General features: G+C 52.0%; 1 protein-coding gene across 4 annotated transcripts; it reads right to left on the bottom strand.

Moving 5' to 3' along the window:
• Positions 1-9,189: 9,189 nt before the first annotated feature.
• Positions 9,190-94,865, bottom strand: PPFIA1 (PPFI scaffold protein A1). 4 transcript variants are annotated; one of them, XM_045775463.2, is made up of 29 exons: positions 94,678-94,865; positions 93,161-93,424; positions 58,177-58,278; positions 57,685-57,849; positions 56,995-57,069; positions 56,541-56,642; positions 56,152-56,373; positions 54,562-54,708; positions 53,110-53,244; positions 51,998-52,072; positions 51,541-51,624; positions 48,728-48,859; positions 47,353-47,415; positions 46,066-46,145; positions 42,957-43,092; positions 40,083-40,306; positions 37,761-37,992; positions 32,629-32,780; positions 31,604-31,776; positions 31,254-31,347; positions 25,712-25,793; positions 25,412-25,612; positions 18,502-18,677; positions 18,322-18,419; positions 15,901-16,076; positions 15,166-15,234; positions 14,022-14,187; positions 11,780-11,849; positions 9,190-10,557 (listed from the first exon to the last, which is right to left on the bottom strand). In XM_045775463.2, the coding sequence occupies exons 2-28, from the start codon at positions 93,422-93,424 to the stop codon at positions 11,791-11,793; spliced, it is 3,684 nt and encodes a 1,227-aa protein (XP_045631419.1). In that variant the 5' UTR covers positions 94,678-94,865; the 3' UTR covers positions 9,190-10,557; positions 11,780-11,790. The 4 variants fall into 4 exon arrangements, with proteins under 4 accessions (XP_045631419.1, XP_087711226.1, XP_045631417.1 ...); XM_087855100.1 differs by lacking the exon at positions 11,780-11,849; XM_045775461.2 differs by lacking the exon at positions 51,998-52,072 and having other exon boundaries at positions 94,678-94,864.
• Positions 94,866-120,103: the final 25,238 nt, after the last annotated feature.

Below are 120,103 nucleotides of genomic sequence, written 5' to 3'. Positions count from 1 at the left end.
AAGGCCAAGTAGAAGTAAGGAGGTCGGCAGGGAAGAATTTTCCAGGCAGAGGAAACAGCATGTGCAAAGGCCCTGAGGCAGAGGAACTGAAGACCTAAGTTCAGTGTAGCAGAAGCATGGTGATGAAGCAGGGCAGTGGGGTAAGATGAGGCCAGGTCATGTAGAGGTTGGCAGGGCACAGCAAGGACCTTGATCTTTATTCTAAAACAAACGGGAAGTTCTTAGAGGAAGTTAAGCAGAGAAGAGGCATCATAAAGTTTGAATTGTAACGAGATCCCTCTGGCTGCTATGTGGGGAATAGATGGTAAGACAGCCAGGTAGGAGCCTAGGACAGCAAGCTGAGGCAAACCTGTGGTAGCAGGTAAGATGAAGAGAAGCAAGTAGATACAAGAGACATTTAGAAAGTTAAATTGTCAGGTTCAAGGATGGATTAGGGGTGGGGAAGGAGATGTCAGTTGTCAAAGGATAATTTTTAAAAATAAAGCGATTTTCACACACATATACCTGTAAAATGAACGCATGTCAAAGATTTTATGTAACTTAATAATGGATGAAGCAATAAGATGTTCCCGCTTTTCAAAGGAGACGCCAAGGGACTGCTGAGATGAATTTGCAAAAACCAGTCTATCCATAGGGCAAGAGTCAACTGTATTTAACTAAACTCAGCTAATTTGCATACCTACAGACAAGAATTATTTGCACTGCTGTCTGTTTTCTTCAGAAGTATGGTGCAGTGTAGACAAAAAGAAAGGCACACAGCCCATGGAATCAAATGATTATCAGAGGCCCCCGAGTTCTGTTGAAAGAATATCCAGTAATCACTTTTGTCATTTTAAGTCTGCAATCTCTCCTTACAAAAGGATGCCCTTAGCCCTGCAATCGATGCTCAGACAAGGAAAATGGAGGGACGTGGGGAGGGGCCGGAGTCAGAATACAGTTTCAGGCTCGGTACAGTTGAGGCACCATCAAGTTCAGGCTCCGGAGGTGTTGCCAGTGAGATGGCTCTCAGCTGGGGCTTTAGAAGTAAGCAGGAGAACGATGTAAAAATCAGGTCCCAGGAACAGGGAGAAATTCAAGCAGAGGCGCAGACGTGAGAAAGAACCAGATATGCGTGGTGAACAGCGGGGGTCAGAGAGAAAGAACTCAAGGGTTTTCCGGTCCATCATTACTACGGAGGGTGCAGCGCGGTGTGAGTTGCTCGGGGGGAATGAAGGGAAGACTCCCTTTGGGTGGTGTCTTCCACAGAGGATTTTACTCACGGAAGTCAAGAACGGGTACTTTCGCACAAAGGCGGTGGAGGCCGAGGACCGGACTACCATCCTAGCTCCCCCACCTCCTAGCCGCAGGACGGTGCACAGCCACCGTGCGTTTCCATGCCTCGGTCTCCCCAGAGGTGCAGCGGGCTCCTGCATCCTGAACTTGGACTATGAAGACCGAATGTCATGGTATTAGCCCCAGGCCGGGCATGCAGGGAGTGCCCAGTAACTGTGGGCCCTTAGTTGACAGTAACGGGGAGAAAGTTGGCGAGGCAGGGAGACCGAGTAAGATATTGTCCATTTTACTTAAGCAGAGATGGAGATCCGAGAGTCCGGCCGAGCACCCAGCCTCCGGAAGCCACACAGCAGGTGGGCGCCTGCGGGGCTTGGGGCAATTATTCAGGGCACCCTCGTTCACTAGGAAGGTCGCAGATACCTCAACTCTGCGCCTGCGTTTCCTATACCTGGCGTGCGAGCCCACCTCTAGTCCAACTTTCGGAGGGATCCTCACCTACAGCCAGGGTACCGCCCACGACCCAGGCCTCAGCCAGTCAGCACGCCGCAATTCTCTGGCGTTGATTGGCTCAGGCATGGACACGTGCTCCAACCTGGCCCAATGGGACTTCACCTAGGAATCAGGGAGCGCCCCAGACGTGCCGCGCCTGCGGAAGTGAGGTCCAGACGCAGGCAGCGTGGCGCGTAGGCGGCTGCGCGCTTGTTTTGTGGCGGGTGCGGTGCGGCCTGCGGGCGGGCAGCCGTTCTCCCGCAGCGCTGGGAGCCCGCATGTTCCCCGGAGCCCGCACGCTGCTGGCCGCCTGTTCCGGTCCCCACCAGAGGCCGAGCGCGCGCCGAGGGGCCCTCCCTGGGAGGCGCGGGACACCCCGAGCCAGCGCGCACCTGCTGGGGCTGCTGCGCCCTCACCATGGGCTGGGACCAGGACCCAGAAACTCGCTCTTAGTCTCGGCCACGAGGGAAGTCGAGGTGTGAACCCGCCCGCACCCCTTCAGGCTGCGCTGGAGAAGAAACCCTTTTTGCGCTTTCCAGCCTCGCGGCTGCATCACACCATCTGCCTACGACCGAGTGCAGTGACCTCTGTGTCTGTCCCCGAACTCCCGCAGCCCCACTTTTACAAGGAGAGGTGGGATTGCATTTAGGGCCCACCGGAATAATCCAGGATGAGCTCTTCCAGTCCTTACCGAATCCCATCTTTGCCATATGAGGGAATATCCAGGTACAAGGGATTAGGACATGGACTTAACTTTTTCCCCCCCTAGAGATTTTGTTTGTAAGTGATCTCTGTGCCCAAGGTGGGGCTTGAACTCACAACCTGGAGATCCGGAGTCTCATGCTCCATGGACTGAGGCAACCAGGCGCCCTGGAGGCCACCATTCAGCCCACCACGAAGGCCCGTGGAAATGTATTCTTTTATCTTAAAGATTTACTTATGTGTGCACCCGTTAGAGTGGGGGGAGGGGCGAAGAGGGGAAGCGGACTGCGCTGAGCCAGAGCCCTAGCAGGACCCCAAGATCATGACCTGAGCTGAAATCAAGAGTCAGACACTTAATCGACTGAGCCACTCAGGTGCTCTGAAAATGTTTTAAAATCAGGAGAAAAACTGAACTTTTAGGGTGAAGAAAATATTATGCAGTTGCTGTATTCATGTTGATACCAATATATTTGTAAAAATATAATTTTTTCCCCCAGGGAAAGGAGCTTACAAAGTGCATAGGGCCCCTGAAAGTCAAAGTTCCAACCAGCTCACAAGGAATCTAAATCTGACAGTGATTAAAAAGATTGAAAAGCCAGGTAACCGGGGCGCCTGGGTGGCACAGCGGTTAAGCGTCTGCCTGCGGCTCAGGGCGTGATCCCGGCGTTACGGGATCGAGCCCCACGTCAGGCTCTTCCGCTGTGGGCCTGCTTCTTCCTCTCCCACTCCCCCTGCTGTGTTCCCTCTCTCGCTGGCTGTCTCTATCTCTGTCAAATAAATAAATAAAATCTTTAAAAAAAAAAAAAAAAAAAAGCCAGGTAACTGAAGGCGCCGGAAGGGGATTTCTTGTCTGTGTGACGGGGAAGGAGGAGGGTCTTATAGGCTAAATAGGAAAATTGGAACTGGGAGTAGGGGCCTAACATTTGGCAACAGCCTGGCTTTATCAAGCACCATTGTGAGATTTTTAAAAATATATATAAAGGGTGTTTCATTTTTCCCCTCAAAACAGCTTTGTGAGTTGAAAATTATTTTTTAAGACCAGGTATTTTTTTAGATAAACTTATTTATTCGAGGTGGGGAAAGGGGCGAGGGAAAGAGAATCTTAGGCAGACTCCACGCCCACCATGAAGCTCCATACAGCTTGATCCCACAACCCTGAGGTCGTGACTTGAGCCGAAGTCAAGAGTCAAGATGCTTAACCGACTGAGTACCTAGACCCCACAAGAGCAATTTTATTGAGATACAATTACATGAAAGTACACTCACTTAAAATGTATGATTAAATTGTTTTTAAAGTTTTTATTTAAATTCCAGTTAACATTCAGAGTAATACTAGTTTCAGGCGTATGATACACTGAGTGAATAATTCCATACATCACCTGGGGCTCATCACAACACGTGCACTCCTTCACCCCATCTTCCACCGACCTCCCTTCTGGTGACCATCAGTCTGTTCGCTATAGTTAAGAGTCTCTTTGTCTTTGTCCCCCCCCCTTTGCTCATTTGTTTTGTTCCTTAAATTCCATATATGAGTGAGAGCATAGGGTATTCGTCTTTCTCTGACTGACTCATTTCACTTGGCATAATACTCTCTAGTTCCATCCATGTCACTGCAAATGGCAAGATCTTGTCTTTTTTTTTAAAGATTATTTATTTGAGACAGCACAAGTGGAGGGGGGGAGGAGCAGCAGAGGGAGAGGGAAAAGCAGACACCCTGCTGAGCAGGGGCACAATCCTAGGCTCCCAGGATCATGACCTGAGCTGGAGGCAGACACTTAACCAGCTAAGACACCCAGGCGCCCCAGTCTCATTCTTTTTGACGGCCAAGTAATATTCCATCGTATATATAGGACATCTTCTTTATCCAGTCATCAGTCAGTGGACATGTGGGCTCTCTCCATAGTTTGGCTATTGGAGATAATGCTGCTATAAACATTGGGGTGCAGGTGCCCCTTCAAATCTGTATTTTTGTATCCTTTGGTTAAATACCCAGTAGTGTGATTGCTGGGTCATAGGGTACCTCTATTTTCAGCTTTCTTGAGGACCCTCCATACTGTCTTCCGGAGTGGCTGCCCCAGCTTGCGTTCCCACCACAGTGTAAGAGGAAGGCTCCCTTTTCTCCACATCCTCGCCAACATCTGTTGTCTCCTGTGTTGTTCATTTTATTTTTTTAATTAATTAATTAATTATTTAACCACGAGAGACAGTGAGAGAGGGAACACAAGCGGGGAGGAGCGGGAGAGGGAGAAGCAGGCTCCTTGCGGAGCAGGGAGCCCGATGCGGGGCTCGATCCCAGGACCCTGGGATCGTGACCTGAGCCGAAGCCAGACGCTAACAACTGAGCCACCCAGGGGCCCCTGTGTTGTTCATTTTAGCCATTCTGACCGCTGTGAGGCGGTATCACTGTGGCTTTGATCTGTATTTCCCGGATGCTGAGTGATGTTGAGCACATTTTCAGGAGTCTCTTGGCCGCCTGCCTGTCTTCTTTAGAGAAATGTCTGTTCAGGTCTTCTACCCCTTTTTAAAATTGGGTTGCTTTTGGGCTGCTGAGTTGTATCAGTTCTTTGTATGTTTGGGATACTAACCCTTTATCACATGTCATTTGCGAATATCTGCGCCCGTTCTGTCAGTTGCCTTTTAGTTTTGTTGAGCATTCCCTTCGCTGTGCAGCGGCTTTCTATTCTCACCAAGTCCCAACAGCGTAGTTTTGTATAATTCAGTGCTTTTTAGTGTAGTCGCAGGGTGGTCCAACCATGACCATAACAGCATTTTAGAACATTTTTGTTCCCCAAAAGCAACCCCACTCATGAGCAGTCCCTCTGTTCCCCCTGCCCCCACCCCTCAAGCAACTCCGTACCTACTTTCTCTCGGCGAGTTGGGTACTATCGCTTCCATTGCCCCGTGAGGCCAACCAGAGCTTCCTGGAGACTTTTCAGCAGGAGGGCGGCACAAGCGACTGTGGCTGCGACCTGCTGCCCCATGGCCGTCCCTCAGGAGCGCGTGTGGCTGACCACGTGGCGATGACAGATACAACTGGAATCTGAAAAGCAGAGACGTGCAGCCACGCTCGAGAGCGAGGTGAGCCTCCGCAGTGGGGAGCAGCGCGAAGGGCCGAGCTGAAGCCACGCACCTGCCGCCCTCACGCCTGTGCGGGAAGGCCGTGAAGGTCACTGCCGCGCCGAGGACAGCACCCGGTGTCCGCACTGCCACGCAGGCGGAATGGCAGCGGCGCAGCAGGGACTGGAGCAGTCACCGGGCCCCCTGCCGGTCCTCCCTAGTAACCGGGCACGGGCAGCTCAGCTCCGGGCGCTCGGCTGTGCTGGGAGGGGCCGTGGCCGCGGAGCCCGCAGCTCGCTGGCTGGAACAGAACGGCGGATGGTGTGCATTGTTTTCTGAACCGGGGCCCTAAGGACACCCACGTGTGGTCCCCCGACTGTGGGTGGAAATGGCCACCAACGCGGGTCAGTTTCCTCTGGCTGCTGTCACCAATGACCACAAATGTGGCAGCTGAAATTTAAGAACACCAATTTCTTCGCAGAATTCTGGGGGCTGGAGGTCAGAAAGTCGGTTCGCGGGGCCAAAGCCAAGGTGCTGCGGGAGCTTCCTTCTGGAGAGCTGGGGGGAGAGTCCGTTTGTGGCCCTCTGACCCTCTGGGGGCGGCGTGCACCCCGTGCCTGGCTCAGACGCATGTCTTTGTGGTGCCTCCTGTCCAGAGACGGATGGGCTCTGTGTCTCCAGCCTCTCGAATCCTGGCTGGGCGGGTTTGGGAGCAGTTCTCTTCCATATAATGTGGCAGAAAGTGATGTGGTGTCAGTTCTGTGGACAACGTCAAGGGGTCTGGCCCTGTGGCCCCCTCCGTTTCTGATCTGGAGGCTGGGCTGCCGTGGGGGAGTCTGGGAAAAGACCAGCCCAGGGCCCACCCGCGTGGCAATCCACCAATGAAGAGAAACGGTGAATCGTTTTTTTACCACTAAGTTTTGGGGTGGATTTTCACATCGCAGCAGATAAAAACCACAGCAGATGGCGATCTTTCAGCAGCTTATGAAATCAGTTTCCCGGGGACAAAGACAGCATACAAAATAGAGGGCAGCAGAGCAGAACCTGGAACAGTTCGTGTGGGACACGGGGTTCCAGGCATCTGCTGCCATGTAAGAAAGCACCCCACACGTTCACGAGGAATGCTTGTGCCCTCGCTCTCTCGCAAATAAATAAAATCTTCAAAAAAAAAACCACAAACATTAAAAGAGGGGCACCTGGCTGTCTCCATTGGTGGAGTGTGCGACTGGTCAATCTCGGAGTCATGAGTGCGAGCCCCACGTTGGGTGTGGAGATTGCTTAAAGTCTTAAACTAAAATTAAAAATTAAAAAGAAAATACGGTGATGGAGAACTGACGACTCAAATCTCTTCAGCCCTATAGGTTGTGTAACGTCACGATTCCTCCGTGACCCTGCTTTCGTTTAATTTAAAAAATTCAAATTAATTTACATTTTAATTTTAATTTAATTAAATTTTATTTAACAAATTTTAAAAATTGCTTTTGCGTAATGTTAGGAGAGCATTCAGGGCTGTGGAGCAGAAGCCAGGAGGCCACGGCTGGTGGCCACCCCTTGTGGCGAGTAGAGGACGGGGTTGTGTTGGCTTCCTCGGAAGACGGTGGGGAGACCCACTGAGAATATTCAAGATGAGCCCCACCTCAGGCCCGGCCGCGGAACAGCGGCCCCATGGGGAAGTCAGGGTGCCCTCCCACACCTCCGTCTGCACTGGTGTGCCCCGAAACCCGTCGGGGGGCCCCCCACGTGCCTGCGTGTGTGAGCAGCGGAGCTGTGGTCCCAGGCCTCCCGCAGGCTCGGACACAGCGCGCACAGCTGGCAGCTGGGGGGCCTGGGCGTCCGGGGCCGTTAGCGGGGGCATCACCGTCCCCCCTCCCCGCACCTCCACGCGGCTGCCCAGAGCAGGTCCTCCATGATGACCTCCAGGTGGTTATTGAAATTGCTTTTTCATAGAACAGAGACCCTCCCCTCCTCCCCCCGCCCCCACCGCCCCCACCGATCTGCGGCGGGCGATGCTCTGCACGCTCCAGCTCCAAGAAGAGCCACGAGCGAACGGGTCTGCACGCCAGGGACCCCCTGGTTTACTTTACAGGCCTCCGATCTCTTCCCGGCTGGGTCCGAGCCACTCGCTCCCCGAGTATCAGCTCAACCGCTCCCCGCGCTCCCTGTGCCCTTTGTGAGCTCGGTGAGTCCTGTTCCACCCCCATGTCGCCGGGGGAAACGTGCAACGGCGAGGCGGGATGACCGGTGCCTGCCTGGCAGATACCCTACGTCCACACCTCCGGAACCCATGAGTGGACCTCACTTGGAAAAGAGGTCTTTGTAGATGCTGCTACGCGAGGGAGCTTGAGACCGTCCTGGATTCCCCGGGCGGCCCCTGACAAGTGCTCTTAGGAGAGGCAGAAGGTGAGAGAGGCCAGGAGGACGGCGTGGAGGCGGCAGCCATGGGGCGCAGCCTCCCCCGGAGCCTCCTTTCCTGCCGGTGCCGGGTGGGGTGCAGGCAGCGCTGGCTTCGAGCAGCGGGGCTGGAAGATGGGACGGCACCAGCGCAAGGACGAGAAATAGCCATGGCACGGCGACTCGTTCTCCCCAGGGAGTTAAGCTGAGGACACCGACGAGAACAAGCGTGTCGGAGCCGGGGAGACAGCGTGAAATGAAGCGCGTGGCGTCGGGACGGCGGCAGCGCTGGCACGCCCGCCGCTCCCGCAGACAGGGTTAGCGCCGAGTGAGGAGTAAAAGTCAAACCCACAGCTGCTCGGAGAACCCACGATGTGAAACATGAACGAGGAGCTTCGGAGCAGCAGCTGGGAGGGTAGCGGTGGGGCGGGAGGGTCCTCAGCGGGGGCGCGGGGGCTTCCCAAACATCTGCTTACCGCTCCCTTTCTCAACCATTTGCCTTTTAGGCATAACTGGAATCACCAAGTGAAGTTTGAATAAAACACCTGCACCTTAATGAATCTGTCTTGAGTTGGGTTTGTTTCCAGAAGCTTCAGATGCTCCAGGCTTGCCCGGCTGTGGTCAGGGAAAACGGAACGTGAGATTAAAAAGGCAGGGAGGGAGGCGCTCCACTGTTCCAGATCCCACCCCTAACACTGCGAACTAGCAAAGGCAGAAAAGGCGGCTTCCGCTAAGAACGCTCAGCCCGCACAGGTGCTCAGCAGGAAGACGCCAGAGAACCCAACCGTGCCCCGACAGACGCAAGATGGGCCGGACCGACCCACAGAAAGAACACGGCTCATGACACCCGTCTGTGACACCCGCGGGGAACCCCCTTCCAGCCCTGCAGTCCGGGTGGGCTGCGCCCGGGCCGGTGCCTGGGGACTTGGTCTGAGCTATTGGAGCCGCAGCCTCGCGGGATCCCGGGGGCCAAGCGAGAGTAGAAGGACGCAGCCCTGGGCACCGTCTTGTGACCGTGCGAGGAGAGCAGCAGGAGAGGAAAGCCCGCGCGGAGGACGGCCCGGAGGCGGGAAACAGGGGTGTGCACGCACGCACACGCACAATCGCCTTGTCTGGGCCTGGGGGCGGCCAGCGGGATAACGAGACGGAGTTTCTGCGCCCCCGGCACCGAGGGCACAAACACCCGGCCCTCCTTCGGGTGGCACCCGATGCTACACGTGGCGCCTGTGGGCCCGCGCGGCAGGGAGGCGCGCAGTGAGTCGGCAAGGCCGCGGTGGCTGGTTCTCGGTATTCTTTATTGGCAGTGGAAAATGCTTCGGTACTGTATTGAAAGACAGCAATAAATAATACTGTGATAAAAATAGTTCAAAAGTAGACTGTACATACTTTGTTACACAATCAGGAAGTTCACAAAAGATTAATAGAAAAACAGAACGGTAACAGTGAATTGTACAAGTAAATTAAAAGCAGAGACCAAATGTAAAAAGACGTGCCGTCTCTACCTATGAATCAGCTGCATAATAAATAGCGCACCGTGATCTGCCCCGTTTCTGGCTGGCGTTTTAATATGCCAAGTAAAAAGGAAGAGTTTTATTTGCTACTTACAACCCAAAGTGGCTATCTCATCAAAATCTAAAAATGTACGACTAGGTCCATTCTTTAAACATGTTTACAAACCAATGTAAAAAGATGATTTACAGAAGAACAGTAAGGCCTTTGTTAGGGTCGCACTACATTATCTCCGGGAGGCACGCCCTCCCTCCGCTCCCCTGCGCACCCAGCTGGGGGGCAGTGCTTCCTGATTGGTCCTCTGAGAGTTCTCGCCTGCGAGCTCCGCACCAGGAGGGCGCCCAGGCCCCCGCCCAGGCTCTCAGCGTCCTCGGCCCGCGGCTTCTGCCGGTCGCTGCGACAGGCTGCCCGAGCCCACCAGGGCGAGGCTACAGAGAGCTCGCCGGTCCTAAGAGATTTTCATAGTGTTCTGATAAGCTTTCCAGTCCAACTGTTTAGAAGCTGATATTTAACACCAGATATTTTTAATCTGTTCACACTGTGGAATAAAGCATTTCTCCCTAGAAAAAGTATAGTTAAGGTCAGTCATTAAAATACAACAACTGCTTGAAATTAAGTCTGCTTATTTCAAAATGATTGTTGTAGAGCTACGCTTTCTCTGATAACACACGCTGTCTCCCGATGATTTTACAAATGTGGTAAAATCCTTCTCTCTGTCAGGGTTTATTAATAACAAATTAAGCAATGGTAATTACAATAAATGCACAATTTACAAAAGCCCTATATTTGTTCATAGGATTTATACATACAAGCATTACAGTACATTCATTTGAAAGACTAAAATTAGATATAAGAACATGAATTGATTCGAAAGGATATTTATAGCCTGGATATACATGAAAAAGTAAGTACTATATAAATGAAGTCATAAGTTTACATAAATATAAGAAACATTAAATTCTAAAATATTTTCTCTATGGTATTCATGAATTTTTTGCTAATTAAAAACTCTGTAATAAAATATCTCAGGGTCCATATAACAAGTATTAACAGATTAAAGATTCCGTTGAATTTTAAAATGTAGTCTTTGTTGAGTCCAAACGCGGCATCGTCATCTGTAGAAGTAGTGCGGGTAAACTGGAAAACAAAACCAGACAAAAGAATCCGTCTTCAGACAAGCCAACTGAACAGTAACTTCGGGCCCAGGTGGGTCCCAGCACACCTCCCCCACTGCTGGCGCTTTGGCCCCTCTGAGAAGTTAGAGAAAACATCAAGCATTCTGCTTATCAATGAGAATTCTTTGATTGACTTCATTTTGGCCTATGTGTAAAAGTTACTAATTTTTAAAAAGGATATCTATTTGTTTAAGATTTTATTTTTAAGTAATCTCTACACCCAACGTGGGGCTCGAACTCACGAGCCCGAGATCCAGAGTCGGGTGCTCCTCCGACTGAGCCAGCTGGGCGCCCCCACCAATCAGATACTCTGGCTGAGACAGGAAAACAGAGCAAGAGCCAGCAACGCTCCCCCGGGCCCTCAGAGCAGGGAGAATAGGGCCGGGCTCCTGGGCCTGCACCCGAAATCTCAGTCCACAAACTCAGCCCCTCCCATGGCAATGCAGCTGTTTTTTCTTTTTCTGTTTTGTTCTTTACAGACCAACCTCTTAGGGCACCCGGGTGGCTCAGTTGGTTGAGCGTCTGATTCCTGGTTTCGCCTGGGTCGTGATCTCAGGGTCTGATCTCAGGGTCGTGAGACTGAGCCCTGCCTGGGGCTCCATGCCCAGCATGGAGTCAGCTCAAGATTCTCTCTTTCTCTGCCCCTCCCCCACTGCTCACAGGCGCCCGCGAGTGCGCTTTCTCTCTCTCTCAAATAAATAAATCTTAAAAAAAAAACCCAATCCCTCGATTGAAAGGCTATCAGTGTCACACAGTGGTACTGTCTCATGGAACTGAATACTTTGGGGCCTGTCTCATTCCAGAACGTGTCTTTAAAACCAGGCCGGCTAGCAGCAGCGGCCCGGGGAGTCACACGAGGTGCAGGCCGACGGGGAGGCGCGACAGACCGTGCACCATGTGCTCTTCAGCTGCTGGTGGGGACAGTCAGCTAAGAGCCAGGTGACACTCTCTTCTGCTCTCCTGCCTCTCCCCCCAGGAGGACAGTAGCAGATGTGGGAGCCAGCATCTTTCTGTTTAAGAATGGAAATACATTTTTCCCTTAAAGACCAAGGCCACACTAGCCTCTTCCTGTGAAGCGGAAGCACACGGAACAGCAACACCAGCGGCACGGGCGCAGAGAGGCTTGTGCGTGCATGCTGGTCGGGCCCCGGAGCTCGCCGGGGCCGGCTCTCCTGGCGACTCACCTGCACCGGCATCAGCAGGAGTAAGTCCTGACCGTAGCAGAATCCAGCCTCTGCGGTCCCGACACGCTGCCTGCTCCGACAGCCACGAGGGAGGCATGCAAACACAGCGTGCAGTTAGTCTGAGAAGGCCGCGCGACGGCACAAGTACACACACACACACACACACACACACACACACTCAGCCCACAGGAGCACCTACGGAGGGGTTCCCGGGGGACTTCCGAGTGGGACTGGAGGAGCCAGAGGAGGGGAATCGAGTCACCAAGCAGGCTTGTGCCCAGCCCCCAAGCAGCCCGGGGTCCCTGGGAGCTCCTTCTCCAACAGCAACGGGGGCAGCAGGTGACAGGAAAGCAATTCTGCCACATTTGCATCAGTAACAACTATGAACACGGTGACTCTGTTTCTCTGTAAAGCCTCCAGATTTACAGACTTTTCCAGACTTTTCTTTTAGCCCTAAATATCCTCTCTGTAAGGAGAGCAGGAGGTGAACAGCCCAGCGGCACCGTGAGCGTCACCAGCCCGCTAAAGGGAGTCCAGTGCCCGTCCCGATGCCTGCTCTGTCTGAGGACGGCCTTACCCTCCTGATCTCGAGAAACGCCCCCCCACGGCTCACTAGGGTTTTCCAAATCTGCAGCGGCTGCGGACTGCTCCCGGTTACAAGTTCCGTCTTCCCACAGGCAGCCCAGCAACACGTTTATCGATATTTGGCCCTGGTTCCGGAAAGCACAAGGAGCGCGCTGGTGCTGCCAGCGACCGTGGGCCGTCGCTCCGGGCCAGGGGCCTGCGGCTGCCCCCGCACAGCCTCGTACTTCAGAAGCCAGACGCCCACTGGGCCGGGTTTAGGCCTCCGTTGTCAACGCGGGTAGGAGGTCACCTTCCATGGGCTGTGCTCCCTACGCCTTTTTCTAGCCTTACGTTTCACTTACCTGAACTGAAATCCAAATGTCGCTGTGGACATTTGTAACAAGGAAAACGTTATTTGTGAAAGGAAGCATGAAGCTGTGAGGAGACCAGGAGAGCAGGCTGACTGCCCAAGTCCCAAGTCCCAACTAAAATCCATAAAAATTACCTACAGGCTTCTTGAGGAAAAATGTTATTTTTTTTCATAAAGTTGGGTTTTTCCCTCGTGAAGCATATTATTGAAGTCTGACAAAGAGATGCAGTTTTTAAAAATAAAAATGCTGCCCAACAAGCCTCCCTCGCTCAAGGCTCAGCAAAGGCTTTGTATCAGTTACTTTTCTCCGGTTTTTATATGGGCAGTGAGAGCAGAAGTCACAATCCTTTGTACAGGCAGAGCTAACGCCAGGAAAACTGTAAAAACCGCACCGCACAATTTCTACAGCCACGTCCTCCCTAAGCCTCTCTAGCCACGTCCACCGCGTGAGCGCGCAGCCGCCCGCCACAGGCCTACGACTGCAGGGCCCGAGCGGCCAGCACAAAGCACTCGGGACGCTCCGGACACCAGCCAGCAGTGAGGAAGACACTAGTGCGACAAGCACTCTATAGACGGGGACACTGAGGCACAGTGCGCAAGGTCATGCGCCTCCTACGGCAGAGCCGGATTGCAGCCCAGCCAGTCTGGCCCTTGATCCTGTCACTGAGTGGGACACGGTCAGAGCGGGGAGGTCCCTCCGCAGACCATGGCCAAGTCTTCACTGGCGGTGGTCTCGAAGCAGAGGGACTGTCCAGGGTAATCGCGTGCTTGATCTGACACAGCGACCACACAGCCGCTGTATGGGACAGGATCTGCCACGCTCTGGGGGGACACCCCGGGCTCCCCTTGTCCCCGTCCTCTTACACCGTGTAACGACACGGGCAATAAGAGCAGGGACGGAGGTGGAGGCTGTGCTAATCACAACGGACTCAGTCACTCCTCCAGCACAGAGAGAAGTCCTCGGGGCAGAGCCCCCGCGCTGCCCTCCGAGGGCAGAGTCCCTGGCGCCACACGCACACGTCTCGGCGAGTGTGGAGGCTGCCCCGGCGCTCGGAGGACGCACGCTGCTCAGCTTCATCAGCTGGAAGAGCAGGCTGACATCCAACCAGATAAGGACGTAAAAACCACCTGTATCACTATTAAACACTGATACACAGACGTGAGGATAAAGTTTAGAGCATTTAAACCTCAGCATGCAACAGCGGCCACACGCCTTGTTACATATTAAAGAGGCCATCTTGGACTGTGATTAGTGTCCAGCCAAACACTGCTCGTGCTGACAGGTGGCCGGGGGCGCGCGTCACCTACCGTCCAGCTGCATCTTCTTCGGCTGCATGGAGGGCGAGGACAGGGATGAAGTGACCCGGAAGTTTGCAGGGAGCGTCTCTGCTGACCCAGCAGCTAAGCCCCGAACGTCCTTTGGTCTAAATTTTTTTCTCCAGGAAGGTGCCCTCCTAAAGCTTTTATCATCGTCCTGGTAAATTAAAGGACAGAAAACAAGACTGATTGTAAAAAAGGACAAAACACACGGTACAGCTACTGGTCCTTTAAAATGCCCACGTCACTGCGTTTTTGCTCACACGTATCTAACCCCATCTTGATTACCATCGGACTTACTGCCCAGACTGGGAACTGCTGGGAATAAAAGGAGGCAGGGCCGCACTCATGCTGGGACCCCCAGCTGGGCACAATCAGGACAGTCCGGGGCCACCTGGCTGTGCTCCTCTGTCTGCCACCACGTGTCACTTCTTCTCCTGTAGAAACCACCTTCTTGCCATGTAAGACACTACGTTTTTGTCTTCAAAACAGTCTTCAGGCTGGGACAAGCCAGCAGTGCCCCTTCAGGTGTCCTGTTCCCGCCACACTCAAGTGTTCGCATGGCAATGGAGACAGTAACACGTAACGGTGTGGGAGTACCCGTTCATGGTTTCGTATGAGGAGAAACGAACATGTCCTGTGTTTGTAAATGAACTTCTGGAACATTCCGCCAGAGCACAAGGGGCCCTGGATGGGGGTGAGTTATCCGGCTTTCCCAAAATACAACTTACAGACTCTATTCCTAGGCTGCAACCAATGCTTTATGATGCAAAAAAACATTTTTGAAAGTATCAAAAGGTTTTCACAAACCTACCCATCTTAGTGAAAATAATGCTTTCTTAATAGCCCATTTGTTAATAAATTAAGAGCAAAGCTTAACTTGCAAAGTAAAATTATCTCCACATTTGGAGGAGTTATCCAGACAACATGGCTCCTACAAATATACTAATTTACATTTATTTATTTATTTTTAAAGATTTTACTTTTAGGTAATCTCTATACCCAACGCGGGGCTCAAACCCACAACCCTGAGGTCAGGAGTCGCATGCTCTACCAAACTGAGTTAGCTGGGAGCCCCCAAATATAATAATTTACATTTAATGCAAATTTAAAAATCATTAGGTTGAAAACTTACTTCATCAAACCTTCTGTCAGTCCCCATGACCAAAAGGTTGTTAAACTCTCTTTCCAAGACAGCACGAGCCTGAAATAATAAAACACCCCAAAACTTCCATCAATCTAATCTGAAAGATGTGAGCATATCACAGTTGTTTTTAAACCAAGACTTAAAAAAAAAAAATGACTCAAGGGATGAATGCCTTGAACCATGAGAGTGTACTTTAAGTCAGGGGTTTAACGGGGAGCCCATTCCCGGGCTTCTGGAGGTGGGGAGCCGTGAGCTCCTGGGGCATCATCTAAGCGTGCTGTGGGGGTCGCTGCTGGTGGGGAGGTTGAGGGTACTGGCAAAAGAGATCCAAGTTCTACAGGAATAAAAAATTCCTGATTCTCCAATGAGCCCATGAGTCAAAAGGAAGGACACGGGGAAATCAAAAACGAATTCCTGAGACTTCCATCTGGCACATTTTAGTAAGAGCGCCTGCCTCTTCTCTGCCACGAGCACCGGCGTGGATGCAGGCATCCCATACCCTGTTTACTCCAGGACTCCTGTGTGCACCGGGAGATGGAAGGAGGACAGGCAGAGACGAGGAGGAGCTAACAAGCACTGTGGGCTCTGAGCCGCCGCATCATGGATGAGGCAGGGGGAGAGAGGACTGGCCAGCGGGGGGTCTGGTTATACTTTCTCTGCCTCCACTCAAACGCGGAGTGCAGGGCCGGTGAGAGGGTGGGGTGCGGACGCGGCCGGCATCACCTGCGTGTTCTGCGTCGGGATCTGCAGCAGGAGTGCCAGGGCATTGGCATCGAAGGTCTCATCTAAGGCTATCAGTGCGCCATGAACGCCGCTCTCGACGAGATTGTTGGCGTACTCTTTAAGGCCGATCGATAGGATCCAGCGAATCACTCGATCATTACTCCAAACTAGCACATCTGCAGACAAGTGAAAACAATGCTCCTAGTGGCTGCAGAAAGCTCTTTTCACCGCGTACGCCCCGGAACAGGATAGAGAACCCCCCGCAGGCTCCGAGCCTCCAGTTCCTGACACAAGCCACAAGCCGCACGGGCCCGGGGGCACTGCCAGGTGGGCAGATGGCCTCTGCTGCACGCGTGTGCTGCCGTCCTGGCCCTTGGCTTGTCCAATGGAGACCGTCCTATTGGAACTCACTCTTCGAGTAAACCCTGGAGCAAGGAATTATTACACACACGGAGTTTCTAGAGAATAGAGAGACGGGGGCCCAGGCTTTGGAAAAGGACACACCAAGAATCTGAACGCCCACCCCACCACGTAGGAACGTGCCCCCCCTGCAGACTTCAGGTCTTCTGATCTTCTGAAATACTTTTCTCCCATCAGAGGCATTGGCACTGTAGGTGGGCACCTTGTGAATTGAACACGAACCCCTCACTTATAATCTCAAAGACTTTTTTGCTGTCGCATTTTAAAACTAGAGAAACTGGAAGATATTCTCCAGCATATTAGAGACGGTGGGAGAAGATCTTATATTTATGCAAAGTAATAAATTATTAAATTTGCTCTAGTAGAGATCTAAAAATAGCCACCCTGTAAAAATGCATCAAGATGATCACCAGTTACTTTCAAAGACAGCTTCTGTCAACTGTGAAGATTTAAGAGAGAAATACAAAACAAATGAAACAGATTTACCTATCTCACTTCACACCTCCTTTTCTAGATAAAAGGACAGATATATACACACACACAGGCACACAGCCATAAGATACTTAGAGATCATTACTACATTTGTATGTTAAATGTATTATATTACGTGTGTATAGAATATATATTACAAATGTTAGCTTATGCTTTTTCTTATGATTCACACTAATCAATCATGGCTAGACTATCCTCCAAATGGGCCATCTCTCAGCCATACTTTTAGCTTTAATTTCTGTCTTAGTAAAGACTAGGGATGAAAAACAGCACTTACAGAACTGTGGTAGTAAGGATTATATCAATTAAGCTATATGCTTAGAGTTGGTCAATAGGTCTCATCTGCTATTACCATTCTTAGTGATTTCTCTATACTGAAAATTTGGGGAGATTTTACTTGGAGCTTAGTCGTTAACTTCTATCCTTCAAAGCAAACTATTACACCTGCTCACTTAGAGGTCCCCTGGGTGGGCAGCCCCCCAGCGGAGAAGAGCATCTGCTTTCTCCTGGCGGAGCACCCTTGTCCCCCTACACCCCCAGCCTATTTTCTACCTGAAATGCCTCTGCCTGCCCCCCACCCCCACACCAAGAAGAGGCTCCCATCCCGTCTTTAGGGCCCAACTGCCACGTGAACCCTGTGCTGCTCCCTCAGCCACGGGAACAGAACCGCGCTGTTCTATTCTGGGCCCCTCAAGGCCTTGGACAGACAGAGCAGTATTTCTCACACTTCCACCAAGCAGCACACAGCAGGGGGCCCGTGCGTCTCTGCTCTGTTGCTATCTAGTGCTATGCAGCAGCGCTTCTGAACAAAAGAGGACATGTGTCCTCACAACAGGAAATGTCTGAGGTCACAGGAAAAATGCTTACCTTGAGACCCCAACCCTGCACACTGATGTAAGCACAAGGAAGCAGGCACAGAGGAGGGTCTGAGAAGCACATAGTTCATCCCTCCCTCCTCTGTAATGATGCCAGACTAGTTTTCTCCACTTAAAGCCTTTCCTGATTTTTTTATTGCTTATTTTTTAAATTTCTTTTTGAAATTTTATTTTATTTTATTTTAATTTTTTATTTTTTTTTATTTTTAAAGATTTTATTTATTTATTTGACAGAGAGAGACAGCCAGCGAGAGAGAGAACACGAGAGGGGGAGTGGGAGAGGAAGAAGCAGGCTCCCAGCAGAGGAGCCTGATGTGGGGCTCGATCCCAGAACGCTGGGATCACGCCCTGAGCCGAAGGCAGACGCTTAACGACTGCGCCACCCAGGCGCCCCTAAAATTTTATTTTTAAGTAATCTCTATTCCCCAATGTGGGGCTTGAACCCACAACCCTGACATCAAGAGTTGCACGCTCTACCAATGGAGGCAGCTAGGCACCCCTTGTGATTTTTTTAACTTATTTTTAATTTTTTTTCCCCTCCTGATTTTTTTTTTTTTTTTAGTAGGCAGTCACTGAGCTGTTAGCACCATGGGAAGCAGAAACATGCTGCATCCACTACACATAATATACTAGCCTTTTATTTCATTCTGGCTTTCGTCTCTTTTTCTCTCCAGTTCTTTTCGGTCATAATTTAACCTCCGCAGGCACATAATTCCACACTGGAAACTGTTTCTATTAAAAAAAAAAAAAAAAGTTAGCGCGGCAACGGTGCATACTCCCAGAGCTAACCGTCGGACCATCCTGCGGGACGCACCTGTGGAAACTGTCAACCATCTTCAGCTGCCCCCGCAGGTCCTTCTTGGTCAGGTGGTCCAGCATGCGCGCGTCCACCAGGCACTCCATGAAGTAGCTGCGGTACTGCGCCAGGCCCAGGCTAGGCAGCCACTCGTTGCCAATCCACTCGTGGTTCATGTCCCCATAGGCGAGGGTCTGGTTGCAATAATTAAGCACATCAGTTCAGAAGAAAAGCCAAGGAAGAGGTCACCAGGGTCATTTAAATAATCTTTAAACTGGATTTTCAATCTGTTACATATTCGCAAAGGCTAAACTAAATAACACGGTTTTTTATAATTTCAAAATAATTTGATCTATTTACTCTGAAATTACAACATTTTGTACAAAAGGAATTATACCATGAAAAGTCTATGACTTGCGCTAATGAATTTAACATATTTACCAAAGTACAATAAAACTGTGGTTATGCACTGTCTCTCTGAGCTAGTTTTCTTGTATAATGATACAGCGACAAAGAACGATCACGGCTCATGAACAAGTTTGAAGGCTCAATCCAAGTCTACTCAGTAAAAATGTCTCTGGCTGGCTTTTATTTCTTTTTAACACTTTATTTTCTGTATTTCCTTAATAAAACATGTTAATTTCAAAATCAGTTTTAAAAAAGTGAATTAAAACACAAATCGAAAGAAGAGATGAACATGGTAAGACTGAGAGAAGAGATGGTCAGGAGACCCCCAACCCGCCACCATAGTTTGGTAACTGACCGCGCCGCTGAGCCAACCGACCGGCTCGCACGGACGGAGAAGCCCGGAAGCAGCAGCAGTGTCAGCTAACCTGACGGGCACAAGAGCGCTCTACCCAGCAGCAGCGCACGTGGAACATTCTCTAACACAGACAAATCTCCACGTATTCAGAGACTAAATTCATACCAAGTATATCTCCTCCGACCTCAAGAGAATTAAATTAGGAAACCACAATAAAACACATGTAGAAAACTCTCGAATACTTGGAATCAGTACACTTCCAAATAACCCATGTGTCAAAAGAAGAAATCACAAGGGAAATGGGAAAATATTTTGAACTAAATGAAAGTTAACATGCAAGGGACACTTGGTTGGCTCAGTCAGTGGAGTGTGAGACTGGTTCTTGGTGTTGTGAGTTCAAGCCCCACACTGGGTGTAGTGATTACTCAAAAATATACAATCTAAAAAAAAAAAAAGAGAGAGAGAAAGAGCGTGCACATACATTCGTTAATTGTGGGACACAGCGAGAGCAGTGTCCTGAGGGAAATTTACAGTATTAAGTACTTACATTATAAAGATGATGAAAGTAAACCTGGATCTTCATAAACATCACTGAAATTGACAGGCCCCTACCCAGAGTGATCAAGAAGAAAGAGATAAATCACCAACATCAAGAATGAAAGAGGGAGCATCAGTACACATCCTACAGACTCTGGAAGGGTAATATGGGAAAACTGTGGACAGCTGTAAGCAACCAGCGCAAAGTTCATGGAAGACATAATCTATGAGAGCCACTCAGTAACAAACGGGTAACCTGCACCTGCACTTGAATTTGGAGCTCTAACCCCCCCAACACATGTACACACATACGATGCACATACTCCATCTCTACCCTAAATGCCTTCACTGGTGAACTCTACCAAACATTTATGAAAAAAGTACCAATTCTACACAAAGTATTACAAAAAAGCAAACTAAAAGAAATATCTAACTCGTTCTACAAGAGCAGCATTATCCTGACACCAAAACTGGACACATTTCAAGAAAACTACAGACAACAAATATCCCGCATAGACACAGATGCAAATTTTCCTTAACAAAATATTAGCAAATCAAATTGGTAATAAATTAAAAGAATAAGGTACCATGACGAGCGGGGTTTATCCCTGCAACATACGTTGGGTCAATATCTGAAAATCAGAGAAATTCACCGTATCAAAGGACTAAAACGAAAAACCACAGAGTTGTGAGAAATGTGTGTGCCAAATCATCACTCATTCATGGAAATCTCAGCACCTAGGCACGGACGACAGCTGCCTCAACCCGATAAAGGGCTTCTACAAAAAATGCAGAGCTGATAGCACACTGAGTGGTGAAAGACTGAAGCATTTTCCCTACACTCAGGAACAAAGTTAAGGATGGCTGCTCCCACCACTTTCATTCAACACTGCACTGGAACTCTCAGCCACTGTGATAAGGCAAGAAAGAGAAACCAAAGCATATGGGCTGGAAAAGAAATAAAACTGTCTTTATTTGCAGATGACGTGATTATCAGTATCAGAAAACAAACACAGAGCAGCTAGCTATCTGAACTAAAGTGAATTTAACACAGTTGCAGGATAAAGGTCAATATATAAAAGTTAACTGTATTTCTAAAAACTGCAAATGAGCTGGAAATGGAAGATTTTAAAATACCATTTATAATGTCATGAAAATCCATGAAATCCTTTGGGATAAATCTAACAGAATATGTGCAAGATTGGTGCCATGAAAAAGAACTCGATACATTGTAAATACACACATAGCACCCAAACAAAGGTACCGGAGGCTCTTCAGCCCCAGAAAGCTAAGTTGCAGTCACAGGAATTCTGTAGTTGCCTTACGGAACCCTGGGAAACTGTAACTCAACTACCACGATGCTCTGGCTTGAAAATACAGCCTCTCACCTATTACTTACACCAAACGAGCTAGAAGAAACGAGTCAGACTTCAACAAGAATGCTCAAATTCAACAGAAAACAACTGCTTCACGACTTTCTCTAAATAACCGTGAACGAGAAAAGCAGCACATGTTTTTGGAAAACTGTCACAGTGTCATGTTTTCTCACTCTTTCAAACCTCACTCTCAATATCACAGACGTGACAGGGTGTGAATCTCCATCTCTGCTTTCTGGCCTCTGTTTATGTATTCTTAATTGGACACAAAATGCAAAGAAATTTCTAAACAGACAATTCCATGGGAGCGAACCCTCCTTAATGTGTTTACCCTTTACATACTCTAGTCCCACTTCTTAAGTGGTGCATAATGTGAGCTCCCGGGGGAACCAGGCTCAAAGCCAGGGAGACCCACACTACGTGGGCTGCCATCACAGCCTTCTGAAAAAGCTCACGACAGGGATCTCTCATGGTCAGAGAACACCTGGGCTGCGAGGGACTGCCACTGCACAGGCTCTAGTTTTTCCAGCACTGACGTGATCACAAATAGAATCCGGCTTTGTAACCTCTGTGAAATGTGAGGGCTGATGCCAGGTGTCACCGGCAAGCAGCTCAGTTCTGCACACACACCGATGCCACCTGCTAAGTGAAGGCACTGATGACTTGACCACACCTTGGTGTTTTCTCGCCCTGGGTGCCCAAGGACATCTCCAAGGCCCCTTGGCTTTGGAGCCTGTGACAGCATGTGACAGCACGTGGGAGGCGCACTGCACGACTTCTGCCCTTGGCAGCAGGTGGCACCTGCCCCCAGGACGCCTCTTCGTTCTCCTCCCATCTAGAAGAGGGATGGAGTGCAAACCGTCCTGGCTTACGCTGAAGACTGATGCGGGCTAATTCTGGCGTCATTGGCATGGCTCCTCCTTGTTTATGTTTCCACTGCAAAGAGCAAACGTTCAGCTTGTTTACCTTACAAGTCACGCCCTGACACAGGGAATCTCATAACGAGGTGCTGCCAAAGTACTCCTTCTTAATGTAAAACACTGACATTTAAGCAATTACGAAATGCACCCTTTTTAATCCACTGATGGTCTTTACTGGCCGTGTAAAGGGATACCTGAGCAGGCTAAATGATTAATGAGGATGTTTCTCTGGAACAATGGCACAGAGTGCCTAAATCAAAGGGTTAGAGAGGGACCTCATGGAATATTATAGCCACTCTCTTCTTGCTTTTTAAAAAAGTGGTCACATTGGCTTTATTTTAGGAGTACAAATAGAGGAAAACAGTTGTTTCGACCATCAACTGGGAACCAGGAAAATTCAGATTTAATATTAGTTTGGTTTTCTTTAGGTATACCATTATCCTTTTGAGATCCTTGAACATGATGCCATTAGTAATAGCCTCGGGAAGAACCGCATGGCCGCGCCCCTGCAGCCTCTGACTTCGCACTAGAACAGAACAGCAAATCAGGCAGCAATGTTGCTAGAATCACACACAGGAAACCACTGCTTTTAATCAAGCTGTTTCAAATCAGGGCTGCAAAATCGTGACAGAACTTTTTGTGAGTCGAAGACCCAGGAAGCTGAAAATTCGAATGTACGTTTTGCCAAGGAGAGGCTTCATTTCTGAGAATCCACAAGTAAGACAGCCTCCCGACTGACACAGCAGGACAGCACTTAGTACACCCTGACACGCAGACAGGGAGGGACAGTCCCCGTGCCAACTCTGGTGCTGGGTATGTATCCCGAGCTGCCAAAGCCTTGGCACCCTGTGCGACAGCCACATGCTAACGAGGTAATCTGTGTCACACAGAGTTCACCGCCACGGTGCCACATGAGAAAGGTTCAAAATTGTCCATGAGACGTACTCTTTAATCCTATGCTTTGCTCTGACTAACGCTTTAAGTCATCAACAATATTCTGCACAAATTAAGACGTTAAAAATGTCAAGAAAAATCAATTACAAGCTTTCATACTCCAGCTCTTTTGCTGCGGTACATATAGTGAAGAGTATATTATAGAGAGTCTCCAACCTGAGCCCAGCTTCCCTCCTCATCCTCCTGGTGTTACGAGGTTAGGAATGCAAAAGAACATAACTATTAGTATTGGTGAGCTTAGTGATGCAAGCAAATCAACACTGTAGGGAAGGTGCAGAGTGATTTGAGTGAAAGAGTTAAAAAAAAAAAACAAAGCATCATGCAAAACTCATGCAAAACCAACAATTCCAATTTCTCATGCAAAGAGCCAATTTCCCATGGCAAGCATGTCAATTTAAGGAGAAAACTAAGGCCAGAACATGAAGACCGAGCACCAAACTGAGGTCTCTCCTAAAGGAGACAGGAATTAAATCTATTCTAAACAGAGCACGTCTACCAATTTTAAGTTCCTGAAAAAAATCTAAAATAGAATTCCATTTCACACGTTTAACTAATACCTAATGGGAATACTTATCAGAACAATTTAATGTGAAATGACATTTTTGTTTCCCAAGGAAAAGCCAAGAATCGCGCCGTTCTTAGGCGGGGAGCACTGAGGGGGGCGAGCTCGGGGCTGTGACTGACCGTTTGTGGCGTGGCTGTGAGCGTTTCCATCTCTTCATGCGTTACCCAGACATTTCCTGTGGTCTAGGGTGACCCCAGTGACCAACCACATCCAGGGCAAGGGAAGCAGTGACAAAGAGGAAAGGTGGCAGACAGGTAAGCTCAGGCACATAAAAGGAGCAGGTGGAGGCAAAGGCCATTCTTCTCACCTTTTCATTTTAGATGCCCGTATGGAAAATGACAGAACGTTAAAACAAGCTCACCCCCTTCATAGAGAATAACCACACCGGACTAATACTGTGTCGTCAGTGACCCAAGAACAGCCCGTAACTCCTAGCGCTTCACTTGCCATGCTTACCACCTGAGGTATGTAAAACATAAAAACAACACATTTTGTACTTCTGAAAATTGTGGCTGATCCTCAAGCAGCCCTTGTTCGCTACATTTACAGTCTTACCCAAACAAAGCACGACAAGAGCACAGTCCCCAGGTCTAGCTTTGGACTGTGGGACAACGGTCCCCAGCAGGTGCTCCGCAGTGACTGGGCCATGTGGACGGGACAACCTTGTCTGGGGAGCAAGGGGCAGGGCACAGGGCTGAGTGCGTCAAATGGAACGGCCAGTGACTTCAAGGAGCCAAAATACCGGCCCCACTGAAGCGCCACAGCAGACCCGAGGCCTGCAAAAGCGCCATGCTGGCCGCCAGGCCCCTGTGGGTACGGGCTGTACCCTGTCTCACGGTGTGGGGCCCTGCTCAAGGTGGCTCGTCATCCCTGTGCATGGACTCCGCTCAGGAGCAGCAGCCTTCACTGGACGGTTTGTATGAAGACTTTGGGAAAACCACCCTACACCTTCATTTCTAGAAAGGCCAAGGTAACTAGAGACAACCGAGCAATGGGGACCTGGTCAGATGCTGTGACAGAACATTCCTGGCACAGAGCTCTCTGGGCCACAGGTAAGAGCACAGACGGACGGTTCATTCCGACTCCTTCCCTCAGAACCAAAGTGAAACAAGCCGGCTGGCAGCCCCTCTCTGTGCAGAGTGACCGCAAGCCCTGAATCGGGCCCTAACCCGCTGCTCGGAGAAGTGCGTCTGTGAGGCTCCTCGGTCTCTTTGTCGGGTTTTCCCTCGGAGCAGACCAAGGGCAGAGCGGGGACCAAGCCAATGTAAAGAACCCGCACTTAACAAATGAGGGGTTGGCCTGCTCTGTCTCTCAGGAACCATCCGTGTTTTCATCAGAGTAGTGTAGACCACTCCATGAGGGGGACCCTCCGTAAGGGCAGTCATGGTCTTCCCACGTGCAGCAGAACCGCACGAGCACAGACGAGGCCCAGCGTGTGCCTGCAAACTCACGGGCTGCTTCAAGCCCGGGACCCCCGGCTCCCTCCATGGGCCAAACACGTCACACAGCAAAACATTGGTCACAGTGCAAGTGGGGAATCGAAACTCTCTCCCCTTCACTTTCGGTCAGTTCATATTAAATCAGAGACAGTTACTTCGCTACGCTTTTAAAAACTCCTATTTCTATATCGCAAAGCCACTGCAGCCAAGGGGCTGTAGACCATTCAGGAAAGGGTCTGTGAACTACCCGACCATCACCAGTCGGAAGCTGTTGTGGCCTTGAAGGCTAAACCTTTAAGTTGGAACACTGGCTGCGTCTGTCAGAACTGGAAGGCAGCAGAAACAGCAGATACACTCTTTCTACAGACACGTACCGTTCTCGAAGTAGGAGGGGCTGACGGACTCGTCAGGGACATGATTTCCTGAATCGCCAGCCTCAGCTTCAGCCTGTGCAGAGGGTTGCTGATGCCGATCTCACGCTGGATCTCCGTGTCCGATAGGGCGGACATGATGGCCCCGCTTTTCACATTGGCTCGGCAAGCGGCCACGTACCAGGCAGGCATCCCAACCCAGAGCTGGAGACAAGCGTTAAGGCCGGAATTATGCACGGCGTCCGGAGGGAGGGACGCGCTCACATGGGAATGTACTCCACCCGGGTTAAAAGAAAGATATACCTCCAGCCAAACGACGACGGTCGGTCCATCCCACTGTGCAAAAGGCAAACCTTGTCTCCGGGCCTCCTCGAGCAATTCATGCCTGCAAATAACAAGAGACTCAGCATCAAAGACTCAGCAGCGCGTGCGTACGTAACACAAGCTGAATGCAGGAGCGATTCTCTTCAGACATTTCTGAAAGTGTCCTCGAGTCCTCTCCCGGCAGAATTAAAGACTTATTGCCGACATGAACGATCCCAGCAGTCTTCGTGTGCAAGGAAGGCTAGTCAAGGAATATCTGAGTAAGGAGGAAAACCGGGTAAGGGGCTGAGTGAAGGAGCCTCTGTGAGGGCCTCAAGCGTGCGGCATGGGCAACAACACAGTTTCGCACCGGGAATGGTCTCGTGTGGCTAGTAAGTCACGGGCCGGGCGCCGGCCGTCCAGTCTGCCCTGCTATTTCGGCTCCTCAGGTACTTGAAGTTAAGTCGCAGGGTCAGTCTGTGGTTTCACCCACAGGCTTCATACCCCCAAAGCTTAAATCCCGAAATCCCGACCATGTGTACCAGTGCACACAGGGCAGACTGTGAGACTCAGATATCGTCACGAGCCAACACCCAAGGGCGGCGAGCAGGAAGCAGTCCTGGTGTCCTTACTGCACCAGAAATACTCTGTATGCCTCGTTCTAAAACCCCAAACCCGATTTTACCATATTAGTGTCTTTAAAAAGGACCGTCTACTGACAATGCGTTATGTAAGAGGCAACACAACAATCTTTATGAATCTTATCTTACTTTTCTGTGTCGTGCACCTAGAAGGCTTTCTGAAAGACACCAATTCTTCCTAAAAATGAAAAGCCTCACAGAGAAGGGTAGGGTTGGACTGGGGGTGGTTTACCCTACGTGTCTGGGCATCCTGAGTTATTTTTCAATCCTTAGGTCACTTTGAGTGTTATTCTTCTTTAATAATTTCTGCAGTACACACCAGTGAATCTTTTATTTTGAAAGATACACATGGGCTCTTTGATATATTTAAACAGTATTAGACTTTTCCTGAGACTGAAATCTATGTAAAATTAAAGCTCCAAATGGTTCACATAAATTTCAGGTAAGTGTTCCTTCAATCAACCTTGGGTTTCCTCGGAGTAACAAATATTACAATTATGCAGGACTGATTACATCAGAGAATGCAACAAATCTTTTTTTTTTCTTTCTTTAAAGTAGGCTCTATGCCCAACGTTGGGTTCAAACTCACCACCCTGAGCTCAAGAGTCCTGTGTTCTCCTGACCGGAGCCAGCCAGGTGCCCTACAATGCAACGCATCTTAAATAGCTTGAGGGGGAAAAAAAAGGGCAAACTTTTCTCATTAAAATAAGCAAAGCTATTCATAAATGAAAAAGAAACGGAGTCCCCCAGGGTTGTGGTCATCCTGCCACAGGGCCCCAGTACTGCCTGGAGCAGGCGGAGGCAATGAATCAACGTGCTCTATCAAATGCTGATTTCCGTGTCCTAAGGACAAATTCTCAAAGACGGTGGCTATATTTTACTCGAATATTTACTTACTCTTGCAAGCCAAGTGAGCCCTAAGAACAATACAAGTAATTCCTTGGCCGATGGGCCGGGGAAAGACCAGAGCTGCAGAAGCGTGGTCAGGAGCCAAGTCCTAAACAGCGCGGCCCAGCCGAGGAGGGGCTCTGCCCCAGGCCAGGAGGCCTTTCAGATGCCCTGCACTCTCAAGGTGCACTGAACAGTGACCAAACCCGGGCCACTCTGCCACACTTTGTCTTTTAATATGACATAGATATTCAGAAGCACCTGGATAGCTCAGTCGGTAGAGCGTGCAACTCTTGACCTCACGGTCGTGAGTTCAAGCCCCACATTGGATGTGGAGCCTGCTTCGGAAAAAAAAAAATCTGGAATAGTCATTGTAAACAAGGACTACAGGGTTAAAAGCAGTCCATTAATCCCATGCCCTGGAGGCTGGCATGTGTGATTCTGACTTTACCAGCACCTTCCTCCTGGCAGCGGCCATTTGTGCATGAAAAGCCTTTTCTAGTGTGGATGTGCTTGTGGGTTTTGAGCTCAGGCCCATGGTCCTGCAGAGACTGAGATGACACAGTGGAGACAGGGCCATGCAGCAAAGGGACGCAGGAGCCAGCAGGCAGGTGGGGCATCTGCCGGGTGGCTGGGCCAGGCCTCTGCCTGCACTCGACTGCCTCCCCTATCAGTGCACCTACCGGACCCAGGCGGGAACACTTGTATTCTTTCCTTCTCGCAGGGGTGACTGCTCCCCGTCCCATGAAGCAGACCTCCCACCTGCAAGAGGACGACACAGAGCACCTGGACCCTGTGCTGACCGGGAGGGCACGCCCAGGACGCTCAGGCCAGCTCTGCTCCCGCCCTGTCTGTCCCTTACATGTGAACAAGCACACACCCCTTCTCCGGCGGATCTAGGAACTATGTTCCTTTCGCTGGCCACTGAGAAAGGCCTACTGCACAGAGCCAATCTCCTTCATTCGTGACTCGTGTAAATTAAGCTGCTGTGCAGAAAGTTATGAACTTGCCCATTTACCCACAGGGTCACTCTAATATGCGACAGAACCATCCAGTTTTCTCCTTCTGTACTACAACCACAAAAATAAGCATGACAGGTAACAGTTTACCGGAGGGAAATGAGATATTCGTGTACAGGTCAACTTTCCAGAAAACAACCCTCCTCTGCCGTGAGTTCCAGGGCCTCAAACACGACCCCGGAGGTGCTGGGCCTCTGGCGTGTCCAGCGCACCTCTGCACCTCCGTGCTGAAGAACCTGAGCTGCCAGCCAGGCTGCTGGACGAGTGAGGAGACTCATCTGCCTTCTGCTGTCATTTACTTCCTGCCTCCGCTTTTGGACGCTGCATTTCCCCCTATGGCTGCGTCCTCCTCGGTTCACAGCCCGCAAGCCCAGCCGAAGGGGCTGTCCCCTCTGCAGAGGACGACAGATGAGCACTACGACCGCCACGGATCCATCAGGCCATGTGGTGCGGGGTGACTTAGCTGCGACCTGATTTCCCTTAGTACCAAATTTTAGACCCACACCTGATTTTGCAAACATCTGCTCTAACAGTAAACTGAAGTGGAACGCACCCCAGCCTTGCAATGAGAGTTGCAGGAGAAAGACATTTAGAAATCTGCTCAATTCTACAGGGAACAGGCGCACGTAGGAGAGAAGTCACGTGACCTGGGACAGATGATACGCATTTTTAGAGTTAGGACATAAACATGACAGTAAAGTCGCCTTTTCTAACAAGAAGAGTGTGAGCCTTTGATCATTAAATACTGTATGACAACAGGCGTCTTGCCTCGTCTCTCCGAGCCGGCACCTTGCCCACTACGGCGCGTCGGACGCAGGCGTACGGGGCTGTTCCTCACGCAAATGGCTCTGCCACCCGGAGCACCGCTCTCGAAAATGCGAGGATACCTTCTGAGTCCCTAAAAACTTAACTACTCGTAGCCTACTGCTGACCAGAAGCTTTGCCAATAACATAAACAGTTAACACACATTTTATGTATTACATGTACTATAAGCTGCATTCTTTAATAAACTAACCCAAAGAAAAAGTTTACTAAGAAAATGATAAAGAAAAGACATCTACAGGGCCATACTGTATTTACAAAAAGTCTGCACATAAGTGGACCTGCACAATTCAGACCTGTGCTGTTCAAGCATCAACTGTACATTCTAGAACTTGCCATGCATGACAATGGAGTACGGACAATGACGCACTCTTAGATACTCAGTTACAGCTATGGTAACACAGAACCAAATCCATCAATTTGAACACCTCAGCTCCAGAGAAACCTACACACAGGCACACAGTGTGAAATTGAATCACATGCTGGGGCAAATAACTCAACAAAGGCTATCCTCACACGGCCAAGTACTTAAGCATAGCTCCTGAGAGTGACAAAATAAATGCAGGAGACAGAGGCAACGTTTGGCCAATCTATGCTCCTTTTGATCCTACGTGAAATACACATTTCTGGGAGTAGTGGGGTGGGAGAGCCAGAGGGCACTGCTACAAATCTTACTGTTTTCATTGCAGAAAGTAGAAGGACGTGAAATAAAACACATCAGCAAAATCTAAGGAACAGAATTTTCCTAGCACGGTTCCAGGAGCAAAATGCCTAGTTTCAATATTAAATTTCACACAGCCAAATGGCAACTACCCAAGTTATTTTAAAACATTTTTATACAGTTCAAAGATAGCAACATTCAGATCAGAACCCTGTTATGTGGTTTCTACAAATTTCCATTCCCAGAGAACTGAAAGACTGAGTATTCCTATGATACCGTGAGCAACAACAGAAATAAAAGCATTTCACCTGAAATCAAATCCACAGTACCGGTCAAGATCATTGTTATGACTTCTGAAAAGAAAACTAAAATGAGGCACATTTCATCAAAGAGAACCAACTGGCAACTCCAAGGGGCTGAAGGGGAGCCAGCTGCTAGCGGAGAGGGTCCCGTGGGCTCAAGTGGGACCATGCGGCCCAGGTTCGGTCCAGACCAGCGCTGGCTCTCAGGGCACCTGAGGGCGGCCAGATGCCTTTCCCATTGTTGGGTTTATCTCGGAGCCCACCGAGTCCTGCCTCCTCCCATCGGCCCCATCTGCCTCCCTGGGCTCACGTCCCGCTCCTCCCCGCTAGACTACACACCGCCTGTCCCGCTGAGGAGTGTCAGCTTTGTTTCTCAGTTGTCAGATCGTGGAGATATGGTCCCAACCTGTCCAGTTCATCCACGTAACTCTGCTTTGGGACACGGGGAGCCCACACACAACCTGCTCTGGATGGGAAAGTCGCAGAGAAATGTGCCAACGCTGTGCCTTCGCGCCCTCTCCTGCGGCACCACGACGCCGGAGCTCCTCGGCAGGAAACTGTCCCTACTGTTACCTCGTTTCCAGAATCAAGACAATTGAGAACTGACATGTAATAAATAGACTACAAAACTGAGAGTCTAAGATAAAAATTCAGACTCTCCTGCGGAAGGAAAGAAGGACCACACAGTGAGGATTTCCTGACAGATGACTGGTACGAACAGCAAATTCTGAATGCTGGTGGCCGAGCCGGCACAGCGGCGGTAGTCGCACGCGCAGTTCCGTGCGTCTCATGTTGACAGTACCTCGCGTACACTTACGTAGACACAGACGTGCGTGGGGTACGTGCTCCCCTCGCTCCCACGTACAGAGGAGAAAGCGCAGGAGAGTTACTGCACGGCTCTCCTGGAGCCCCAAGACCGCCCTGAGCCGGGGCTGGGGTGCCAAGCGAGGCGCTGCAAGGCCGAGCCCCAAGTGCAAACCACGACACGCGCTCAGACAGTTCCCGAGGGCCGGGAATCCACGTGAGTCCTTTCAAAACCTCACAAATGCTCCACGAGCTCCAGGAAGCGCCGTTTAGTCAAGGCCTTAGAAGCATCTTTCGGGACACAATACACACAGCTGCACAGTACATTTAATAAATAACCATCAGTTAAAAATCAGCCGCAGCTCAAAGTTGCTCAGCGAGATGACAAATAAAAAAATACTTACTTTTTTTGAAGTTTACGATTTTTTTCAGCCTGTCCTCCTAATTTGCTGAGTCCCAGGGCGTCCTGAGAGGAGTTCTCTGTCTCTGAAGTAGCAGCTGTGGGGAGGCAGAGGGACTGACATACCGACACAAACCGACACGGCCACCCACGGGCTCCTCCCGACCGGGGGAAGCGTGTGCGCAGGCAGAGCGCCAGCAGTCCCGAGGGCGCTTCTGACCAGGGGGCTGGCCCGCGGAAGCATCCACGCCGTCGGGGCCCGAGCCCGCAAGCGCACGCCATGCGACAGCCAGCTCCCGCAACAGGTGCTGTGTGGAGTGCCCAGGCCATAGCAGGCATGAACGGGACACCAACCTGGTCCTGTGGGCTCCTTGCCAGCGTGGCCGGGACGGCCCTTCTCTTTCTTGCCGAACAACCGGCCAATGGAGGACTTGATGCCCTTCTTCTTGGGGGCTTTATGCAGCGAGTCCTGGCTACTATTACTGCTGCTGGGGTTGCTCACGGGGCCGTCCTGCGAGCCTGTGGAGCTTGGGGACAGGAGAGGATCTTTAACAAGTGCTCAGCGCAGCACACCATCCCACTCACACGACCGAGAATGCTTGGCACTTTTAATACCCCTTCAGACTTCCCGGCCAACACCTGAGGTGTCGCCTTCACCAAGTGTGCGACAAGCACAGGCTCCCATCTACACGCCCGGGAGGACTGCCCCGGGGCGGCTGACACCCTCTCCTCCCCTGGGAGGCTGTGATGCCAAGCCACAGGTGGTCGAGGCGCCCTGCGCAGCTCCCTGAGCAGTCCCTTCCCGGGAGCCAGTTAAGGGGGGAGCAGGGGGAGCAGGGGAGCTGGTGGCAGAGCCGCTGCACAGAGGTGCGTGCCAAGCACCGCCTGGCGCGGGACAGAAACACAACCGGTGCTAGTTTGGAATGGGGTGCACGAGCAACTGAGTGGCTACCGGAGTGGCCCGGGGGTGAGGACGGTGCGGGCTCTCGACGGCACAAAGGGCACAGAGCACCGCCGCAGAAGGAACCGTCAGGCACGCGCCGTGCACTGGCACAGGCTCCATCAGGAACAGAAAGTTCTCCACAGTCAGTGTGCAGACTCTGAAGAAAGGACGTCGTCCTAAAAGTGCTGACACCATTCAGCTCCCCTCTTTCCAAACTGACTTCTGTGCAAACAGCCACGCGTCTCCTGCTCCCCGAGCTCCCGCGGGCGTCCCAACAGCATTGTTTATGTCAACTCCTCTTAATTCACTGGTATTTCTTTAAAATCATCGTTCTGACCTTTTTTTCTCCCCCAAAAAAGAGCAAACATTTCTTAAAACTGCAAACTAACACCCAAGAGTGTTTCCTGCGGGGTGACCAGCACCGAGCACGCCTTACTTTCTGACGTCCCTGATGTCCTCGTGGCTGACTGTGTGCAGTGCTCCTTTGTGCAGCCTGTCTAAGCGGAGGGATCTTGGGGAGGAAGGGGGGGACGTTTCACATTTTATCGTTGCCTTGTCATCTCGTACCTCTTCCCGGGAAGCCGGCAGCTGCGGGGGAGACAGGGTGAGACCAGTTAGCAAGACACCGCCACAGAACATAGGCTTTAGAGTGCAGCCATAACTGTATTTGAAAACCTAGGGGCGCACAAAAGCCTGGTATCAGCCGAGGCCCGTGCTACGGGGTGGTCCCGCATGTGTGTGTAGGGCACCCCGCAGGCCCCGGGGCCCTCCTCTCCCTGAGACTCCATGCAGCCTGCGGCTCGCCCTCCCCAAAACTCTGCATCACCACGAGGACAGCCAGCGAAGGGGATGGCAGAGACCGGAGCCAGGCCCCGAATCCCGTCACTATACGCCACGGCTGGCACGCGCTCTCCCTGACAAGAGTGCTGAGGGGGGAATGTGTTTATCCCGATGCCATTCACACGAGCACTGGTGACACAGAACCCTCTCGTGCAAAACTGTCCAGATCTTCTTGTTTTGGGGGGAAAGGAAATAGCCTGTCCCATAATCCATCATTTCTAGTAATGATGCAAACTTTGGTGTCCCTAAGGTCAGGTTCAAAGTGAACAGGCACCCACCCTCCACCCGTGTGTGGACCATGTCTCTCAGCGATGTTACAACCTGAGGACGTATGTGCAGCCTAGAGACAGCCTAGAGGTGCGCACGAAGTGACCCTAGGCTGCCATCCGACAAGATGACCCCCTCCAGAGTCCCCGTGCTTCCTTCTGTGCTGCATCTCTGCAGCCTCGGGCAGGAGGGTGGGCCGCAGGCTCCCGGCAGGGCTCACTTACAGATCTGGGCGTGGTGGCTGCCCAGGGCAGGGCCGGGTCTCACGAGACACGCGTGGCAAACCCCTGTACGAACTGCGAGACTGGGGCAGCCTGTGGTGCTTTGTAACAGGACCTCTGTGGCCGCACAGCGGCTCGGGGACACCCATGCGCGTCAGCACCCAGCGAGCGGACTTCAGGGAAGACAAACCATAACCAAGAGCGGGACAAGTCCTGCGTTCTTTCCTGACTTCCCATCACAGCCATCAGACAACAAAGGCTATCTTAACTGGTTAGAAAGCATCAACAGAAAACTTAACACAGATTTCAATAACAAGGAGAGATTTCAAATCCAGGTTAAAGCAATGATCTGCAAAAAACAAACAAAAAAGAACAGGATGGGGGCACGGCACTCGGGGCTGCGCTGACGAGGTCGGCAGAGACACAGTTCCGAGTGCAGGCCCGCCCTGCGCCACAGCCCGGGCCACACCCCAAGCCCCAGCCGGGCCTGCCTGCCCTCCCTCTGCGCTCCCGGGGGAAGTGCACCCCACCCCGCACTGGGGTCCACCGCACTCGTGCCTACAGGCTGCTGCGGACTCAACTAGAACAGGAGGCTCCACGAGAGCTGGACGTCAGCCCAGCACGCGCCAACCACGAGGGGGGGAGCGGGAGGGCACGGTGCACGGCACATGCTGGCCCTGTCTGTGCCGACCCGGCACTCTGCACGTGCACCTCACTTCATCCCCCAAAACCTCAGAACAAGGCCCTCCAAGAAGCAGTGAGCTCAAGTGACCGCAAGCAGCAGGAGCAGTCGTCCTGCCTGGGGGCTCAGCAGCACGCCCCTTCTTTCACTGAGAAAGTCTGGCTCCCACGCAAACTGCAAAGCCAGCCGGCAGACTCAGACGCTGCTGGGCCCGGCTGCCGGTGTGGGCGCCCGGCCTCTGCGGACTGTGTTCGCACAGGCATAATCTGCGGCCCACCTGAGGAGCAGGACTCTGTCACTGTCCTCACATAACAGGGGAGCAAACCAGGGCACCAAGAGGGTGAAGAGCACACCCGGGGCACAAAACAGTCCATGACAGAGCTGGCGCTTGAACGCAGGAGTTTCACTAAATGGTCACACCGGTCTGCGCAGCGGAGGGGGGCTCCCCTGGCAGCCACCCGGCTCCCAGTACTGAGCCCCCGACCTAGCAGAGGCGCCGCCCTGTCTGCACACGGCTGGGCGGGTCGGGGGTGGGGGTGCACATGGCCCAGGGAGCAAAGCATGACAGTTATGAGGAGACACTCTGGTCAAGGGATCGTTTCCCTGATGCGCTGTACTTCGTCTGAAAATGAGGAGCCCCGATCTGTGGTCATCTGTAGGGAGGAGAAGACCCGAGCCCAGGTGGCGAGAGGACAAACCCGTACTGCACCGCAGTCTCAGGCCTGGCGCCTGGCCTCTCGGCCCCAGTCTCCGCACCTGGGAAATGGGGTCACGACACTAACCTGTGCCTCACAGGGACGTGTGTGAGGGTGACAGGCTCTAAAGCACGCAGTGCAGCGCCTGGCATACACAGCAGGGGCTCACTGAATGCTGCTGGCATGATTACCAAAGCTGGTTGTGCCCAAGTCTAAAATCTATGGCTCTACTTCAATAATTTCTCTTTTTGAAAACTATTATTATGTCAGGGGCACCTGGCTGGCTCAGTCGGTTAAGCATCTGCCTTCGGCTCAGGTCATGATCCCAGGGTCCTGCATCGAGCCTGGCGTTGGGCTCCCTGCTCAGCGGGGAGTCTGCTTCTCCCTCTGCCTGCCACTCCCCCTGCTCGTGTTCTCTAAGTAAATAAAAATCTTCAAAAATCAAACTATTACGTCTGGTATAACCAAGTACGCAGCGAGCAGCAGACACACGTGAGAGAAAGGCGCGACCCCCACCCCCCGTCCGTGGCAGTGATCTGGGGGCGACTGCCACACTGGAGTGCCGTGGGCCCTGCACTTCCCCGGACGCGCGTGCTGCATGCTGACACACAGCTAGGGCGCACGCCTGGGGAGTGAGGGGCCCTCTTCCACGTGTCGCAAACAGAGGGATGTTCAACTACTAAAAACTTTACCTTTCTACGATGTTTCCTTAAATCACTAGGCTGATAGAGGCATGCAAAGAAACGAAGAGAAATCAGATTTACTGCACACTCTGAAGTTAAAAATTCAAGGACCAGAACAAATATATTTAAAAAACAGTAGTAGGACAGATATAAGTGAGATAAGACTTAGAAACAACGTAACTGCAAATAGAACTTTTTTTCACCACAAATTTAAATATAATAGGTTATTTGAGATTTACTAGAAAAACGCTGTAACTTATTACTCGGGGAGATAAATTCCATGATAACACCACACCTAATTAAAATACGGCATTTTGTGTAACACAGGGACCCAAGAGCTGTCTGTTCCAAACTCTTCTTGAGTCTGTCTCCCTTACTGAAAGCCACGTTGCACGTTTACAACATCAGTCTCACGATGCAGAGTCCCTGCACCTCCTCGAGCAGCCAGCAAACCCGCTCTGGGGAATGACCTGCGGGACGCTAACGTAAAACCCTCACCTAGAACGGATTTCACACTTCTCACACATACATGCATCGTTTAGAGCAGGGGCCCCGTGCGGGTCTGTAAGAATGACCGCCGTGCAACAGCAGGCAGCACCTCTCCCTTCTGTGACCCAGTATCTGACGGGAGAGACAGTCTACGAAGGCAGGAAGTGCATAGCTCGGTAGGCTGACGACACTTCTAGTTGAATACACATCAAAACCAGAACGTATGCCACTGGTGTCAGGCTTCCATTAATTCTATGCTTAGGGCCTTATTTCTTTATATAAGAAACACTTCGTTTCCGAATTACGTATCTCCTACGCAGTTCTGAGTAAAAAACACTCCTGACTCCCCTGTACCATGCCTTTACCCACACCTATTACACAGTAACACGCTAATTACAATGGACCTCTATCGGGGGGAAGAAAAACCGCACGATGTAACGAGACATGACGATGGAGGAGAAACCACACTATCGAGCCACGACAGACCACACACACCTGAGCATGCGGTGGGGGGTGTTACGGCAGGGGGCTGGACGAGCAAAACACCGGCTGGGGCCGGGAGCCTGAGATCTGCGTTCACAGGGACCAACCAAACCAAGGATGAGACAGGAAATCAAGACCAGCCACGGAAGCAGAGACACTGTCAGCCAGCGTTCAGAATCACAAAAACAGGGGAAAAAATAAACGTAACTATTTTTTGTAACTACTCTTAAAATTCTCCGAAAGGAAGCACAAAACCACAAATGAAACCGTCGAAGAATTTAAAATATTACCTAATTAGCTAATGATGTGAATTATAAAAACAGTGTGTCAAAATACCACAAAATGGACTCGTTACCCCTTCAGATGCCACCACAATGATTCACAGCTGATTTAATTACACGCTGGCTAACAATGCAGCTAAAAATAAAAACGGACAGAAGAGAGACTAACGGAAGTGCAGCTGAAAAGCAGAACGCTGTGAACATGATTTTATGAGGGAAAGAGGCAGTGTGCTCATAAAACCTAAGCTACATACACAGGAAAGTTATAAAACATTCTTTAGCGCTGCACACTCATCATCGAAAATGACAGTCACACTATCACTGTGTTTCCAGACCCTGGTGAGCAAAGATGGCCCTGTGCCTCCCCAGGAAGCCACGCAGGCATGTGGCTCACGCTGGTGCCATCCTGGCCTCGCACACAGAGCTGGTGTCAAGAATGCGGTCGAGCGCATCGTGGAGAAAACCAATGTAAGTTTTATTTGACTGCATATCCTGTACCCTCCAGGCAGGCATCTCTAATGCAAAGGAGGACAGCAGTGACTCCCCCTGTCTGCTTTCTACATGCTACGAAGACTTTCTGCGTTTACTTCTGTGAAACCATCTATTCCTAGAAGACAAGAATATTCCCCTTGGAGCTGCTGTGCCTGGCACAGGCCCATGTTGTCCAAAATAACACAAATAAAAACTCTGATGGGTTTATGATGATGTGCTAAACCAGTCATCCAAACACTATAATCAATTTGTCCCTGTGCTATTGCCGAGTGATTAAATGCTAGCTGGTTTAAAATATCTTGAACCTCTGAGCATAACAAATGAACCTTATTTCCTTCTGGGTAAGAAACCAAACCAAACCATATCTGTCGAGTCTGAGACTGAACTCAGGGGCTGGGGTGGGGGGCGCAGTAGGCAGAAGAGGTAAATACTCACTAGAGTCATGACCCCCAGTCTGTCCACCTCCCTGGCGGGGCTGTGCGGGCCCCTTCTTGGGGTGGAGCGCCCGCTGTGTGGAGGGGACGGGCCTGTGAGCGTGGACGTGGGGTGCTGGGGGGCGGCGCCCACCGATCGGAATCGACCCGGGCTATCTAAGCTGCCGCTGCCCACTCGGCTCTCGATCTCCTCCGCCCGCTGCTCCGTGCTCTCCTTCTCTTCTTGTATCAGCCTGGAACAGAAGCAAACAGTCAGCCTTGCTTCCCCAGCAAACAGATGAATGCATCTGCCCAACACATCTGTGCTTGCTTCGACCGTACTAGGATCAGGAGACCCCAGTAACAGTCGCTCCACTGATACTTCAGCAAACAGGTTCCACTTTGCCTTCTTCGTACACTCAGTTTTAGAACCCCACGAAGTAAATCTTCCACTGAGGCCTGCAAAGTTGCTTCCCGTCACTCGTGTCTGACTGGACTTACGCGCACTGAAATCCTGATGGGGGCCTGCTGGCAACTCGCTTCCTGCATAATGGGCCTACGTGACCCTTACAATTCTCAGGGCAAACATGCATGCTTATCGACCAAATGCTTCAACTGGAAATCAGGAACTCTGACATAACTGAAGAACCGATCCATGAAGCAATTGGGAGTTCCCAAACACTTAGGTGTCTAGATTACATGAAAAGGTTGAGTTGATTTTTTTTTAAGGCTGAATTCAAACAAAAGTCTTATTTGAAGGAATTTTTGACCAGCCTCCTCTGAGTTTCTGGATTCACATCAACCATTCTCTGCTAATTTGGAATTGAAGGTGAACACGCTTCTCCCCTAATGTATAATGTGTCAGTAAACAGCAGTTTCAATATATGACTACGTGAATATTATTCTATCATCAACAGACAGAACCCACGTAGTAACCTTCCCAATCACAGGTTCTACTTACATTCTCTGAAAGTGTGTTTTGTTACGGATAAGAAGTCGGTGGACAGACTTGACCACTGGTATCCGGTCAACTCACATGAAGAAAGATCACTTTTACCTGGCCCTGCACTACACTCACTTCTCACTTCCCAGGCGGACGGGGAAAGGCTTCAGTGCTGAGGCAGTCAGCATGGAGCCTGCAGAAGTCCTTCCCGCTTCAAAGCCTGCAGCTCTTCCCTCTTTCTCCCACTAACGTTTCTGTCTCTATCTCCTGCTCCCTGTGGGCAGGAACAAGTGTGTCTGCTCGTGCTGACTTTATGAGAACAAAATCTGGGCAGGAACGCTACCCTGGGGCCACTGCAGGGTCACTAGCACGTGGCTGCAGGACACACAGAGCCACCCTTGGCCCCCTGGGCACACCACTACCCCTCTCCCACCAGCCTCCATCACCATGGGGGGAGTCTCTGGATCCTCTTCCCCGTGGGCCCAGTGCTTTGTAAAGTCAGTACTATAACTGGTAAGAGCATTTCTAAAAAAAAGCCCTTTGAAATAGTGAAGAGACTGAAAGATCTACATCCTCTGACCTCTCACTGCTCTACCATGGACAAATTTTGACATATGATGTTCATTTAACATAGCAAAACGCAAGCATGAGTGGGAATCTGCCAACCCCGGAATCCAAGCTTGGCTTTTCCGTTTGGGCAGCTGAAGGACACAAGCTGGCCGTCTCCGGGCTGGGAATGCGCGAGCGGCGGGCAGACGCCACCTCGGCACTTCGCCCACACGGGGTGCAGAGTTAGGGGACACTCCAGCTAGAAGGGGGTGGAGAAGCAGCCCCCCCCCACCTGCGGCCGCACGCTTCACCTTCCACTTGCTTGCACTGAGCTCTGACATATCTAAGTCACCCTGTCTTCTGCCCCACGAAAGACCCCGGCTTCTTCTTATCCACAAGTGCGCCAGGCCAGTCCACTTCCCCCCACTCTGCGGTGCCCCGCTGCACACATCTTCCCTCCACATGGCGGATTAGGGACAGCACCCCAATCCATCCTCAGCTCTTGCCACCCTGGGCGAGTCTGGAGCCCCACCTGGCACGGAGGAGCACTGCAGACACATACCGGGTGCCCCTGCGGTCCTCTCCAGCTCTGTCAGCTTTTCGGGGAAGGGACCGAACACCTTCCGCTCTTCGCCCAGATCTTACACAAACATGCCAATACCATGACCCTGGAGAGAATGCCCTGTTTAACTGAATGTTATAATCAAGGGCAATCTCAAAACTTAATTCTTAAAATAGAATGGAAGAAGTTTTGTTATTATGGGACACATAGAAAGCGTTCACGGTATTTGTTCCAGACTTTCCTGGGTGCAATACCACTCCCCAGACATACGTCTCCGCGGTGCGGTGTACCTGATCTCTTTGTTGATGGCGTCCAGCTGTTCCTGAAGCATCATGGCCAGCGTCTGGGCATCGGCCTGCCCACTGGGGGACAGGAGAGCAGCCGAACTGAAGAGAGTGTCCCTGTCGTCTTCACCATCAGACACGTCAACATCACTCTCAAATGCCTGGGCCACGTTTGCCAGCACACTAGCTTGCTGGGCACGCTCCCAGTCCTGTTCATTCAAAGTCTGCACCTATATATAAGAAAAGGGAGTCTCAGCAAAGACAGAAAGAAACAGTAGCAGTTACAGAAACTTCAAAGACAACTATCAGAAAGTTTAGAAGTTTCCAAACGGGAGCCCCAAAGAAACGGGGACGGGCTGCGCTTCCAAGCTGCTGACATCTGTGGGGCAACAAGCAGTATTTCGGGTGCAGGGCGAGGGGGGTGGCCTATTGCCTAGAGTGCCTGCGAGGCTCTCGCCTACAGTGGATGCATTTCTGTGACGTCATTCACACGGCGGGACGACCACCTCAGAAACAAAATCTGAAAATTAAAACAATACCTCGGTGCCAGTCAGCCACCCTCACGGGAAGTAAAAAACCCATGAAATCCACGGAGGCTGGGTGCGCCTCAGTGGCCCTGACATCTCACTGGTGTCCCCACGCAGGGGACCTGGAGCTGCCGGAGTTTCCCGACCTCCCTTCCAGAGGCTGAGCGGCGAGGACGCGGCACCTGTCCTCGGGTGGCAGAGGTGCCCCCGTGCTGAGCCCAAACACTCCCGTCCCAGCAAGGGGGGTGCTCACAGGCACAGCACATGGGACCCACGGCACACAGTGCCTCTGCTCGGCCCTCAAGCCCCGGGGACAGCCCCACCTGCAGGCACAGGGCCCGGCCCTTGGCGTACTCAAGGACATCATTCTGATCCCTCTCTCTGGATAATCAACTTTCTACCAGTTCATTCACATCAGCCTAAAAATGTTTTCTCCCTTCTTCCTCCAAACTAACAAAACAGAAAGCACTCAGCTTTTACCCCAGGACTCCTTCCAGCAGCCTCTGCGTCTCTGCCCCCACCCAGAGTGCAGGCTCTCCAGAACGCTGCCCCTATTCAGTCTGCACATTCTCTCCTCCCAGACTCGGGAGCATGTCGCAAGCGGGCTCCGCCAGAATCGGTCCCCGCTCGCCAGCGAGTCGCATGCTACTAGTGCACCACCGTCCTTGACCTCACCCTGCCCGGCCCAGCGGTGGGACTGGGCCTGGCGCTCTCCCCCCCTCCCCCGAGTACCTTGCGCACTGGGTGCCTCCTGCCTCGCCGTCACTGCTCCTTCTCTGCCGGTTCCCTCACCACCCCACCCCCCGGCCTCTGCACTGGGGAGCACCCGGAGCTCCAACCTCGGACCTTGGGTCAATCCACAGGCACCCACTTGATGACTTTATCTTGCCCGTGCCTCTAGATGCCACCAGTGTGTCCTGGCTTCAATCTTTCTGTCCAGTCAAGGCCTCCTCAGGCCCAGGCTGCAGTAACCAACCGCTCACCCAACATGTCCCGTTGGGTGTCTGATGGGCCTGCCGACCTATGTGCTGGGCCGAGGCCCTGCACTAGCCTCCATGACCCTGCTCACCTCAGGAGACAGACTTCCGTCCTCTGCTGCTCAGCACCCCCCCCCACCGGAGCCCCCTGCCTGTTGCTTTCCCTCATGCTCCAGATCTGATCCGTCCGCACCTCTTGTTGGCACGACCTTGTGATACACCCACATGGCTACTTCTCTCCCCTCCTTCAGGTCTTTGCTCAAACGTCTGCTGGTGACACCTCCCTGGCCACTCCATTTAACATTCTTATTCCCCTCCCCATTCCACGAATTGGGGTACCCGATGTCCTTATCCGACGTACTACCATCTGACACCGTAGTGGTTTAAAAACACGTCTACGGGTTCTTTAACACCTCCTTGCTTTGAGAGATGAAGGGCAACTCTTCACTCCAACCCCGTGGGTCGGCAGGACTCACGCCTCCTCTAACAAGCTGGATGCAGTGGAGGGAAGGCGGCAGCTTCCAAGACTAGGGCAGAGGAGGGTCTGGGGCCCTCTCCCTGCTCTCTCTCAGCATGAGTTCTGGGGGAAGCTGGCTGCCATGCTGTGAGGACAACCAAGTGGCCCGTGGAGAGGTCATGGGGTGAAGAACTGAGGCCCCCCGCCACAGCCAGGCAAGGGAGCTGGAAGCGCACCTGCCAGTCCCAGGTGGACCTTCCGGCAGCGCGACCTCAGGAGATCCTGAGCCAGAGGCACTCTGCTAAGCCCTCCTACGTTCACAGACACCGGGAACTACTAAGCGTTCATTCTAAGCCACTAAGCTTCGCAGCAATTTGTTAAACAGCAGCAGACAACTGAGAGATGTACCGTATGTGCCTTTCCATTGACTGGCCTCTCCTCACTACACTGTGCCTGCAGAGGGCTCAGCCTCTTGTCTGTCCTTACTCACTGCTGCAGCCCCACGTCTCCGTGATGCCTGGCCCAAACTCGTTCAATGAGCGTGGGCACTCAAAATGCAGACACGGCTATAAAGACACATGCTGCTGACCAAAGTATGAATGTACGTGAACTTATAAACGTGAATTCTTTTTGCTTAAGGACGAATACTCGTGTTTACTCTTAATATTTCAAAACTGTACTAATTAGCACTGTGCCGTCTTTAACCATAGGTCATGCTTTATCCCCATTTCTACTCTTCAAAAAGAAAGCAAGCCCTAAAAGTAGATTCTTAGCCAGCAAAAAGAAGAGGGAAGGAGAGAGAGAAAAAGTGACCTATCGGCAGTGTAACTCCAGAGCAGCCTCAAAGTCAGAGGACAAGATAGGTAACTTTCGTGGAGGTGGGGGGATCCAAGAGCCCGCTGGGGACGGCGGCCCTTGCCTTGGAAGGCTCATCTCGCAGAGCGGCCAGACGGCCCTTCTGGGGGCGCCGTAACACCGCACTGCTGCTGTAGGAGTCTGTGGGACCGTCTGCCACAGGGAACCGGAAGTCAGGGACACTGCCCAAGTGCGGTCGGCTGAAACATGGAAAAAAAAAAAAAAAAGAAAAGGTCGTTACTGGAAGAAAAGTGAACTGTGAGCTTTGTCAGCCAAGCCAGAACCTGTCAGCTTGGAAAACGATTTCACGGAAAAAGGCCTCCAAGGAGAGCATCTGTTCCCCTTGCCCCCGTAACAGCCCGCTGCCTACGCCCTGTGGAGAGTGTCCCTGCCCCAGCAGGTGCAACACCTGGACACCCAGGAAAAGCAGGGCAGATGCCCCACACAGGCAGGTGAGTGCGCCATGGCCCGACTGCCTGGAGCCAGAGGACGGATGTGCTCTCCAGCTCAGAACCTGCCCCCAGGCTTTCTGTCCTACATTTCTGTGCCCCCTTCCCCTCAAATGACCAGGAAGCACACCGACCCCTCACGTGGGCCTTCAACTGCCATTGTCCCACTTGTGCCAAGGCCCATGGTGTGAGGCCCATCGGCCACAGGGATCCGCCACCTGCCACTAACAGGCGCCCCAGGGGCACCGGCGGCAGAAGCTTCTAAACCCAAGCTCGCAGCTTACATGAACTGGGTTTGGCAGCACACTTGGTGTTTCCAGGTCAAAAGCACAGACCTGTGTACAGTCTGACTGACAGACAACCGACAGCCTCGGCGGGAGAAGTCCCAAGGGAAGGCAGATGGAGCCCTGGGCACCCAGGACGGAAATGCTGAAGTGGGCCGTGAGTGGCTCTCCTCAGCAAAGGCTCAGACAGGAATCGGTCAGCAAAGGGGAAGGAGCGCGGCGGCTGCCAGCCCGCCCGCCCAGCCTCAGCCATGGGCTCCCCCAGCACCTCAACCATGGCACGGAGTCCAGTGGCTCCTTGCTCTCTGGGAAAGAAGAATGGCTGCCTTCGTTGTCAGAAATCCTTAAGGTCCTGAGAGACAGAACCCACTCATCTGATTAAGGTCAATTCAAGAGGGGACCCCTGGCGCCTCCCCGCACAGTTTGCAGACAGGACCGCTTTGACAGGCCGCCTCTTCCACTTGTGCTCCACACACCTCCCTGCGGTTGTTAAAGGAACGTCTCCGTTCAGTGTTGCTTGAGGGTGTGCTGGCCACAACCTCCCTTCGCTTCCTCTAGCCCCTGCTTCCTGGTGAAGCCGCCCGTCCGCGCTCAGCAGGAGTTCAAGCACGGCCGCTTTGGAGCCAGAGCACATCGAAAAATCAGTGGGAGCTACACGCACAAAACCCTGCATGTGATGTGGGGTGGTTCACGGATCCTTCAAAGGTCATGGGTGTCACCTAATTCTGACGCTTTCTGGGGCTCACTTCCTCCCGAGCCCACCACCCTGCATCTGCATCCCCAAGCTCTGTCCCTTTGGCCCCGTCTGCGTGTGGAAGCCCGCCGGTCACCTCTCTCCCGCTCTGCAACCTCGACCGTCTCTTCCTGCTGGAGAAGGTCACATCAACAAGACCAGGGGGCCTGAGCTTGCCGGCTGCCAGCTATCTTTCCAGTTCCGTCCCCCATGGCCCGCCGTGCTTACTGCGACACTACTTCTGTTCCACAGCTCCTACCAGCCTCTCGTCTGCCACCGGAGATGAGACCGCCACATGACACTGCTTGAAACACACCCCCTCCTCTGTACCTGGCCTCCTGCCCACAGTCTTTGGAGCACACAGCCGCCCGTGACCGTGGCTGCCCCCGCTGCCCCCTCTACCCTTCACGTTTGCTAGCACACTCAGGACAGGAAGACATGCGCAGACTTCATCATCACACTGTCCCAGGTGCCACCCCTCAGGTTCCCACACAGGCCCTTCCCTTCAGTACTCCAACTTCCGTAAGAGTGGAGGGCCCCGTGTCCACCTCCTCCCGTCTGCTCACTCAGGCCTCCTCACACACACGCCTTCAAGCCCTTGGGCAGCGACAGGCATGACCCCGGCCTCTCGCCAGCGAGGCTCTCGATCAGCAAACCAAGAGACTGCTCTGTGCCCTGACCCTCCGGCACACTTCCCTCTCTGCATACACACTCGCGCTCCTCCTCGAAGTTCTCCCTCCTCCTGGTTCCACAGACAGGGACAGCTTCCGGCTCTGCCTCTCTGTGACTCTACCTTCCCTGACGTGTCCTCCCCCTTCCTACAGGCAGGCTCAACGGGGACAGCCGCAAGATACCCTCAGCCCTCGAGACCCCACGTTTGCGACTGCAGAAACACCTGTGCAGCCTGAGTGGGCCTGTGATCTGAGCAGGAGCCCGCCTCCTGCAGACTAAAGAGGGTCAGTCAGCTACTCCAGCAACTCTCGTTCAAGTGTGCCTCTCACGTGAGGACTGTTTCCTACAATGGGGCAAACACACCTTCAACGCCTTCGTGAGACTGCACGATGAGGGGCGACCTGCGAGGCTCACGGGCCGGCTGACTCACTCCCACAGCTGACTTCGAGCTGTCCCAACAGATTCGAGGTGATTACGCATCACTCTCCTCCAGTCTCTTGAAGAGTGTAGACAACTACAAGCGCGAGGCCAAGCCCAAGAGGTGTCCCTCACAATTCTGGCCCTGCAGCCACTCCCCTGGCGACTTCAGTGGCCTTGCAAAGGGGCCTACCGCTCCCAGGTGCACAGGGCCCTCACCTGGCACACTGGGCTCCGTCCTCCTGGCCCCACACCATCAGTGCCACACTCTGGGGGCCCTCAAATTCACCTGCCACTCACAAACTGGTCATTCCCTACCTTCCAAACCTCATCCCGTGGCTGTGAGCTTGGTCAATGACAGGACTCCCAGTCCCCTAGGTGCCCAAACCTAACCTTTCCCTCCTGCCTGCCACTAAGCTAGCTACTGGCTCCAGATGACCAAGGGCACAGTCTTGTAGACACACATCAGGCGCTAAAACAGGTGTGTGTGCACTGGTTCATGTCAGGCCCGTGGTTCTCTAGTCTGTATCTGCAGGCTGCTTCAGGTCATATGCACGGCAAAGGGAAGTGACCCTTGGCTTCATCTGGAACATCTCAGTGAACTGGTACATGTCATACCCGTGATGGAGGGGCATGCCTCTCAGTCTCGTCTGGTCTAATTCAGCTCTCAGCGCTTCCACGTTTAGGACGAGCTGATCCTACAAAACAGCAAAGGATATCCGCTGCAGCCGTCTCTTTCAGGATTCAACATGAGCTGCATCGACAGACACTTAAACACAGAGCACACACCGGTGGTCACCAGAGGGGAGGCAGCCGGGGGTGGGCATCAATGAAGGGGATGGAGGGGACGGAGGGGATGGAGGGGACGGAGGGGATGGAGGGGACGGAGGGGACGGAGGGGATGGAGGGGGCGAAGAGGCGAAGAGGTAGAAGCTTCCAGTTCACAATGAGTAAGTCATGGGGATGGAAAGTGCAGCCCAGGGCAAATGGCCAGTGATCCCATAGTGACGCTGTGTGGGGACGGGTGGTGACCGCAATGGTGGTGAGCACCGTGGCTCGTACAGACTCGTGAGTCCGTGTGCTATACACCCGAAACTGACTGAACACCTTAGGTTAATGGTAAGTCAAATAAAAAATATGGAAAAATGACTTGCATCACTGTGCTCAAATGTTGAGCATAACCACAACAGGATTAATTTAGCAGTTACGAACACCCAACATTTAACTTCAAGAAATTTTCTCCAAGAGTCCTACAGTAAACTAAACACTCAGATCACCAAATTAACTTTATGAACCCTAGCGGACAAAGAGTTGTTAGGTCTCAGTCATAGCCAGGTTTGAGAGGGTCAACACCAAGCCGTTGACAATTGTTAATTTTGTAGCGAGAAGCAGAACTTTCTGGGTGCTGGGGTGAACCTTACTCACGCTCTACTGTGCAATTCTCTGTTTTGCTTTTGTCTTGCACGGAGCACCTGGCGCCCAACCTCACTTCTGCCCACGCAAAACAGTGAGCAAAACTGACAGAACTCTTAGGTCACCCCAGAGCCCGCTAGCCATGCTGCCCCACACAGTAGCCGCGTGCCGCACGCATGTCTCGGGCTGAGTAAACATTAACTTCACCGGCTTCTCCTTACGGTTGTAAATGCGGCTGCGAGAATACTTTAAATGACAGGGAGGCCAGCACCACACTAGATGAGAGGTTTACGGGAATGTTTCAGCTTTCGAATGAATCAGAAAGGACTGGAATTCTGACCCATGCTCGTGCAGGGCCTCTGTGAAGCTCTCAGCAGCGGACTGCCGCGGGGAAGCGTGACCCCCGCACACACCTGTGGCCAGTGCACCGGCCCTGAACTCCGCTCCACTCATGTATCCGCAGATCTCGGAAGGACTCGGAGAGGGACGTACCTTATCATGCTGCGCTTCTTCCAGCTGCTTCTTCGCAGTTTCAACCTCTCGCAGCAGAGAATTCTGAAAAAGGTACAGAAGTACTTTAGTGCTGGTTCTTGAAAACGTTCCACGCCACACAGTATGGCCACACCTTTGTGTACAGTACTACGGAACACAGAAAAGGAACAGACCACAGGACCATACCAGCGAGCAAGCCCACACGCCTGCAGAGCGAATGTGGACAATCGTGTCACGTAACAGCCTTTAACAATGCGGCCGTGTAAGATTTCTTCACCGATGGATTTTCTAAATGTAAGTATGACAAGTTCATGGAGTAGGTTTATTTCAATCAGTTAAACCAGTTTGTACTAGCTTTTAGGCTTTAAAATTCATTAGTCACTTGGGAATCCTGACGTTAAGTTTCAAATGTGTAATTCAAATCTAAGATAAAAATATTCCGACATGAAGGCTGGTCCACTGATGAAGGAGCAAGTGCAGTGCGGTCTGTAATAATGCATTTCATAATGGGTTTTACGTAAAACAAATGTGTCACGTAATCAGCACTGATCACTGGTGTCTCCTAAACGAGCATGACTCCAAGGGCCAATCTTAGGGAAGATTCGGGGCCCATCTTTAGGGACACAGCCGTAGCCAGAATAGGTTTTATCAAGCTGGAATCCAACTGTCGCCATCAGTGTATCTGACATAGATTCTAGGACACTCCTTCACTCCGATTACAGCTCAAGTATTTCCATGATGACAGCAGTAAGAGCCCAGGCTCAGACTTTTTCCAAACCAGATGGAAAGAGAGAAGGCAGGAGATGGAAAAGGAGAAAGTCTGTTTTCAGCTGATTAAATCCCTTATATAACACTGGGCTCCTACCGTGTCATCTTCATAGGCGGGATAGAAACTAGCCCTTGAAGCGAGAGCATCGCGGCTGAGGGCTGGACCTAACGCACAGTCTCGTGCAGGGCTGGTCAACGAGGCCACATCCAGCCACTGCCCGGTGCTGGAAATGAAGGGTCACAGGCGCATGGCCACACCCACTTGTTACCTACAGCCTGCGGCTACTTTTGCGCTCCTCATTGACTAGCATGAGGTTATTTTACACTAGCATTCACAATTAGTAAAAGCCTACAATACTTACAGTTCTGGCCCTTTACAGACCCAGTTCACAGACTCCTGCTCTAGACTGAGAGCGATACACACACGTCGGGCAAGGACAGTCAACTCAGTGAGTGGATAACAGTCTGTCCTGTTCCCATGTCCAAGTGTAACTTCTACTTTCTGTACCCGCCGTCACCTGCTGTTCTGCCTCACTCCTCAGGAACGGCATGCGAACGCTCTCTGGGGGAGGGTGGGAGCCCCCCGGGGATGTTCGCCATGTCCCACCTTGTCTTCCAGAGCAGCCATCCTCTCTTTAAGATGAAGCTGAAGCCTCTCATTGGATTCAGAAAGAAGCTTGTCAACAGTGTCTGATAAACGCTTGTTATGTTCCTCGTTCATTTTTTCTCTCTGCCTTGCCTAAGACAGAAGAAACGAAAGCTTTCAAACTTCAAGAAAAGGTAGGATCCATAGTTTGGCTATGGATCATTGCTGCTATAAATACTGGGGTGCAGGTGCCCCTTCAGATCACTACATTTGTATCCTTTGGATAAATACCTAGTAATGCAATTGCTGGGTCATAGGGTAACTCTATTTTTAACCTTCTGAGAAACTTTCATACTGTTTTCCAGAGTGGCTGCACCCATTTGCAATCCCAACGCTGACAGATAAATGGATAAAGAAGATGTGTACACACACACACACACACACACACACACACACACACACTATGGAATATTACTCAGCCACCAAAAAGAATGAAATCTTGTCATTTGCAATGACATGGACAGAACTAGATAGAGAATATTATGCTAAAGGAATTAAGTCAGTCAGAGAAAGACAAACACCATATGATGTTACTCACGTGGAATTTAAGAAACAAAACAGATGGACGTAGGGGAAGGGAGAGAAAAATAAAATAAGATGAAATCACAGAGGGAGACAAACCAGAAGAGACTCTTAATATCTAGGAAACACACTGAGGGTTGCAGGAGGGGAGGGGGTGGGGATGGGATAAGTGGGGGATGGGCATTAAGGGGGGCACGTGATGGGAGGAGCAGGGGGTGTGATGTGCAACTGATAGTCACTGACCTCTGCCTTTGAAACTAATGAATACACTCACTATATGTTAACTAAATTGAATTTAAATTTAAAGATTTTTTAAGAAGAAAAGGTATGAACAGTACTTCCAAAGTGCCAAGGACCAATGGTGTGCACTTGTGCACCAGCACCAACCACCACTTGTGCACCAGCACCAACCCAGCACCAACGTATGGGTGCAGAGAAACAGGGACAAGTGCCCCAGATCATTAATTAGAAGGTCCCATTGCTTCTGTTAAACAAAGCCGCAGGAATGTCACGAGTTACTAACTCTCAGATGACCTGGGAGACACATTTACATGCAGGAACGAGCATATTTGTAAGGGGATCAGCTTATCTGCACAAGGGGGCAGGAATTTGCCTCTGTATAAACAGAAGCTTGGGTCTGGATTTGGCACGGGGGCGGGTGGGGGGGGGAGGTGGAATGAATCAATTTACATAGCAGAAGATAAAGAAATCTATTCTGGAAAAAACTCAGGGGCAACAGAGACTTTCACCTGTTTTTCTTTATATTCATACATCACCTGAATGATCTGTAATGAAAACTTAGGTTCAAAGATTACAACTAATTACCTCAAGTAATTTAAAAACGTAGTGACAAAGTTGATAGGTCTGTGTTTATCAAACCATCATTCATTTCCTGGCTTAAAGACCTTGTGTTTGCCCCCATCCTGAATGAGGACAAAACCTCAGGGGTGGGAAGAGAGCATCACCTGAGCCGGGGGCGGGGGGGGCGGGGGGTAGGGCTCAGGGGCTTCTCCCACGCGGAGAGCAGTAGGAACGAGCCCATAAGGAAGTGCCACAGACAGGGCAACAGTCAGTCCTCTGTGCTCCGGCCTCCTCATCTGTAACACGTGGGTGCTGGCACCTCTCTTCTTGCAAGGACGAGACAGAGTGCCGAAAATCACGCCTTGTACACAGCAACTATCATCATTTGGAAACGACCCAGCACACGCCACAAGAAGGAATCAGCGTTCGAGTATTTTTAAAGCAAAACAGCCTAAAAGTTTACTTTGAATTGCCTTAGTTATGAAAGAACCCTATCTCAACACCTGTCCTTTCAAATGACAATCCAGTCCTGAAAAGTAACGCCAAGTGCATCCCTAGACAGCTGAAGTCTACTTCTCTGCCTAGGAGGCGAGTGTCGGCCTGTGTGCACACGAGTGCGTGTGTGATGGGGGCAGGGGCCGACCAACATGCAGCCCTGTGATGGGAGTCAGAATCCTCACTTCCCAGAAGCTCATGTGTGATCCTCGGCAGCCCTTGGCCGAGCACATACGTTTCTGGTGAAAACAAAATCTGATGGCCTTGAATTGATGTCCTAGGGCTGGGTGCCAGCTGCCTGGGGCCACGACCCGGTCTGTTCCCTGCTGGTTCCACACTGACATTTGAGTAACTCCTCCAGAGAAAACTCTCTGGGGATTCAACAGACACGAACCTCATCTTATCACTGCTCAATTACGGTTTTCCTCTTCTTAGGAATATCTGTCCTGACCTATGCCTTTATGCCTTGAGTGATACTTCGGTATCTTAGGATGGAGGTCGGGCCCATGACCTGAATTCGGGACCTCAATGTCATGCCCTAAGCAAGCAGACTAATGCTCTAGGACGACGTGCCTTCCCCTAAGTTTCAGGGGCCCCCAGCCAGCACCTCCAGTGTGGCTGAGAGGCACCTGTGAGATCCCACGTGCACGTGGAGCAGTTCCGCAGACAGGCTAGTCAGAGCAGGAGGATGCGGGGGTCCCTGCACCCCGGCAGCACGGCCCCTGGGGCACCAGTCTCTTCCCCCACCACCAGTGCTGACATAACCTTGTCTACGTGGCAGATGCACCCACGAGCAGACAGCTCGCAGAGGAGGCCACTAACTCTACACCCGATGGAATCGAGAAGGGGACCAGCGTCTGGGTGGGGAGAAGCAGGAAACGAGGCACCGCCTGCCCCTGCCGGAGCCCTGTGCTCAAGCAGCGCCCGGCACGTGGCCTTTCTGCTCAGACACATACCCGCTGCAGTTCCTGGTTCTTCTCCTCCAGCTGTGCCTCCATCTGACGGAGCCTCTCCTCAATGTTGCCGTGCCTCTCCTCGGCCTGCGGGCAAAAACACGGTCAGCTCCGTGGGCGCCCCCACGTCAGTGCCAGCATGCTACGCACGACCTCGGTAGCAACAAGCACCACACGCTCTTCGCGGGCTCTCCCACCGGCTGGCTCGGGATCCCCCCTCCCTCCTGGAACACACCCTGTGTGGCCTCATGCGTCACAGTGTGAAGCAGCCGGCCTCCCCGCGCCCGTGATCGAGGCCCAGCCGGTGCTGGTGACGGAGGCTGCCAGAGGAGAGGTGCTTCTCCCCAGCCCGGGCCCCGACTCCGGGGGTGGCGCTTTCTCCCCACCCTCAGACGGCCTGTGCTCAGTCAGCACGGACAGCAGAAGCAGCAAGCACCACAGAGCAATGCACACGTGCTACCTTCCTAAGCTGGGAGGTGAGTTCGAACAGTTTAGCTTCCTTAGCAGCAGAGTTTCCAGAAGACAAAAGGTCAGACTACAAGGCCGACCAGGGACAGGAGAGATGACAGGGGGAGAAAAGAAACGGAGACTTTACACGCAGATCACAAAGGAGAGGCGAGGCTCTGTTACAGCTGTTAGCAATGAACTTGCTCTAAGGAACAGTCTTGTGAGCACCCGACACCGTCGGACCGACCCAACATCAGCCCTCAAGAACAGCACCCGTGCTTGTCCTGGCCCCCTTCTCCCTGGGGCCCTCACCAAACTGGAGCCCGGTGAGATAGAGTACTCACAGCGCTCCCCCACGGGCTCCCTTGGCCGGCAACATGCTACCTCTCTGCCTGCTGGGCGCCCAGGCCCCGGAAGGCCGGACTGTCTGCTGGGATCTGTGCTTCCTCTTCCCACATGAACCTCCCGACCCCAGCACCTACTCCATCACAGCGTGACACTGCGTCCTCGCCTGCTGGCGTCCCCCCGGGGAGGGTAAGGACTAGGAGGGCAGCGCTGTGTCATGCACATGCCTAACCCGTATTTGTCGAACCCACAAATGAATTACTTAAAAATTTGTGTATTACAAATTTATTTTGATTATCTTTAAAAGAGCATAGGATTTTCCTACTTCTGGGAAAATTCTTTTTTTTTTTTTTAAGTAATCTCTATACCTAAATTGGAGCTTCACCTCACAATGGTGAGATCGAGAGTCGCACGCTCCACTGGCTGAGCCAGCCAGGTGCCCCCACCCTTATTTTATCCAAAGCTTCTCTCTCGAGCTTTGAGTTGTTGACTAAAATAACTCTGAGAAGCAGTGAACCTTAGCTCAAGCCCACCGGAGACAAACAGTACACATCTGACAAAACTGGAGGCAAATTAATGTGGGGATCACAAAAAAGGGCATGATTCCTGACATTTAAAAAGCGTTCCGATCTCAAACAAAATAGCACTGAAAACAGATCTGAGCTCTTTCACGGATTTAGGCTCACTGACATGGAGAACAATAATAAATAAGGCACACGAACCAGCCACCATCAAAGTCAAAACCCCACCATCGGACCCAGGACGAAAGCCAGGCAGCACCTTGGAGAGCGCCGCGACCCTCTGCGCCAGCTCTGCCTCCACCTCGGGGAGCGTCTCCGCCTTCCTCAAAGTCTGCTGCAGCTTTTGCTCGGCCAGCTCCAGGCGCTCTTGTAACTGGCGGTTTTTATCCTCAGTCTAGGAAATGAAGGCAAAGCATCAAAATGTAGCCAATCTTCTATTTTTAATAAAATGAAACAAAATCTAAATGCAGAGATCTACTAAATTAGTTCTGACAGAAGCCAACTGTTTTGGTAGCTGCTTCAGAGTAAAATTTTTCTTCCTGAGAGGAATATACACCCACTCTCTTGGGCTTGAGTTCAATGTGCAAAACACCTCTTGCCAAAGTATTGCTCTTCTTAAACGTCTTCAACGAAGTCTTTTTAAAAAGGAAAGAGTTCCCATGCACTAAAGAAAACCCATATTCTGTAGAAGCTTGCTCATTCTTCTTGACATCTTAAGGAAAGAAGGGTTCAGTCCTAACCCTTCTTAAAAAACACTCAGACTCCTTGTCTTTCGCAGGCCGTGGCGTGTGAGCCACAACAGAGCTCACACCTCCTTTGAAATACAGACCTTCTAGGAGTATGTACGCCTAATGAAATGCTAGTCAAGTTATTTTCGTAAATGTATAATTATTCTTAAAAACATGTTCTCATTCTAAAAAAAACTTTTTTCAATGAAGAAAATTTAGATTTTTTTAAAAAGAAATTTTAAAAATCATGTAGAGTCTGAGGTTCCTGAGAGGCAAACATCTGCTTACGTGCAGCCTCCTTTCTTCCGTGTGAGCCTATCTCCGTGTTTATACACAACCTCAGAAGATCCGTCACACTGTACGCAGTATTTTGTCATCTTCCTTCTACGGTCATTATTTGGGACATCTTACGTGCTCTTAAATAGCATTCCACAACATAATTTTTAATGGCTTCCTAGTATTTTACTTTTTATTATTACCTTGGGTCTAATGATACACTTTACAACATACCAGACAAACTCACTTTGTTTCCAAGAGGCTGGATTTGGTTTTCCTGTTTAACTCTGGCTGACCTGAGACTACCAGGCAGAGAAGCCAGCACGGCTTCCCAAACCACAGGAGGCTCCCGTCCGCACGACAGACTGCATTTCTACACCTGCCATTCACCCCCATCCCAGGTACCAACAAAAGTGGCCAACTGCCTCCATGCTCTCAGCCACTCCCTCCGCCTTTGGTAAAAATGCTAACAAGCAACAGATTAACGAACAATGAAAACAAAACTGAAGAAAGAATCGAGGTTACATAAAATCCTAAATAATTAAACACTTGCAAGTTGAAGTAACCCACATTCTTAAACATAATTTTCTAAGATCATGAAAACTTTACATTGACACTTGATTTCCAACATGAAAGTCACAGGAGAAAGGTCTTCAACTTCATCAGTAATTAATAAAAGTCGAACGAAGTTCAACAAAAGCCTCTACCTGCCGATGCATAGAGTCTTTATTTGCAATCTCATTTTCAAGTTTATCGTTAAGGTCGTGCACAGAGGTGGCTTCGCGCTGTGCCGCGAGGTAGCGTTTTTCAAGAGTAGTGATCCTCTCTTCCATGTCCTCCTTCTGGGCCATGGCCTACATCAAGTATTTCAAAGGGAAAAAAGGCAAATAATTAATGTATGACACTTTAATATACTCCAGACACAAAAACTGGACTAAATCCTAATTTTTAAATCAAACATAAAATCAGTGTCCTCAAAATTGAGAGAGATGCCAACTGTCTCCAATATGAATGAAAATATATTTACCTCAAATATCCCAAGTATTCCCCTACACAACCAGTAAAGACTCAGCTGTCTTAATACTACGTCTGGCCACTCAGTTTACCAAGCTTACTCTTTCCTACATGATGTTAACCAAAGAAACGTGGAATCAAATATCCCGACATTGCAAGGATGCCAGGAGCTGAAGGTGTGAGTAATGAAGGCACAGCCTCTACTGGCCCCCGATAAAGTGGGCTTTCCACAGAGCAGGGAGCGGCCTCGCAACAGACATATCAGTGAGACACAGCTCTCACCTCCCTGGGTAAAAGCTAGATGAAATCTCATCCAATCACCACAAAACTGAAGCAATACTATTAACAAATGATATAACTGGAAGAAACCTTCGGAAGTCTAATCCTGCAGCAAATTCTATCACAGGGTATCTGATACTGAAAGTGGGCCTAGAACTTTCTGCCTCTGCCCTTCCTGTCCCCCACCCTTAAGATTCATCTTAGGTTCCTCCCTGTTTACTAAGGAATTTACGTCAGCAAAGTCTTAATACTAAAAGTGATGAGTCTTAAAGAAAGAATTTCAAAATTCTCTGCATATTAAACTCTGCTGCAGAATCTCCTATCCTTGCCAAAGAATAACAGAACTAAGTAGGTTATATTATTTCTGCAAATATTTTTCTTTGTTTTAAACTCTTACGTGAAATTACGCACGCTAAGTTACTACACAGAAGTAAGCCTGTGCATCCACACTCAAGAGTGTGAAAGGGTCTTCCTCCAGTGGGGGTGGGGGTGGGGGGCGCCTGTCAGCTACAAAAGACAGCTTAGAGTGACAGGAGGGGGTGCCAGAGAAAGTATCCTGCCCTTCACCTGTTTTTGTAAACATGACTAGATTCTTATAAATCACTGCACACGTAGAAATGTCTGCCAGAAACGAGTGTATGTCTACATGTCTGTACAGCATGATCCTGATGACCCAAGGGTGAGCAAATCCCACTCTCATGGTGTGTCTCACCGCCGATGTTCAAGAGCACGTGACTTTTCTGGGAGCAGGTGGTCAGAAAGCCAGCTAGCACCGTTCCCTCGGCACAGCCAAGAGGGGAGGCCCACATCACTGTCGGTGAACTAGCAGCACAACAGATACGACGTGTCCCAGCTTACATGTGTACCAGAATGAAACGTGAACCTGACGAAGAATAAATGCAGAGAGCCGGACTCTGCAGAGGGTAGATGTCCACACACAAGGGTCCCACCAAACACCCCACATTCAGTTCAACGACAGCGCGGCAACGTCTACTGTCACTCACTTCACGAACATCCCGCTGCAGTTTCGTGTTCACTTCCTCAGACTTGATGAGGTCCTTCCTAGCGGTGTCCAGGTCCTCCTCCAGCTCCGCCACGTGACTGGAGAGGGCGGCCAGGCGCTCCTTCATCTGGCTCTGCTCCTTTGACTGCTTATCTATGATGTCCTGGAGCTCGATGACTTTGGCAAGGTCTTCCTCGTGGCTTAAAGAACCGTCAGAAGATCTCTGGTGGAGGAAAAAATCCTTAAATAGCCTTGTTTGGTGAGCTAGGGAACAGAGCACTTCCCGGAAAGAATCAAGTCCCACGATCTATGCTGGCTGTCGGCTCCCGCCACTCTTGGGAGCACGCAGAGGACATCAGGGAAAGACAGAGAGAAAGCCCAAGGACTTGCCTTTCCATTCGTGCTTGGAGTATTTTCTTGTTCGTGGTTCATGTCAAGCACTCCATCGGTTAGTGTTTTTTTCTGATTATTCTGTTCTTTAAGAATCATTAGCTAAAACCAAAGAATTAAATATGAGGGTGAAGAGATAAAGAGAAACTTCTCTCAGAAAGATGCAAGTACAAGCTGTAAACACAGGACGGGGGAGAATACACGGCAACGTTGTCTAGCCTGAATACAACTAGGTCAACAACTAGGTCAGCGCTCTCGACTGGACGAGGGGAACGAAAGGGACCGTGTGACTCGGCAGTAAGAGCCTCGTGTGCTGGTCACCGGAGTGGCCCGGGAGGTCAGAAAGACCAGTGACACCTGATGGCCAGCACTGCAGGCTTCATACTTCTTACAAAAACAAGGGATAAAAATTAGAACTCCTCTAATCAAATCCTCTGGCGATTTACGGACTTACCTCTTTGTGTGTAGCCCCCAGTTCTTCTTCTAACAAACTACACCTTTCGAGTGCTACTCGTAGCCGCTCCCTCACCTGGAAACAGAGGGGTTGAGTATGTGTGTGTGTGTATTTAATTACTTCTTAATGTACAGTTACCCTCGGGTCCCATTCGCTTAAGGTAACATGACAGGATGGCCTCAATGTTTTTCACTGATGTTAATACCAAGAAAACTGGCTTGTTGGGGCACCTGGGTGGCTCAGCCGTTAAGCGTCTGCCTTCGGCTCAGGTCATGAGCCCAGGGTCCTGGGATCGAGCCCCACACTGGGCTCCCTGCTCAGCAGGGCGTCTGCTTCTCCCTCTCCCTCTGCCCCCCTCCAAACACACTCATGCGCCCTCTTTCAAATATAAATAAGATCTTTAAAAAAAAAAACTTGCTTTGTAACAGTTTTAAATTTTACATTTGAGAGACATCTTCCCCTAAATAAGTTATATCATCCCAATTCTTAATGGCAAATCAATATACAGAATATAATAAATCTTTACACATTTACACCACCTGCTACTTTTTAACCACACAGAAGTCTGTCTTCTTACAGAAAGTGTTTACAGGAACTCGAAAAGGTTAAACACGAACTGCAGTCACACACACGCACGAAGTGTGTCTGACACAGCGTGTGCACACTGAGAACTGCTGGGGCTCAAGGCACCTTTTCGTCCAGAGCTTTGTGGTGCTCGAACAAGGACTTCAGTGCTTTGAGCACCTCCACCTCGCTGGACACGCCCGCCGGGGACTGCGCCTGCCGCTTCACCACCGTCATCCGCAGGGACCGCTCGTGCCTGGACACGAGGCACTCCAAATGCTCCAGCAGCAGCTGGTGGGACAGGCCAAGGCAGAACCATGTTAAAAGAGCACTTGCAATGTCAAACCTTAATCTGGGGCAAAAACCCTTTTTAATAGTATGCTAGACCAAACGTGAATCCCTTCAATTCAGTCTAAAATTAAAGAGCCTCCCTCTTAAACGAGTTAAAATAGCGTTAATTCTCATCACGACTCATCAGTCAGGGTCGACTCCACGGGGAAGTGCCGACAAGCTGTCTAAAAGCAGACCGAGCGGACAGGACCCGAAGTGCAAAGACAGCAACAGTGCTCCCAGGCAACTCTCAGCCAGCGCTCCAATAGCAAGAATGCACCTACTGACCCTGGTGTTGTTTCTTTCCGCCTTCAGTTCCGCGATCTCTTCCTCTCTCTCCAGGAGCTGCTCCCTGCAGACGTTGAGCTCCTTAGTAAGTGCTGCGAACTCCTGGGGGCAACAAAAACGGAGGGAGACGGGCGTCTTTAGCCTCCGCGGCTCTCCCCAGCCCACGCAGACTGCCCTGCCCTGCACCTGTCTGCCACCCCAGAGCCCCGCACGCACATAACCCCCTCCTCATGACCTGAGTCCCAGGTATTTTCCCAAGCATGGGGCCTGACACCCAAGGCGAGAGAGACATTTTCAGGTGACTTGCAGATATGCAACTCAGAACCTCTCCTGAGGGGAGAACGCCAGGCCAAGAAGGCCACTGTTCGTCCCCAGCCTCCTGTCCTAAGTCAGCTCCTGCCTGTGAAGACCACAGGGCTTAGAACAGCCCCGGGAAGAGGCTGACAGCACCCAAAACCTGGTCTGTTAGCCTGAACTGGCTCAGAATAGACCATATAAAATGGACTTTTCACAAATGTTGGTAGGCCTCTTGAAGAAAGGGACAGCTGAAGATTTTTCTCTGTAGTCAAACAGAGAACTTTCTAGAGGAAGTATCACTGAGGTGATGCTGGGGTCCCCCCACTCTGCTGTGGGGTCGCTCTCCCGCAATCCTGAGCGCGCCCTGGGACATGACACACAGGCAGGGTCCAAGGAAGTGAACACAAACCCTCTGGTCAGTTTTTCCTCTCAAGTAAGTAACATGCTCTGCCAATGAATCTCCGTATTTTAAGAATTTTCTTTTCAAAGAACAAAGGAGGAAATAAAGGTTCACTTAACAATCTGACATTCAAAATACAGAAAGTGGTTAATTTGAGCAATTCTAGAAAATCAATTTACAAACAAGTGGCATACTTAAGGTTCATTCATAAATTAACCCATTGCCACTCAAAGGGAACTTGACCATGGAACATACAGCATCCCCTGCGATCCGACTTCACAAAGCTGGCCCACAAAAGCCTATTGAGCCATGATACAGAACCGAAACAGAGCTGACCCGTGAACAACACAGGCTTCCACTGTGCAGGTCCACTTCTATCTGGATTTTTTTCAATAAATACACTGGAAAATTTTCTGGATCTGCAACAATATGAAAAAACTGGCAGATAAACTGAGTAGCCTAGAAATGTCAGAAAATTAAGAAAGGGGCACCTGGGTGGCTCAGTCGGTTAAGCATCTGCCTTCAGTTCAGGTCACAGTCCTGGAGTCCTGGGATGGAGCCCCATGTTGGGCTCCCTGCTCAGCGGGGAGTTTGCTTCTCCCTCTCCCTCTGCTCCCTTGCTCCTGGCTCTCTCTCTTGCTCGCGCTCTATCTCAAATAAATAAAATCTCTAAAAAACTAAAAAAAGACATGTCATAAATGTATAAAATATATACAGGGACTAGCCTGTTTTATCATTTGCTGCCATAAAACATATGCAAATCTACTAGAAAACGTTAAAATGTACCCAAACGTCTGCATGCACACACTCGCAGTGCCATACACGGTGCCCTTCGCAGCCAAGAGAAGCGTAAAAACATGTGGAGCTGGTATTAAGCCCTCACTGCATGAACGTAAGCATGGGGCGTGCTGCACCAGCGTGTCGCTCCATGCCGCCTCCTGTCACTACTGAGGCAAGCTCAAGCGCGGCAGGAATCCGCTAACAACGCCGGGACGCTCATCCTCTCCCATAAGCCGTCCCGTTCTCCGATAAACTGCATACCGCAGTAGAAAGTGATTTCCTGTGGTACCTGCCTATTTTTGGGTGTGCTTCCTGCAACACCATAAACCTTGAGTAACACCTTGGGACCCATACGAAGTGCCACTCAGCAGTGCTGCTGCGAGCGCTCCCAAAAAGCAGAGACAAGTCAAGGCGTCACAAGAACAAGGTGAACTGCTTGACGCGTACGGCAGACTGAGGTCTGCAGCTGCGGCCGCCCACCGCTCAAGAGAAAAGAACCCAGGTAATTCATGAAGTTGTCGCCGCAGCTACCCTGGCAGATGCAAAAACCTTCCACTGTGTGTGAAATCCCTTTTCGTCTGTACTGAAGATGCAGCCTTTCTGTGCAAGCGGGACTGCTATAGAAAGGTATATGTACAGACTCCAGTACGAATCTTCAAAAAGGGGGGAGGTCATTACGTGACAACTTAGAGCCAAAGGAAGGTGATGGGTCTAAAGCTGCAGAATTTCAACGCCAGGGAAAGATGGTTTGGTAATTTTATAAAGATGTTTGGCTTTAACACATGTCAAGGTAACGGGAGAAGCAACTTCTCCCATCAAGAGGAAGCAGACGATCCCCAGACAGCGCTGACAGAATCACCGAGAAGCTGGAACTAAGGGAACGCTGCGTGCCGACTATACTTCAAACGGGAAGTGGAGAGGAGGGGAGGGAAAATCACTGACGGCAGGACATCTGCCCGCACAGGTTTTTCACACACAGGGAGAAAGCGCCACGAAGGACACGTATTCAGGAGGAAGGCGGGAGGGGGTGACTAGCCAGTGCACGTGCGGAGGCAGTCAGGTTTGTGATCCAGCCGGCCGGATCTAGGAAGCTGACCCTGGGCTTGATGGGAAGACACAGACACCAGCAGCCAGTCCTTCGGCTGTGCAACAAGGAGGCCTGGACAACCAGAACCCTTTCTCTGGATCAGTTCCAGCGATGCTTTGTCCCTCAACTTTGGAAGTACCCTGACAATAAGGGACTGCCTTTTAATGCTCTTCTGACATTGGACAACATCCTGGCCACCTAGAACCCTGTGAGCTCGACACCGAACACGTCCAGGTGGCCTACGGACCCTGGAGCACAAGGTCTCTAATGCAGCCTGTGGATCGGGGGCCGTGAGGACCTGCAAGGCTCATTACACATGATCCTTTACCAAAAGGACGGTCAACACTACGAAAGTGAACCACAACAGAGAGAACACCTTGAAGTCTGGAAGGATTACACCACTGAAGACGCCGCTGATGTGACAGGAAATGTCGTGAAAGCCATCAAGACCAAAACAATCAACTCCTGCTGGAGAAAATGGCCCAAATGTTGGGCATGATCCTACAGGATTTACGACACAGCCAATGAGGGAGATGATGAAAGAGACTGTGGATACGGCAAAAAAGCTGGGGGATGAAGGGTTTCGAGATGTGGATCTCGGAGAAATTCAAGGGCTCACAGATGTCACCCCAGAGGAGTTAAGAGAGGATGACACGACGGAGATGAAAGCTTCCGAACCAGCGCCGGGGGGCGGGGGGGGGGGTGAGAAAGGAGACTCAGAAGACACCGTGCCAGAAAACACAGTGACATGAGGTACTCTGGAGAGGGCCTGGCTTGTTCCAGACTGTTCTTGACTTCTTGTACCACGTGGGCCCATCCATGGGTCCACTGAAGCCAAAGCCCATGGCGGAAGTACTGGCGACGTTTACAACAACATTTGTAGAGAAAGGAAGAGACACAACGTCAGACAGAAACGTACTTCCGGAAGGTGACACCAGGTGCACCTGCCTCGCCCGAGACGGCAAGAGCAGCCCTCCTCTGCCTCCGTGGCCGACTCCACGGGAAGACGACGAGGATGAGGGCTTCAGGATGACCCACCTCCCCCTAACAGACGGTACAGACCATCGCAGCACATGGACCCTCACCTGCTGGGCACGCACATCGAGGGCGTGTGCAGCCAGGCTGCGTGAGATGCCTGTGTGCCGCCGTCACCTATGCCCTCACCATGAAGAGCTGTGTGTTCGAGGCTTGTACGCAAGTGGACAGCCCATCCTCACACGGGGAAAAAGTGAGCGAGAGTTAGCATAAAACTCATCACGTGCCAGTTGTTTTATAACTTTCCTTTCAGAGCATTACCTCACAGAATGCCTCTCTTATTGCAGAAAACGTGTATCAGCCTATTACCGCAATTGTTTTTTTAAAAGAATATAACGACGTTTCCAATCCTCCATTATGAGTATGTCTGTAATACTACAGGCTGTAAAAGTTTTATAACAACTCATTCATTAGTGGACAGGCAAGGCTGTGACGAAGAAACCTGCTGATCATGCGAGGCCACCCCAGAGCAGTCACACATAGTGACGCAAGAGTCGTTAGACCTGTAAAGAAACGGGAACCTCTCACACCATCTTCTCATTTCCGATGTCTGGTGTTAGTAATACTGGGACATCTGCGGTGCTGCTGCAGGCACTAAGTCATCTTGCACACAGACGACACACTTAGCTATCCATGCAGCTCAGTGCTGTCCATGTATTTTCCTTGTAATTGTCTTAAAATTTTTTCTCTAGAATGAAAGTATTAACTGAGTGTTCGTGTTGCCAGTAAGGCTTCTGGTCAACAGAACGGTATCAGTAGTTCCGTTTGGGGGAGCCCAAAGTTAGACTCAGATTTGTGACTGTGGGCAGGTCAGCACCCCTAACCCCCAGCTGTCCATGGGTCAACTGTACTCATCCATGGGGAATGAAAAGAACCAGGCAGTACTGTTATAATCAACAACAGAAAAGAGTAAAATTGAACATTTTCTCTTGAAAGCAGTTATTTCAGGGGGACAAACTGAAGGGGTGGGGAGGCAGGTAATTTACAGAGCCTGTGAGCATTTTCACGGGTATAATAAGCTAATGGTCATTTTCTCTAATCTACCTTCTAAATCAGAGTTTCTTCTTCAAAAACCCCCAACTGTGGGTCATCAGCTTCTAGCTTCACAGCATGAAAAGCCCTACACATCTGCTCCCCGAATTACACATAATAACAACTATTCAAAGCCTCCAAAACCATCCAATGACATACAACAAATGAAGAAACATCTATGCAAAAAAATCCACAAAAATTCAGGTACGATTCCTAGGAAGGAGCCAGAATTTGACTGGTTTAGTTAGTAGAGACATTTATACCCAGAGCATTGTTGAAAACAACAGAGCAACTGGCCGGCAACAAGCTGGGGGGGGGGGGTTGTCTCGCAGCTAAGAGTGGTCACCCAGGGGGACTTGCCTAGGGGCGAGGGCCTTCAGTGAAATCATCCAGCTATTCAATAAACTGGCTGCAATGTTAAATTTATTTTATATATATTTCGCCACGATTCCCTCACACACACACACACACACACACACAGAGCACTCTTTGCAGACAAGGCTTTTCCCGCTACAGAACACAGACAACTCTTTACTTCAGTATTTCAAGGCAGAGCCACAAACACAAAGAAATGACAGTAAAACATTAAATGAGAATAACCCAAACGTGTCCTCAAACCTGACAAAGGTTGTGTTGAGTGCTGGACTGTCTCAGAGACCCAACGGGCAGCACTGGGAGGAGGGACCGCGGCAGGGAAGGGGGGAGGGGCGGGGGAAGCCCTGTTCTCCCATCAGGTCCGCTCTTTCCTGAGCTACAGAGATTCCTTTCCTATGTGCCAAAGTTAATTCGGCCAAATGCTTTGATTTTCACCTCCTCCAGTAAATAACTAGCTGACCTAACGTTGAGAGATTTGCATCTAATCATCGAGATCTTGTATCAGAAAATACTGTTCGTGTTGTAGGTGAAAGAGAACCTGACCCAAACCAGTCTCAGTGAGAGCTGCGATCACTCACGTGGCGGGCAAATCCAAGGGGGGCTGGCTGCAGACTTGCTGGGCCAGAGCCTCGGATTTTATTTGGTCGCCTCGTCCCCTGGCGCAGCAGTCTAGGTCAATTCACTAATTCGCTGATTATGTCCGGTCCAAAGTTTATCGTGCTAGCCAAACCTTCTTCACATACTAGATTTTAGATTGTTTTCTGTCATGCCCTCCTTCCCTTGTTTCACTTCTGTTTCTGTTTTATCATTTCCTGTTTCTCTTCAGGGATGTTCATTTATATGTTTAAGCATTTAAACAGACTTATTTTGACAGTTTTGCCAGACTGCAGACGGAGTAAATGCATACTTCCGTAAGGTGCAGACTCTGGGAGCTGCAGGATCTGGTTTCCAGCTCAGCTTGAGGAGGTCCTCCTGCTGGCACTTCCCTCCCTGCCTAGTGTCCTTCCCTCCCCGCCTAGTGTCCAGCGACTGCCCTCCGAGCTTTCCAAGGCCTCAGGCCAGAACTAGCTTTCCACGGTGACTGAGGGTTCCTGCTGCCTCTTCCTTACGGGTGGTGTGGATCCTGTGAGAGAGTCACTGGACAGTGTGGCCCAGCCTAGGTATTGCTTCCTACCCTCCGAGGCCCGCAACTTCCTATAAAGCCCCAATGTACTGGGGACAGTGCACTGGGGACCTTACGTGGGACGCCTCATCTAAACCCAGCTCCAAACAGGAGTCTGATTTTAGTTCTAATTACTCTGGACACATTAGTTCCTGTTACCCCAACCTGCAGGAGCCAAGTTTCCTATTGCCCCTGCGTGCTTGGTGCTTGGAGCGCAGCAGGCCAGGGAACCTAGCCAACTCATGCTTACCACGCTGGGTTTCTACTCTGTTTCTGTACTGAAGGGTATTTTTCTCTTGTGGGGGCCTGACTATATATATCGGTTTACTTGTTTCTCTATTTAAATTTTACCTTTGCACTGCTGTTTGGAGATGAGTTGTGTCCAAGAGTGAGTTTACACTGCCATCCTGACCAGAAGCCACAGTTCATTCCAGGGATGGCTGCATACCCACTCCAGCGGAACACCAGACAGGCGAGCCCGGCCCCTCTTCAGGGTGCTGCCGCAGGACAGACAGATAAGCTAGCAGGCACCTCAGTGTGGTCAGTGCTCCAAGTGAGAAACGCCCAGACTACCATGGGAGCGGCGTGGAGGTCATCTATGATGGGAGGCGGACACGGGCTCCAAAGGTCTGCCAAAGGAGAGGCGTCGCAGTTGAATTCAGAACAGGAACAGCTACCTGGTAGGTGACAGCCTTTTCACAAAAGCACAAAGGTATCTGGTAGCGGAGAAGGGCGTCAGTGGGCTGCAGCCCAGGCAGTGTGCGGGAATGGGTAAGGGAGGCTGGGTGTGGACAGAGACCAGACAGAAGGCCCCTGCGCACTACAGTGGGGAGTCCGGATTTTATCCCTAAGGCTCTGGGAGTCGTCCATCTACAGACTTTGAGGGCCCTGAACAGGGAGCCCAGGCGGTGCTCGACACAAAGGGTGTACTCAGAAGGGTTTGCGGAGTCAACATAAGGCCCCGGGAGCAGTGCTAGAGTGGGGCTGGAGGAAGAGGTGAACAGTGAGAAGCCAGCTCAGAGCCGGCAGCTGGAGAGCTGCCATGGCCCCGGGAGAAATGAGGGTCTGAATCAAGACCCGTGGTAGAGAGCTGCAGGCCAAGAGAGAGTTCTCAAAACAGGACACTAACCAAGACGCCACGCCACTTGCCGTGCCCTTCATCAGTTTTGAAGGATCCCCTGTATTGGGGGCGGTAGGGAGACCCAGTGGGTACTGCCATAATGCAGGGAGGTGGGCGGGTCTGGACAGGTTGCACAATGGAGCCTGCGGAGGGATCTGAGAGAGAGCAAGGCCCAGGAGGACTCCAAGAGTTCTGCCGGAGCAAGCCAAGGACAGTCAGCATCCCCTGAGAAGGGAGGGCCTGTGGGCAGGGCATGTCTGGAAGGGAGATCGCACAGTCCAGTCTGGGGCACGCTCCGTTTGGGATATTATAAGACAGTCAGTGGCAGAATCAAGTAGAGAGTGCAGCTCCCAGCCCGGGGTTCTTGGGAACATTGGCACAGGTGGGAGAGCAACCTCACTGAAGGCAAATCACAAGGCACTGAGTGCAGATAAGAAGAGGTGAGGTTCAAGCAGGTGCCTATCTGACCCCGAACAGTAGGGAAGCATGGGACAGAGTGGGAGCGGTCAGCAAGCAGGAGGAAACCAGGAAGGGGACCATCTCAGGAGTCAAATGCTTCCAGGAGGACAGTCACCCGGGTCAGCTGATGCTGGCAGACGAGTCAGCTGACTAATCACTGAGAGGCGGGCCCACTGAGGCGGAGGGCAGCGGGGGCCGTGGGCGCGGCACTTCCAGAGCAGCAGAGGGGCTGGAGGCCTGACCGCACGAGGGTCAGCAGAGAGTGGAAGGAACAGCAGCAACGCTGTGGGTAAGGGCGGGGGAGAGAAAGAGGACAGAAAGAGGAAGATCCGGGGTTGGGAGAGAACACGGCGGGGGGGGGGGGGGGGACACTGACCAATAGGCCACTCTGAGCAGCTGAGAGCGGAGCACTGGGGCGGCGCAGCAGGTGGCCTGTCCTGGGAGCGCACAGCTCCTCCACGGGGAGAGGAAAGGCTGCCCAGTGCAGGGGCACAGACCCAGACCAACTGGGAGATGTGTGGTGGGAATTTATGTGAGTCTTCCTCCGATTTCTCCCAGCCTCACTGGAAGTGAAATGCACACAGGACGGGCAAGGAACACTGAGGAGGAGGAGTGAGAGCTGCCTGGGGGGAGAGGGGCCCAGGGCCGCTGGCCATGAACATGCGCGGAGAAGGCACCGATGGGCACAGCATCCTGCCCGCTGAGACAATGAAGTAAAAGCAGCGAGGGGCTAGCCAGGCTGTGGTGGGATTTCAGGCGGGGGAGGGAGAAAGGGGAGCCCTGAGAAGGGCGGAAGGCCAGGACACAGACACCCTGGTAGCGTCCCGGACTGTAGGCCCAGGAGGATCAAATATCAGTGTTTTATTTTTAAGAGTCTTACTATCTACTGTGAACAAACCTCACTGGCTTTGAATGAGACCCCCAGTCAGAACGTACCGAGTGGACACCAAACCCTCGGAGGAGTGAGGTGCTGCTCCAAAATCCCAGGACGCTCTAGCCACGGGAGCCGAGCCCTCCGCGCGAGTCCTGTGCCCCCCCCCGCCAGCTCGGAAGGACCCATCACTCCTGCACCCCAAGTTAGCAGGGGCTGGTCACTCCTGTGTCCCCCAGCTCGTCACCTCGGAGCCTCCTGGATCCTGGCAATGGGCTCCTGGCAACGGACGGATCACTGCCTCACCCCTCCTACACTCCGCTACAAGCCCCTTACTCCACACCCCACCCGCTCACTTTTCCTGTAACTCCGCCATCATCAAAGGCAAGTCTGAGTCCAAAGCTCCTTACGTTTTTCAGGAATCCCAACTGTCTTTGTTCACCTATGAAGAGAATATATTTACTTGCCATCAGTTTGGGTAAATATAAGTATTTCATAAAATAACTTCAAGAGCCCGAACCATTCTATGATACACTGCTTTGGCTATGGGAGAAAATGAGTTTTTAAAGTTTGACAATTATGCTTACTCAAAGAAAAACCTTTCTCTTTGGACAAAAGAATTCAAGTGAAAAAGTATAAACCAAATTTAAACTTAGGAGTTCAGACAAACATTCGACAGGAAATTCCACAGTTTAAGATTCCACAAGCACGTTCACATGTGCACTGTGTGGACTCTGCTGCAGAGCAAGCCGAATGCAGCGGAATCAGCCCCGATACGAGCCGCGAGCGACCGACCGCGCAGCACCGACGGGCCTGCCGGGAGCACACGTTCTCCTCTTTAGAAAACATGCTTATTTAAGAAACACGGTAAGCCAAACATACTACTAGTGACATTCTGTTTACTGTAATCAAAGTCTGAAGTGTTTTTTGAACCTGAATAGAGGCGACAATGCCTAGAATATGCTCATTTTAATGAAACCTAAGTCTGAGCAAAGCAGACCCATGTTTCTGTCTGACATTCCTAGGACTGAGAATAAGAAAGCAACAAACCACCAAAATCAGTTTAAGAACTTGGTTTCACACAGTGCTTGAAAATGTTGATATTGATCATTTCTGGCTCAGATCTGGGAAACAGGTTCAGATCATACAAACCAGACACGACTGATCAAAATCCACACTCAGGCCAATTTTAAATTAAGTCCCATGGCTCACATGCGACGCTTAGCTCCCAAAGTGACGAACAAGGTCGTCCCAGTGGTTCCAGCAGGAGGACTCTGTGTGGAAAGCAGCGGCAGTGCCTTGCCCTGCCCCCCAAGGTCCTGACCCCCCCTTCTCCTGCCTTGTTCCCCAGTCACCCCGAGTTACATTTCCATAGCCTTTGGTTTCGATAATCTCCATCACTTCCTCCATTTTATTTCTTAATGACTCTTCACTATTCTGCTAATCTGCTGAAACAAGAATAAAGCTGCAGAGAAGGCAGATAATACATGTCCTCTCCATGTAGGGACACAGAGTGCAACACACAGAAACGGGCTCGAATTTTTAGCAAACAGAAAGGAACACCTGAAACCTGACTTGCTGAACAGGCTTAGATTATTTTCTGTCATAGAAGCTATCCGCCTCAGCCTGAGGCTTGAAAGCATGCCAGATTTTGAAGACTGCAAGTTCATATACTAATATGAATGAAGGAGCAAATGCTAAGTTCTGAAGCCCCAGTGCCTTGATTAAAAGTATGGTCGGGGGCGCCTGGGGGCTCAGCGGTTAAGCGTCTGCCTTCGGCTCAGGACGTGATCCCGGCGTTCTGGGATCGAGCCCCACATCAGGCTCCTCCGCTAGGAGCCTGCTTCTTCCTCTCCCACTCCCCCTGCTTGTGTTCCCTCTCTCGCTGGCTGTCTCTATCTCTGTCAAATAAATAAATAAATAAATCCTTAATAAATAAATAAATAAATAAAAGTATGCTCAGAGGGGCGCCTGGGTGGCACAGCGGTTAAAGCGTCTGCCTTCGGCTCAGGGCGTGATCCCGGCGTTGTGGGATCGAGCCCCACATCAGGCTCCTCTGCTATGAGCCTGCTTCTTCCACTCCCACTCCCCCTGCTTGTGTTCCCCCTCTCGCTGGCTGTCTCTGTCTCTGTCGAATGAATAAATAAAATCTTTAAAAAAAAAAAAAAAAGTATGCTCAGAAAGGTCATGTGTAGGGGCGCCTGAGTGGCTCAGTCGGTTGAGCGTCAGACTCTTGATTTCTGCTCAGGTCTTGATCTCAGGGTCAGAAGATCGAGCCCCACGTCAGGCTCTGTGCTCAGCAGAGAGTCTGCTCCTCTCCCTCTTTCGCTCACTCTCTCTCTCTAAAATAAATAATTTTTTTTTAAGAAAGGTTACGTACAGCTACCTATCTACGCTATGCGAAGTTTATGTATAGTGATCTATACAGTAACGCACTGATGGGGGAAGATGGGCGGGGGACACTGAGAGAAAAGAGCAAACTTTACACCTTTGTAGAATGGGGCCCACGGGCTCATCAGACTTACTTGGAACCACTATGAATGCAGTGGCACTGGGTTTTCAAACACTGACTAGTATTTACAAGCATTAAAATAAAATTCATAAGCAGCTAAAAAATTCCAATATATATAATTTATTTTTCCTTGTCAGTTTCTTTAAGCAACAGATACTGACAAAATATATGCTCATACTGAGTATTTAGTGATGAAATAATCAAGACTGTATAATCTGAATCCAAAAAAACATGGTGCAAACAGTACTTCAAGGTGATCTCAATTTGGGTAAAAGCATACACATCCTAGGATTCTCTATATAAGACAAAATACAGACGGACGCCCACCTGATGAAGATTACCCACTGTGGCTGGGAAAGGGGGCTGGAGATGAGACTTTCAATACATACTCCTCTTTAATTCAATTTTAAGCATGCATTTTCTTTGTATGTAAAAATAAAATAGCAATCCTCCCTTCCTCGTTCTTCCTAACAGGCCAAAACTACAGGACACGAGCACGATGCTCACAGCCCACGTGGACACAGCTTTCCTGGGAAGTCACCAATTCCTCCTCTTGCTCTCTTACCAGTCCCTGCATCTTGACTTCCGCCCTCATCACTTCAACGCAAGAGCTCTGGCTGAGACTCCAGCGATGCCCTCATCTTTGCCGGTCCTGGCCCCCTCCACCTGCCTGATCCGGAAGCCCCTGACCTCCTCCCTCCCACTCTCTCCTGCCTCATCCTGTTCCCATGCTCTCTGCTCATCCCATACCTGCTGGTGCTCCCACGGCTCCATCCTAGGGCCCCTGCCCATCCTACACACTGTGCCTGCCTGACCGGTGTCCAAGGCTGCTGCCACCGCCACCCCCCCCCCCCACTCTGGGCAACTGCCCACCTGCCCATGACGCATCTCCGTGTCTTCCAGGAGGCTCAAACCATCTTCCCCAAACCAAGTTCATCAGCATCTCTGTGCTCCCGTTCCCACCCGACTCTCCACCCCGGCAGAGTACAGGACTGCATCCACCCAGCCGTGCAAGCCAGACACCTGGGCCCGCTGCCGCCTTCTTCTCCCCCACGTTAACTGACTGCTGGCTACACTAACTCTACTTCACACCAGTATCTTCCGGAATGTCTCTGCTGCCTCATCCTTTGCCTAGACACCATGTCTCCTTAGTCTGGAGTGGTGGTTCCAGAAGTCAGCTCTGCAAGTTCTGCCCCTGCTTCTCTCCCTGGCCTCTGTGCTTATCACTTTCTGCCTCATGCACAACATATGGTCCTACCTCACCCACAGTTCCCTGAACATGTTTTGTTCCTGTGCTGCTCCTTGACACACAGTTGTCCCCTCTGCCTCAGACCTGTAGAGCGGCCAGTCTTCCCCTAACCAGCCCAAACACATGTTTGCCCTGGAGGTTTCATTCCAGTGCTGGGGAGGGGGGGCAGAATATGTATTTTGCCTTTTGTTTTGTTTTTTCCGCACTGTACAGTCCCCTTCAGTGCTCAGTACCCAGCAGTGTGGAGGCCAGGCAACGGTTTGGGCTCCAGGCGTCTCTGGCACGGGCACACTACGAGAGGCCTGCGGACAAGGGCACACCAGCAGTGAGTCAGCACGCACGAGAAGATATATTTTAAAGAGCTTCCTCACGTCATTTACCATCCTTCCGTGTTGAACAACTCACCTTTACAATCCCAGACCGGTCTCTAAGTTCTCCATCTGGGTCACTCATCTATAAATGTGGGTCGCAGCACCTGCGCCCTACCCCAGCCCGCAGGTGAGACAACCAAATGAGCACAGCGTCCGCGTGCCAGTCCTTGAGGCAGGGAGCACCGACACTCGTCCTGCAGCCCCGACCCCGGGCACGCCCCACTCTCATGAGAAGCCCACTGCTCCACGTATGCAGACGCCTGATGGGGTTCGGGGTTTGGACTGATGCAATCTGCCATATTGCTAAAATGATTACCCAATGTTAATTCGGTTCCTAACAGCATCCCCGCACGAGATGGAAAAGGAGCATACCGCACTCAGTTTCCAGTCTAGGGAGGTCACCCTAGGCGCCCAGCCTCCCCTCACTCCCTCCCATCACCTTCCAAACTTTTCACAGAACAGCCTACGTTCTCCACCTCCACTTCCTGCGCATCTCGCACTCAAGTTCTTGGAGCCTGTCCTCCCTTCTCCTCACAGCTTCTCACCTCCTCTCAGGAATCAGCAAAGCCGAGCAGCACTAAGGACCTGCAGATCCTGGGCCCCCGCCTCCCTCCTGCACTGGATCCTGGGCCTGGGATGCAAGTGACCGCTGGGCCCGATCCTGTCTTGCAGAATTAGTCTTGGCTGAATACTGAGGTGCCCCTGCTACCAATGTGAGCTTAAACTTGTTCTGTCAAAAAACTGAATGTGATTTTCATTTGGAGAAGAAAAACAAAATAAAAAAACACCACTGTGGTGTTTTTTTAAATTTGTGGACGGACTGGGTTAAAACCCCACTATGCGCAATGTTAAGAGCAGCTTTATCCATAGTTGCTGAAACTCAGAAGCAACTGAGACGTCCTTCAGCAGGTGGACGGACAAACAAGCTGTGGGACGTCCAGATGACGGAGAAGTAATCAGTGCTGAAAAGAAAGGAGCCATCCAGCCAGAAAGGACGCGGAGGACCCTAAAGTGCACCTTCCTACGTGAGGGAAGCCGGTGTGAAAAGGCTGCATACTGTAGGATTCCAATTCTGACATTCTGGAAAAGGCCAGACTCCGGAGACAGTAAAGAGAGCAGGGGCTGCCAGAGGTTAGCAGGGAAGGAAGAATGAATAGGCGGAACACAGGGGGGTTTTAGGGCAATGAAACTACTCTGTAGGACACTAAAATGATCTTTACACATTTGTCTACACCCACAGTATGTGCACCACCAAGAGTGAACCCCAGTGTAAACTATCAACCGTGGGTGACGACGACGTGTCTGCGTGGGATCACAGACTGTGACAGGTGCACTGCCCTGCTGGGGATGTGCACAGTGGGGGAGGCTGCCGGGCACACGGGCAATTTCTGTACGTTCCTCTCAGTTTTGCTGTGAACCTAAAACTGCTCTAAGAAAATACTGTCTGTTTGGCCTGGAAACTGGGGAGGGTGCACGGTGCGTATCGCTACTTCCAAACCACCTCCATTTAAGGCTGAACCCGAAAATCTCGCTGGAGGCTGCGGTCCGTCTCCTGCTACAGAGGCACTGCCAGGTGGCGAGAACATAAGCACACCGGACGGCTCGCCTGGCCTGCCCGCACTGAAATCTGATCACTTTCCGTGACTTGTCTGGCTTTTCTCTCTCAGCATCCCGCGTTCCGGGTGCAGCACGGCGCAGCGCATGGTGGTGCTTCATTCACGTTTATGGCCAAATAATGCTCCACTGTGTGGACATGGCATGTCGTGCTCGCCCCTGCACCTGCTGACAGATAACCGGGTCACTTCCACGCTCTAGCTGTCACGCAGAATGCTGCCGCGAGCTCTCCTATACGAGTTCTTATGTGGACTTACGCTTTCTTTCCTCTTGGTGCACCCAGGAGGAGACACATTTCCCTGCAGGGTAAGGGAGTGCACTCTCCGTTCCTGTCTCTGACTTCCGGTTTAAATGTCCAGCTGTCTCAGCCACCACTCCCTCGCTCTCTGGAAGGTATGTTTAGGGAAAAGGTGCTGTCTCCTCACAGGTAGTAGGTATAAATCTTGCTTTACCTACTTTTATCTTTCTGCTAAAGAGCAAACCAAACTATTTTCGGTTGTCGCTAGCATTTCAGTATTTGAACACAAGTAATTTCTTACAATTAGGACGATCTGAGATATGAATGCACACATATATTAGCATAGATGTACATCTCGTGTACTTCAGAAACAAGTGTATAACATTAGTGAGATATTCATGGACAAAAACATTGAAAATGAATTTTAAAAACTTCTCCCTCTCCCTTTGCCCCTCCTCCCCGCTTGTTCTCTCTCTCTAATAAATAAATAAAATCTTTAAAAAATGAAAATTCAAAACAAACAAACAAACAAAAACCTATGAGACCAGAAATGGCCTGTCTGACCTCGACAGTCTAAAGCCAAAGTTAGGAACAGTGTAAAATCCGTATTTCCACAGAGATGTTTTGGTCATAAAAAACTTCTTAAAAACTGGTAACAGCAGCAGCACTGGAAGGGGGCTTGGGACAGAGCTTTTCACGCACAAACCTTTTCAAACTATTGTCTTTGGGCCCAGTAAGAAAGGGCCACATCTCCCACACAGCAGGAACTACGGTTAGGGCTCCTCGCTTAGTCAGGGTTTTTTACACACATATCCCTTTCCCCCTTGCTTCTCCTCAGTTAAGGACGTCACTGAAGAGGCTTCCGAGTGGGTTCATAAGGACGCCCTCCTGTTTACAGCTGCTCTGACGGCAAACAGGAATGAACACAAAAGCCGTCCTTTATTCCCCCCACTGAAGACGCTGCCCGTCTTCCGCTTACAGACAACGTGGCAACAAGTAAGTCCGCACCTGCGCCTTTACACCTGCGGACCACGTCTCAGAGCAGCCTCCTGCGGCGTGCGCGCACTCCCCACCCCCCACCCCGGGTCTCTCTAAAATAAATAGATAAATCTTAAGGAAAAAAACCTGCCGAAAGTCCTGACTACTGTAATACATTTTACTAGGACTGCAGCTTACACAGCCCCCTCTGACTCGGGCTCAGCCCTCTAAACAGAGAGAGAAAATGGTTTATTCCGGTTGCATGCTAAGTTCCTCTAACATGCTTATTTTCTACCTCCAGTTACATCACATGGATTTAAAATATCTCCACGAGATCCTTAAACTGTGTTCTCCATGCTTCTTTGCTGTGACAACAGTCGCTCACCTATGGTGAGCCATCTGGGAACCCTAGGACACCAACCACCATGTGGGCATCCCCTCGTGCCTACCAAGAACCCTCGCTGCAGGACACCTGGCAGATCGCGGCTTCCTCGCTCCCACGCCGCCAGGTTCTAGGACCACGGGAGGTCCTGCCCGAGGATGCTGGTCGTCTCCCTCCCGGCTTCGGCAGCACCATCAGAACACAGACCAAACAAACGTATGGAAGTGACGGCAAGTGTCCTTCCCCTGATGAGCGCCCCTGCTCCTCTGGTCACGTGCAGTCACCCTGGCGCCCAGCGCCACTCAGGCACCGCCCTACGGTTTACAGGCCAGGTGCTGCTGGCGAGTCAGGGTGCGCACGGGGTGCGTGTGAGCGAGCTGCGCCTCCAGCATACGGCAGGCGTGCTGTCTGTTCCCGTGGGCACTTCGGTTCTGCAGAGAAAGCCTCCATCAACTCTTCCACACGTGGTCAGGCACTCTGAGATGACTTCGTGACCTTCACTGAGTTAGAAGGTCCCATCTGTGTGGGAGTGTTCGGACACGGCCTTCCAGGCCCTCACAGGAACCAGCAGGCACAAGCGTAGGGCAAGGGCCGTTAAGAAGGACCCCCTCAGCGGCACCACGAGGCTGCTCTGTTGACAGGATCAGAAATTCTGACCCACTCCTAGCAGGTACCCGAGAAGAGCAGCAGGCTGCATGCAACGGGGTCCCCCAACACTGTTTGTGACCGCGGGGGCCCTGCGGAGAGAAGCCAGAGACAATGATGGAGAGCCCTGGCCAGCATTTCACAGGAGTGGGAAGCGATGGCTGAAAGCCCTAGCCCAGCGCACGGGAGGCCCAGCCGGCTAGCAGGCCTCCAGCTCCCCTCTCAGTCCCCGACGTGGCTTCTGAGCGCACCGCCTGGAAGACGGGCCTCTGCGGACGGAGCGAGGCCTAGACAGCAAACTGTAGCGGCAGGTGCAGGCGCCCTGCTGGGGGCTGCCTCCTGGGGCCCTGCCGTGCTGGCTCAGTAGACAGGCCAGCGCGGGGGACGTGCAGTCGGCGAGCCCCCCCCCCCCCCCCGGCTGCACTGGCAGCTGCTCCCCACGCCTGGCGGCCCGTCGAAGACGCAAGCGCTGCGGGTGTAAGGCTGTGGAGTGAAGCTGCAGGTAACAAGCACAACGGAACTTGAAAACAGCTGATTCTCTCTCACGCCGTTTTCAGAACAAGACTGATATTGCCTCCGAGGAAACCACACAGCTGGACTGCCAGAAATGACCAAATAAAGGGTTTATTGTCAAGAAGGAAGCGTCTCTACAGCCTGAGGCGCCTGCCCCTCCACGCCCGTCCCTGTCCCAACTGCACTCGTCCCACCGTAATCCTCAAGAAGTGTCATCAGAGCACTGAAGCCAGCCCTCGGTAGCCCCTGTCCGGTGAGCTCCCGCCCTCAGCGCCACCCCAGTCCCGCACGCCTCCACGCACCTGCGCCCGCACGGTGCTCCGTCCACACCTGCCGCCCCAGCCCCATGGCGCCCTGGACACCGACGGCCCACGCTGAGCTCGCCGCCCTCCCTCCACGGAAGGGCTCTCCCGGCCCGCGATCTCACCGCACCACCGCACTACGGCACACTCGGTTTACCCACGACCGCTCGCTGCTCTGCTCAGGGAAGAACTGCTCCTCACACCCCGGCAAAGCAGCCCACTGAGTGTGGGTGTCCCAACAACAGGGACGCGCGGTACGGAGTCAGTAACATACGACCTCGGACAGCAGGTTACCGCTCTGCCAATCTTCGTAGACTCTCACGGTTCTGCGCATTCACGTCCTGCAAACTGGTCTGACAAAAGCCTCGGTCACAAACACCTTTACTCTCTGATTGATCAAGAAGGTATTTCTGAACGAATCAAAGCTCTCAGCACAAAACCATAACTGAAGGTACCTTATTGAGGAATGTCTCTGTGGCTCTGTTCAGCTTAATAGATAGAAATACACAAACTTAAGAATGAGCAGCCCTTTTAATTTGGACAAATAACTTACTGAGCAAAATCAAGATGTCTGAGATACCAGCCAAGTACTTAGAAGATACAATATTCATTTCAATAACGTTGTATTTGCTTAATGTTTTATGGTTTTCAAACTTGCTTCCTACCTTCTACTGTTATTCTCAGCCACCCTGTAAGGCACACATATTACCTCATTTTACGAATCAGAACACAGGCCCCAGCAGGTCAGCGATGTGCAAAGGTCACTGTGTTAATAAGTGGCTGGGGAATCAGAATTCAATACGGATGCCGAGAGGATGGTAAGCACCCACAGCAAGTCCCCACGCCGACCCCCAATCACCCCGGCCCCGACTGGGTTTGCACACAGACGCCTCGCACCTCTCGAGCACCTGCTCGGCGCACGCAGTTGTGGCCAGGGTCGTTTCAGCGCTCACTGAATCTGCATTTCCTGCTGAGAAATCACCAGTATGCTCAAGGTGACACATGACCATGCAGTCTCAGAGGCGAAACACCCCGGCCAAGAGGTCAGTAGGCAGGGCCTGAGGACTGAAGTGGGGGGCGGGGGGTAGGGAAATGTACTCAGCAGTGAGGGGTACAGAAGGGCCAGTCGTGACCCACAACTGTCCTCACACAGAAACAAACAGGTGGCCACAGACCTCTGAGAGCTCCCTCCGTGACTCCTGCCAATCAAGGATGACCTTGATACACACTCAATACTATTCTATTTGAAGATTTTATTTATTTGAGAGAGAGAGAGAGAGCAAGAGAGAGCACGAGCGGGGTGGGGGGGGAGGAAGAAGCAGACTCCCCACCAAGCAGGAAGCCCGACGTGGGGCTCAATCCCAGGACTCTGGGATCATGACCCGAGCCGAACGCAGCCGCTTAACCGCTTAACCAACTGAGCCACCCAGGCGCCCCACACTCAGTACTATTTCATCTGTGTTTTTCTTAAAACTGGTGGCATTTTTAAACAGTGGAGAAAAAATAAAAATAGAAAATAAAAGCAGCCCCGGACCTCAGACCCCATCTTCTTTGAGAGGTGAGACAGCCCCTGAATCTCAGAGGGCATCAGGTGCTCACAGCAAGCCTGGAGAGACAGGTGGGGTATGACACAGGGAAGGTAGGGAGGCACTCCCGACAAGGGAGCTGTGTAGGCCCAGGGGAGGGGAGCACAGTCAACAGACTGGTTTGGCCAGAACGAGGGGGTCTGGAGAGGAAATGGGGTGGAAAAGTTGAGTTGCACCAGAACATGGAGCTGTGAGTGCCAAACTGAAACAGTCTGGATCTTGCCCCTGCGGCTCCCACGGATGGACACTGCAGGAAACCTGGCCACGCAAGGTCTGGGTTCAGCCGAGGGCGGCAGAAAGTGTGTACTGGGTGGCCTAGAAAACGAAGAAGGTGCGAAGGTGCGAGCAGAGCCTCACCACGTTGGCCGGAGGCATAAAGTGCCCAAGCTAGGGCACTGGAATACAAAAGGGAGTACAAATGACACCGGAAAAGAAGACAGGGACAGAAACCGTGCTGTGGGGTGGGGGCTGGGGGAGGAGGAGGGTGGGGTGAAGCCGGGGGTGGGGCTAAGAGAGGGGAAGGGAGGCTGAAGCCAGGGGGTGGGGGGCTGAGAGAGGAAGGATGATCACAGCTCTGAACTTGACATGCGGCAGGGCATCTCTGGGCTGTGTGTAACGGCCATGACAAAAGACAGGGCTGGGACACGGAAGGGACATCACAACCCCGGGGCTGAACACAAATGTAGTTTCCTCTTCCAAAGGGGAGACTGACCCCACAAAGTGGACGCATCTCCAAGGTAGCAGCTACAGAAAAGAGCAGAAGGGGTAATATATTCCCTAGTCCTGGGTGTGAGACCCTTGTCCCATGAAAACAATTCTCCAAATGTCTCTGCACAGCGAGTGCTTCCTTTCCCTCAATTCTTTCCACAGAGGCTCCCTAACGGGAAAGCCGTGCGGGCACAGTAAACCCACAAAGAGTGGACATAAGCACCAGGCAATCTGAGCTCCCTCTAAGTGACTGACAGGTTTTCGGGGTTTTTTTTAAGATTTTTTTTTATTTATCGGAGAGAGAGAGCATGAGCGGAGGAGGGAGAGGGAGAGAGAATCTCAAGCAGACTCTGCACTGAGCTTGGAGTTGATGTGGGGCTCGATCTCACGACCCTGAGATCATGACCTGAGCCAAAACCAAGAGTCGGACACTCCACTGACTGCACCCCCCAGGCGCCCCAATGACTTTGTAAAGTCAGTCTGAACCAGCATTCTGTGTGCCCATCTCGCTTTCTGTAGTACTCCTGTAAAACTTGCCAGGGGAGACCCTCAAGGTGAACGGACAAGGGAGGCAATACAGGGAGTTTCAGCGCAGAGCAGACACACGGTCCAAGCCAAGACTCGCAGCAGTGTGCCTGCTGAGCGCCACGCAGTCCCGTGGGCAGCACACTGGGGCTTCCAGGCCAGCTCCACGGGCTACAGCAGCCTGCGGGCTGCTTCATAAACAGCCTGTCTTCCTAACAACTGCAGCTTCTCTGGAAAAAACCTCCCTTCCTCAGAGCACCTTGCCCCTTAAGGAGCAGTCCTGTGCAGTGACACCCAGAGAGGACAGCACTGGCCACTCAGGGTTCGGGCAACGCGTGCTGAGCCTGTCCACGGGAACGTGCTTCGAGCAATCTCTCAATTCACCACTGAACCTCGCTGGGAGCAAGTATTTCTGTAGTTGGCACAAGAAAGCCCCCTTGGAACGTACATTCCTTCGTCGTGGACGCTTCATCCTAAGCACCGCCTGCTCTATCCTTCACGGGCCTTACTACACACATCAGACGCAGCACTTCCGTCGGCGAACCGTCTCGTCCTTTCTCCTTGAAATGCAGTGATAAGAGTAAGGATAAGAAAGGGTAGTGATATAATAAAGAGATAAAGGAAGGAAGAAACTCCAAACCACCCGTTTCAATCCTTATTTGCTAAGGGTCCTTCCTTTCTTCCCAGGGGAAGCTGGGGCAGAGGGCAGCCAGCCGGGGCAATTCTTCCTCATCAGCCCAGGCAGGGGGCACAGGAACACCCGCCACAGGGCTAAATGCTACATGCACCCTTTGGTTTTACAGGCACAACTGTCCATCCCGTTAGCCCTGCTGTGGCCATTTGTCACCGACTCTGGCCACGCAGCCTCTGGGCCCCCTTCCCGCCCCTCAGGAGCAGCGCGTGGCCCAGGGGGTACTGAGAGCTGCCGGCACTGGCTCTCCCAGCCTCTCCCGGAGGTGGGGACAGCGCAGGGCAGCCCCGGCCCCGGTTATAGGCTCGGAGCCCAACTCTGAATGCCAGGGAACAGGCACCGGGCTGACGGGAAGCTTCCCCAGAGCCTCCCACAGCGGGACGGGGCACTCCCACCTTCCGGAAACACCGCCAGCTCCTCAGTTCTCGCAGTACTCTACCCTCCTGCACCCATCGCCCGGGCAGCGGGCTGCCCCTATGCAGCATGCTCATCGCACCGTGCCTTCTATCTCCACAGCAGGCAGCTTCACCCCTCCTCTCGGCGGACGTGTGAGGCACATCACAGCACACCACTCCTCCGCCGGAGCCCCACGCTGTGGGCGCCAGGGGCGCCGAGGGCTGCGGACGTCGTGCGTGTCCGTATGGTCTGCACTCCCCGCTGCCGGCCACAGCTGCCTTTGGGAATGAAAGAGAAGCGCTCTCCACCATAGCCCAACTTCCTCGCGCAGCTTGGCGGTGACCAGCAGCACCGTGGTGACCAGCAGCACGGCGGCTCACAGTGTCTGCTGGGACACCGGCACGGGGCGCTCCGATGGCAGTCGTGCACGCACCACAAGCCCCGTGGCCCCCCTGTGCCCAGGGGGCACCAGCAGGGAGGGTTCCGACTGACACCCTAGCCAGGCCCACTTCAAGGCCAGGGTAAAGCAGAAGGTGAAGCATAGGAGGCGCCCACACCTCTCTGTGCCCCCGCTTCTTCATCCATAACACGGGGTACCTGCTCTCTGGGACAGTTCATAGCCCGAAGTATACCTTCCAGGGCTGCGAAGGGGCTTCAGTGAGGCGATCCCTCTCCGGAGGCTCTGAGGCCATCCACACGGGCTATCGTCTCACCAAATCTCCCGGATAGCCGTCTCCCAGCCCGTGCACAGTGCCTCGCACGTGGCAGACGCGCTAAGTGACCGCGGACTAAGATGGAAGCTGCTGCCCCCCTGGTACAACGTACTGACGAGGACACTGGAAGCTCGGGGACGAGGTCATGAGGGATAGACTGCACGCAAGCCCCGGGCTCTGCTGAGCACTCTGCTGGGCCACCTTGAGCTCGGGGCGCGGGGGACCGGCGGTAGACTCAGGTGGAAGCCGGAGAGAGGCGGAGGCGTGCTGCACGCCTGCTTTCAGCGGGCCGCCTGCTTGAGGAGGCGGACGCGCCTGCTCCGGGAAGATGCGCCCAACAGCAGGACGACTGCAGCCAGGCTTGCGCACAGCCTCCCCGCGGGGCGCGCCGGCGGTGGAGGTGAGGAGGCGGAGCCTCGGACAGCAGCGGGCGCCGCACACGGTTTCTGGACATTCTGGACACCCCAACCTGACCTGCCATCCATGTTTCCCCATAAACTATTCTGCAGGTGTGGGAAGAGTGTGCCCTAGCTTCTTAACAGCACCTTAAGATTTCAAGAGAGATCAATCGCTGAGAAATATGGATAAGCCTCAAGGAGAACCTTAACTTCCATCCACAAGATTCAACTTCAGCATGCCACTGCCCAAAATCAATTTTTATATTACCGTTGGCAAAGGTTTCAAACTACATAGGCAGGAGGGATAATTAGCCCATTTGCAAAGCAGAAAAACTTGGAAATGCAAGATATGCTTCAAGCTCCCAAATTTATTTTCAGAGCAAAATGACATTTCCTCCTCGGAATGAGAATGAGACCCTGACAGCCAAGAGTAAAAACTCCGTGGGTGGACCTTGCCTGCCAAATGAACCACAATCCCAGTCTGCAGAATTCAGCCAAGAGCTTGCTTCGAGCTACGGGGAAAAACCTACAAAGTGGAAACATTTTGTCCACATCTCTAAATGAGCATTAGCAAGTGCCAACAAAGCCTTCGCTGTGCCTCATTTCTGAGGGTGAAACGGGGCACAATTACTAATGGCTCCAGGAGAACAGGCAAAACCCAGGACTAGCTCATGCAAACCAGGACACATGGCCACCCCCATCGGTTACAGGTGGGTGACTCAGGGACAGGGGAGCAAGACTCCCGCGAGTGCCTTTTTCTAGAATTCTGACTGTTAAACCATGTAAATGCTTTAGGTATTTGAAAACAACTCCAAAGGAAAAATCCAAACCCTAAAATTGGGAATAAACAGAAACTAATGAACCTAATGGTATATCAAATTTCGTATGGTTATGTGACCAATCACACTGCTTTAAAACCCATTACTCTAACTGTACAGTCTTAAGACATATTAATTCTAAGACCCAGAAGAACTGCAAAGACATTCTAAAACTTTGCTCAGTAGGGTGATTATACCAATATGGTATTAGAAGGCTGAAACTGCTTTATGTACATCATAGGATAAAGAAAATAATGCTAACATCACTAGAAATTATAAGACAAGAGACATAAATATAAAGTAAATCAGGGAGAAGCTAAATTTTAATTTGTGAATGGAATAGCAATAAGAACTCCAGTTTCTCTTTCTTTTTGTCTAGCTCTGTCTCCAGAAAGGACCTAAAAGATGCTACCCCAGCGACAATGAGCACACCTAGCTCATTTATTCTGAACATCATTTCGTTAACAGGAACCAGGGCTCCTCAGAGGAATGATTTCAGATCCGAGGCAGGAAAAACACAAAGTGAGCCTGGGACAAATTCATGTGCCAGAAAACAGTGAAATGTTCAAAGACTAATAGGGCCTTGGCAAAAGGACACAGGAGCCCATCTGAGGGGGACAAGACAGCATCTAAGGAATGATGAAGATAATTGAGTGTGATCGCCGAATAAACACAAATGCAAGTGTGCACAGCGCTTACAAGGGGGAGAAGGACGACAAGGGGTGCTCTTCACGGAAGAGGGTCAGTCAGTCCGGGAAGAAGGACCGAGGGCTGGACAACCCCCTCTTGCAGCTTCCAACAGGACCTGGTGTGCACAGGACGCAGCGGACGATGCAGCCCCGGGGGACTTCCTGTGGCTCCCTGTAGCTCCCACAGGTCAGAGGGGTCTGCGGTCACCCCACAGCCCATTCCTACCTCTGACCACAAGAACGGGCCGCTGGAAACCATGAGCCTCCCCCCAAGTAGTGCCAAGCACGGAGGGAATGAGAGAGGGCCGGGGGGCAAAAGTGAGAGGCGTCAAGCCCCGTGGAAGGGAGTTATGCAGTGTTCACACTTTCACATGGTCTGTAACTGGCATGTGTCACTCTTATGATGTCCTAACTAATCAGCAATGTAAATACCATAAGCATGGTTTCCTCCAGGTAAGAACATTTTCCTCGGCACAAGGAAAACCGCTCAGTCCGAATATGAGCATTTTTGAGGGTCTTCATATACATGGCAAAACTGGTTCCCTAAAAGAGTCCATTACCAAATGACGCAGCGGTATCCAGCACTAAGGGCTAGCAAGCAGAAGAATGGTCAGTAAGAAAGGCCTTCCTCTCAGAGAGAGCAGCACATTTACAGAGAAGGTGCAGGACAACAACAGATCTGAATGACAGCATGAGGGCGACCCACAGCACAGCGTGACTGACAGGGGACCGCGGGGCCAAGGGGCCTGGGGAAGCCACGGGAGTCGGCCCCTCCTCCACTCCACCCAATGGAAGACAGGGTCCAGATCCCCAGGGTCCTCAGAGATGGCTCTGAGACAGGAAAGGTACGTGCCACAGGACATGGGGACCGGGAGGGGAGGGAGGTGCAGGAAAGAGGCAAAGCCATTCCCCTGGTTTGGGACCACCCGACCAGGTAGAAAACGGTCTCATTCACAGGAAAAGGCATACACGTTGGAAGAGATGGTTTTGGTCGATGTTGAATTTAAGGAACCCAAAGTCCGTCCAAATGGAGGTACACCACAAGGTGCTCAAGCAAGGCATCTGTGACCCGCAGTGGGGAGTGTAAAGGAGAACACAGGGCAGCTGAACCTCCCAAGGAAAACCGCCTCCCCGAGTCTGGCCTACATGGACTCGTGAGAAAACGGCCATCCTGCAGCCGCACTGTCCACACGTTTCATTTGCTCCAACTGAGCTCCACATTCTCATACTCCGCTATTTTAATTTGTGCAACCACAACAATATCTGGGCTAGGTAACCTTTACTACGTGCTGAATAGTCAGCACCTAGAACAGTGCCTGGAATACACACCCGAATACATTACACACATACATGTAAATGGTATGCACACTGAATTTAAACATTACCTATTTCTGTATATTACATAAAAATATACGTTGTCCTGTGCTGTACGAAATGGATGATATCAAGGGGTTTTAATTTTTGCCTGACACGCTAACCTCACAACTCAACCCATGCATTAGCAAGGACTACTCTAACCAATGGTGACTACCGTGCGTCCACTCTTGTCTCCACCCCAAACCCACTATCCACGCAGCATCAGCACAAGATTTTAAAAAATTCAACCAGGGGGCACCTGGGTGACTTAGTGGGTTAGGTGTCTGACCCGTGATCTCAGCACAGGTCTTGATCTCAGGGTCTTGAGTTCAAGCCCCAGGTTGGACTCTATGCTGGGTACGGAGCCTACTTAAAAAATTCAATGAAATCATGCCAATCCCTCCCCCTGAGGCCACAATGCCTCTGGGCCCTCAGCAGTACTTACAAAATAAAACAGAAAACTGAACTCTTGACATAGCCAGGCTCTGTCCAACCATCAGCTGACAGGCGTCTCACCTTGCTGTTTCCATGACTTAAATCAAGGCCAAGTTCATCCCTGCCTCTGGCCTTTGTCCCTGCAGTCGCAGTGCCAGGAAAGTCCTCCCTCGGCCTTAGCTCAACCATGGCCCCTCGGAGAGGCCCCTCACAGACCACAGCGTGCCAGCAGACAGCCCTTCCTTTCAACAACTTCGTGCTTGCAGCTGCATCTCACAGTCAGCATCCTCTTGAGAAGGGGCAGGTATGCTGGCTCGCTGATGACAGGCCCCCTGTGTCCCAGGAGCACAGAACTCAGAGGCCAGGACGGGGTAGGGTCATGCAGGCACCCAGCAGGAGTGGACGGCTCTATCTTGCACAGATGATTACAGGTGCAGGAGCAGAGAAGGAGGAGAAGACAGGGCTGCTGGCAAAAAGAGGCAACTAGAGGGTGTGCCGCTGACAAGAGGCGAACGGTCAAATACTTTGAAGGATCTGCTGAACCGTTTCATAAACCAGAAACAATGGAAGGAAGCACAGTCTTCCAAGAGGGGTTTTGCCCACTACTCCTACTGAAGATCAGTCTGTCAGGGGGACTCCCCAAAACTCATGGGTACCGCGAGAATCTACCCTTGCTGAGGGGTCTGCCAGCTCATTCACCTCACTTGGATTATGAGGAGAAGCCTCCCTGATGTACTCACTAACTTAAGCTTGGCCCGGGGTCAAACCTTGTGAGAGCGCTGACAATGAAACGACGGTGAGTGCCGCACCGCACAATGCATTACAGCAGTGCCTGAGAAAAGCCTGCGGTTCTTTACCCTGGGGGAGGCTGCAGGGCAGTGTGTGGGGGCGTCCCTCCCCCGTGAGACTGCCAGCGTTAGCATCCTCCATGGTCTCCCAGCCGCAGAGCCTGGCCCTGACTCGTCCTCCCCCGTCCCTCATCTTCCTGACCAGGCTCTGCTTCCACCTTCCTCCCTTGCCAATTGGCCCGGCAGGCTTCGCACTGCTGCCAGCTAGCCGACACCTCTGTGGTGACAATCAATGCACCCACACAGGTGGCCTTACCTGCCACTAAGCTGTGCTTTTAAGACCCTGCTCTTCAGGGTGCTCTGAGTCCTACGTGAACGCTCTCCCAGGGATTTGCAGACTGCGAGAGACATGGGCAAAACCTGGGGTCCCGCCCACAATTCAAGCTGAACAGATTCTCTTTTCTTGGAATTCTCTGGGTGAGATGTCTTTTAAGAAACTCATTTGTTGCCTACAAAAAGAGTGTGAAATCACTGCACTCAACTTGGAAGAATAAAATCTGCATTTTCAACTTTATGTGAAATTGGAGGGAAGACTAAATGAGCAGTAATTTTTAAAAACAGATCAGGGGCGCCTGGGTGGCACAGCGGTTAAGCATCTGCCTTCGGCTCAGGGCGTGATCCCGGCGTTATGGGATCGAGCCCCACATCAGGCTCCTCCGCTAGGAGCCTGCTTCTTCCTCTCCCACTCCCCCTGCTTGTGTTCCCTCTCTCGCTGGCTGTCTCTATCTCTGTCAAATAAATAAATAAAATCTTTAAAAAAAAATTAAAAAAAAAATAAAAACAGATCAAACACCGTGATCAAGTCATAGAATAAGTGTCACTTAAGGCATCTCACCCCCCCTTAGTCTTCTCTGCCACAGCCAGCCTGTCACCAGAAAGCCCGGGTGGGCACTGGGCAAGGGAGGAGGGCACTCAGGGGGCTGGGCCGACGGCCCCATCATCTTTCCATGCATGGCGGGCAAGCATGGGCAAACCGGAGACTTAGATTAGGAAAAGAACAATGGGTACTAAGCAAGGACTAGTGGGTTTTGTTTTCTCCTGTATCAAATAATGATCAACATATTTACCATGACTTCTACACGTGCTTCAGACACAGAGAGCACACCAGTCTCCCCTCACTTCCAGTTATACACACAAATAGTCTCTAAGTCAACGCACCAAGAACTAGAAAAACTGAACAGAATTTTAAGTCTGTTTGAAGGCATCAAAGAGCTATTGAGGCAACCACAACTGGAGGGAGATTCCAAACAAAAGGGAGTCCACTGAGGTGACTCTAATACTTAAGAGTGCCAGTCTTGCCCTCAAGGCATTGGCGATTCTGATTTTCCTCAGGGATTGGGGCGGGGGGAGGGGAGCAATATACGAATAAGCTGGAAAGAAAACATAGCAGAAAGCCAAGAAGAAAGTCTTGGCCAACAGAGCCCTGGACAGCTCCATGGGTATGGGAAGACAAAATTCAAGTGCAGGCCTGACAAGTCAGCCAGGTCTTAAAGGCCAGGATCCCTGAGAGCAGGAAGGCACAGAAAGTGAGCCCAGCACCCTGCAAGCACTCCCCGAGAGTTGAGCCTTCAACAATCTCCTGTGCTTAGGATACAAGAACTGGGCTTCGGGACCTGCCAAGGAGGGGCCCTGGGAAATGCTCGAGGCCTCCAGATGGAGACCCTGGAGGGCTACATGGTGGGGGGCGGGGGAGGAGAAGGTAGTTTACAAAGCTTGAACCCCAGTGTCAAGTCACTCAAACTGACTGGGCCGAGGAACTGCCCCACATGGGGTGTGTCAGAGGAGATGCTAAAGGATGACAGCCTCACCCAGAGCCTCTACAGCTCTTCATACACAATGTCCAACACTCTCAAGAAGAAAGAAAGAAAGAAAGAAAGAAAGAAAGAAAGAAAGAAAGAAAGAAAGAAAAAAGAAAAACAAAGCAAAGCAAAAGATATAACAGCATATAGGCCAAAAGAGAAAAGAACAGAAACAGACCAAGAGATGACCCATATAGTGGGAGTTATCAGATGCACATGTCAACTTTTCAAACACATACTTGACAGATGGGAAATTTTCAGAGAATCAAAACAAATTCTAAACTGAAAAATATAGCAGTTGAAATTAAGAACTCAACCTGTGGGCTTAACATCAGAATAAATACAGATGAAGAAACAATCAGTGAACTGGAAGACAGGTCAGTAAAAAAAAAAAAAAATCTGGACAGAAGTTGGAGGAAAAAGTCTAGAAAATAGAAGAGCCCAAAAGACACACGGGACATGGTAAAAATGTCCAATGGGGACTCTCAAAGTAGAGGAAAGACAGAATGGGGAATAATGAATATCTACAGAGATAACAGTCAAAACTTTTCCAAAACTGATTAAAGAACCAAGCCATTGACACAACAAAGAATGCCTGAGGCAAAAAGAAAATGTTAAAAGTAACAAGAGGAAAAAAGATACTGCCTTCAATGAGATAACAGTAACCGCTGCGAGCTGACTTTTCAAGAAAAGGAAAGGAAGCCAGAACACCACGGACTGGCATCTATAAAATGTTGAACAAAAATAACCACCAACCTGGAAGTCTATGCCCAACAGAAACATTCTTCAAAAGTGAAGGCAAGGTAAAGATGTTTCAGACAGACAGACAGACAGACAGAAAGAAAGAAAGAAAGAAAAGAGACAACTCATCAACCACAGACATGAACTAAAAGAGATATTAAAGCAGTTTTTTGGGGAAAAGAAAAGGAGTCTTTGACAGAAATATGAAAAAAAACAAGGAGTAAAGAGCAACTTCATGACAAAAAGGGTAACTAGGAAAATAAATCTTAGTAAGCATTAACTGCACAAAGCAATGATGACAGTGCCAAAATCGATCTAAAATTTAAAAATATTACAATGACAAAAACGGTGGAGGGGAGTTCAATGCCATTCAAGTGTCAAAGGAAACAGTAGCACCAGGGAAGTAGTCAAAGTACTAAATTACGCCTAAATTTAAACTGCACCCTGCATATACATATATATTCCAACAACCTAACAGAGAAGTATACAATTAAAACACTGCATACTTCTAAAAGAAAGCTAAAGAGAAAAGGAACACAGAACAGGTGGGCAAATAAAGAACAAGTAATAATATGGTACCCACAAACCAACGTATTAGTCAGTGGATTTAAACAGAGCAAATGCTCCAACCAAAAGATAAAGATGTCAAATTCATTAAAATAAAACTAAGCATATACTATTCACAAAGGTACACCTTAAAATGTAAGCTCACAGAAAGGTGAAAGTAAAAGATCCCCAGGTACCCTAACTAACAGAACTGACATGGCAAATACAACCATCGATTAAAGTAACCTCTAGAGCCAAGGAGGAACATTTCATGATAAAAGTTCCATCTACCAAGAAAACAAGAGTTCTAAATTTGAATAGATCTAATAACACAATCTCAAAATACATAAAAAGTGAGGAAAACAGAAAAGGAGAAAGAGCCAGATCCACAATCACAGAGGGAGACCTTAGGCACAGCTCTCAGTAACTGACAGAGCTAACAACAGCTACAAAGCCAGGGTGCAGGGCTGGGCTGTCCAATCTGCAGTCACAAGTGGCTAGTAAGTACCTGAAACGTGGCTACTCCAAATTGAGATGTGCTCAAATATAAAATACACACCAGATTTCAAAGACTTAAATATGATAAAAAGAATGTAAAATATTTCATTTGGTTTTTTCATGTTGATTATACACTGAAATGATATTTTGGACATTTGTGTTAGATAAAATATATTCTTAAAAAATTATTTTTACCTCTTTCTTACTTTATTTAATGTGGCTCCTAGAATCTGAATTACACGACTTAGAAACTTCCTCTCACCGAGAAACACAGAACACTGCAGTTCCACCAATACACATTATTTTCAAGCGCTCAAGGAACACTTAACGGAAATGAACGTACACTGAGCCATGAGAAAAGCCCAACTCATTTCCAAGGACTGAAACAATGCAGGGCACATTTAGGGACTGCAACAGATTAACAGTTTATAGCCCCCCCCCCATTCATCACCTCCAAGGTGATGGTATTAGGACATGGAGACTTCAGGAAGTGACCAGGTCATGGGTGGAGAGAGCTCCCTCACCCCTGCCACAGCGTGAGGACAGTGAGAAGCCGGCTGTCTTTGAACCAGGAAACCGGCTCTCACTGGACACTGAATCTACCCATGACCTGATCTTGAGGACTTCCCAGTCTCCAGAACTATGAGAAATAAACTTCTGTTGCCTATTAGCCAGCCAGTCTATGGTATTTTGTGATAGCAACCCCCAAAAACTAAGACAGATACCTTCATAGAATTAAGGTAGAAATCAGCAAAAAGGTAACTAGAAAATCCCCCTAAACATTGAGAAGTTAAGTGATATACTTCTAAAAAACTTTATGAATAAAAAGAGGATACCACAATGAAAACTAGAAAATATTTTTACATGAAAGATAATGAAAATTTGGCTTATCAAAAACTGTGGGATAAATAAAGTTGTGCTTAAAGGGAAACTCAGAGCTTTAAAATACATATACTGGAAAAGAAGAAAGGCTAAAAATCAAACTAAGTATTTAGCTCAAGAACTAGAAAAAAGAACAGCAAACAAAACACAAAGTAGATGGGGAAAAAAAGAACAGAAATTAATGAAATAGAAAACAAATACGAAAACAAACAGAAAAAAAATCAGTAAAGCCCGAAGTGGGTTGTTTGAAAGGACTAATAAAATTAATAATCCCCTAGCCAAGACTGATTAAGAAAAAGAGACAAAGCACAAATTACCAATACCAAGAATTTTTAAAAGGAAATATCACAACAAATTCTGCTGATGATAAGGATATTACGAACCACTCTACACCATTACTTGGAAAGTTCGGGTGGCCTGAGCAAATTCCTAGAGGGAAAAATGCCTTATCTAAATAGACACAAGAAAAAATATAAAATCAGAAAAATCTTATTTTCATATAAAAGAATTAATCTGAAATTAAAAACCTTCTCACAAGGAAAACCCTACACCAGCTGGTTTTGCCAGTTAATTCTTCCAAAAATTGAAGGAAGAAAACATCAGGCTCACATGAACTGTTCTGGGAATACACAAGGAACACTTCCTACCTTATTTTATGAGACTAGCACAACCTTAATACCGAAACCCAACAAGGACAATACAAGAAAGTACAATTACAGACCAACATCTCTCATGAATACAGATGCAAGATCCTAAGCAAAATATTAACAAATAAAATCCGGCAAAAAGAGAATACACAGACATCAAGTTGGGATTACTGCAGTAGCAAAAAAATTGTTTTAGGGGCGCCTGGGTGGCACAGCGGTTAAGCGTCTGCCTTCGGCTCAGGGCGTGATCCTGGCGTTATGGGATCGAGCCCCACATCAGGCTCCTCCGCTAGGAGCCTGCTTCTTCCTCTCCCACTCCCCCTGCTTGTGTTCCCTCTCTCGCTGGCTGTCTCTATCCCTGTCGAATAAATAAATAAAATCTTTAAAAAAAAATTGTTTTAAAGTTAAATCACCACATTAAAAAAAAAATCACTTGTCCCAAAAGATGCAGAAAACACATAATATAATTTAATTCATGATTTTAAAACAACTCCCAGCAAACTAAAAATAGAGAATTTTCATGTTTTGATAAAAAATATCTACCAACAAAGCCCCAGATGGTATCATATGTGACGGTCAAACACTGAAAGCTCTCTCTCTGGTATTGAGAGTGAGACAAGGACACCTATTCTCTCCACTTCTATTCAACACCGTACTGAAGATCCCAGCTAGTATAAGAAGGCAAGAAAAATAAAAATGATTATTGCACTGGAAAGGAAAAAAAACATATCAGAAGACACCCCTGAGAGAATGAAAGGCAAACACACACAAGACTGTAAAAAACAAAACAAAACAAACAAAAAATCTGCCATCCATATAGGCATCCAAAATATATAAAAAGAACTCCTTCAAATCAATAAAAAACAAAACAGCCAACCCAATCAAAAAATGGGCAAGAGACAATTATTTCATAAGAGAGATCCAAGTGGCCAATAAACACCCACAGAGAAGTCCTGCCCTTGCTATTTACTGGTCATGGGCAAGCGGCAAGCTCACACCATACTCAGCTTCCTACCACTCGACACCCACCAGACAGCTAAAATGCAAGAACTGACAATGCCAAGGGTCAGACAGCCACTGAGCGCTCTCACACCGTGGGTGGTGGGTGAACACACACACACACGATCACTCAGCAACGCTGCTCCTCTGAGCACACCCAACAGCAATGTATACGTACCTGCACCAACAAACAAGCAGGGAGGGTCGGGCAGCATTTGTAAATACCCGTGCCCAGCAGAAAGCATCGACTACGGTATATTCACACACCAGGGACTAGACAGCAAAGAGAATAACAAAGCCACACGAGGCCAAACAGACACATCTCACAAACATAAGGCTAAATGACTATTTATATGAAATCAAGAGCACACCAAAGCAATCAATGGAAAAGTCAAGACCATTGGTAGCTTTGGAGCACAGTTACTGGGAGTGGGTAGGAGGGGGCTTTGGGAAACCTGGTAATGTTCTATTTCTTCATCTAGGTGGTGGTTATAAGCACGTGTTCACTAAGTGAAAAAAGTCTCTGAAATGTACACTTACAACTGTGAATTTTTCTGATTATGTTATAGTTAAAATTTGTTAATGTATGTTATTACTTGCTCATATAACGTGCTAATAGTACAAATGCATTTACTCATATACCTATCCGGCCACATTATCAGCCACCAAACATGAGTCAAACACCAGGGAAAGCAAAGTTCCAAAAACAGTTTACTTAATGGTTCCTGTGTTTCTGAAATGCTGGTCTCAGGTGCTCAGGCCTGGAGGCAGGCAGGGAGGAAGGGAGGCAGGGAGGAGGGGAGGCCAGGGAGGTAGGGAGATGAGCAGGCAGGGAGGCCAGGAGGCCAGGGAGGTGAAGAGGTGCTAAGGTGGGGAGGCAGGGAGGCCAGGGAGGCGGGTGTGGCCAGTGTTACACTCTCCACTCAACGAAGAGCTTCTAGGTTACACCACACTGAGCAGTAGCTAAAAACAAATCACTGAGCAACGGTGTCACCCTGTTGGGGTGACAAATTCCACCGCACAAAACTGTCCCTTCTGTTAGGTCGTGTGTGCTCATTCTTTCAAAAATCAACCTGATCAAACACTTAAGTATTTGATAGGCGCTTCAGTGCATGGCCTCAAATTACACTAAAATACAATCACAAAACAAAAAACAAACAAAAGCTACTGAAAAATACACAAGTACGCTAAAATCCTGGCGGAGCATCGTTTGGCCGGTCCTTTCGAGCTTGCGGTAATAAAACCTGACCTGCCCAAACTACGTAATTTGTGAGGCCTGTACAAGAAAAACCGCGATGGCTCTCTGAGCCCACGGAAAAGGAGCACTACAGACCAACGCCAGATTATTATTGCTAAAAAAGAAATGCAAACGTTTGGGTTATCAATCTTTCAGGAGAACTGACTACAGCCAAGAAACGCATTCAGGCTGGCAATTACTCATTTACTCATTTAGCACTGCACACCGATGGCGGGAGCACAAACACGTGCTTAGGCAGGCCTACGGGAAAGGACCACAGACGCGCCTATTACGGGTAAGTCAAGTGGCACCTCGGCGGCTGTGAACACCCAAGTAACCCCTGTGTCTCCTGCAGGCTAGGTGCCACTCTCCTTACTCTTTCGTGGGTGACGTTCTCCCCTCACCTGTCATTACATCCTCGCTCGGCTCCACAAGACGAGGCTTTGAAACACCAGTCCAAATGTCACGTACTCAGATGAATGACTTCAGTGTCACTTCAAGCTTACAATTTGCATCAGCCAAGAGAAAGTTCCGAAGGAATGAATCTCTGATGTCCCCCACGACAAAAGTCATTTACAAAACACAGGTATTCTTATAAAGGGAGACGGTGAAAATATCTTTCCTGTGAGATCAATCCTATCTGTCCATTAAATTTCATTAGAAAATGGGAACTATCTGATAAAATCCATGAGACACACATGTTCAGCAAGAAAGGCCTGAGACAACTGAACGGAAGAAACCACACAGCTTGGATGCCTCATGGCCCTTGTCCAAAATCTTTGGAGCACTGTCCCAAATCTAGACAGTTCCTTCTGCTGCCCGAGGAAGGGAACAAGAGTTACGAGGTGTTTAAAGTAAAGCGCACCACAGAGTTCGTCCTCCCTCAGAGGTTTAACCCTCGGGAACTCTCTCTGCACGTGACTTACGAACACCAGAACCACCATTTCAGAAACTTGTCTAAAACACGGACACCATGAAAGATGATACCATAAAAAAACATTTAGAGAGAAAGCAAGCATCTGTGGAGTTCCAGGTGAAAAGCATCCATACCTGTGGGAGTGCAGTATTGAGCTGCCTCTGCAAGGAGTCTCTCTCATGACCAACCTCGTGTAACTTCCCCTGGGTCAATGCCAGCGTTTCCTGAGTCTCTCTCAGCGTGTCCAGAAGACGGTCTCTCTCTTCCAGCATGGACACCATCAACTGCTCAAAATGCGAATCTGCATCTGGCTGCGAAGGGGAGCCGGACCCATGGCTCCCGCTTCCTCCTGGCGGGCCTTCTGCTTCACTGATGGTCGGCATCACCTCGCACATCATCTTGAAAGAAAAGACCCAGACTCCAGTCATTAAGTGCAAAATAAAGGCTCCCACAAACCTGCAACTTTATAGCTATGTGTAGCTAATAAACTGAAGCTTGACAGACAGCCTCATTATTCTCAGATCTGTTACACTCTGAATATAAATCAGGGGGAAAACATACACATAGCAATCCTGAGTGCCGGAACACACAAGATGAACACATTAATATGCACAATAATCCAGTGAAGGGGTAAAGACCCCAGAGACTACCCCTCACATAAAGAACAAACCCTGTGGCATCTTGTTTGCAAAGCTGTACTTTCTAGTTGTTGGAAACAAGTGTGCTTCTGTAACTTTTTTTTTTTCCTATTTCCCGGTGGGGGAGAGAAAGTCAAAACACATGCCACCCAATCATTTTTCAGGAAAAGCACAGAAGGAGCATACAGCCAGTAAAACTGACAAGTACAAAATCCATCAGGCATCTTACAGGAATGTGTGCAGTCAGCTCCTGAGGAGGACTGACGGCTCCCTGAATGCTCGGGCTGGATTTGGTGAGCGCTAAAAGGAAGTGGATTCGTTAAGGGCTGGGAAAGGTGTTTTTCAATGGCTGCAAGGTACGACGGTCAGGCAATCGAACTTATGTAAGTTTACAGCCGAAAAAAAGAAAAGAAGGAAAACTTGCACAACGGACATGAAGCGGGTCGCTACAGCCGCGGATGGCTAGGAAGGAAGGAAGGAAGGAAAAGTGAAAGGGGAGAACGGAGACGCTATTAAATGTCTCCAACATAACGCCAGCACGAGGGGAAGGAGGGCCGGTTCCGGAGGCTGGACCCCCCGAGAAGGCGATGCCCAGGACTGCTCCCCGGGCAGCGACAGAACGACCTCCGCTCCCCTCGCACCCGCACCGGGCGCCGCAGAGTCCCCGGACCCCGAGGCAGGGAGAACCGCTGACAACTGGAGCGCAGCCCAGGTCGCGGCTTCTCACGGCCACAGGTCCTCGGGACCCGCGCCCGGCGCCGGGTTGACCGGGGCTGACTGGGCCACCGGGGTGACCGGGGCGCCGCGGTCAGGGGAGGGGGCGGCGCGCGGCCCCAGGAGCCCGTCCCTCGGGGAGGGTCCGCCGGGGGTCCCACTGGGGTCCCGGGCCCCCGCCCCCGCGCCCAGAGAGCTGACAGCGAGCGCCGCGCAGCCGCCGCGAGGAGGGGGCCGGCGCCCGGGGCGACCTCGGCCCCGCTCCGCCCCGAGCCTGCCTCGGTCTCCCGCTCCTTTACCTTGCTCGCCGGCGGGAGCGGGCGTGGAGGCTCCGCGGCGGCTCGCGGGCGGGTGCTCGCTCCGGGCGAGCTCGGGGCCCGACGAAGGCAGCCCGCGCCCGCGCCCGCCGGCCCCGGGCCCGCAGCCCCCAGTCACTAAGGCCGGCCCGCGGCCGGACACTGGCTGAGCGCAGGAGGAGCGGGCCCGGCTGCGCGTCGCCGGCGTCAACGTGCCCGACGTCGGGCGCGTCGGCGCAGCGTCAGCGCCGAGCGCCGCCGACCGGCCCCGCCCCCCCGGGAGGAGCGCCGCGGAGGCCGAGTGCGCAAGCGCCGCCCTCTCAGGTGGGCGGACCGGGCCTCTCGGGCGTCGATTGGCTAGGTGCGAGCGGAGCCCCGCCCTCAGCCCCGCCCCGCCCAGGTGAGGGTCGTCTCCTCTGAGCAACCGCTCCCCGGAGGCATCTGCCCCCAAATCTGCCCTTACGGCCGTTATCGAACGTCTACTGTGCATCAGGTTCTGAGCCAGACCCTTACTAGACGTCACGTCCCCACACCTTACAGGAGGGCACGCCCAGGAGCAAGTTACCTGCCGGCTGCCTCCTTGGGAGCAAACCAAATCTTACAGGACTGAGAAGGACGCGGTTTCTACGCAGGGCCGCTCACCGAGCCTTACCTGCTCTACCTGCGGAGGCCCAGGTGGGCAGCGTTTGATGTGGAGGCTCGTGGGCGCTGTGTGGGGAGTGCAGGCTTGGGAGCCAGGCACAGCTGGTTCAACTCCCGGCACATGCCTGTCCCTGCGGTGTGGGGCTGGGCAACTCAGGGGAGCCCGCTGGCACTCAGTGCCCCAGGTGTAGGACACGAAAATGACACAGACCTACCCCAGGGGTGTTTTAACAACTGGAACCCAACGGTGGTCGGTTTTATCTTTGTCCTTATTCATATTCATATTTTGTACTTAAACTTTTAAAAACACCTGTTATATGCCAAGTCCCGTGCTAGATCTTGCAGACACAGAGATGAGAAATACACCTTTTTAGTAAGTTAAAGCAGATGCCTCCCCCTCACGGTTTGACACCTGGAGCAGAAACTCTTCACAGGCCAAAATGTCAGGGCATTGCTGCCAGGCACCACTGGCTACCGTACGTCTGTGGTGAGGTAGCCAGGAGCCCCTGAACTAACCCAACTCTCAGTGAAGTTTGCATGGGGAGCGGGTGAAAGCTTCGGAGGTGGCTTCCGTGCTTCCCACTGTGAGCTCCCCAAGAACAGGTGCTACTTCTGATTGGCTTTATCTCCTAGGGTCCAGGAACACACCTTTCTTTCATTCGTGTATTCATTTATCAAATAAATATCGACTACACGTAAATCCGAATTTGTACCCCTGACCCGGGGTCTGGGACGGAGGAGAGTTTCCAGCTCTCTTCAAGCGTACCAGCTTAATTCATCCAGCCCACGTTTGCACCACACCCATGAAGTATCTGTCTCCTAAGAAATCAACTCAATGCCAAAATTTAGTTCAACGGTGTGGAATGTTCATTCATTTCACGGACATGTGTAGAGCATTATGAGCCAGGCATGGCCTAGGTTTCGGGAACACAGAGCTGTTTAAGATATCACTTGGCCCAGTTCACAGCCTGGAGGGGAGAGGAGAAAGACTATTACAGTGTCAAGTTAGCAAGTGTGTAACTTAGTGCCTTGGGACCACAGAGGAAGGAATTACCGATGCTTCGGTTCGCATCACAGAAGGGGCTTCACAGAGGACATAACACCTCAGCTGGGTCTCAAAGGATGAGCAGTTCTCCCAGCAGAGAAGGGAGAAGCCCACTCGGTCTAGTACCAGGAAAAAGAGATCCCAGATTTCACTCATTTTCCTTCGTTCACACCATTCCCCCAGATTGCAAAATCATTAAGAGGAAAATTGTAAACAACTTAAATGGCCAAAAAAAGAGATTGATTAAGTCTTTGCACTTTCAAATGACAGAGAGCTTGCTGGCATCCACAGTCATGTTTTCAGTTAAGTAGCTGATGACCGGCAACATTCCACATCTCAACTGTGGCCGTGGTCACACAGCTATGTGCCTTCGTCAGAACTCACAGAACTGCCCATTAGTATGGGAAGTGTGCTCTAATTTTTAAAATGGAGGAAAAAACTTAAAAAAAAAAAGCAAGTTACAAACAAGTATAGACAGTGTGCGCCCAGATTCAAAGAAGAAAACATCTGTGTTAAGATGAAGAATGTGTCATGTAAAATGTCTTGTTTCTGAAAAACCCTAGAATATTATTAACCAAAGTGATGAAGTTTCAAGAAGATGAGTTTTACATGAAATAAAGCATTTTTGAAAAGCAAAATTAAATTTTAAGTTTCAAAGTTGTAAAAGACAAACATATATGTTTATATTGGACCCCAGTCAATTAGTGTTCCACATTTCTCCATATACACATAGGTTTATATATTCCCGGAAAGAGATATGTCAGAATGTTGGCAGTTGTCTTTGCGGGAGACTGGGTATTTTTCATTTCCTTCTTTGTGCTTTCCAGATACTTCATCATGAATGTGCATTATTTCTATCATTAGGCAAGCCCCCCCCACACACAAATGTTCCTTTGGTAAAACCCAGGCAAGCACGAATCATGAAAACTGGCTTTCCGAAAGCTAAAATGCCTTTTCTACGTATTTATACTGCGCAACTAAACTGTTCCCCCAAAGTATTTATCTGAAAAATATTTTAGCAACTGGGTGGCATCCTTGTAAGGCTCAGTCAGGAAAACAACGAGCAGGGGAAACATTTTCACTCCAACCCTCCTGTCGAAGGTTCGATAAAGAAAACCCGGTAACGTGGGAGGGGAGCGGATAGATAGTTCAGTGTTATGCCCAGGGTTGTGTTTTCACAAATGTGTCCACCAGCTCAGCTCTCTGGATGATGTCGTTGTCAACCTCAAACATGACCCGGGCCACCTCTCCTTTCCAGAAATGTAAGCAGCTCAGGAGGAGCGTTCCTATAAGATCAGAGTGTGGCCTGGCCTCTGTCCTAGAGATCTGGGTGTGTCCCAGATCTATCGAAAGGATGGAAAACAACCGGAGGAAGGCGGCTGTGATGATACAGTTCGGCAAAGGTCTGAGCTGGGGTGGGTGGCAGAAGATGTGGCCCTAGGTTCAAGAGGAAGAAACTGAAGCCCAGTTTCCCTTCGAGTCCCAAAAAGGGTTCACCCACAAGCACCCGGTTAGTCTAGAACACAGTTGGAACTGGAGCCCTGAGTAAACCGGGGGCTTTTGATTCCTGATCCCGTCGCTACGCTGTTGTGACCAAGGAGTGGTCTCTTTAAGGGACAACAAGGCGTAAGCCTTCTACCCAAGGGTCTCCAATGCTGCCCAAGGAGTCCAGTCCCTGTGGAAGAGGTGGGGGCCCTGGGCTTGGGGACTTCGGCCACTAGCGTCAACGCTGCTTGGGTTTCCCGTGTGTCCCTGCTGAGGCGGCAGGCAGTAAAGAAGGAGAGAGGGAAAGAAAGGGAACCATTGTACTTGCTTTTCTCCTTTCCTTCTCGAAGTAATTCACAGTCAGTCCTGTATCCTTCCTACTACACGGAGGAGGAGACAGAGAGCCAACTGGCCGGTGAGCTGGGGAGATCACCAGCCAGAGTGTTCCGGTTGCCACGGCAGTTCGAGTTCTCATTGTTAACCGATACTGGAATTTTGATCCATGAGGGAGACAGTTGGGCAGTTGGTTGAGGTGTGTCCCTCCCTGAGAGCACAGAAGGAAAAGTCACATTTGCAGAACATTTATGGAACCCCACTCCATATAACCTCACTCGACCCTTACGGGTGTACAATGAGGACACTGAGACCCCACAGATGAACTTCCCTGCCCAGTTCATGGTTCCGTTGAAGCTGGACTTGAACCAAAGACTGGCTCCAAAGACAGTCTTGGTGCTACACCAAAACATGTCCCCAGGCCCCCAAAGCTGGGGACACCCCCCCCCCAGATCAGTGCTGGACCACCAAGATACTGACCCTGATGCCCACTGAGGGTCTCTGGGCCTCCCGGCCACCTTGTCCCAGCACAGTGCCAGGCACAGGGAGCCCCCAGCTCCTGGAGTTTCCCAAGCCTTCCCACACGGGTGTGAAGACTTCCATCCCCTTCTTCTGTATAATTATATTTTAAAAGCAAGTCGTAAACATCTTGCAGTGTGTATCTCTTGACAACTTCCTTGTGTTCCTCACATTCGTAGCAATGCCCAGCTATTGCAGGGAGAAGGCCCAGAGACGTAGTTCAAGCTCTCCCCGGGCTGGGCTGGAGCCCTGGCCCCACCTTTGCCTTGACCTCTCTGGGCTCAGTTTCCTCATTCCTGAGGTGAGGCTGGTAGTGCCCCCAAGGAGGCTGTCCGCGAGGGCTCAGGGAGTCAGGAAAGGCTATACGGGAGATCACCAGCGGAAGTCCCTTGTATCTGGGCCTTGCCTACCCCCCTGGAGGGAAGCGGGATTGTTCCCAGTCCACTGGCATCTCATTCCCCTTTGTCCCCGACAGGCTGACAGAGGGCCTGGGCCCCTGTTCTCATCAGTGCCATGTAAAGGACAGCCTGCGGGGTCTCTGGGGGGTTTCTTCTGGGGTGACTGAGAAAGCCCCAAGGCCACCGCCCTCTCCCGTGTGTAGCCTGAGATCCTGCCCAGTGTGTTTCCAGACGGGAAATTCTGCCCACTGTCTCTTGGGAAGGTTATGTGTTTCCCGACCCCAAATAGCCAGAAAGACCCGTCCAGAAATCTAGAAAGAAGAGGGCGCCTAGCTGGTTCAGTCAGCTGGGCGTTGGACTGCTGATCTCAGCTCAGGTCTTGATCTCAGGGTCTTGAGTTCAAGCCCTGCATTGGGTTCTATGCTGGGCACAGAGCCTACTAAAAAAAAGGAAAGAAAGAAGAAAGGAAGGAAGGAAGGGAAGAAGGAAAGAGGGAAGGAAGGAAAGAAGGAAGGAAAGGAAAGAGGGAAGGAAAGAAAGAAGGAAGGAAAGAAGGAAAGAAGGGAAGAGGGGAAGGAAGGAAGGAAGGAAGGAAGGAAGGAAGGAAGGAAGGAAGGAAGGAAAGAGGGGAAGGAAGGAAGGAAGGCAGGCTCCCTGCTCAGTGGGGGAAGGAAAGAAAAGAAGTACAGAAAAAGGGTAAAGTGTGGTAACTGTCTTCGTAGAGTTAAACTTATCACCACGAAGGGGCTACTGGTTGATCCAGTCAAAGCGAGGACAGGAAGCGCTGCCACGTGGAGTCACCCGGAAGGGCGAGGTTGACAGCTGGGAGCTGCAGAGTGGCGTTGCTGGCACGTGGGACGTGGGACGGTGGCAGTCTTACTGGCTTGGGGCTGTGGCATGAGGGGGGTGCCTCTGCCAGTGGTGACTCATTCTTGCAAATAAAATAAATATTAATGAGTTTATACACACAGTCTTCCTCAAACAAAGCCGATGAGTGGTGTTTCAAGGAATAAGCAGTTCAAGTACTTAACTGGCAACGGCGGGCCTGCTTCCGGGTGGTGCCACGAAGCTTGCTGAGGGACCCAAATGGTACAGGATCCGAAACCCCCCAGTAATACTTGTAGGCGTTTTCCGGGGTTCGAATATTCACTGCCCGCTGCAGTTTCCTGTCAAGCAGTTGAAAAATTCCATCACTAAAAAATCACCTCATGGGTGAGACCTGAGGACATTATGTTGAGTGAAATACACCTGTCACCAAAGGACACATTTCACCGAGAAGAGGTCCCTGGAATGGTTAGCTTCACGGGGGACAGAGAGCGGACGGCGGGCACCGGGGCCGGGGGAAAGATGGGGGTTGGTGTCTCCCAGGGACAGAGGTTCAGTTTGGGAAAATGGAAAGTTCTGGGGGCGATTCTGGGGATGGCTGTGCAATGTGAATGTGCTTCAGACCACTGAGCTCCACAGTTAAAAATAGTTGAGATGGTAAATTTCGTGTTATATGTTTTTTACCACATTAAAAAAAAGCAGCCAGTACTCCTGCTCTTGCCCAGCTTGATGATGATTTGTACAGACTCCTAAGGATTTGCCAGTATCGATGCCCAGGGAAAGAAATTTTTCCACGACTGAAATATTTGTCATGAAACAAAGGATTAAGATTATCAGATAGGGCAACTAACCTTTTAAATATTAGACATTTGTGGAATTATCTTTAAGTGTTTTTTAATGATCTGTATTTGGCAATTTTTTTTTTGTTAATTCCTTCTTTAAATGTTTGCTATTATCAAATGTCTGTAACAGATGGAGGTCACTTTCACATGTTATTAAAGTATGTAATCTTGCAAAATAATGGTTTACAATGAGAAGAAGCCATGTGTGGGGCACTCAGGTGGCTCAGTCAGCGAAGTGTCTGCCTTTGGCTCAGGTCATGTTCCCGGGATCCTGAGATCAAGCCCCACGTCGGGCTCCCTGCTCAGTGGGGAGTCTGCTTCTCCCTCTGCCTCTGTCCCTCCTTATCCCCTGCTTGTGCTCTCCCTGACCCTCCCCCTGCTTGTGCTCTCCCTGACCCTCCCCCTGCTTGTGCTCTCCCTGACCCTCCCCCTGCTTGTGCTCTCTCGCGCTCTCTTGCTCTCTGTCAAATAAATAAATAAAATCTTAAAAAAAAAAAAAAGAAGCCATGTGTTTGTGATTTTTTTTTTTTCCAAAAAACCTGTGAACCTGTGTGTTCTGGTCGCTCACCATTTAAAAGCACATAAATATAGTGTTCTGGAAGCTACGGAATAATTAAGGTCCCCAAGCCTTCAAAGTGAGCATGTGTTGGGAGTTTGGAAACCATGATTGCCGCCATACCCGGGAAGCGGGAGCACCCTGAGAGGCTGTGCCAAGTGGTGCCCGCCCCGCACCAGCCTCGCCCCGTGGAGCACTAACCCAGCGTCACATTCAAGCACCTTCGGGGGAATGATCTGGGGCATGCAGACAACAGCAGTACAACCAGGAAAGCTTTTCTCTTTCTTCCTGACACTTCCTTATGATCGCTTTTAACTTTCGGGGCACCTGGCCGGCCCGGTCGGTGGAGCGCGAGACTCTTGACCTGGGGGTCGTGAGTTCGAGCCCCATGTTGGGGGCAGGGATTCCTTGAAAACAAAATCTTTTTAAAAATCACATTAACTTTTATAGACGCCATGACAAGCATTAGACGTTGCAGTTTTTATGCATTTCGCTCATTTATCTGGCAGACACGCTCACGTCGAGCCACTTTATGCCGGGCACCAGGCCAGGCACCAGAAATACATCAATGAATCGAGACGTCCGAGCCCAAAGTCTAGGTGGAGTAAGAGGAGAATGAGCAATAAATCTGCATCTGCTTTGAATATAGTGTGTGTTTGGGCCAGTGACAGCTCTTGAGACGGACTTGCATCTGCCGACCCTGAGTCAAGAAGAGGAGTTGAGGCTGCCGTGTGGCTTTGGGCTTCTCTCCAGCCTTCTGCGTCTCCCATTATGTGGAGGAGGAAATGAGCTTCCGGGAAGAAGCCAGAGTGGCAGACGGACATGAAAACTCAGGGTCGGTTAACCGATGAATCCATCCGTCAAGCTAAGAGCTCTTACGTGCGCTGTGGATCTTTGTCTTGGAGGGCGCGGTTGCCAACCTTCGCGGCTAATACCGAGTTAATTTAGACACAGAGGCTTAGCGTTTCATGTAACGACAAATGGGAAAAGCTGAAAAACTTTTTGCTTGAGATGGGCGCCTCTGTATTAGTTTGCTAGGGCTGCTGTTACCAAGTCCCTTGGTCTGGGCACATTAAACAACAGATATGTACCGTCCCCTGGTCCCGGAGGCTGGAAGCCTGAGGTCCAGGCGCGGGCAGGGCAGGGACCCCTGAGGCCTCTCTTCTTGTGTGTGGACGGCCGTGCTGTCCCTGGGTCCTCACGGGGTCGTTCCTCTGTGCGTGTCTGTGTCCTGATCCCCTCTTCGTGGAAGGACCCCGGTCATGTTGGATAGGGCCTGCCCTTGTCACCTTAAATCATCTCTTTAAAGACCCCAACTCTCAGTACAGTCACATTCTCAGGTGCTGGAGGTTAGGGCTCCAACCTAGGAACTTGGGGGACAGGGGTCAGCCCCCGACATCCGCAGGGCCCCTGGATATGGGCAGTGCAGATTCACTGGTCACCTTCCCCCACATGCAGTGTGGCCTTCTTGCCCCTCCCCCACATTCCCAGCATCACAGGGTGATGAGTATGAACTGGACCGGCCAGGGTGGCATTCGAGGGCTGCAGGATGCTCTCTGCCACCTCGAGAGACTGGTAACAATGAATCTAGCAACGCTCAAGCTGGCAGCAGATTCTTAAATCCTCATTAGTAAATTATATTTTTCACTCTCACACCTGAAGAATAGCTAGTCATTTCTTTTTTAAATTAGATTTACTGGGGCTTCTGGGTGGCTCCCTCAGTGAAGTGTCTACCTTTGGCTCCAGTCATGATCCCGGGGTCCTGGGATCGAGCCCCAGGTAAGGCTCCTTGCTCAGTGGGGAGACTGCTTCTCCCTCTCTCTCTGCCCCTCCCCCCGCCATGCTCTCTTTCTGTCTCTCTAATAAATAAAATCTTTTAAAAAATTAAAAAAATAAATTAGATTTATTTATTTATTCTAGTGAGAGAGAGACAGAGAGGAGCAGGGGGAGGGGCAGAGGGCGAGGGAGAATCCCAAGCAGACTCCACGCTGAGTGCAGAGCCTGACACGGGGCTCGATCCCACGACCCTGAGCTCATGACCGGAGTCGGACGCTCAGCGGACTGCACCAGCCAGGTGGCCCTCCCTGTTCTTTATACAGCGCTGTGGAGAGGTCAGCAAGTGACGATTTGCCTTGACCTGTAGCTGGCCGGCGACTTCTTTATCCCGGCTACTGTCTTCCTCTAATTGTGCGTTCACAGCGTTTTTAGGGAGGAACCTGTGATTTTCTTGGGCTTTCTAGATTTTCACACATCTGAGGCTTCTTCCAGGCTGCCTCCCTAAGTAGCGCGTGACTTTAGGTCCAAAGAGTTGGGTGGGTCAGATCGGATGTGAGAAGAAAAATGTCCCCACGTGTGAGGCAAACGTGTTTCCCACCCATGGAGCCTGCACAGCCTGCTGCAGCCGTCCCACGCGGGCGCCCTCCTCCACGCCGCCCTCCTCCCCTGCCCCTGCCCCTGCCTTCGATTCCAGCCTTGCTCGGTGCCTGAGCCGCGGGCACCTTCTCCTGGCCCCAGGATGAGGAAATGAGGGCTTCCAGCTTGGCCGAGACTGAGGGAGAGCGTTCTCAGAAGCTGCTGGCTGGGATTCAGAACGCAGGAAGGGAAGAGGCCTGATTCTCGGACAGTGGGGGTGGGGTTGATTATTATTATCATTTGGATGGAAATCTCCACCTGCGAGGAGTGCTTCTCCTGAGCCAGACAAGGTGGCCGCGTCCCTGGGTCCTGATGAAGCCCCAAAGGCCCAAAGCCCCAGGCCGGGCACGAAGAGCAGCTGTGGGAGGCAGGGCTGAGGGACGGGGCTTCCGAGCTGTTCACAAGAATTCATAGCTTTTTGCAATGAGGCTTAGCTTTTCGCATTAGGCAGAAGGAGAATGGGTGGGATCTCTGCGAGGATTTGCAGGCGTTTTCCCAATGTGGGAGGTTGCAGAGTGGAGGAGGGAGGAGCCCTTCCCCAAGTCTGAGCAAAGAGAAGGTTAAAGCAGGCAGGGGAGGGGCCCGAGGGGCAGGGTCCTCAACCCCAGCTGTCTGGGCAGCAGTCTGTCCCTCCGTTGTCTGTCTCTCCGTCTTGATCTCCAGTATACAGCAGGTGCTAATTTGTGGAACAGTTGCTGCCCGTGGAAGCCTCACAGATGCCCAGTCAAGGGGGCAGGGCGAGTCACGGTGACGGTGGCTTGCATGTGCTCTCGGCTGTTGTAGGAGAGGTCCCAGCAGGACCATCTGGAGCAATCCCTTCCTCTCGGGCTGCTGGGGTGCCCCGCTGCAGCCCTGCCCACCTTTGGACCAGGCTAAGGAGGGCCTGGGTCACCCACACTGGATCTCATGCATTCGGTCCACGGTGACCTCTGGAGAGCCTGCAAGGCAGAAAGGAATGGAACAGGCAGGATCCCGGGGGAGATGAGCCCTAAACAAGTCATTACCCCCCTTGTTGCTTTAATGACAAGGGGAGACATGCCCCAGAAGACAGGACAGGATGCAAGAAGAACCCATGGCCGTGGCAACCCGTACTGGACACTCCAGGCTAGTCTGAGGGTGGAGGGTGGTGGGCAAGAGCAGGGTGCTGTGGGTGGCAGGTGCAGATGGGAAGAACCGGCCAGCCTTCTCCACGCTCGCCCACATCCTAAACCCAAGCCGGCTCCCGAGGAACCTCCCAGCAGCCTGGACCACATCTCTCCTCCTCCACCCCACTGAGCAGCCAGGGCACGAAGGGACACAAGATGTGACACCCCCCCCCCAACAAGCAGTGTCAGGGACATCCTCACTCCATTGGGGCTCTAAACTGTCTGATCAAGCACCCCAATAACTAAGTAAATTTTGAGCACATTCCTCTATGTAGTGGGTGAACAGAGGCCCCCCACATCCGTGTCCTAAGCCCCAGTCCCTGTGAACGCAATCTTATTTAGAATATGGTGGTCAAGTTAAGGACATCAAGGAGAGACCATCCTGGATTAAGGGTGGGTCCCCCATGGAGTGGTTGTGCCCTTAGAGAAGGAGGAGAGGGGCGTCTGGTGGCTCAATCGGTTGAGTATCCGACTCTGGATTTCAGCTCAGGTCAAGTCCTGGGTCGGGCTCTGTGCCCAGCACAGGGTCTGTGGGAGGTTCTGTCTCTCTCTCTGCCCCTCCACCTGCTCTCTCAGATCCATACATGAATCTTTAAAAAAAAAAAAAGAGGAGTGAACACAGACCCGCTGGGAAGAAGGCCACGTGAGGACGGAGGCAGAGGCCAGAGCCGCGAGGCCACAGCCCTGGAGCACAGGGGCTGCAGACCAGCCCGGGAAGCCGGGAGGGAGGCCGGGACACACGCTCCCCCAGCACCTCCCCGGGGACTGAGCCCTGCCCACACCGGGATTTCGGGCCCCCAGCCTCACGGAAATGTGAGAGACTATGTTTCGGCTGCTTCAAGCTGTCCAGTGCGTGCTTGCTTGTTAGAAGAGGCTAAAACACCCCAATACAGGTCCATTTCTGTGTTTATACACGAAAACTGAGCGCTCCCTGTTAATATCCCGTGCACTGGGAAACCAGAAAGCAGCGGGCCCCGAGCAGGAGGGGCACAGAAGGAGGGCAAGACAGGCGTGAAACCTGGGTGGTTACCTGTGGGGCAGAGCGGCTGCCGGCCAGGGCAGGAGCTGGGCTGCTTGGTCCTGGCGTGTCTTAGGCGGGAGGTGGCATGTGGTGTCCGTGTCACCTTATCATCCCCCTCTGTTCTCCTATGCAAATGAGCTACTTTACGAGCAGGGATTATTTTGAGTGACGCGGGACGTGGAGTCAGGTGTGAAGCTCATTTTCTGCGTGTTCTGGCCTGTGGCTTGGGGAGGTCTCCAGAGCTCTCTGAGCCTCAGTTTCTCTCCTCACTGGTCACGTGGGGGGAAGTGGAGAGGTAGGTGTGCCTTGTTGGTCCCCCAGGGACTCGGGGTGAGACCCCGTGGGGAGGGCGGCATCCTTACAGCAGGTCAGGTCCTTTCTAATGGGCGAGAACAAGAAGGACCCTTTTTGTCATAGAACTGAATGCTTTTTTACCATATAACTCATACCTTTGTGTAACTACCGTGAGCTCAGAGGGAGGCAGGCCTCACTGCTTTCGCTCAAAGGCTAAAATGTTCGTTGAGCCACGTCTACATCCCTGTGGGTGGCTGCAAAACAGGTTCTCTCTGCCCCTGACCTACTTCTCGCCAGGTCATATCAACTCTGGGAACGGGAAGGTGAGCGGTGCTCCCGCGGCCCCCGCCACCCCCACGGGACGCCCTCCTCCTCGCTGCGCCTTCCATGAATATTTCCAGACAACGGCCAGCACATGCAGGACACCCCAGTGGCTGGGGCGGGGGAGGCAGTGGGACCCCTGGGAAGCCCCCAAGCCCCGTGGCTCAGCCTCAGCTCGGCAAGCCACCCCGGCGCCAGGAGAGCTGGCTCGCAGCACTGCTGCTGAGTCCCGGCACATTCTTCCCTGGCTTCCGACACCCTTGGAATAAAACCCACAGCTCGCCCAGCTCCACGCCTCCTGGCCTGTGTGGACTGCAAACCTGCCAAGCTGGTCCCTGCCCCAGGGCCTTTGCACTTGTTGCTCCTCCTTGCCCAGAACACTCTGAGCAGACCCTTCACATGACCGACATCTCCCAGGCCCTGAGTTCCCTCACCACCGAGGCACCCCTTCCAGGAGGTTCCCCTGCCCCGTAGCCCCCTTTGTCCACCTTGCCTCTGCTTCTGCTCTGTGTGACACTAGAGCCTTTTGCGTCATTCCTGACTGGATGTGGTCCCAGTGGGGGAGGGAGAAGCCGGGAGCCTCAGGCAGTGAGGCTTCATCCCCAGAGGGGAAGGGGGGAGAGAGATAACAGGCTGACTCCTGTTCCAGCTCTTGCAAGCCTATGACGTGTGTGAGGCCAGGTACCAAGGACACCAGGTGGGCAAGAAGGCATGGCGTCAGCCCTCTAGGAACCTAAATTCCATGGGCAGAGACAGAAAGCAGGGTAGGGAGACAGGGGTAGAGGGTATTTTAGGAGCACAGTGGAAGTCACCACCTCAGGCCCAGGGGAAGCAGGGCAGTCTTCCTGGAAGAAGCAACATTGAAGGCGGGACAGAAAGGATGAGTAAGAGTTAGTCCTGTGAGGAGAGTGGGGCAGGAGGTCCGGGCAGAGAGACAAGCCAGCCCAAACGCTGGGAGGCGAGCATTCTCCCAGACTGGGGAGTCTACTCCACCCTTCGTCCCCTCTTCCCAAAGATCTGGGGAAGAGAAATTCCGTAAGAGGGAGAAGGGGCTCCTCCCTGCCAACCCCTCTCTGGGGCCCCCTTTCCCACGGCCTGCAGCGGGCTCCACCCCACCCCAGCTGCCAGCTCGGCCCCCGGGGAGTGTGGGAGGGCTCCCTCCCACCGGCCGTGCAGCAACTTGCCGGGAATAACAGGCTTCAGTCACTCGTGGGAACGATCCTGAAGCCCTCTAATAAAGACTGAGAAAATCAGACCAGACCAGAAACCCTCACTGCTGTGGCACAGGTGAGAACCGGGAAAAGCCAGAAGTGGTTTCTCCAGGGCCTTCCCTGGACAAAGCCCATCTGGGACAGAAGGTGGAGAAAGGAAGAGAAAAGTAGGCTGAGCGGCAGGGCCGAAGTCCCAGCTCCGAACGATCACAGCCACACGGTGGCACCTGGCTTCAGGTCTGCACCTGCCCTCCGGACCCCAGCACCCGGGCGCGGGGGGCACAGGGCAGAGCCCCAGGCCAGGCCAGACCCCAGGCAGCTCCCAGGAGCCTCGGAGCAGATCCACGGGCCGGGGCAAGACGGCTTCATGGTCCCCCTGAAATCGGCCAATGACATTCGAGGACGAGTGGCAGGGGTCAGTCCAAAACCAAGCTCTGTGTGGCTCTGTGAGGCACTGGGTCTGAATCTGGATCCCAGCTCGTCTGCCTTCCTGTGTGACCGTGGGTGGGCGACTCTGCCTCTCTGGACCTTGGTTTCTTCAGCCACTGTGCAAGAGCAGCGATAGCGCTCCACAGCGCTCGGACACTCCCAGAGGTCCCCGCGGGACTTCCTGAGCCAGTCCGCGCAAGGGCAGTGGGCACGCGGCGCCCTGGCCACAGCGAGGGGTCCACAGCAGGGACGGCGTCTGCTGGCGATGGAGCTCCCAGGCTGACAGGGCCCAGAGCACACTCTCGGGAGGCTGTGTGCCCCGCAGGCCCGGCCTGGGAGCTGCAGAAGTCAGAGGGAGGACTTGGGGACGGGGGTGGATGGGAGCCATCACGTGGCCAGGTCCTCTCCGCAAGGGTCCCTGCAGACGGTATGCCCCGAGGGGCAGGCCCACTGTGGTTGGACTCCTCACTCCGTGCTCCACACCTGTGGCCCTGTCCTGGAGACGGAGAGTGAGGGTGGTGAGTAATGGGGTGAGCGGTGGGCAGGGGTGCCCTCTCCCACAATGGGGACCTGGGACAGATGACAGTCCGGCACCCACCGGGAGGCCGGGCCCCAGTCGCCCGCCCGTTCACACGCACACACTCCATACCTGCTCCACATCCCAAGTCGCCTCGCCTGTCGTCTGTAGCCCCTGGGCAATGGCATTCTGTCCTGGGGCTTCGATTACCATGCAGATGCCGGTGATCCCTGTACAGGATTGAACAGTGCCCCCCCAAGTTCACACCCACCTGGAAGCTCAGGATATGAGCTTGTTTAGAAATAGGTGTTTGCAGATGAAATTAGTAAGAGGGTCCCACTGGAGTGGGGCGCGTCCTAAATCCAGTGACTGACGTCCTCGTAAGAGCACCGTGTGAAGACACACAGGAAGGAAGGCTGCGTGCCCCTGCAGAGACAGAGACTGGAGGGACACAGCTGCAAGCCAGGGACACCCATGGTTGCTGAAAGCCACCAGGAGCTGGAAGAGGCAAGGAAAGATTCCTCCCTGGAGCCTTTGGAGGGAGCGCGGCCCTCCCGTCCCTTCGATTTAGGACTTGTGGTCTCCGGCGTTGTTTTAAGGCACCTGGTTTGTGCTCATTTGTACGGCTGCCCTGGGACACTAAAGCAGTCCCCGTCTGTATCCCGCCACAACCCCTCTCCCGAACTTCACACCTGCATTTCCGCCTGTCTGCCAGACAATTCCTCTCTCTCGAGATCTGTTGCCCCTCCAGAACTCCTCATTGGGGGCTGTGCCGCTGGCTGCCCAGGCCAGAGCCCGGCTGCCACCGGACCCCTCCTTGCCCTCCACCTGACCTCCAGTGACTCATCAAGCCCTGTGCATTCCACCCCCCGCGTCTTTCGTGGAGACCAGAGAGACGTGACCAAACGCAACCCTGGAGACTTGATGATCCTTGGCCTTCAAAACAAAACCCAACTGTAAACGACATCCCTAAAGTCACTGAGGAAGTCTGAACACAGACCGGACAGTAGATGCTGTTGCATTTCCAGTGCGACACTGGTCTGTGGTTAAGAGGAAGGTGCCCTTACTTCAGGAGCTGAAGCCGAAGGGCCTGGGGACAGAGCATCTTCACGCCACAACTTACTTTCAAATGTTCAGAAAAAGGAAATCTGCCTGTCTTGCTCTTTGCCTATTGAGAGAAAGCAAAAGAACAGGAAACATGTTAATGATTGCTGAAGCTAGGTAGAGACCGCGTTTGTCCAGTGTTCCTCCATCTCGCAGCAGGGTGAAATCTGTGTAATGGAACGTGCAGGGGAGAGCTCAGCCCGTTCTCCTGACCCTGCTGCCCGTGCCCTGCTCCAGACTCCTGCCACCTGCTAGTGCCTGGGCCATCTCTGCTCCAGCTTTCCAGCTGACTCCCTGTACTATTCCTGCATGCCCCTGCCTCCCACCCACTCCAACCCACTGTCTATACATTGTGGCCGCACTGATGTCTCCAAAACCAGAGCTTATCATGCCCTTCCTTGCAAGAAGCCCTCCTAGCCTGATCTCAGGACAAAGTTCAAATTCCTTAAATGGCTTACAAGGTCCTTTGTTACCTCTCCAGGCTCACACTACTCTCCACCTACCTTCTCTCCTCCTACCCTTCACAGGGACGTCCTCCCCCCCCCACCCCGCCCCATCTTCACCTGCCTGCAACTTTCAGGTGTGGACTTAGAAATGCCTCCTTTCCGTAAGTCACGCGTCTGCACCATGCGCTCCACGAGGCACATTTACTCTGGACACGATCTACCAGAGCGCAGATGCTGTAAATACTTTGATGGCATTTCTCTTCCACCTGGCGGTCATCTCCATGAGGGAAAGACTGAGACTGTATTGTCTTTATCTCCTGCCCGCCTGGCGGAGGACTTGGCATGTTGTGAGTATGTCGTAAATAACTAATGAGTGGATGAATGTATTGGGGCTGGGCGGGTGGATGGATGGACAGATGATGGATGGATGGATGGTTAAATGAAATAGTACAAAGGTGCCAGGAGACCCCAGAGGAGGTGGGGTCAGATCTAACTGCAGGAGGCAGACTGGAGGTCTTGACGGCAGCATTTTGGTGACAGCTGCAATTTAATGATCTCTCCCTCCTGGCACTGTACGTGCGATACCTCCCTTCACCCTCATGGCAGCCCTCCCTTGGGGTGAAATGTCTTCCCTTATCCTAGGTCCCTTTTCTTTCTTTCTTTCTTTCTCTCTCTTTCTTTTTTTCTTTTCCTCCCTTCCCTTCGCCTTCCTTCCTTCATTCCCTTCCCTTCCCCTTCCTTCTCTTCCCCTTCCTTTCTCTCTCCCTCCTTCCCTCCCTCCCTTCCTTCCTCCCTTCCCTCTTTCTTTCTTAATTCTTTCTTTCTTTCTTTCTTTCTTTCTTTCTTTCTTTCTTTCTTTCTTTCTTTCTGAGAGTGAGTGAGTGAGAGAGAGAGCATGAGCAGGGGGAGGGGGAGAAGCAGACTCTTGCTGAGCAGGGAGCCCAATGCAGGGCTCCATCCCAGGACCCTGGGATCATGACCTGAGCTGAAGGCAGTTGCTTAACCAACTCAGCTACCCAAATGCCCCCCTAGGTTCCTTTTCATTGGTAATTAATATTTTAATAAAAATTTTAAATAAGTATCACTAGCATTTAATATAGCATTTAAAAGGTAGAAAAGGATAGACAGTAAGAAACACACATCCCCACTGCTGAATCCACAGACTGCTGTGGACACGGTAGAGCTCAACAAACACTTATTGACTAGAGCAGACATTTCGCGCGTGAAGAAGCTGAAACTCAGAGAGGTTCAGGAGGTCGTCCAGTGCCCCCCAGCTTGCTAAGTCAGCAACGTCGGGGTCTGCAGTTAGGGTTTGCATCGAGGCTCCTCTGACTCCAGACCTGCCCCGTCAGCCCAGGAGGAGAAACCGGGTGGGGAGCAGAGGCATGGTGGGGGGCGGAGACAAAGGCTCAGAGGCAGTGGAAGTCTTGGCGCCATTCCAGGGACAGAGAGGAATTTCGCCAGAGCAGAGGGTTGTGTCAGAACCACGGGGATGCCGAAGCCAGCATCGAGGCCTTGAATGCCAGGCCGGGGAGCAGGCACTGCCCCGCCCAGCTCTACTGGGCAATGCTGGGGGCGGGAGCAGGGCCGGGCAGAGGAAAGGGGCAAATGTAATCTTTCTGGTGTCAGGAAGGTGGGAGTCCTGGGCAAGACCGGGAAGCCGATATTCCAGAGTGGGACGAAGACAGGGACTGCAGAGACATGAGCCAGACCCGGTCTCAAAGCCGCAGCTGGGATGTCTGCACCTGGTTCCGCCTGCTCTCCCTCACTGAGTGTGTGTCACTCAGCCTCTGGCTCACGGGAGGGACATGCCGTCCTGCCCGCACAGCCGGCCGCGTGGGCCGTGGCAGGGCCACCGTCTCCACGGCTGGTGCTCAGGATAAGGGCGCAGAGCCCGGTTCTGAGGTTGGCAGAGGCCCTGTAGTTGCTGTCAGGACTGAGGGGCATCTGAGCCCCTGGGTCCTTCCTCGCAGAGGCCGGGAGGGTGTAGCGACTTAGAATTAGCAGTCCTCGCTCCTGATTTGGCTTTGCCAGCAAGGAGCTCTGTGATGAGACCCTGACTCTTTGAGCCTCAGCGTTTCCTTCTGTAAAATGGGACAACGTGTCTCTTCAGGGATGCCGCGAGCAGTAAGGACACACGGTTTGCAGCACCTGGGAGGCACACAGTGCACGTTAGTCCCAGGGCCTCCTTTTCTCTGGGCCTCAATTTCCACGCCTCTGAAATGGGGGTGATTGCTAAGGATGGTGGGGTGCTCCCAGCTGAGCCTCTGCCGAGATGCGGTATGGGGCCGATTCTGCCCTCTGCAGCCTTTTGCACATGTGATTTGCCTACAGGGCAGAAGTGGGCAAGGACAAGCCTTTATGGGGGTGTCAGGGGCCCGAGACCTGGGGAGGGGACAAGGAGCAGGGCCCAGGGTGGCTGCTGCCCTTGGGAGGGGCATTTGGAAATGTAGGGTGGGGGTTGCTTGTCGCGGTGAGCGTGGGTTCTACTCGACAGCTGGTGGGGGGAGGGACAGGGTGCTAGATCATTCTAGAATCCCATTTCAGGAAGGTGAAAAGGGTGGTATGGATGCCTGTCATGAAAGAGGTCAGTGGGATTCTGACCCCCGCTGCGGCATGGGTGGCCCGGAGGACACTGTGCCGAGAAGCAGGCCGGACACCAACGGACAGATCCCGTAGGAGCCACTCATCGCGGTCCCTTGCGCAGTCGGATTCACGGAGACAGAGTTGGACGGTGGGCGCCAGGGGCTGGGGGTTAGTGTGTCTCAGTTGGGAGGACAAGGGCCTGTAGACAGGGGCTACTTGCGGCCGCAACAGTGTGAGTGTGCTTGGTGCCGCTCGGAATGGTTTAGATGGTCTGGTCTATGTCGTGGGCATTTTACCAGAACACAAAAGGGGGAGATTAGGTACGGAACCCACCGATCCTGAGCCACGCACTAGAGCCGGCGGGGGAACATGGGAGAACCTTGTGGTTCTGGGTGACAGGACCGTAAAGAAGGGTCCGGTGGGATTGAGGTGCTCTCCATCCAGATGGCTGGGGGCAGCCTGGGGAGGGAGACAGAGAGGGCTCCCCCCTTCCCTCTTCTCTTCACTCAAGGGGAGAGTCTGTTCCCTGATTCTTGTTCCCTGAGAAAGTTGGGACCCAGGGCTCACTGCCCCTGACAGTGAGTCTGTCTTGGAATTTGTCTTGCAAAGGGTCCCGCCGTCTGCGAGAAAACCACGGGATTTCCTCCCAGGCGTGTGTCACTAAGAAGGGGACCGATGTGGAGTATCGGCCCCGGGTGCTTTCCTGGGGGTGATCCTAGGGAGCAGAGGCAGGGAATGCCCGAGGCAAGTCTCCCTAGCAGCACGAGCAAACCCAGTTGTGACCTGTGCAGACGATCGCGTGGTGGACACGGTCACCCTTGGTCGGCATCGGGTCTTCCGTGTGCTTTTGAAAGACTCGCGGCTTTTTCTTTTTTCCCGCCATGGTTGGTGAGCCAGAGAGCAGCTGAGGGGCGGTCTCGAGCAAGGGGACAGAGGGGCGGGTGGGCACGTGCGCGTGTCCTCTGGTCACTGGAGCACAAGCCCCACAGTGGCGGCTTAGAGCGACCCCAGGGGACACCCCCCCCCCCAGTCTGGAGGCCAGCAGTCCTAAAACCTGCGTGTCAGCAGGGCTGGCTCCTTCCAGAGGCTCTCGGGGAGAACGCGCTCCACGCCCCTGGCCCAGCTTCTGGGGGGCGGGGAGCGTCCTTGGCGATCCTTGGCTTGTAGCTGCGTGGACTCGGCCTCTGCCTCTGTCATTGTACAACGTTCTCCCTGCGTGTCATTCTGTCCATATTTCATCTTCTTCTGAGGACAACGGTCCCTGGGTTTAGGGTCCACCCTACTCCAGTGGGACTTCATCTTGACTTGGTTACACCTGCGAAGACCCCATTTCCAGACTCGGTCCCGTTCAGAGGTCGCAGGGGCATGAATTTTTGTGGAGCACCGTTCAGCCCAGTGAGGGGGGTCACGGAAGGGACCCCAGGCTAGGGTTCCCTGCCTCTGTGGCCTTTCATGTTCTCCGAGATGAGGGACTAAGAGGGCTGGCCAGACGGACGCCGGGAACGCTGTCCAGGGACGCGTTCTCTGGCCCTGCTGCTCAGTTTCCCTTCGGCAGAAATCCTTCACTCCCTGCCGCTCTACGGGCGGGGAGGGGAATCGTGCCGCAAGGCTCTGCCTGGGGAGCGGTGGTCACACTGGGGCTGGGGGCGACGAGCATCAGGTGAATGCCCGGCTCCCGCGTGGGGGCCCCGCCGCTTGCAGGGCCCGGGCCAAGTCCCCACGCAACCCTCCGCCCAGCAGCTGGCCACCCCGAGGGAACCGGCAGGTCTTTGTCTCCGAGAGCCGGTTCCTGTGGGCCGCAGACAGGATGCGACCTGACCAGGGTGGGGGCGGGTTTCAAGAGCAAGCTGATAATAACGGGGCTGCCGCGGCTGCAGACATCACTTAGCGGGCACGTGGCAAAGCCTTCAGGTGATTCCACCCACAAGCCCTCCGAGGCCAGCGTGAGTGTACTTTCCCACATGCTCTTCTGGAACTTTCCCACAGCCCCATCGAAGAGGGGACTGTCATTTCCCTCTCCTTGACCCCGGGCAGCCTGGTGACTCGCCCCGTCTCCAGCCCCAGCGCTGGGCCACCATGTCAGAAGGAAGCCTGGACTGCAGCCCTGCAGCCAGAACCACTCGCTGAGCCCTTCCTGAGTCCTGTCCCGCAGGAATCCAGGAGACAGCAGCGTGGCCGGTGTCTCAAGCCGCTGGGGTCGTCAGCCCGATTCTCAGGTGAGGAAGACGAGGCTCAAGAGCGGAGGGCCACTCAGCAAACAGACAGGAGAGTCTGAATCCAGAGCCAGGTTGCGGACCTCCAGGCCCGGGCTCCACAGGGCTAACGTTTTCTCCACCTGAACTTAACCGCCAACGTGAGTCGGTGGCGTTGCCTGGCCAGGAAGAAGGTCACTGGAGGCCCTTTCCTGTGGGTGCAGAAGGAACAGTGCTGGGCTCACGCGGGGGACCTGGCTGGGAGGGGTGGGGGGCTGTCGCTTTGTCGGTCCCGTTTCCCGAGCACCTGCGGTATGCCAGGCTCTTCTAGGCGCTCGGAAGTCAAAGGTGAATAGAGTTCCCTGTAAGGGTGAGCCGTGCGCTCGGGCAGGGCTGAAGCTGTGTGTGCAGAGGTCTTCCCCAGGAGAATGGACTCCCTGCCTGTCCGCCTTGGTGCTGTGGTCCCCTAGCACGTCCTCGGGGCTTAGCCCGTACTGGGCTCTTTTCTAAGGGCTTGATATGTATTGCGTGATCTAACCCTTCATGCCCATTTTACAGACCGGCAGGACTGAGGCAGAGAGAAATGATATAACTTCCCTGGTGTCCCAGCCAGCAGGAGGCAGAGCCGATGCTCGTAACCACAGGCAGCAAGCGCTTGAGAAATGTGTGCGAGAGGAGGAACCAGTGTCCTTTCTGGGTGTGAGCAGGAGGTGAGCGGCCACGGGAGAGGCAGGATGTGGCAGTCCAGAGGGCAATGAACACATCCGCAGCTTGGAGCGGGGCTCAGAGTGGGGCTCAGAGTGGGGCCGTGCATCACGGCCGAGCACACGGGGCCCAAGGGAGGGCAGACGGCCAGGGGGTCCCAGGCCACAAGTGGGTGCTGAGGGAGGCAGGCTATCTCCTGCCGCGCTGCGCCTCCAGCCTTCGGGGCGTGTCCAGCCCGCTGATTTTAGGTAGTGGTGAGGTAGGGACCTGGCACTAACCTGCTTGCAGTCACGTGGTGAGAGAGTGGCTCCCGTTTCAATTACTGGTCAGTCCTGAATACACGGAGACAGTCTCGGGCTAATGATGACTAATGTCTTCTTTAACAAAGACAACAGCCCTTGCGTCCAGAGCCTCACACGCAGCCAGTTTTATCAACAAGTCCAGAATATTATTTTTTCATTCATTTTTATAGTCACTGTCTGCTGACCCCAAGTGATACTGTGTTTCTGAAATCCCTGAATCACAGTGACTTCAGTGAGAAAAGTTTATTTCTCTCAAACAAATGCAGCCCTGAGATAAAACCTCGAGGGCTGGTGGAGAGGCTTCACAGTCGTCAGGAGCCAGGCTCCTTCCAACTTCTTGTTCCTCTCACGGTCCAACAGAGCTGCCAGTGCTCCGGTTATCATGCTTGCGTTCCAGAAGGGGGAAGGGGATGCTGAAGCGCACGCCCACCTGCTGCTCCCGCTCACGTGCCGAACTCCAGAGAATGTCCACACCTCACTGCCCGGTGAACTGGGAAACAGGCCTGGATTCTGTGTGGCCACGCCTCAGCTAAACATCAGGGGCCTCACGGCAAGAAGGTGTGGACGGACACTGGGGACACTAGCGCCGTCTGCCACAGGGCTGCTTTCCTTTTGTGGTGGAGACATCAAGCTTTCTCTTTAATTTAAAATTAAGCAAGGAAAGAGTCACTTTAAAGAAAAAGCTACGTAACTAGAAGAGCAGGTGGTCCATGGTGAAGGCAAAACCCGCCAAGCTGGCCCTGGGGTCCCCGTGATTTGGGAAAGGCGCTGGGACTACAGAAAAACAAGAGGGCCAGGCTCTGTCCTCAGGAGGAGGTCTCGGGCCCCCCGTGGAGGAAGAGATGGAGGCAGGGGTCCGGGAGGAGGCAGGTGCTTTTTCCAGAAGGGAGACAGAAAGCATCTGAGCCAGGTACAGGAGCTGGGAGGCCTGAAGTGGGGGGTCAGGTGAAGAAGGGGGTCCCCTGCCCATAGGGGCGGGGAAGCCTGCCTCCCTTCACTTTGGAAAAAGGAGCCAAGGCCTCTGTGGTGGGGGGAGAGCACGGGGGGCTTGCCGTGGGGCTTCAGAAGAATGAGAAAGGTTTGGAGCAGGGGTGGCGACCTTAAAGGGGGATAGGTCAGAGGTCAGCAGGTGGAGGCTGCTGAGAGGAACCCACCAGTCTGTTAAGCTAGGCCTGCGGGCGATTCTGAAGAAGTGCGTGACCAAGGCCCAGTTAGGGTGGTCCGTGGGGCGCTGACCTTGTCTGCATTGTCCCCTTGCGTCCTCACAGCACAGACCTGCCACCAGTCTGTCCCCATCGTACCGCGAGAGGACACTGGTCCGCATGGTGTCGCAGCATGGAAGCAGCAGAACAGATCCCCTGGGCTCTGGGGTCCGGGGTCTGGCTGCTCCCCGAGGCTGGAAACAGTGCCTGGCGCCTGAGTGTGACGGAGCAGATGACCTGGTAAAAGGGGGGGGGTGGAGGGAGGGCTGTCCTGCTCCTGGGCCTCACCGCTCTCCAGCAAGAGCTGCTGGGGACAGTGCCACCCCTCCCTCTGCAGGCAGCCCCTGGTGGGGAGCCTTTGTCCCAAAATAAAAGGGTGTGGGGACCGGAAGTGTGGCTCCCTGTCTCCACCCTGACTTCTCTGGGCGGGAAGCCAGCAGACGGGGTTATTTCCAGCGCTGGCTGGCCAGCACTTTCAGCAGAGTATTTTTGGAGCACACATGAGCCTTGTTTTAGCTTTGGGGGTGCTCCCGTGCCGGGCAGGGACACTCCCCGGGGACGGCCTGCAGTGACACCTTCCCTGGGAGCCGCTGGACAGGATGCAGGCCGGGAAGGGCTGTGACCCCACCCTGGACTGGGCCACTCTCTGGGCCTGCGGTGCTGGTCAGGGAACTAGAAAGTTCTGCATGGTAGGCCGGAAGCCCTCACGCTTCTACCTCCTACTGCGAGACCCCCACGCTCATCACCACCCTGCCCCGCCCCGTGCACCTGCACTTCTCGCCAGTCCCAAGGGGAAAACCACCTCCCTCAACCACAGTCCCAGGTTCCCTGTGAAGCTAAAAGCAGAGGCAAGTCCTCCAAGCACCTTGGAAACAACCGAGGCTGCTGCGACGGCCTTAACTAATGCACGGCGTCCTTCCTGAGCGATGGTCCCTGCTTCTCCGTGTTTCCCCGTGACCCAGCCCCAGCTTGTTCGGCCCTAGGTATCTAGTTGTTTCGTTTCCTCATTTTCTGATGAACACATACACTCATTGCCGAGAAAGTGAAGCTCACATTTAATCATGTCATTGTCCTGCTTCAAGTATGTTACTGGCTCCTTTTTGTCTAGAAGATAAACTCCAGGCCTTTCCTTTACCTTCCGGCTGCAAACAGCCCCCTCAGCCTGCCAGGAACCAGCCCCACTACTCTATCTGCTTGCTGCCTCTTGGCCTTTGCACTTCTGTTTCCCATGCCTGAACCGCTCTCTGTCTGGAGAACTCCTACTTACCCCATGAAGCCCAACTCAAAAGGCCCCTTCCTGGAAACAGTTAGGTGTCCTGGAACTGGCATGGTCCTTGGAGTCAGAAGCTTGGGTTCTAGGCCAAGCTCTACCTTGTGACCTGAGAAATCACTTTGGGTCTTAAGACTACCTTCTTGTCATTGTTTCTCTGTTCATCTCCCCCATTATACCTGGAGCCCCTCAACGTCAGGTCCCACACTTTGTTCATCCCCAAGTCCTCACCTCCCTCTCCAGCGCTGAAGGCAGTCACCACTTCATGATGGTAACAAATGAGTGACCACCTTTGGTGGGACTGCCAGGTGCTGCGTTGGCTTTGTCCCATAGCAACCCTAGGGGAAGGTGGGAGCACCCCAACTTTACTCACAGGAAATGCAGGGTTGGGGTCCAATAGCAGGAGGCAGTAAGTGCTCCTGGGCAAAGGCACGATCCCTCCCTCAGTGGGGTCCCTCCCATGCCACAGGGCCCAGCACTGGATGTGGCGTCATGAGGACTAAGGGCCCAGCTGCCAGGACTCCGGGACTCCCGTGGGTGTCAAAGGCGGCCCAACGCCACCCTCCTGAGGAGGACAAAGGGTGAATCACACCCCGTTTGTTTTACAAATTGGGTGGCAGAGCCTCTCAGATTAACCTGAAACCCAAACAAAAACCAAATCCAGTGGGAGTGCCATCGCCAGCCTGGGGGACAGTGGGTTCAGCAGTTGGGGGGCCCGGAGGTGACCGCCTGCTCCCCGGAACACATCCCCTCCCTGTCCCCTGCAGCTCCGGGCTTTCAGGGGTGGGAGACCCGGAGGAGCCGGGACCACCCTCTGTGGCCCCGTGGGTCCTGGCCTGTCCTGGGCAGCTAAGCTGGGAAGAGGTTAGAACCGAGGGCCATTTGGGTTACTTCACAGTCCTGATTATGCAGTCCTTGTGCCCCAGGCAGTGGTGAGGCGATGCGTGGCCTCACCCAGGGCTGAATCAGACTCTCTGGGGGTGGGGCCTGGGTATCTGCAGTTGGAACATGCTTCCAGAAGATTCCTGGAGGGAGTGGGGGGTGACGGGCAGGGGCAGGACCCTTGCTTCTCTCTGTCCTCACAGGCCTGGTGTCCTCTCCTTCCAGGGTCTGGCCCCTGTGCCTGCCTGGACAACCGGCACCCACACTCATGAAGTTCTCTCACCAACCCCTCGCAGCACCTCCTTGCCCATCGGATGGCCTGTCGAACCTCCAGGGCACCTGCCTGTCTCATGCCCCATGCACATGCCAGACCCCAGCTTGGAACCGTTCCTGCCGGCAGCTCCAGCAGCACACACAACCCCAAGCCCCCCTCCATCATTCCCCACCTGGCCCAGTGCAGTTGCCTCTGGACCCGGCTCCTACGGCCCCTCCAGCGCCCTCCAGTCCAGCCCATAGCCAGAGCTTGAAAAATGCAAATCTGATCGCATGGCCTCCGGCCTGGGCCTCCACAGGGCCTTCCCCTGGCTCTCAGGACAGAAGTCAAAAGCCACGGTAGGTTCTAGCTGCAAAACAGAAGTGGAAAACAGAAGGGAACTGAGCTTGGAGGGGTTTACGCCACGAAGCAAGGTGGTAAAGGGCAGTGGGGGCTCGCAGGCCTCATGAGGACCAGCAGCGCCCTGGGACT

This window comes from Ursus americanus, chromosome 24 (genome assembly GCF_024610735.1).
Source record: "Ursus americanus isolate L20-20 chromosome 24, mUrsAme1.1.p, whole genome shotgun sequence".
Taxonomy (NCBI): domain Eukaryota; kingdom Metazoa; phylum Chordata; class Mammalia; order Carnivora; family Ursidae; genus Ursus; species Ursus americanus.
The sequence above is the reverse complement of the archived record's forward strand: the minus strand, read 5'-3'. Positions and strand labels throughout refer to the sequence as shown.

What these genes read in the sequence shown, in the direction of transcription:
- PPFIA1 (XM_045775463.2), bottom strand. Translation starts at nt 93,424, where the DNA reads ATGATGTGCGAGGTGATGCCGACCATCAGTGAAGCAGAAGGCCCGCCA. An exon ending in ACAAAGCTCTGGACGAAAAG is followed by an intron (nt 57,070 to 57,684) that starts GTGCCTTGAGCC and finishes CTCTGTTTCCAG; the next exon opens with GTGAGGGAGCGGCTACGAGT. An exon ending in TGGCTGCTCTGGAAGACAAG is followed by an intron (nt 47,416 to 48,727) that starts GTGGGACATGGC and finishes TACCTTTTTCAG; the next exon opens with AATTCTCTGCTGCGAGAGGT.